The following is a 144,179-nucleotide window of genomic DNA, read 5'->3' as shown; positions in this document are numbered from 1 at the left end:
GAAAATTCACGAGATTATTTTATATTTTTAAATAAAATATCTGATAAAATTGTGAAAACGGCATATCTAATAATTATTATTATTAGCTAATTTTTTTGAAAATAAAAACAATCACCGAACTTTTATTCTTTCTCTCAAAAGTAACTCAATCTTTCACCGTTAACACTAATAGTTCAAATCAAATTTTATACATTTCTTATATGGATTATTTTCTATAAATGTGTCCTAAAGGCACATGTAATTAACACTTAAATGATAAATTTCTTATAAAAATTAGGATTTTTTTGTTAAACACAACCTTTAAAAAAAACTCTTTACGAAGCATTATCTTTTAAAAAAGGAATAATTAATGGGAATAATCCATACTATGGACGCCGTTCCTATAATAATCCAAACTACACTTTAACTCACTATAATCCTAACTATCCCCCTCTTTTCCGACATTACCCCAAATGACCCGCTACTTGTTATTCAGGTAACCTATGCATAAATGATCATATATATCTCTCTCTATTTTTTTTCTCACAATCTCACCTACTCGTAAAACTTAACTTAAACTAAAGCAATTAACCCGTCACTAGCAATCCTCACCGAAATACAAAAATTTCCCAAATTTTTACGCACAAACTATCATGTGTTTCATCAATGGTCATTCCACCATCATATTCATAAGACCATGGCAACTCACGATCTTTACCATCATTTCCATCACCAATAACCCTACCTGACATTAACCCACAACTACCAAGCAACCCATTGACAACCAGCAGCACGTTTGCCCACCATTCGAGGCGTCATCGGCTCGACCCACCTGTATCTGAGGCGATAGTGGTGCCACCACCACCATTGTTCAAGTCAACCCACTCGATTTACGTGTTCAGGCACCAAATAAAACAAAATGAAGGAGATTGTGAAGTACAAAATCAAACCGTGATTTTTTTAAACCTTAGATTCCCTTTTTAATCGGGTAGTAAACGTTACTTTGGGATTAGGACGGTTGTGGAGTTGCGTTGTTATGGTGGTCGTATGAGGTCCGTGAGTCGGGGTAGCGGTTGTGTAGTGGTGATTGTGGGTGGACAATAGCGGTTGTGGAGGTGGTTGTGATATGGTGATGGAGGAGGGTTGAATGGGAGAGATTAACATGACAAACAATTAAGAAGGGGATGGAGTCAGATAACTAAAAATGCACACTAAAAAAAGAAGGTAAGTTAAATTTTAAAACGGTGTTACTCTTTCACATACGGAATTTACTCAATTACATACATTTTTTCATTAATTTTCCATACGCTACCCTTTAACCAAACAATCCAAAACTCTCTCTTCTCTCCTTCTCAAAACTTAACTCAATTTTTTTCACCTTAAATGGAGGTAGAAATAATTGTACTCGCTTAACTCAATAATTATCAACAAGTAATTAAGAAGTCATTCATGTACTCATTTCTTTCGTTGATTTGGCCAATTGCCAACAATTGTATTGAATATGTTTTACAAATATTAGGCCACTAAAGCATTTCTTTCGTTGATTTGATTAGGAGGTCATTCATGGTACTCGCTTCCAGAGTTCGGTTATCTAAATTGCATATTAAACAAGTAATTACTCCTTTTTAAAATTAAAATCACATCGGCTATTTTTTCCGTTAAATTAACTTTTTTTTTTCAAGTTAGGGTTTGTTTTTAATTTAGGTTTTTTCCCCAATTAGAGGTGGTGAAAAGGTGATAGGGTCAAGAAGGGTGCCGGTCTACACAACAACGGGATAGTCCGGTAAGGGTGTGTGTTTAGGTGACGTTATAGGAAGTCCGGTATGGGTTGACAACATGTTTGGCAGGGGATGGTGGTTGTCATTCAGCTAACAATGGTTGTCCAACAAAGAATGGGGTGGTGGTGGGGTGCTTTTCAATTTTAATTTACTTTTTAAATTTTTGACAATTGAAAGGAAAATGAGAGATGGGAAAATGTGGAGTAGTAAATGTGAAGAGTAAAATTGGAAATTGCGTATGTGATAGAGTGAAACTTGTATGTGAAAGAGCAATACTTATTTTAAAATGAAGATGATATTTAGGAATGAAAGAAAAAAAAGGGTTCAAGGAAGAGGATGAAGAGGAGAGGAAGAGAAAAAAAAAAGTTGCAGAAGAGAGAGAGAGAGAAAGAATGACGAAGGGGAAGGAGGAATAGAAATAAGGAGTGACAGGCTTTCAGAGGTAATTAAAACGACCAAGTTCAGTCAAGGAAGGGAGTGGAATAGTTAGGATTATAGTGAGTTAAAGCGTAGTTTGGATTATTATAGAAAGGGCGTACATAGTATGGATTATTCCTATTAATTAATCCTTAAAAAAAGTTTGTAAAACAACCTTTAAAAAACAAAAAGTTGCGAATCACTACTTTTAGGCCGGAGTTTGACCCAATTAATAAAAATCCGTTGATGACTCACAATTAATTACTCCAATAAGTCTTCTTATAGAATTTTGACAAAGAATAATATTGAATGTGTTTTTCTGTGTGTTCTATTGCACAAATTAGTTGTCAATATATACAACCTAAACGAGATTATTGCGGGGAATCAAATCTAATTGTTTCCGTATAGCTATTCCTAAATTACAGGATTTACATGCTAAGAATAAGCCTATGTGCTGATTTTGTGCCTATGTGCAATATTCTTAGCCTATGTGCTGATTTTGTGCCTATGTGCAATATTCTCGGAATATTGCCTCCAACACCCCCCTTCAAGTTGGAGCATGGGAGTCGGAAATGCCCAACTTGTCAAGCAAAACTTTAAACCGTGGACGTCCCAAGGCCTTGGTGAGTATATCATCAAGTTGAGATTGAGTGTGAATATAGCACGGTAGCACAACACCATTGCGAATGTGAGTACGAATGAAGTGACAATCAATCTCTATGTGCTTGGTGCGTTCATGAGATACCGGATTGTTGGCAATGTGCATGACACTCTGATTATCGCAGTGTAACCGAACTGGCTCATGAATAGGAATACCAATCCCGTCAAGCAAACCCTTCAACCATAAAATTTCGCATGTGGCGGCTGTCATGGCCCGGTATTCAGCTTCGGTAGAGGACAAGGAGACCATGGCTTGCTTTTTCGTTTTCCAGGAGATAGGAGAGCCACCCAAACAAAAGAAGTAAGCGGTAATGGATTGACGAGTAATCGAACAACTGCCGTAGGTCGCATCACAATAGGCTTCAAGCTTTAAAACCGAATAAGCACGAAAGATAATACCTTGACCCGGATTATTTTTCAAATAACGAACAACCCGTAATGCCGCTTCCCATTGAGTAGGTGTCGGTTTTTGCATGAACTGTGCCAAAATATGGACCGAGTAGCATATATCGGGTCGGGTGAGAGTCAACTAAATAAGTTTACCAACCAGCCGTCTATACTTTGCGCCATCTTCAAGAGGAGCATCTTTAGCAAGAGCAAGTTGGTGTTTTTCTTCCATGGGAACACTAACGGGTTTACAACCAAGAAGACCCGTTTCAGATAATAAGTCGAGGGTGTATTTTCGTTGACAAAAAAATAGTCCCTTCGAGCTATGGGCAACTTCAAGACCCAAAAAATACTTCAATTTCCCCAAATACTTCATATAAAAGCACTTGCTTAAGTATGACTTAAATTTAGAAATAGCATGTGTATCATTTCCAGCAATAACTAAATCATCGACATAAACAAGAATGTGCACCTCAACTCCATTTTTGCGGAAAGTAAATAAAGAATTATCGGAAGCGCTCATAATAAAACCATAAGAAGATAAAGCCGTAGCAAGTTTAGCATACCAGCACCTCGGAGCTTGACGGAGGCCGTATAGTGACTTGCGAAGACGACAAACTTTACCCTCAAACCCTTTACTAAAGCCAGGCGGCATGCGCATATATACTTCTTCCGACAAGTCGTCGTGAAGAAAAGCATTATGCACATCTATTTGATGTAATTCCCACTTCTTAATAGTTGCGACGGCTAAAAAAGTGCGCACGGTGACCATCTTAACCGTCGGAGCAAACGTTTCAGTGAAGTCAACACCCGCTTCTTGGTAATTATCGAGTACCACGAGACGTGCTTTAAACCGTTCCACAGTATCGTCAGATTTGTGTTTGATTTTGAACACCCACATACACCCAATTGCGACTTTCCCGGATGGTAAATCACTCACTATCCAAGTATTATTTGTTTCAAGTGCAACGATTTCCTCGGCCATGGCTTTTCGCCAGCGAACATCACCTATTGCTTCCTTAAAGGATTTGGGTTCAATATCTCGAGTGAGAGCTGCAAGAAAATGACGATGCGGATGCGAAAAATTATCGTAATTCACAAAATGAGTTAAAGGATAAGAACTACCTGAGACGGAATTGGCGGAGAGTGACTCATCCAAGGACGTGTTAATGCAATCCCACCGAACATAGTCTTTGTGATTTTTATTCGGAATTTTATCTCACTTCCCACGCCCAAGAGCTCCTTATGTCGGAATTTCCCCACCTTCCTCAGTAATTATTTCTGACCCATTTTCGTGCTCAATATATTAAGAACCAGGACCACTGTCAACTTATTCCTCGACATTACCAGAATCAGACGGACTTTCCCCACTGTCTACTACACGGGAACTGACAGCAGCGGAAATGGGGTCGTCGTCGTCGGGAACAGAGGGCTCCCCATTAGTACTTACAGCATCATTTGAACCCTCCTATGGTTTTTGCGCAAAAGGAAAAATGTTTTCAACGAAGCTCACATCACGTGACTGAAAATAAGTACCCGTCTCAAGATCAAATAGATTCCAACCTTTTTTACTTAAAGGATATCCGAGAAAAACACACCTCCGACTACGACTATCAAATTTATCGACTGGGTGTAAATTCTTAGCATAGGCTAAACACCCGAAAATGCGAAGTAAATTGAGATCAGCCGGTTTACCGAAGAGCAACTCAAACGGTGTTTTTCCCTGTAAAACTCGAGTTGGTGTTGTAATACTACGGTTTTATGAGTCTCTGGGTACTCTATCGAGTCGGTCTTACTCTGTCAAGTAAGGGTGTTTTGATTTTAGAAACAGTATTCTGCCTGTAGGGTACTCGATCGAGTAGCCTGGGTACTCGATCGAGTAAGTGGCACTCGATCGAGTACGTTAGTTACTCGATCGAGTAGGTCGGTAAACGGGTATTATTTCGAGGGGTTTTGTTCATAACACGGATTAGTATATAATTCATACCGTCATCTTTATTACACACTTTTACAAACCTAATAATCTTAAAAAGGAGATTGAGACTACGTTATTCACATCATCCGTGTTATTGGCAAATCCCGGAGCTTGAGAGGTTGGATTTCATCATTCTTTGTGTCCTTGTGATCCTTGCGTCGAGGGTAAGATCTACGTACCAATTTTATAGCATTTAATGAACTTTGTTTAAACCCTAATTTGGGGGATTGGGGGGTTTTGATGGTTATTGTGATCGTTAGTAATTATATGATTATGTGAATATGAGGAGGATTCGTAGAAGAGCGTTTTTGAGACAGATGCTAGATCGTCTGCTGTTTGTGATTGCATTTCAGGTAGGGTTTTCCCTACTCAGTATTAGTTACATGATATGTGTGGTGAATTGTGTTGTAGTTAGTATTGTTGATTGTTTCAGACGGTTGTGGAGATTGTATTGTGATTGCTGTTTATCTGTCTTTGTTCTTCGGGGCATGTCCCTGGCTGAGTGGAGTCACTTGCGGGAGTGGCTTCACGCCCATGATTCGTCTTCTGTGGAACCCGCCATAGAAGGGATGTGCACATTAATGGACTTGGGTTTATCGCTCGATGGAGATGAGCGGGGATTTGGTGGGTACGGCTGCGGTCCCCCACTGGCGGTGTGGAGTATCTGTTGCGATGGGTACTCTGGTAGGGCTACACACTTTAGTGTGTAGTTAGTTACGTGGAGATTGTTTATAGAGACCGGGGTTTGATGTGACGATTGTGCTGTTTGGTAATTGTTGTATTGTATCTTGTTTTCGTGTAATTAGTACTGACCCGTTTAATTGTTTTATAAAACTGTGGTGATCCATTCGGGGATGGTGAACAGTTGTTGAGCAGGTTTGATATGGTGTTTATGGGCTAGCTGGGATGAGTCATCACTTGCAGTTAGAAGAGTCTTCCGCTGTTGTCATACATTGTTGTTTAGTTTTTAGACATTTCGTTTTCGGAGAACTTGTATCGTATTTTATCAGTTTGGTTTTGGTTTGTAATCACTTAAACTTTATTACTATTTAAATTATGTTTCGTTATTGTCTTTTGATTATCATTGCCTCGAGAAACCGAGTTGGTGACGTTCTTATACCTGGGTTGTCCTGGTAAGGCACTCGGAGTATGAGGGTGTCACAAAGTGGTATCAGAGCGACGATCCTGAAACCTGTAATCAATGAATCTAATGAACATAGGGAGTCAATTAAAATGAACCCGGGGTAAAAGTTGTAGGAGCTAATGCAAAGGCTTGGGAGACGTCCTAAAGTCGCGAACTCGCCTTGCAATTTTGAACCGGTCACATGGGGGTACGTGTCAGGGTCGTAAGTGTTGTCTTTTGTTCTGTATGTGTACCTGATAGCATGTGTAGTGAACCATTGGATGTTGGATGTGGAGAGTTGGAAGTATGGATAAAAGTTGAAGGAGACGTGTTTGCATGTTGAATTGAATGAAAAGTATGTTGCGTGTTTATAATGTGGCATTTTGATAACATGAATAGATCGTTTCAATGATTATATAAGGAGTTGCGCGTATTTGCATGTGTAGTTAAGTTATTTTGTTAAACTTATAAAACTTGTATATTATGTTGGGAAAGTGAGATGAACATGCGGGTAGTTTATACGAGTCTGCATGACTCGATCGAGTAGGGGGCACTCGATCGAGTGGGTGAGGTACTCGATCGAGTGGGTGTGACTCGGTCGAGTAGGTAGTTTGATGTTTTCTGGACAGAACCGTGTTTTTGGGTACTCGATCGAGTACATAGGGGCACTCGATCGAGTTGGGGCCGCTCGATCGAGTGTCTTGTCAGATCGGTCGAGTATGTTTTTGGGCAGGAGTCTGATTAGGTTCTGGAGTCGAGGCACTCGATCGAGTAGGTTGGGCACTCGATCGAGTGGCCTCAACTTCCTCGAGTGGGTTCTGGTACTCGATCGAGTGGGGTCTGTGCAGGTTGTATACGTGTCTTGGGTTATAGTATGCGTGTTTATATCTACCTTTTCTTATATAGTTACAAGATGCCGCGAAAGAGAAACGCCCTAAATGCTAGAGCTGAGAGTATGACCACCAATGACATAGTTAAGATGTTGGAGCACCAAGATGCTCTTACAGAAGCTTTAAAGAGAGTGGGGAAGGATAAGGATGTTGATCATTCAAAGATTAGTCTCTACATAGCGAGGTTTAACCCAAAAGAGTACAAGGGGACCGGGGAGCAAATTCTTCTGGATAATTGGCACAGAGAGATGGAGAACATCTTGGATTTGGTGTACTGCCCAGATGAGATAAAAGTGGAACAAGCTGCGTTCTACTTGAGGGAGGCGGCAGGTGAGTGGTGGGACACGGTAAAGGTGAACGCTAGGGATATGTATGCGAGGCAGGGGTTACCTTCTATTCCTTGGGAAGAGTTTAGAAAGGCTATGAGGCGAGAGTTCATGCCGAAGCATGTGAGGAGTAAGTTGAGAGAGGAGTTCGATGGGTTTAAGATGACAGCTGACGTGACGGTGGCTGAGTACTACCGACAGTTTAATGAGAAGGCTAGGTATGCTCAGGATATGGGATTGAGTGATGAGAACCTAGCTCCGAGGTTTGAGAAGGGGTTGACCCCCAAGATCATGGAGAAGTTACCTGTGGGAGTCCTTACAGATGTTAAAGAAGCTTATGAGAGAGTTGGGAGGGCTGAGCGGCTAGTGGAGATGGCCCGAGAGAGAGGTGTTGAGAAAAGAAAGGCTGAGAGTGAGGGAGGTGGCCAATCCAACTATAAGAAGGGTAACCACACTCAGGCGAGAGCATATTCATCGGGCTCGGGGTTTAGTGCTGGGGCTTCTTTCGGGAGAGGCCGTGGTAGTAGTGGGGGTAGCTGGGGTATGACCTGCTACAACTGTGGCGGTATGGGCCACAAGAGACATGAGTGCACCAGTGCGGTGAGTGGAGGTTTTCAGAGGCCGGGACAGAGGAGCTTTTCTCAGGGTCTTGCACAGAGTTATGCGAGAAATAGACCAGCTGGGTCATGGAACAACAGGGGAGGTCAGAGCAACAACGGTGGGGGCAATCGCAATGGCGGTAACTCTTATCAGAAACCTGCTATGAACACCAACAACAACCAGGGGTCGGGTGCTAAACCGGCTACTTCATCTAGTACTGTCCAGGGAGGTGGGCAGAAGACCAGTGGCAATCTGTTCATGATGGAGAAGAAAGCAGCTGAGGACGACGCTCATATTATCACTGGTACTTTTCTTGTTAACGGTGTTTATACCTTTGTTTTGTTTGATTCGGGGGCATCACAGTCGTTTGTATCTTCGAGTCATGTTAAACAGTTGGGTCTGAGAGAGTATTAGTGTGTAAGAGAGGAAGTTTTTATACCTTCGGGTGAGTCTGTATCGTGTGGGAGGTTTTATAGAGGTGTATCCATGATAGTTGGGCAAGTCGATCTCCCTGTAGACTTGCTAGAGTTTCCTTCAGATGGTTTGAGATGATAGTCGGGATGGATTGGTTAGGAAAGTACAAAGCTAAGATAGACTGTCATCAAAAGAAAGTGTCTCTGAGAGGTCCTAAGGGCATTAGTGTGTCTTATTTTGGGTTTGTTGTCAAACCCAAAGTTAAGTTGATTGCAGCTGTGACCTTGAAGTCCTATCTGAGGAAGGGGTGCCCGGTGATCTCGTGCCATGTGAGAGATGACAGGATAAAGAGTCCGACAGTTGATCAGATACCAGTTGTGAGGGAGTTTCCAGATGTCTTTCCAGAGGAGATTCCGGGGTTGCCACCGAAGAGGGAGATAGATTTCAGTGTGGAGCTGAAACCGGGGACGGGGCCAATCTCTAAGGCACCATACCGGATGGGTCCTAAGGAGTTGGAGGAGCTCAGGAAGCAGCTAGATGATCTGATAGAGAGGGGATACATTAGACCTAGTGTATCACCTTGGGGAGCGCCAGTTCTGTTTGTGAAAAAGAAAGATGGGAGCCTGAGGTTGTGCATAGATTACAGGGAGTTGAACCGAGTGACGGTGAAGAACAAGTATCCTTTGCCAAGGATAGATGACCTGTTTGATCAGTTGAGTGGTGCATCAGTCTTTTCCAAGATTGATTTGAGGTCGGGGTACCATCAGGTGAAGATTAAAGAGGAGGACATACCAAAGACAGCCTTCACGTCGAGGTATGGCCATTATGAGTATATGGTGATGCCTTTTGGGTTATCTAATGCACCTGCTGTGTTTATGGATTTGATGAACAGAGTTTTCAGTCAGTTTTTGGACAAGTTTGTAGTGGTTTTCATCGATGACATATTAGTCTATTCTAAGACTAAGGAGGAACATGAGGAGCATCTCAGGATTGTGTTGCATACTTTGAGGGAGCATGAGTTGTATGCCAAGTTGTCCAAGTGTGAGTTCTGGTTAGAGAAAGTTGCCTTTCTGGGGCATATGATTTCAAAGGAAGGGGTAGCTGTGGATCCTGCAAAGATTGAGGCAGTTGCCAAGTGGGAAGCACCAAAGAATGTAGCTGAGATCAAGAGTTTCTTGGGTTTAGCTGGATATTACAGACGGTTCGTGAAAGATTTCTCCAAGATTGCTAGACCTATGATAGCTTTGATGAGGAAAGAGAACAAGTTTCGTTGGGATGAAAGTTGTGAGACGGCGTTCCAGACATTAAAGGAGCGTTTGACCACAACTCCAATCTTAGCATTACCTGAAGGGAGTGAGAACTTTGAGGTTTATGCTGATGCCTCAAAGAATGGGTTGGGATGTGTGTTGATGCAGAACGGTAAAGTGATTGCCAATGCTTCTAGGCAATTGAAGCCTTATGAGGAGAACTATCCTACACACGATCTAGAGTTGGGTGCAGTTGTGTTTCCTCTCAAGATTTGGAGACATTACCTTTATGGGGTGACCTTTAAGGTATTTTCTGATCACAAGAGTCTCAAGTACATCTTCACTCAAAAGGAGTTGAACATGAGACAGAGGAGGTGGATGGAGTTGATTGTCGATTATGACATGGATATTATCTACCATGAAGGGAAGGCCAATGTAGTTGCAGATGCTTTGAGCAGGATGAGTGTACATTCTTTGTGCACAACTATATCCTTGATGAGGTTGAGAAATGAGGTTGGGAAGTTTGGGATACATATGATCCATAAAGGGGATGCCATGGGAGATTTGACAGTGCAGCCTGATCTATATGATGATATTCGAGGTAAACAGGTGTTAGATCCTAAGATGGTGGAGTGGAGAGCTGGAGTAGAGAAAAGGACAGTGTCTATATTCTCTATTCATACAGACGATAGTTTGAGTTTTGATGGGAGGTGGTGTGTCCCTAATGATGAGGAGCTGAAAAAGGCAATCATGACAAAGGCACATTTTACACCATATTCGGTACATTCAGGTGGTGACAAGCTATACAAGGATTTAAAGAAGACTTTCTGGTGGCCTGGGATGAAGAAAGAAACAGCTGAGTTTGTGGCCCGTTGTTTGACATGTCAGAGAGTTAAAGGGGAGCAGCGACGACCACAAGGTAAGATTCAGTCTTTAGAGGTACCTGAGTGGAAGTGGGAATCCATTTCCATGGATTTTATCGTGGGTTTGCCAAAGAGCCAGCAGGGTAACAACATGATATGGGTTATAGTGGATCGACTGACCAAGTCAGCTCATTTTGTGCCAATGAAAGATACATGGATTAAGGCACAATTAGCTATGGCTTATCGGAAGAATGTGCTAAGGTTACATGGGGTGCCTAAGGACATAGTATCTGACAGAGATTCGAGGTTTATCTCAAGGTTTTGGAAAGAGTTGCAAGAGTCCTTGGGAACGACATTGAAGATGAGTATAGCTTTTCATCCTGCGACAGACGGTCAGACAGAGAGAACTATCAAGACTCTTGAGGATATGTTACGAGCTTGTGTGATGGATTTTGGTGGTAGCTGGGAGCAGAGGTTAGATTTGATCGAGTTTTCCTACAACAACAGCTATCACACTAGTATTGGCATGGCGCCATTTGAGGCCTTATATGGGAGGAGATGTAGAAGTCCGATTTGATGGGACGACAGTGCTGAGGCAGTGGTTTTGGGACCAGAGATGGTACATGAGATGGTTGAGCAGATTAAGATGATCAGGGAAAGGATGAGAGCAGCTCAGGATAGGAAAAAGAGTTATGCAGATCTACATCGCCAGGATATAGAGTTTCGGGTTGGGGATAAGGTTCTTCTGAAAGTGTCTCCTATACGTGGGGTCATGAGATTTGTAAAGAAAGGCAAGCTGAGCCAGAAGTTCATAGGACCATATGAGATCTTAGACCGGGTTGAAGAGGTTTCTTACCGTTTGGCTTTACCGTCTTCTTTGGATAAGGTGCATAATGTGTTTCATGTATCTCAGCTGTGGAAGTATGTGAGTGATCTGTCACATGTATTAGAGGTAGAGAACATAGAGTTAGATGAGTCCTTGTCTTAACTTGAGGTGCCTAAGCAGATTCTTGACCGGAAGGTTAGGAAAACTAGAAATGGCGAGACAGTCTTGCTTAAGATTCTTTGGTCTAATCATGAGGTTGAGGAGGATACATGGGAGGCAGAGGAGTCCATGAGAGAGTGCTATCCGTTTGTTTTTGATCAGGTATGTATGGTTACGGGGACGTAACCTTGTTTCTTTTAGGGGGGGTAAGAGATGATCGCGAAGAGTTTTTGCATCTTTTTATGTTGTTTTTGGTATAGTTAGTAGTGAGTTGTGTCGGGTTGAGTTTGGGTTGGTAGCATGTGTCGGAGTTTTCGTGTTGAGTTTTGTTTTGGTTGTAGTGTGGGGAGTGTGGTAGTATGTTTTTATTTTGTTGTGTTTTGAACTTCGGGGACGAAGTTCTTATTAAGGAGGGAAGACTGTAATACTACGGTTTATGAGTCTCTGGGTACTCTATCGAGTGGGCCTTACTCTGTCGAGTAAGGGTGTTTTGATTTTAGAAACAGTGTTCTGCCTGTAGGGTACTCGATCGAGTAGCCTGGGTACTCGATCGAGTAAGTGGCACTCGATCGAGTACGTTAGTTACTCGGTCGAGTAGGTTGGTAAACGGGTATTATTTCGACGGGTTTTGTTAATAACACGGATTAGTATATAATTCATACCGTTATCTTTATTAAACACTTTTACAAACCTAATAATCTTAAAAAGGAGATTGAGATTACGTTATTCACATCATCCGTGTTATTGTCAAATCCCGGAGCTTGAGAGGTCGGATTTCATCATTCTTTGTGTCCTTGTGATCCTTGCGTCGAGGGTAAGATCTACGTACAAAGTTTATAGCATTTAATGAACTTTTTTTAAACCCTAATTTGGGGGATTGGGGGGTTTTGATGGTTATTGTGATCGTTAGTAATTATATGATTATGTGAATAGGAGGAGGATTCGTAGAAGAGCGTTTTTGAGACAGCTGCTAGATCGTCTGCTGTTTGTGATTGCATTTCAGGTAGGGTTTTCCCTACTCAGTATTAGTTACATGATATGTGTGGTGAATTGTGTTGTAGTTAGTATTGTTAATTGTTTCAGACGGTTGTGGAGATTGTATTGTGATTGCTGTTTATCTGTATGTGTTCTTTGGGGCGTGTCCCTGGCTGAGTGGAGTCACTTGCGGGAGTGGCTTCACGCCCATGATTCGCCTTCTGTAGAACCCGCCACAGAAGGGATGTGCACATTAATGGACTTGGGTTTATCGCTCGATGGAGAGCGGGGATTTGGTGGGTACGGCTGCGGTCCCCCACTGGCGGTGTGGAGTATCTGTTGCGATGGGTACTCTGGCAGAACTACACACTTTAGTGTGTAGTCAGCTACGTGGAGATTATTTATGGAGACCGGGGTTTGATGTGACGATTGTGCTGTTTGGTAATAATTGTATTGTATCTTGTTTTCGTGTAATTAGTACTGACCCGTTTAATTGTTTTATAAAACTGTGGTGATCCATTCGGGGATGGTGAGCAGTTGTTGAGCAGGTTTGATATGGTGCTTATGGGCTAGCTGGGATGAGTCATCACTTGCAGTTAGAAGAGTCTTTCGCTGTTGTCAGACATTGTTGTTTAGTTTTTAGACATTTCGTTTTTGGAGAACTTGTATCGTATTTTATCAGTTTGGTTTAGGTTTGTAATCACTTAAACTTTATTACTATTTAAATTATGTTTCGTTATTATCTTTTGATTATCATTGCCTCGGGAAACCGAGATGGTGACGTTCTTATACCTGGGTGGTCCTGGTAAGGCACTCGGAGTATGAGGGTGTCACAGGTGTCCTATTTATCAAATGTGCAGCTGTTAAGACGCACTCACCCCAAAACTCAGTCGGTAAAGAACTCTGAAATCTCAAAGCACGAGCCACGTTGAGTATGTGACGGTGCTTGCGTTCAACCCGAGCATTTTGTTGAGGGGTTTTGACCATAGACGTTTCAAAAATCATACCTTGCTCACGGAAATAAGGAATTAGGGGTTTAAATTCCGTCCCATTATCACTCCTTACTCATTTAATAGTAGAATTAAATTGTCACTTAATTAACGCGAAAAATTCTTTCATAAGTCGAGTTACTTCATCCTTTGATTTCATTAAGAAAACCCACACATTGTGAGAAAAATCGTCAACAAGTGAAAGAAAATAACGCGACCCACAAGCCTGATTCGGATCATAGGGACCCCAAACATCACAATGCAAAACTTCAAACAAATGTGCTGCTTTATTAGTACTTAACGGAAAAACGGACCGAGTTTGTTTCGCCCGAAAACAAATATCATAATGTTTATTATTGACCAAATAATGCTTAAAATTTCTAATAGACGAAAGACACTCCATTGCCTTTAAAGATGGATGACCTAACCGTTTGTGCCAAAGATCGACATTCCCAGCATCTTCGATTGCATTAACACGTCTCAGAGTATCCATAGGCAAATGGTAGAGACAATCCGCGAGTGCACCCTCACCAATCCTCGTCTTCAAAGTAGGGTCCTGAATAACACAATTTAAATTAGTGAATTGAATACACAATTTTTGTGAAATTAGCAATTGTGAAACCGATAATAAATTGCAAGTGAAATCTGGGACGTAAAGCACATCGAGCAACACGAGGCCAGCGTTGATTCTCGCTTTGCCTCGATGTGTGGCTTTAAGATGAGCACCATTAAGGAGACCCACTGCCAGCGGTGTAATGGAAACCCACTCTTCTAACAATTGAATATTACCACAAACATGTGTAGAGGCACCTGTATCAATGATCCAAGAGATTGCGTGCTTACCATGGAGACGGATATGATTTACATCGATTGCAGGCTCACCGAACACCGCATTGGTGTTAACAGACGAGGAACTGCCTACTGCACCGCCGGAGGCTCCACCAGACCGAGGCTCACGTCCTTCGGGATACCCGTGTTTCTCCCAGCAGTGTGGCTCACTGTGACCAGGCTTTTTGCAATGAGAGCACTTGAGATGTGGCCTCCCCTGCTTAGCACCGGACCCCTGCCCACGGCCTTGAAGAGCAAGAGTCATGGCCGTGGTACTCTCCTGGGTATGATTACGCACCTCCTCCTCCTGGACAATGCGGGAATACACAGAATCTAAAGAGGGTAAAGAATCAGTACCCAAAATTCTAGAATGCGCAGTAGCATAGAACGGAATAAGACCCATTAAGAATTGACGGGTCTGCCGAGTCTCACGGTGCCGCAGTTTCACAGAAATATGGCACTGGCAACCGGAGCAATCACAGGTAGGAAGGGCGTCATAATCGTTGACGTCATCCCAAAGCTTCTTTAAACGGCCTTAAAAATCCATCACGGTCTCTTCGTCTTTTTGCTTACAGTCTGCAATCTCCGACTCCAAGTGATAGACCTTAATGCCATTACCACGAGAAAAGCGAGTACGAATGTCGTCCCATAATTCGACAGCCGTGTCTTGATATGAGATCGATGATCGAATCGTGGGATCTATTGTATTGAAAATCCATGCGATCACCGTGTAATTGGCCGTAGACCAATCATCCAGATCCTCCGAATCAACCTGGGGCTTCTTGAGAGAACCATCAACGAAACCGAGCTTCCTTTTTGCCCCCAAACCATTGCGAAAACCCTTGGACCATTCCGCATAATTAGAGCCTTTCAGCACTACGTGAGTAATTTTGGCTGAGACCCCATCGGAATTGGAAAGAGCGTAGATGGGTTTGGTGATATGCGGCGTTGAAGAATTCGGTATGATTAAATCGCCTGACATAGTTTAGGATTCGAGAATTCGAAACCCAACTGATACCATATAGAATTTTGACAAAGAATAATATTGAATGTGTTTTTCTGCTTGTTCTATTGCACAAATTAGTTGTCAATATATACAACCTAAACGAGATTATTGCGGGGAATCAAATCTAATTGTTTCCGTATAGCTATTCCTAAATTACAGGATTTACATGCTAAGAATAAGCCTATGTGCTGATTTTGTGCCTATGTGCAATATTCTTAGCCTATATGCTGATTTTGTGCCTATGTGCAATATTCTCGGAATATTGCCTTCAACACTTCTTGTGACGGATATAAAAGGACAATAACTTATGACGGGTCAAATATCACCCACATGGATAAATTAGAAAAAATAGAGTGCCTAGGAGTTACAAATCATTTGTCTTTATCTACCCATGTGGGGTATTATTTGATCCGTCACAAGCTTGTGATTGTCCGTCACAAATGAGAATTGTGTAATTGCTCAATCATCTCTAAAAAAAAAATATTGTATCACGTGTGAATGTGTAATGACTCCTCCCTCCACTTTATTTCCCTCTCTCTTCACTTCTTAATTTTAAATCTAAATCACCTTATACAATCCCAAATTTTTACAGTTGAATAATCCAATTTCATAAACAACCCTAATTCCTTGCGATTATCCTCTCAATCTTGCTGGGGGAATTAATATAAAGGGTTTGTTGGATAGATGGAGGAAAAATTAAGAAAGAGGGGATGAATTCGAAGGAAAACAAAAATAACAGAAAAAGTCAAACATACATGACACGTGCGAACTATTATGACATCGGAAATGAATTAAACTGATGGAATGCGGTCAAAAAGTAGTGTTTCGCAACTTTTTGGTTTTAAAGGTTGTGTTTTACAAACTTTTTTTTAATGGTAGTGATTTGCAAAAAGTTTTTTTTAAAGGTTGTGTTTGACAAAAAATCTTAAAAATTAAGTGTTATTAACATGTGCTCTTAGATTGTTTCTTATAAAAATGACCCAATCTCATCGGAGAGTTGCGAAAATGAGTTTTAAATTAAATTTATTACAAAAGATCTCATTAAAAAAAACATTTACACAACTTGTTCGACAATTTATAAATGGTAAAGATTTATTAATTGCACGATATTTTGCTCTATAGTTTTTGTGTGTAACAAAGCGTATTAATTCAAATTTCAAGTTTGACACTCTCGGAATGATCGTGACTCTTCTTTTCCACACTTGGATCGGATATCCATGTCTGAAAATCGGTTATGTGTAACCGATATAAAAAAAACTTCATTTGTTTATTTTAAAAACATGTATCTATAATACAAATTTAATAACAATCAAATCTATTTTTCTGTACTCGGACAATCAAACCCTGTAAGATTTCAATAAACCGGCCTCATGTAACCTTAATCGTATCAACCCTATCAATTATTAGCCAAACTCAAGTACATGTATATGTTATTTACATTTTCATCTTACTTCGTTCTCATTATTTTCCTATACTTGTATAATTGTGGTTGCATTTCTTGTATTTTGTTTTGTACCATTATACTACTATACCCTTCTCTTGCTCTTCTACTATTGAAAACATACTTTATACATCCACTAACTATTTTACTCTTCTAAAACATAGTTTATACATTCTCACTATTTTACTCTTCTAACTCGATCAATGTCTCTACTCTTATCCTCTTATAGGAAGTATTGCGTTTTCTAACTTTAAAGGTGCTACAAAGTACAACCATGCAAGTAACTTTTTGCATGAATGTGTAACATTGATCAACAACATAGTAGATGATAATCCCTCGGGCCTATAGAAGAGGGGGGAAAAAACTCAAGAGTAAAAGCCTACCAACAGCCGTTGGCTTTCCAACTTTCAATAAACTTTCCTATTATTTCCCATATACGGATATACCCATGAGTCAAACATGGGACAACTATAAACATGCATTACTTTACTAATCTTCTCAGGACTACATAAATTCTCCTTTGAAATCTAGCGTGTATATTTCACTACCGATCTCCGGTCATAAACCGTAGACTGGAAAGAGCTATTTTCAAGGATCGAAGGCTGACCCGAAAGTGAAAAGGTCCGATTCCGGACGGTTTGTCGAGGTCGAACTACTATTTGAACAACCCTACTCCTATCCTTCACAAAATACCTCTTAAACAAAGCTTCACTATTAATTTCAACAAAAAATATTTAGAAAGCTTCATAAAAAAGTCTGATTAAGTTAAGAAAATCACTATTCAATTCATCAAACACAAAACCCCAATTAATCACAATAACACTATTTGCACTATCATTAATCTAATTCTAGAGTATTATCAAAAATCAATCAAAACCCACAAACACAAACATATTCAACAAATACCAAAAGACAATAATGATTACAAATTTTTTTACGAAGAACCTAAATTACTTTGCCTCATTTAAAAAATTGGACTTTTTTTGGCTTGAAATTTCCCGGTGACGCTGCTGGGATTGATGGTGTAAGAGGAGTGCGGTGAAATTTGGCGTGGCTGGAGGATGGTAAGATGAGAGAGCACGGAGATGAATATATGAAAACGGCTTAATGAGTTAATGGAGTGAACTGGTGCTTTAATTAATTAACCATGGGAATATGTAAGATGGTATGACAGTTGCTTTAAAATTGCTGCCATTAATGACATTAGAAAAAGACTATTTTATCCCTCTATTTTCTACTGAATCCTTATATTATGTGAGTTTATGGACCATTTTTCCCATTTAATGAGAGGGCTGGAAAATATATTTTCTGGATTGTCATTGTGCCACATCAGCAGTTATGGGGTTTTCTTTTATATATATAATGATTTGAAAGCACAAATTTTCGATAGAACATGCTCAATTACATGGAAGGTGATACACATACACGTACACGTACACGAGGTGTATGAATTTTTTCAAACACGACCAATGGCATTGCGCCATGTGGAAAACTAGGGTTAGCTTCTATAGGTTAATGTAAGGTTAAATTAGTAAATTATCATATTAGGTTAACAAGTTAACTAGAGTAGTTAACAATTTTTTATGGAAGTTTTTTTTTATTTGTTTTGACTTTTCTAAAAATCATTTAATTTGCATAATTTATGAATATGGTGTTTTTTTATTTGTTTTTTTCCATTAAGTTTTTTTATTTCTTTGTTATTTAGATTTGTAGAATAATGAATTATCGAATTTTTGAAAAACAAAAAACATCAAGATCGATTAACACTTAATGAAAATCGATTTAGATTATTCCCAATAAATTAACCCTAAATCAATTCGATTAATCAAACTAACCCTAATTAAATTTTATTAATCAAATTTATGAACCCTAATTTAAATAATGCAATCGATCAATCAATTGCATTAAATTTGCCAAAATCAACTCGATTAATCAACCCTAATCAAATTCAATTAGTAAAACGGATGAACCCGAATTCAAATAACCCAAATTGATTAATCGATTCCCTAATTCAATTTCTAGACAATTGTTTGCGTTAATCAAAATCGAGATCAAAATGTAAGTGTTTATGTAAATGATTAATAGAAATCAAAATTAATTAAGCCTAAATAGATTAATCGAAAAAAAGAAAAAAAAAATGTTGTTATTGTAATTTGAGCACGAGTTGTCATAGTAGACGAATAATGTTTGCAAAGAGACCAGTAACCATTTAAGTTAGGGTATCAGCACGTCTAACTATCCAATACAATTCATGATATTGTTAACTTAAAGTAATCTTAATTAACACAATTTGTCATAGTAGACGAATAATGATTTGGACGATTCTCCTCCAATTGTCGAAGGAGGATGGGTGCAAAGGGTAGGTAATATGTTAAACACTGGCGGCAATGCCGATTCTTTGGACGTTAATCCTCCTACCAGAGGAATGTCGTTTGTGAATGGAGATGAGTTTGATGCGTTTTGTTACTTATATGCGTATAAAAACGCATTTTAAATTTTTATTAGAACTAGTGAACTAACGAAGAAGTACCAGGATAGAGGTGTAAAGCACAATGGTATGGGGAAGAACCAAACTCGTTTCTACATGATGAAGCGGATAAGATTATGTTGTGTAAGGGGGGCAAAGCCGAGCAAACAAAACGGGTTTAAAGACATTTGCAAATTTGAGAAATGCAATTTCTCTGTCGAAGCATCGTTGCAAAATGATGTGGTGCTTGTTCGTTGGTGCACAATCACGAATTAAAACCGGAAAATACTCGTCACATGGTTAGTTACATGATGTTTGACATATATTTTGAAAGACGAGCCTTGTTGAATGACGCTACCGGTATTTCTATTGCTAAAAACTTCCACACATTAGTTAGAGAAGCGGGTGGGCATGAAAATTTACGTATCTGTGAGCGGGATGTAAGAAACTTGCTTAATCTTGAACGGAGACGTAGTAGAATTAGTGGTGATGCAGCTGCTTTGGAACAACGATTTATTAAGCTTAAAGAAGTCGATCCCGAATTTTACTATGCCATCGAGAAGGATGCGAAAGGCAAGCTACTTAACGTGTTTGGGGCCGATGGTCGTTGTAGAGGAACGGACAAGGCATTCGGAGATGCGATTTTTATGTAGCTACATTTTGTGTTAACGGGTAAACAAATTGTGTTATGGTTTAGCCTTTTCTTTTATTTAGTAATTGCTAATCAAATCGTGTTGTTGTTTAATCTTTGTATGTTATTCTAATTAGGGTTTTATCATAAAATTTGTTAATGTGTGAATTTAGCTAATGATACTACCTATTTCGAAATGTGGGTAATTAGCCTTTGTATTTAGTAGTTTCGAAATGATGACTGAAGACATGTGGTTTAGTCTTTTTTTTTTGTTTAGTAATTAGTATAATGCAGCTACTTAATAAATCGTAGTATCATTACTACTAATTTGAGTATCATTACTACCAATTTTGTGTTAACAGTAGGGAAATACATCATTTTGGTTTCATCATTTTGTTTAGTAATCGTGTCGTTGTTAGTAGTGTCCTTTTGGTTTATTTGTGTAATTGTTTATTATGTTTCATGGATTAATTTTTTTGGTTTTTTGTATTGGGAAATGCGATTTATTGTTTAATATTTATTTTTAATTAAATCACTTTTGTTTTAATTACATGTACAAAATGCCGTTTACTCCATTTGTTGGCGTAAATCATCACTTTAGTACTGTTGTACTTGCTGCCGCTTTGGTTTCACACGAAGATGCGGAGAGCTTTACTTGGGTGTTTAGGAGATGGATATATTGTATGGGTATAGCTCCATCAGTTATAATCTCGGATCAATGCAAGGGGATGAAGAAAGCTATGAAGGACGTATTTACTAATACTCGTTACCGTTGGTGTCTTTGGCACATGATGATGTGAACGCATCAAAGAATTTGGGAAAACTTGTCAGGTATCAAGAAGTTAATGCTGACCTTAGGAAAATTGTTGACGATAGTGCAGATAGCGACGATTTTGAGGAGGCGTGACATTATTTTGTCCCTAAATATGATCTTAAAGAGAATAATTGGATCATACAGGCTTATGAAAAACGACATTCGTAAGTGCCATTGTATTGGAGGGACATTTTTGTGTAGGTATGTCAGCTACGCAAAGAAGTGAACAGACGAATAGATTTTTCAAGATATACGTCAACGTTAAAACTACTTTGTTCAAATTTCTTGATAGTTATCAAAATGCACTAAGGTCCAAGGTCGAGGAGGAATTAAAATTGAACTTTGCTTGTCTCGAAAAACCAAGTCCGTATAATAAAACCATCATAGCTAAGGAAGTCTTCCAAAGGGCTTACACGAATGACATGTTCGGGTTGGTGATGGATGAGGTACATGGTCTTATACACACCAAAGCGGAGTGTGATATGAACATTGGGAATTTCTCAAAGTTTACTGTAACGGATGAGGTGACAACACCGTTTTGGAACCGACGAGGAAAAAAGTTTGTTGTTATGTCTAATTTGGACTTCGGTGAGTGTGGACAATGGGGGCGCTTGGGAAGAACAAGCGTTTGCATTTGTGGAGTCGCCACCAATTTATTGTGGAAAATTGGAAACCGTTCGAATACCTCGTGCCATGTCAAGACACAAAGTAATGACATGAACACCAAGAACTCGTTACCCTTAGCATTCTATGCCTAGAATGACTCTCGTGGATGCCAATGAACACGGATGTTCACATAGATCTGGAGTAAGGGGTGAGGGTAGGTATTAGGAAGCTCTTTTGATCGAACACCTAATCCCGCCCGCCTCGATAACGGCCTCTACTAATGATTAGGGAAGATTGTTTATACTCGATATATTGTCGATTATATGCATGCAATGCAACATCCATTAGATAAATCTTAACATGTGAGAATTAATGCTAAGTCGGTAAACACGTAATTTAACATGCATTTGGGTCAAAGTTGAGATTTAAGATCGATTACATGTGGAAACATACAATACAATACAAGACAAGAAAAATAAATACAACAAAGAAAATTATAATAATTACATTTGATTAAACGATTTATGTCGAAAATACTTCTAAAACGGATAATTTTGAAAAAAAAAAATAAACAAATTAAAGAATAGGAATTAAAGGTGATAATACGAATAGTAGTTAATTAATACGTAATTAATAAACTAGGTCAAAGCAAGAACCGAAGTTCAGAGGCAGAAATCAACCAGGAACAGGCGCAGCAGAGCTGCGCCCTCTGGAAGAGGCGCAACAGTTGCTGCGTCTGTTCCTTGGCTAAGTTCTGACTGTGAAGCCAGAATTGCAAATCGTTAATGTTAATTGGTGATTTTAAGGCTTGATTATACTATTTGACTGGGGTGAAAGTGATTAGAAGGTTATTTACATGTGATTAATGGTCATGAAAGCAATAAACATGGATGAAACTAATTAATACGAATTAATTACATGGTTTAATGGATTTAATTAACAAATTAAGGATTAAACGAAATAATTAGGTTAAATATGACGAATTAAAGATGGACGCGATGAACAACAGATGAAAAACATATCAACGACGAATTTCAGAGACTCAATATTGATGAATCGAACCTCTAAAACCCGAATTTTGATTTCAATGCCGAAAACCCGCAAATATGAATTACTTGGGATTTAAGTCGAGAATTAAAAGATGATAAATTATTAATGAAGTATTAATGATATGTCAGATTATTATGCGAATGAAACAAGAACAAACAATGACGAAGGAAAACAAACAGACGAAACCAACAGAGGACGAAGGAAGAAGAAGAGAAGCAAGAACAGCGGCAACCCCAGGAAAAGGCGCAGCAAGCGCTGCGTCCTTTCCGAGAGGCGCAGCGGTTGCTGCGTCCCTTCTCGACGTTTGTCTTCTGTTAATTCGTAAAAAGGGTTTAAACAAAGGGTTTTAGAAATCGGTTTTAATTGTATTTTCGACATAAACCTTACAATATGATTACAACAATAAAGAACAATAAATAAAAGAGAGATTTACACCCTCAGACTTAGATCTTTGACGAAACGAGATGAACTAAGTTTACGATTAGTGATGCTCGACTCGAATGTAGACGAAAGTGCCCTCGTAAGAGAAAAAAAGACTAATATTGATTAAGTTGATTATTGTGGAGTTGGTCAAATTGGTCGGTCATGCAAAACGAGGCTGGTACTCAGAAAGATCCGAGCTTACGTGGTCGAATGTTCAAGCACGTAGGCGCCAAAAAGTAAGAACGTGGTCTAGAATGCAAAGGGAGAAGAGAAGGGCGGACACTCGCGTGAGAAATATGTGAGACCGAAGGTCTCTATTTATACTAATCACACGGAGGAAGTAGGGTTTTCGGAGAAACTTTGGAAGTGAATCTCGAAAAGATATGAAAAAGATACGAAAAATACGCAGGAAAGGACTTGGGAAGAGGCGCGGCAAACACTCGCGTCTCTTGGAAGAGGCGCAAAGACTGCTGCGTCCTTTCCCAAGTGGTTTCCTCCTGCGGAAGAAAGATTTCCGTGTTTAGTTTATGGAATAACGGAATAATTTGGTTTTCCTTAATATTTTGTGTGAATATTATGGGAAATTGTTTGCCAAAGATTAAAAGATTTATAAAATATGGAATAGAAATATCCTGAACATTCCAGAACATTCCGACTCGGTTTCAGAAAATGAAGACGGTTTTAGTCCCGGACTCCAGATGTACCCTAACTACTGCCAAAACGACCGTATCGGCACGTAGATGACAATTAAGAGGTAGACACAGGTGTTTGAGCGATCACTTGACGTTAAACTTACGAACTGTCACAAATCGTTCCGCGTACCAAACATGCGGCCCAATCATCACCGGGTGGTTTGTGGGAGGTGCAGAAATGAGATATCTACAGAGCCCTCACTTTGACTGAGGCTTGGACAAGGCGAAAGTCAAAGTATAGCCATCAGGTCAATCGAAGATTACAACCTGACGACTATGGCGACGCGAGGCGGCTCAAGGGGTCTGAGCCAAGAACCTGTCGTCGGGAACATTTTAGAGTCTGTCGTCTTCTGGGGAGGGTCGTTTAAAGTTCATTAGTCTACGTAAGGAGGTTCGCCAGCCATAAGAAGAAATCATATCTGAGATACCCCTGGGTGAAACGGGACTGAAGACGCTTCAGCAAAACTCTTTGGTCTGAAGATAACTTGGTGTCTGAAGGCATTAGGGGTCACAGGGATTCTGAAGAAACTTATTAACATATCCGAAGGCTAACTCTGAAGGCTATCTCTCTCTAAAGGAAAGGCTGAAGGACAACTCTCTCTAAAGGACTGAAAAGGGGACTTAACTGAAAAGGGGTTATCTAAAGGTTACTGAAAGGGTTATCTGAAAGTGTCTGAAGAAATAAAAGGATTATCTGAAGGGAGGAAGGATCAAGGAAGGATTATCCTAAAGGGTATCTAAAGGGTTGTCTGAAAGATTAAGGTAAGTTTCTGAAAGATCTGAAGGGTTTATCCTGAAAAGGGTTACCTAAAAGATATGAAGGTTTATTCTGAAAAGGGTTACCTAAATTGATGAAGGATCACCTGGGGGGTATCTGCCTGTCTCTGTCCTCAAGCAAACTCTCATTGGGGAATAAAACGATGATTTTGGGGAATCTACCTATCTCTATCCTCAAGCAAACTCTCGTTGGGTGATTATTGTGGTTGAATCTCCATGTCTCGAGAAGAACAGTAAACTCTTGCTGGGGGATTGTTGAGGTGTGTCGAAACATCGTCAGATAAAATCCGCTCGTTGTTACAAGCGAAGTCTTGATAAAGTACTGCTTCTGATATTTACCTGCATGGTTAGTAGCCACACAAGAATGTAATCTAATACATGCACGTAAGCGATTATTACATGGACCTCGAATGAGGGAACACATAGGCTTGCAAAAGTCGTTTCTTTATAAATGTTGTTTAAAACTTGCTCAAATAAGCTTGTCGTTTGTAATGCGTTATGCATGTTCAATGGGCTTTAGACATAGGACTTGACATGACACAGATCTACTAGGACGCGACGCAAAATGTAGACTTAGGTTGGACTGACGCGACACGAACTTAGATTTGACGCAACACAGGGATGACTTTGACAGACTTTGTTTAAGTATGCGCAACCCCTAGCCAAGTGTGGGTGACAATGCGTATCAGTTCCAAAGGTATAAGAATTGTAAGAATGATGAAGGCACATAAAGGCAAGGCATGAGCTATGGATCAGCTGTCTTACTAGGACATCTTTTCACCACCGTTTGCTGTAAAAGAGATCCTCCTTGAGACACGATGACTTGGAGAATCGATCTAAGATCTTTGTCATTATCCAGACCGAGTACTAGCTAGACTTAGAGGAATAAAGGAAGGGTGGCATCTTGGAAGAAAAGCCCCCAGGATGAGAAGATGACTCTGGACTTTGGTAAAAAGAGGCTGGGCGACAATAATGAACCCCCAGCATAGAGGTGTTGGTTGTGGAAGGGATGTTAATTGAGGTTGGACGGTTGAAAATTGTAATGGTTGAAAGTTGATGGTTGAGGTGGTTGATAATTGAGATTGAAAGTTGGAAGTGGGGATGGTTGTGTCCCTGAGGACTGCCTACGTATTCACGTGAAGTGAAATCAAACCAGATCGTAGTTCTGAGGTTTGGTTAATTTTGTTTGGGTTTTGTGGTTGTATCCTTCTTGTGTAAGAAAGGACTACCTACGTATCCACCTGAAGAGGTGAAATCAAACCATGCTCATAGTTCAGGTGTATACCTAAGCTTATGTTGTTAGGGCCTTAAAGTGCAGGGGTCTCAAGGGTAATATTCCTTTGGTGACTCGAAGAATCGATTTGAGATAACTCCCTCTGATCATAGACCAAAGAGGTATAATTAAGTTTGTAAAAAAATTTCCTTGTCGCGTGAGCACACTCAAAGGTGGACCCTAAGGATGAATTGGGGTATGTCCCGTTCTTAGTAGCAAAGTATTTGAAGACTCCGTGTATGGTTCAAGATGAAACTGGATTGGATATTGTGAATGTGGAGCTTGGACATAAGAGGCTTTGATGAGTAAGTCTCTGGAGCTTGATTTTGTGGAGTTAAGGCTTTATGGGGCTATGGCTTGTAATGTGGCTTGGAAATGGAGTCTCTTGGCTTGATGTAGCCTGAGCACATAAAGGTAGGTTAAAATGATGTGGGTTCAAATTTCCATGTCTTGGCCCTAAAGGATGGGTATATTTGACAAGTTTTAGAGGATTCTCAAAATTCCTAACTATCTCCCTGGTAACGGTCTCGAGAAGGACTAGGGTGTGTGATGTGTAAAAGGCTATGTGAGGGTGCTAGCTGACCATTCAGCATTGATGTCTTGGTTCTATACTGAATTCAGCAGTATTCTATATAGCATTTGATTTCAGACTTGTTCTTGATTCAGATTCAGATTCTTGGTCTGGAATATATTTCGGATTTTTGCTCAGATTCTTGATTCGGTTTTTGAGGATGACATTGACTTTCGATATTGACTTGCTTGATTGAGCCTTGTTCTTTCGACTCATTTGTCTTGGATTACGGGCATAATTGTGGCCTTGGATATTGATCTTAGTTTCTCTTGATTGAGCCTTGTCTTTGATCGTGGCTCATATCGTCTTGAATTTGCTTTTATAACATGGATTTGGGGTTATACTAGCACCTTTGGTGTGAAACGGTTTGGTCTTTAGTAACACGGGTTGTTTATTGTGGGGAATAGGCTTGCCTTCCGTCGTGGATTATTAACAAGGGAAATGGTCTGGATTCGTCCTAGAATCTCTTGAGATATGCTTGTCTTAAACTGGGGTTATAGTGAGGTTTCTTTTGCCAGACGTGGAATAGGTAAGAAAAGAACACAGAGTTTCAGGTCCTCTACAACTTAGAATGGAACATCATTTAAATGCACTCACATCGACTGTCATGTGTTGTCGTTATTATTTTTTTAACAAAAAAGTCTCAAATCAATTCTTGTTGTCACAGGAAATGGTAAAGGAAGAGAGAGGATAAAATATATGGATTGAAAATTATACTTTTATTGAAATGAATAACATAGACTCGAGAAGACACGTGACTCGTGGGACAACCCCCAGGTTGTCACTAGAAATGAAAATGGAGAACGATACTAGAACAAATATGAGATAGAAAGCCTAAGACTCAGACTCGGACCCGGATCGACTCGATCTTAGATCTAGACTCGTAATCATCGGCCCACGCTTGAACGTTTTCTCTTCCAGCAACTGGCTTTGGCTTCTGACTTTGAGCATTCACCCATTTGAGCACCTTGTCCTCATCATTGGGAACACTGAAAGGATAATAGTCAAGAAAAGTTTCCTGATAAGTTGCATATCCATGAGGATCGCCTAAGCTACCTTGTAGGTTAAAGGTTGAGAAGGACAACCCCCCGCTTTCGATCATATCCTGAATGACGTTTTTTTAACTTGTAACGTTTCTCTGTATCATGCCCTTTGCCTCTATGGTATTTGCAGTAGGCATTCTCATCCCAGAATTTGGATTTATTCTCTGGGTTAGGCGTAGGTCCTATAGGCTTCAACATTCGTTGTTCCATGAGTCTCTGAAAGGCATCGGCGTATCTAATACCAATGTTGGTAAATTTCCTAGGAGGTGTGCCCTTATTTTCGGAAGCCTTTGTAAATGGCCTCGGAGGGTTGTTAGGTTTCTTTGACGAAGGATCCATGAGGTTGCCTTTGTTGATTTTGATTCCCAGATGAGAAGAACTAAGAATAGATTGTCCATTTGTTGCTTTCTCCTTAGGACTGTCAAGTTGAGGGTTTGTCTGGACACTTTTCATCTTGAGAGGTTGGGCATCAAGCTTCTTACCCATTTCGGCGAACTGGTTTTCAACGTTGGAAAGTCGAGAGTTTAAGCTATCAATAACTCCCTCTATTTTGGAAAATTTGTTGTCGAAGGCCATGGAAAGCATGAGCATTCCATTTTGGATATCTTCGTCTTCGAGGACATTGATTTCTTTGTCATCATGACGATCGAGGAGATGAGAACAGTCTAGAGATGATTCTTCGTCATGTTTAATGATATTAGACCCAAGAGGGTCGATTTTCTTGGATTTCTTGGCGGAAGGTGGCACAGGAAGCTTGCGATCCTCGATCATATCCTGAATAATATGCTTTAGACAAAAGCATTCCTCCGTATCGTGTCCCCTACCTCTATGGTACTGACAATATGAATCGCCCTTCCATCTAGGGAATATCTTTTCAGGGTCTGGGGTTGGACCAATTGGATGAAGTTTTCCTTGGGAAATTAGTCTTTGTAGAGCTACTTCATATGTGGTTCCGAGGTCATGGAATTCCCTATGAGCTCGTCCCGGCCTTCTGGGTGGAGTTTGCAAGAGGTTAACTCCCTTTCCTTCATTGGCCTTCTTAGATGGGTGAGTCGTGTTGAAGCTATGCCCTGGCCTTAGGGTATGAGAAGATGGTAAAGGTTTCATCATATCTATCTTGTTTTCCATATTGATGACATGAGCGCTCAAGTCTTCGATGCTGGCCTGAAGCTTAATGATTGCAGCACTTAGTCCCTTGACGTCGACAGATAAACGTTCTTGAACACTTTCATTGGAAATTGCAGAATTCCTACCGAGAAGAAAATGATGCGCATTACAACTTGATTTGACATGGGATCACGCATACTAAGGCAACAAACAAAGGACATGCAACGAGACGCGATGACTAGACTCTTGATTTGTGAATCCAGAAAATGTCGTGAGTGACTTCTCGTGTTTGGACTCACGGTGCTTGACTATAATTTTAGACTCGAGTGTTAACTTTGACGGAGTGACCCTCATATGATTGACCTTATTGACGGGATTGATGACACATGTTAATTCTAATTTGTGTTGTTTAAGACAGACTTGACTTGAGGTTCGGGTATGTGTGTCCCGAACGTGTCATTAGGAGAATTCAAGAAACGGATTTTGGAATGACTTGATGTGTTAGCCTCGAGTGCGTGAGTCGAGGTGTGGAAATGTTTAGATCCTAATTGAGTTGGGGTAGGGAGTCCAAAATGACGGCGTGATGCCTTAGGACTTGACTTGAATTTTGAAAAGACCCAAAATGTAAAGGAAGACGGGTTCATGACTCGACAGAGTTCCGACTAGGACATAGTCGATTTGAATTTTGACTCTAACTTAGCCCAATTGAATTTACACATTTACATTTACATGTTGGAAAATATTTTGGTTTTAGAAACGTCTTTTTATTATTATTATTATTATTTTTTTTTGGATTATTTTTTTCGTTTTTTTACACGGGTTTTGAAATGGGTATTAGGCCCGAAGTTTGACTCGACATATGGACAGAGTTTTGACTTATTTCGCGCTGTTTTGAAGATGTTTACATTTTGAAAAGGATTTTATTTTACAAAATTTCGTCATGGTTTTGTTTATAAAATTATCACATATGATACAAGTATATATACAAGCATATATACAAGCATTATAACGGGATGCTGAGTGCATTTAAAAGGGTTTTGGTTTAAAGGGTGGGTTGCCATACCGAACGATCAAACCCGAAGTCTGTGGAGAGGCTCGTACCAAACAAGAGTAAGGCCGATTCCTAGTCCATTTCCTCAAGTAGTGAAAGTCCTTGATACAAACAAGAGTAAGTACCATGGTATGGATGACGTCAATCGCTATCCATCCTTAGGCCCAAATAAGAATTAGGATCGTTTAGACGGGACGATTGGTCGAATGGGTTGGGTCGGGCCTAGGAAGGCCGAATGATGAAACGATCTAGGAAGACCGAGTTATGAAAACCGACAATTGTCTTGTACAAACTATTTCCTAACCTTGTTCAAGTTTCACCCTTTCGGCTACACGTAAGTGTATTGTCCCCAGCGGAGTCGCCAAACTGTGGACAATGGGCCCACGGGGGCGCTTGGGAAGAACAAGCGTTTGCATTTGTGGAGTCGCCACCAATTTATTGTGGAAAATTGGAAATCGTTCGAATACCTCGTGCCATGTCAAGACACAAAGTAATGACATGAACACCAATAACTCGTTACCCTTAGCATTCTATGTCTAGAATGACTCTCGTGGATGCCAATGAACACGGATGTTCACAGAGATCTGGAGTAAGGGGTGAGGTTACGTATTAGGAAGCTCTTTTGATCGAACACCTAATCCCGCCCGCCTCGATAGCGGCCTCTACTAATGATTAGGGAAGATTGTTTATACTCGATATATTGTCGATTATATGCATGCAATGCAACATCCATTAGATTAATCTTAACATGTGAGAATTAATGCTAAGTCAGTAAACACGTAATTTAACATGCATTTGGGTCAAAGTTGAGATTTAGGATCGATTACATGTGGAAACATACAATACAATACAAGACAAGAAAAATAAATACAACAAATAAAATTACAATAATTACATTGGATTAAACGGTTCATGTCGAAAATACTACTAAAACGGATAATTTTGAGAAAAGAAATAAATAAACAAATTAACGAACATGAATTAAAGGTGATAATACGAATAGTAGTTAGTTAATATGTAATTAATAAACTAGGTCAAAGCAAGAACAGAAGTTCAGAGGCAGAAATCAACCAGGAACAGGCGCAGCAAAGCTGCGCCCTCTGGAAGTGGCGCAACAGTTGCTGCGCCTGTTCCTTGGCTCAGTTGTTATTGTAATTTGAGCACGGGTTGTCATAGTAGACGAATAATGTTTGCAAAGAGACTAGAAACCATTTAAGTTAGGGTATCAACACGTCAAACTATCCAATACAATTCATGATATTGTTAACTTAAAGTAATTTTAATTAACCCAATTTGTCATAATAGACGAATAATGATTTGGACGATTCTCCTCCAATTGTCGAAGGAGGATGGGTGCAAAGGGTAGGTAATATGTTAAACACTAGCGGCAATGCCGATTCTTTGGACGTTAATCCTCCTACCAGAGGAATGTCGTTTGTGAATGGAGATGAGTTTGATGCATTTTGTTACTTATATGAGTATAAAAACGCCTTTTAAATTTTTATTAGAACTAGTGAACTAACGAAGAAGTACCAGGATTGAGGTGTAAAGCGCAATGGTATGGGGAAGAACCAAACTCGTTTCTACATGATGAAGCAGATAAGATTATGTTGTGTAAGGGAGCAAAGCCGAGCAAACAAAACGGGTTTAAAGACATTTGCAAACTTTGAGAAATGCAATTTCGCTGTCGAAGCATCGTTGCAAAATGATGTGGTGCTTGTTCGTTGGTGCACAATCACGAATTAAAACCGGAAAATACTTGTCACATGGTTAGTTACAGGATGTTTGACATATATTTTGAAAGACGAGCCTTGTTGAATGACGCTACCGGTATTTCTATTGCTAAAAACTTCCACACATTAGTTAGAGAAGCGGGTGGGCATGAAAATTTACGTATCTGTGAGCGGGATGTAAGAAACTTGCTTAATCTTGAACGGAAACGTAGTAGAATTAATGGTGATGCAGCTGCTTTGGAACAACGATTTATTAAGCTTAAAGAAGTCGATCCCGAATTTTATTATGCCATCGAGAAGGATGCGAAAGGCAAGCTACTTAACGTGTTTGGGGCCGATGGTCGTTGTAGAGGAATGGACAAGGCATTCGGAGATGCAATTTTTATGTAGCTACATTTTGTGTTAACGGGTAAACAAATTGTGTAATGGTTTAGTCTTTTCTTTTATTTAGTAATTGCTAATCAAATCGTGTTGTTGTTTAATCTTTGTATGTTATTCTAATTAGGGTTTTATCATAAAATTTGTTAATGTGTGAATTTAGCTAATGATACTACCTATTTCGAAATGTGGGTAATTAGCCTTTGTATTTAGTAGTTTCGAAATGATGACTGAAGACGTGTGGGTATATTGTATGGGTATAGCTCCATCAGCTAATGATGACTTGCTGCCGCCTTGGTTTCACACGAAGATGCAGAGAGCTTTACTTGGGTGTTTAGGAGATGGATATATTTTATGGGTATAGCTCCATCAATTATACTCTCGGATCAATGCAAGGGGATGAAGAAAGCTATGAAGGACGTATTTACTAATACTCGTCACCGTTGGTGTCTTTGGCACATGATGATGTGAACGCAACAAAGAATTTGGGAAAACTTGTCAGGTATCAAGAAGTTAATGCCGACCTTAGGAAAATTGTTGACGATAGTGTAGATAGCAATGATTTTGAGGAGGCGTGACATTATTTTGTCCCTAAATATGATCTTAAAGAGAATAATTGGATCATAGAGGCTTATGAAAAACGACATTCGTAAGTGCCATTGTATTGGAGGGACATTTTTTGTGTAGGTATGTCAGCTACGCAAAGAAGTGAACAGACGAATAGATTTTTCAAGATATACGTCAACGTTGAAACTACTTTGTTCAAATTTCTTGATAGTTATCAAAATGCACTAAGGTCCAAGGTCGAGGAGGAATTAAAATTGAACTTTGCTTGTCTCGAAAAACCAAGTCCGTATAATAAAACCATCATAGCTGAGGAAGTCTTCCAAAGGGCTTACACGAATGACATGTTCGGGTTGGTGATGGATGAGGTACACGGTCTTATACACACCAAAGCGGAGTGTGATATGAACATTGGGAATTTCTCAAAGTTTACTGTAACGGATGAGGTGACAACACCGTTTTGGAACCGACGAGAAAAAAAGTTTGTTGTTACGTCTAATTTGGACTTCGGTGAGTGTGGACAATGGGCCCACGGGGGCGCTTGGGAAGAACAAGCGTTTTCATTTGTGGAGTAGCCACCAATTTATTGTGGAAAATTGGAAACCGTTCGAATATCTCGTGCCATGTCAAGACACAAAGTAATGACATGAACACCAAGAACTCATTACCCTTAGCATTCTATGTCTAGAATGACTCTCGTGGAGGCCAATGAACATGGATGTTCACAGAGATCTGTAGTAAGGGGTGAGGGTACGTATTAGGAAGCTCTTTTGATCGAACACCTAATCCCGCCCGCCTCGATAGCGGCCTCTACTAATGATTAGGGAAGATTGTTTATACTCGATATATTGTCGATTATATGCATGCAATGCAACATCCATTAGATTAATCTTAACATGTGAGAATTAATGCTAAGTCAGTAAACACGTAATTTAACATGCATTTGGGTCAAAGTTGAGATTTAGGATCGATTACATGTGGAAACATACAATACAATACAAGACAAGAAAAATAAATACAACAAATAAAATTACAATAATTACATTGGATTAAACGATTTATGTCGAAAATACGTCTAAAACGGATAATTTTGAGAAAAGAAATAAATAAAAAAATTAACGAACAGGAATTAAAGGTGATAATACGAATAGTAGTTAATTAATACGTAATTAATAAACTAGGTCAAAGCAAGATCGGAAGTTCAGAGGCAGAAATCAACCAGGAAGAGGCGCAGCAGAGCTGCGTCCTCTGGAAGAGGTGCAACAGTTGCTGCGTTTGTTCCTTGGCTAAGTTATGGCTGTGAAGCCGGAATTGCAAATCGTTAATGTTAATTGGTGATTTTAAGGCTTGATTATACTATTTGGCTCGGGTGAAAGTGATTAGCAGGTTATTTACATGTGATTAATGGTCATGAAAGCAATAAACATGGATGAAACTAATTACTACGAATTAATTACATGGTTGAATGGATTTAATTATCAAATTAAGGATTAAACGAAATATTTAGGTTAAATATGACGAATTAATGATGGACGCGATGAACAACAGATGAAAAACATATCAACGACGAATTCCAGAGACTCAATATTGATGAATCGAACCTCTAAAACCCGAATTTTGATTTTAATGACGAAAACCCGCAAATATGAATTACTTGGGATTTAAGTCGAGAATAAAAGATGATAAATTATTAATTAAGTATTAATGATATGTCAGATTATTATGCGAATGAAACAAGAACAAACAATGACGAAGGAAAACAAACAGACGAAACCAACAGAGGACGAAGGAAGAAGAAGAGAAGCAAGAACGGCGACAACCCCAGGAAAAGGCGCAGCAAGCGCTGCGTCCTTTCCAAGAGGCGCACCAGTTGCTACGACCCTTCTCGACGTCTGTCTCCTGTTAATCCGTAAAAAGGGTTTAAACAAAGGGTTTTAGAAATCGGTTTTAATTGTATTTTTGACATAAACCTTACAATATGATTACAACAATAAAGAACAATAAATAAAAGAGAGATTTACACCCTCAGACTTACATGTTTGACGAAACGAGATGAACTAAGTTTACGATTAGTGATGCTCGACTCGAATGTAGACGAAAGTGCCCTCGTAAGAGAAAAAAAGACTAATATTGATTAAGTTGATTATTGTGGAGTTGGTCAAATTGGTCGGTCATGCAAAACGAGGCTGGTACTCAGAAAGATCCGAGCTTATGTGGTTGAATGTTCAAGCACGTAGGTGCCAAAAAGTAAAAACGTGGTCTAGAATGCAAAGGGAGAAGAGAAGGGCGGACACTCGCGTGAGAAATATGTGAGACCGAAGGTCTCTATTTATACTAATCACACGAAGGAAGTAAAGTTTTCGGAGAAACTTTGGAAGTGAATCTCGAAAAGATATGAAAAAGATACGAAAAATACGCACGAAAGGACTTGGGAAGAGGCGCAGCAAGCACTGCGTCTCTTGGAAGAGGCGTAACACCTGCTGCGTCCTTTCCCAAGTGGTTTCCTCCTGCGGAAGAAAGATTTCCGTGTTTAGTTTATGGAATAACGGAATAATTTTGTTTTCCTTAATATTTTGTGTGAATATTACGGGAAATTGTTTGCCAAAGATTAAAAGATTTATAAAATATGGAATAGAAATATCCAGAACATTCCAGAACATTCCGACTCGGTTTCAGAAAATGAAGACGGTTTTAGGCCTGGACTCCAAATGTACTTTAATTACTGCCAAAACGACCGTTTCGGCACGTAGATGACAATTAAGAGGTAGACACAGGTGTTTAAGAGATCACTTGACGATAAACTTACGAACTGTCATAAATCGTTCCGCGTACCAAACATGCGGCCCAATCATCACCGGGTGGTTTGCGGAAGGTGCAGAAATGAGGTATCTACAGTGAGTTTACTTGTACTTGTAAGCTTTTCGAATTTAAAGGAATATTGTGCAGGCATATTATTCGTGTACTACAACTCAAGAAAGTTCAGTTTATTCCTGATAAGTACATTTTGAATCGATGGCAAAAGGATTTGGTTCGGGGTTACGAGCACCTTCCTGTTGGGTACTATAATCCTGGTGAGTCTGAACGTCTTAAGCGATCTCTTGCGGTCACAATGAAGAATAACTACATATATAGGCTGGCATTACATGATGATGAGACATACGCCTTATATGAGGTGGAATCAACGAAGGTGGTGAAGGCATTAGAGGCACATGTGGGCATTGAGACTTTGAACGCTATGGGAGTAGGTTCCGATGTAACAAGGGTGTGGGGTCGTACAAAATTACAGAAGAAGGAGAACAACCAACGCCACATGGTAAGGAACGCACCTCCGGCTACAAAAGGCACCTTAATTGATCCGGTTGATAAAAGAGGTGCACGTAGAGGGTCAATGCCTAGGCAAAGAACAGTAAGAAGGGCTTTAAACGTCGACGATGCAGGTCCTTCACAACCAACTCCGCGGCGAAGAAGGGCCAATACGAACACACTTCGTAGCACTCAGTAGATTTAAAGTGAATTTTAATTTATAGATTTTAAAGTGTCATTTGTTTAGCAGCTTCGTAGCACTTAGTACGTATTTTCATAAAATATCGATTTACTTATAACATATGATCAGAATAACTTACTACTATTTACATGAAATGCCATTTTTAACCTATAATCGGCATAACTTAGTACGTATTTTCATAAAATATCGATTTACTTTCAATATATGATCGGTATAACTTAGTACTATTTACATGAAATGTCGGTTTTAACCTATAATCGACATAACTAAGTAATATTTACATGAAATGTCGACTTACTTATAACATATGATCGGAATAACTTAGTACTACTTACATGAAATGTCATTTTTAACCTATAATCGGCATAACTTAGTACGTATTTTCATAAAATATTCATTTACTTATAACATATGATCGGAATAACTTAGTACTATTGACTTGAAATGTCGGTTTTAACCTATAATCGGCATAACTTAGTACGTACATTAATAAAATATCGGTTTTAAGCGATGATCGGTCATAGAAACCCTAATCCCTATATTTAGAAACCCTAGAAACCCTAACCCCTAAATTTAGAAACCCTAACCCCTAAATTTACAAACCCTAAACTTAGAAATCCTAACCCCTAAATCTAGAAACCCTAGAAACTCTAACCCCTAAATTTAGAAACCCTAAACTATAACTTAGTACGTATTTTCATAAAATATCGGTTTTAAGCTTTGATCAGCATAATTTAGTAATAACCTTACCCTCTAAAATTAAGAAACACTTATATTAAGTTTTGCGCCAATTGTGTTAACTTCAAAAAACCAAACTTAGGTTAAATTTTATCACGTTGAAAAATTTAAATATCTTAATTTACCGCCAATGGTGTTAATGTGAGATTTATCTGTATGCATCCCTTCATTTTTAAGGATTATAACGAATTATAAAGGGATGATCACGAGTCATAAAACTAAAATGCATAAAAAAAACGTAAAGGATTAAGAAATAACCTTCGGTCCTAGCTTTTATGGCCTATGAACAATATCGCAATGATATTCTCCTATCAGTTGCACCCAAGACGATATGAGAAATGCCCTTTGATTTTGCTAGAATCAATCCAAAAATTAACTGATTAATTTTCAGGTTTTTTTGTGTTTTTTTTCCGATGAGAGGAGGCAAGGTTGAGTTAGGGCAAAAATTAGGTTAGAATGAATTCACTCATCTCACCCTCTTAAACCGTGTATAAGGGTAGATTAGGGTGGATTTTTCATCCTCTAATTTCCGGCCCAATTACCGAAACAATAAGGAGTTTTAATTCCTTATTTTCGGTTTCCAAAAATGTAAAAATGTGTTAAATATAAATTGTCATCTAGTGAGGATCGAACCCATGACCTCTTGGTTTGAGTACCCTCACTATTACCACTATGACACATTCATCTTGTTGATATTAAATATAACCGATTACATTTAATTATGAATTAACAGATTAATTCGTCCAAGCTAACATTACATACATTTAATTAAATATAACTTATTATATTCAATTTACGAATTGACAGTTAATTCGTCTCAACTAATATTATTTAATCTTCATTAAATAATTGTCTCATCAACACATTGACTAACTGTTTAGTCATATAAGGCATCAATGTGATTATATTTCTATAACCACATCTCTCAAACACATCCTATAGGTGTGACCTTTAGGGACCAGTTTATCACCGCCATCTGTATGATAATAACGTCAAATTTTCTAGCAAGCCAACCGTTATTAGGTAATCGTTAATCAACTGATTAAAATACGAAGTATACCTGTGGACAAGGCCCTCGGGAACTGCGTCCGCGGGATCCACACTAGGCATAATCGACTCGAGGTTCTTTCGAATCGAATTAAGACATATTAGAGTCGCCACCAAGTTTTATGGGAACTTGGAACCGTTCAAGTCAACTTTACACCTTTCATCGAAAAGCATAAAGCCAATCGACTATGAGTGATTAAAGATAAAGACTTGTACCCTATATCACTCGATTTGAATGACTCTCGTAATCCAATGGTATTTAGACGGATCCACAAACCATAGATCTTGAGTAAGGGGTGAGGGTACGTGTTAGGAAGCCCATAAGGACACCTAACCCCGCCCGTCGATAACGGCCTCTACTAAGTCAAGTGTCGGATTTCAAACAAGGTCATAGCTACTACGATATATGATATGCAAACATCGTTTTAAAACCCTAACATGTGACAACAATTTCTATGTCGTTTAATGCATGAATACTAACTTTGTCAAAGTTGTTTTAGCATGTTGGTTGATTTGAAATAAAAAATGCGCAAACACGGCTTAGGAGGAATGGGGGAGCCATTGGGATCTATCCTATTACAACCCAGGCATTTCATGCCGACACAACGAGAAATAAATTACAACTCAATCTAATTACAACAACTATCGTAATTACTTTGACTCAGATTACAATACAAACTAACAAAATACAACTTAAACTATTAAGTCTTAATAAACGAAACAAATGTAAACAAAAAAGCTAAAGCTAAGTTAGACTAATTAAAGATGTTAGCCAAATTATTAGTTAATGAACAAATTAGATTAGAATTAAACTAATTAAATTAAAATAAATAAGTACAAAGGCTTGAAATAAATTAGGTACAACTTATTAATTAAATTGAACCTAACTTATTAAAATTATTCACCAATCCATATTTATTAAAATAGGATTAGTAAACAATTAAAGAAACAAAAGAAGAAAAGAAACTAAAACTGGCAGACCCGTGCAGTGCACGGATCAGAAGTCAGACAGACCCGTGCAAGGCACGGTTTTTGTAGAAAAGCAAAGTTAATTATGTTTTAATTACGAAATCAGTAAAATAAATTACGAAAAAATTCATTAAATTAAATTTACAGATTTTGAACCATAAAAGATAATTAAAACGACTTTTAAAAAATTAGAAATAAATAAAACAAATTAAAGGTTAATTAATTACAAATTGAATTAAATAAATACGAACTAGGTTAGGTACAATTCTAAATCGTCAACGAGTGCAAATGGAAAGGTGTTAAGCACGCACTTCCATGCTAGCGAGAAAATTAGTGAAAGGGAAGATGAATTCAATTAAGTTCTGAAATTGTTAATCGGTTTTTAAAGCTATGTCGATGTACCCTAATGTGTCTAATTAGGTTATTAAACTGATCTAATATCATCTAAACGAGTTATATGTTAACAAACAGAGGTCATACTAACATGTAAATGGTCCAGGGATAGGTCGAATCACACGAGAGAAGAGAGGGGTCAAAAGCGAAGAGCGAAGTCAGAATTTGTTTTATTAATGCCCTACCTTGAACACGAGGATATGTAAATGAGACGGGGGTGTACGACCGACTGATGTAGCGGTTTCTTTCCCATCTCAAGTCAACGCGGTGTTCATGGTGGTACTTTAACTCATACTCGGACTAAACTAGTTTCATAGTTAATTAAACAATCGATAAACAAAAACGATAAACGAATAAAAACAAACTATAAAAAACAAACATAAAAAAACGAAATAAAAGGGAGAAAAAGGAGGATTTGATGCACCCTCAACCTACATGTATCGTTGACACCGTCTTGGGTCGTAATCGATGGTAGATTTTATCTCGAGAGGCCGTCGTCGACGAAGAAACAAAGCAAACACGCGTTTTTATCGAATCTGGACAGCAACTTTCAAACAGTGATTTCTCCCTCGTTTCACGATGAAAATTCGATTTAAAAGATGTTTTGAAAACTAGAAAGAGAGGAGAACAGAGATCTTAAAGCAACCCCTGCTCGTTTTGAGTTATTGGGCACGAAAAACGAGCACAAACAGAACTGGACAGACAGGAACAAACCGCGAAAACAGAGTGTATAACACTCTGTTTTTCGAGGGATTTCGTGTACTCTCAAGGGCAATTTGGCTCGTAAATCTTTATCTAATGTATATATGGATGTTATATGGTTAATTAGGAACAAGAAACTCGAGTTTTGATGGAGGTTTGAAGGAGGAACGAATTGTTTTTCGAAGAGGACACACAAACTGTTTCAGTTTGGATGTCGGTTTTGTGGAGGGTTTTTGAGAGGCAATTAGGGTTCGTTTCTGAGGTTTAAAGCTTGTGAGTGAAGGTAGGATGTATGGAGAACTTCGAGGAATGAATGTATGGTGAAGGGGTGGTATTTATAAGGAGTTAAAGTAGGGTAAAAGAGAGGGAGAAGCAGTCGGGCCTGCTCACGCATAGCTGCTGTCCAGCAGCTTTTGTGAGGGTTTGAGAGGGGTTTTCTTGGTGATTAAGCTAGGATAATATGGGTAGGATACTAGGGTATGGGTTAGGGTTAATGGGTACGGGTTTTGGTGGTATTTGGAGCGGGTTTTGGGCTCGGGATTCATCACGCAAAACAGGGGGGTTGTTTGTATGCGCGGGCTGGTTGGGGGGTGTTTGGGGATGGAATTTGGGCCGTGGATAGGGGGTTCGAACAAGGGTGGATGGGTAGAGGCTTAGGTTGGTTAGTGCACTCGATATTCGTGCCAAGTCGTAAAGAAAACGGGCCCAAAAACCGAGCTAAAATCGAGCTCAAAAACATGCTTCTAAAACGAGTTTTCTTCGCTTTTAAAATCGACTTTTCAAATCAATTAACACATTAAAATAAATGATTTTTCAAATCAAATATATTCATAAAATGATTTTTCAAATCAATTATTTATTTTATTTTCAATAAAATAAACTTGGGAAAATAAATTCAAAATAAAATAAAATAAATTGAATTCACCTAAAAACCATAATTTAAATATCATTTAAAATAATAAAATGAACTCACTAAAAAAACATTAATTTAAATATCATTTAAATTAATAAAATGAATTCACTTAAAAAAACATTAATTTAAATGTCATTTAAATTAATAAAATACTTCATCGACGACGCCCATTCTACATCGTAAAACGAGCTCCAAATAATGACGGTGACAACTAAAGAATACATGTGTCCTATCATCATCGGGTGTTTGTCGGGTTCTCTATAAATTCCAATATCGACGGATACGGGTATCTACAGAGCCCCCACTTTGACTGAGGCTTGGACAAGGCGAAAGTCAAAGTATACCCCAGGTCCCTCTCGACCTGAGGATTCTTCGGGTCGTTTATAGTCCATTAGACTTGCGTATATAAGCTCGCCAGCCATAAGAAGAGATCATACCTGAAACTTCGTTGGGGATTGACTCTTGCTTCTGTTGTATCAAATTATCGTCGTTGGTCGTCGACCCATAAATTGCATACATGGTGGATTGAGCCTTATCCTTAGGCGCTTACGTATCCGTTTCTGACGGAATCAAACCCGCGTCGTAGTTCGGCCACTGCTGACACTTGCCCAAAGTTTATCATCTGCTGGCGTTTGTCCAAAATTCATCGTCTGCTGACATTTGCCCAAAATTTATCATCTGCTGGCACTTGTCCGAACGGGACGGGACTTTCCAAGGAGGTTGCCGCCGCTTTCCTTATTTGCTTTCAGCAACGGAATTCTTCCATTTCATACTCTTGTATCGAATTGAATTCTTGGTGGATGTCATCCTTTACATCTTGATAATGGTCTCTCGAAGCCAACGGCGCCCCCGAGCCCTGAAGTTGAATGGCTCTAAAGTCGAAGACTTTAGAGCCCCCAGTTGAAGCATATCCTGCTATAATTGGAACAAAAACGTACTAGCAATAATCATCACATAAGAACATTTGGATCATTGATCTTAAAATCGGATCATTTGAAATACTGGGTCATCGACCCGAAAATTGAATTTGAAAATTTTGAATAATTGGGTCATCGACCCGAAGTTTGAATCACTTAGAATATTGGGCCATCGACCCGAGGTTTGAAGTTGAAGTGTTGGAATGCTGGGTCGTCGACCTAAAATTAAATTTGAATGACTGGGTCATCGACCCAAAATTTGAACAAGTTGAAAATTTTGAATAATTGGGCCATTGACCCTTCAAAAATTGAATTTGAATTTCGAAGGATTGGATCATCGACCCACAAAGATTCCACTACTTGCATCATCTATCCACAATTCGCAAAAAGTTTTTGAAAATTCGGAATTCTGAAAAATTTGGCATTTTGAAATCGAACCTTGACGGGTGAGCACGAAATACGACTCAGACACGCTGTATGACCCGTAAATAACGTGGGCGTAGCCCGCTACCGTAAAACAAAAAAGGAAAATAAAACCGCAAGTGTGCCCGGGTTTTAATTCAAATATTGACTTGCTGGGGGTAGAAAGGTAAATTGGCCGTTCTGGCGCCAAAAGATGGCAAATGGGAATCACAAGGTCGTCGACTTGGGATGTAGATATCGTATGTCATGGGCGTGCTCCCGAGGGCACATGGGAATCAAGATCACTTGGCATTGACAGGGTGGATTAAACTCAGGGAGCAACAACGTTGGCTTCGCCCAGACACTAAACACAGACTGATTTTATGAGAACACTTAGACAACACACATCACTCTTGTTGGGAACATTCTGCCACTCTTCTCCTCGCCTCCTTTCTTTTCAGCGAGTATTCATCATTTCTTGCCACCGCCTTCTTTCTTTTCAGCGGGCTTTTACTATTTTTCTTCCACGCCTTCTTTCTTTTCAGCGGGTTTTTCATATTTTCTGTTCCCAACACAAACCTACATCTATATGACTCGGCATCTTTGCCTAAACCGTTAGATAAAGCTCATTCTGAGACTTGATACTATTCATCTGAACCTATATCCTTATCCTAGCGTACATCGAGTACTGAGACCGACTCAAACAAAGGTGGCTTCATTGGGACTTGGTTAAGACCCGTAAGAAACCGACAAGATGACAACTTGGTTGATGAGTGGATTGAATCCCTTATTCCGAAGGACTGCCTACGTATTCGCGTGGAGCGAAATCAAATCCGACGTAGTTCGATCAAGGTGCATAAAATTGGCATTTTGATTGTGTGTACACACTCGAAGGTTTCACCTAAGGTATCATGTCGCATCCCATTCTAGCCTGTAAGGTACTGTTAAATCCCGTGTCTAGGGTTGGGTGTAAAAGGCTTGGATCTTTTGGGATGTGGAGCTTGGTAATAACAAGTTGGAATGGTTAACTATTATTCTGAAGGTTTGTTTTGTGGTGCTAAGGCCAAGGGCTATGGCTGCTGATGTGGTTGGAATGGGTGTCTCGGGTTTGATGAACCACGAGTGCAAATGGGTTGAAAAATGATGTGGGTTCAAATTTCCATGTCCTGACCCTAAAGGTCAGGTGTAACAACACAAGCGGAATAATTCTCAAAATTCCCGACTATCCCTTTGAATCGTCTCTCAGAAGGACTTAGAGGGTAAAGAGGTTACTACTTACGCTTTTGGGCTTCGCCCATTGAACCTCAACTATGGGTACTTGACTTGAATTCTGGATTCTGTAACTTCGACATTCAACCAAAAAGCATTCCGCAATAACTTCAACATCTTTTTTTTTCTTTTTTCTTCTTTTTTCATCTTTTTTTCATTTTTCTTTTTTTTCATTTTTTTCATTTTTCCAATTTGTCTCCTTTTCTCCTTTTTTCATTCTTTTTCATCTTTTTTTTTTCTTCTCTTCTTGAAAATGGTCTTCTATTCATTCCCTTAGTCACAAACGGATACACCTTAAAAACTGGGCTTCGCCAACTAAATTGGGTAAGAACTAACAATTCCTTGTTAGAACGGGTTGATATCTTCTCTCTTCGAGATGGGATGATTTTGTTGGGGAAAAGGCTTGCCTTCCATCATCGATAGGGGAAACAAGGAGCTAGTCCGGATTTGTCATGGAATCATCTAAAAGCTTGTCATAAGCACTGGTTTTGATGGAGGTTTTCTACCGCCAGACATGGAATAGGTAAAGGAAACGGACACGGGATCCTAAAGTATCTTCCATTTTGAAACGGGACATATTTCTACCCCAGGGATGCCTTTGAGTGTGTTGTGCATTTTATCATGTTTCGGAATAATTGAGGATTGGAAACAAGACATATTTGGAAATGAAACTGCAACCTTTTATTGGAATGGCAAAAGCTTAACAGACTCGAAAGAACGATTCCTAGGACACACCCTAGGTCATCGCGGAACAAACGACTCAACTTCAAGAAAATAAAGTCCTAGACTCGACCCGACTAAGATAAGAAAACAGATCCGACTCATAATTTTCAAATCTAGTTTTGAGCTTTCCCTTGTTCAGCTGTCAGCTTAGATGCTCGGCTCTGATCCTTGATCCCTTTGATGGTCTGCCTCCATCCCGAGGTAGTCCTCTGAGGATCTACGCCCGTGATAAAGGTTGGTGAACCGAATTGTCTTTTATTAACTTCGTTAATGAGAGGACAACATTCTATAGCAAGACTCCCGACTTGAATTTCATTCTTCGGGTTTGGCAAGAATTCAAAGCAATCCACAAATATTTTCCCGATGAACACCCCTTTCAAGTGACATGGGTGGATAAGATGGGAATAATCGACATTGTCTTCGACAGAAACAAAGTTGGAGTGATCGCCAAATGGATTGGTGATGTTATTAGGTTTAACAGCTGGGATTGGGAGCGTTCCGTTCTCAATCATGTCTTGAATTTCGTGCTTCAGTCGATAGCACCTTTCAGTATCATGGCCTTTCCCTTGATGAAAGGCACAGTAGGCATTTGGTTTATACCATTTACCTTGTTGATCAGCGGGAGGGTCCGGAGTTGGACCAATAGGCTTCAGCATTCCTTGGGCTATGAGCCTTTGGAGAGCATATGTATAAGTGCATCCGATATCGGTGAATGCCCTAGGTGTTTGGCGCTGCGACTTCTTCGATTGCCCTTCTAAGAGATTGATGCCTTCATCTAAATGGGTCGTTGTTGGGGCTTTGGCCTTAGACGATGAGGCCCCTTGGTACCCTTTCGGCTTTTCAGCCTCTGCCATTCTGACATCATCTTCTACCTTTATCCCGATTCTTATCAATTCTTTGAAAGAGCCAAAATTCTGGTATTTAAGAGCATTGCGATAAACAGGTCGTAGATTCTTTACAAACTTATCTACCATTTCAACTTCGTCAGGCTTTTTGGCTAGTTTCACGCTTTCAGCGCGCCATCTCGCGAGGAATTCAGTAAAGCCCTTTTTTTCCTTCTGTGTCATTACTTCCAAAGTCCTTATGTTGGTTTGAATCTCAACATTGTCAGCATAGTGCTTACAGAACTCCACCGTAATATCTTCGAAAGTGGGGAAGTTCTTAAGGTCAAGATTGTAGAACCACGCCTTCGGTGTTCATCCGGAGATTGAGCAAAAATTTCGTAGAGCATGTCGTGAGCACTCCCTTCAGTGCTAAGTACCCTTTATAGGCCTTAACATGGTGGACTGGATCTTCGGTGCCCTTGAACTTTGGGATGTCAGTGAGTACCATGTTCGTGGGCAACTTATCCTGAACTGGGGCATATGCCCTAGCATTCTCATAGTGGATGTTCTTCCCCTGGGAGAGTTTCAAACGGTCTTCGATGAACTTGAACCGTTTCTCCAGATCAGTCAGAGGTGGGGTAGATAGAGGGGAATCTTCACCCAGCTTAGATTCGATTGCATCCATTCGGGTCATCATGAGGTTCACGGCCTCGGTGAGCTTGTTGATAGCATCTTCCATTGCTTGACGTCGGGTTTTTGGCGGCCTTTCTACAAGAAACCCCGTACTGAGTCAATATTTAAAGTAAGATCCCCTGCACACTTAAGGACACGACCCCAACTTGACTCAAACAAAGACTCGACTTGAGATTGACTAACCAGAGGTTCGACTCACGGTTGGATCTAGACCTTGGTTCATTTTAGACTCGACAAAACGACATGACTCAAACTGTCATAAATCGGTTATAAACCGGACTCGGTGTGGCCAAACCCGTGATTGGATTAACATAGCCCATAGGTTCGGGTGAAACGCCCTAAATGGCCTAGGTTGGGCGTTTTTGTGGACTATCCTAGACCAAAAGGTCGACCAACATGACTCAAGGCCCAAGAGGTGAGCTTGGGTGACCCAACAAGGTCGTGTTCTAGACTCTTAGAACGAAACACACCCGGCCTAACACGGCCATGACCTGGACACGACTTGACGCATTTCATGCTTGGTTGTGGTTCGAGAGGCATTTTGGATTGGTTTTGAAAAAAACGAAAGATTGATTCGAAAATGAGATTTGAAATGGGCAGCATGCCGGCTATAAAAGCTCATTTTGGGCCAAAAATTCTAGTCCTATTTGGGCAAAGATTCCGCGTTTTTAAAACCATGCTATTTTGAAAGTAAGTTGTTCAAAAGTTCGGTTTTGAAAAGGACATGGGAATTTTCGAAAAAGACTTGGGAAAACAAATTGCACATTGTCATTCTCATGTTATAAGGATGTATGCTCCTAGACATCTCTAAGTCTCGGCAAGTCTTCTACAAGAAGGTCTATGCCCTCCATCCTTTTGCGGTCTTATAGAGCAAGGTGTCTTAAGGTAGAGTACCTAGAAGATCGTCCCCACCATCAAGAACCACGCGAGGTGAAGTGGAAGCGAGCAATGTGCAGCTTCCTAGCATAGTGGGACGTCGCCCCCCACGCATCACGAAGAAACGCTGGGACGGCCCGGGCAAGTCCTTAAGGGTTTATGCATGAACCGTAGCACTATGAGTAATGTTTTACTTTCCAACACTTTCTTTTCAAGTTTCACCTCGGAGGAAAAGACCCTAGAAACAAAGTGTAACTAGTCCTCTTTTCCCCAGCAGAGTCGCCAAACTGTGGACAAGGCCCTCGGGAACTGCGTCCGCGGGATCCACACTAGGAATAATCGACTCGAGGTTCTTTCGAATCGAATTAAGACATATTAGAGTCGCCACCAAGTTTTATGGGAACTTGGAACCGTTCAAGTCAACTTTACACCTTTCATCGAAAAGCATAAAGCCAATCGACTACGAGTGATTAAAGATAAAGACTTGTACCCTATATCACTCGATTTGAATGACTCTCGTAATCCAATGGTATTTAGACGGATCCACAAACCATAGATCTTGAGTAAGGGGTGAGGGTACGTGTTAGGAAGCCCATAAGGACACCTAACCCCGCCCGTCGATAACGGCCTCTACTAAGTCAAGTGTCGGATTTCAAACAAGGTCATAGCTACTACGATATATGATATGCAAACATCGTTTTAAAACCCTAACATGTGACAACAATTTCTATGTCGTTTAATGCATGAATACTAACTTTGTCAAAGTTGTTTTAGCATGTTAGTTGATTTGAAATAAAAGATGCGCAAACACGGCTTAGGAGGAATGGGGGAGCCATTGGGATCTATCCTATTACAACCCAGGCATTTCATGCCGACACAACGAGAAATAAATTACAACTCAATCTAATTACAACAACTATCGTAATTACTTTGACTCGGATTACAATACAAACTAACAAAATACAACTTAAACTATTAAGTCTTAATAAACGAAACAAATGTAAACAAAAAAGCTAAAGCTAAGTTAGACTAATTAAAGATGTTAGCCAAATTATTAGTTAATGAACAAATTAGATTAGAATTAAACTAATTAAATTAAAATAAATAAGTACAAAGGCTTGAAATAAATTAGGTACAACTTATTAATTAAATTGAACCCAACTTATTAAAATTATTCACCAATCCATATTTATTAAAATAGGATTAGTAAACAATTAAAGAAACAAAAGAAGAAAAGAAACTAAAACTGGCAGACCCGTGCAGTGCACGGATCAGAAGTCAGACAGACCCGTGCAAGGCACGGTTTTTGTAGAAAAGCAAAGTTAATTATGTTTTAATTACGAAATCAGTAAAATAAATTACGAAAAAATTCATTAAATTAAATTTACAGATTTTGAACCATAAAAGATAATTAAAACGACTTTTAAAAAATTAGAAATAAATAAAACAAATTAAAGGTTAATTAATTACAAATTGAATTAAATAAATACGAACTAGGTTAGGTACAATTCTAAATCGTCAACGAGTGCAAATGGAAAGGTGTTAAGCACGCACTTCCATGCTAGCGAGAAAATTAGTGAAAGGGAAGATGAATTCAATTAAGTTACAGAATAGTTAATCGGTTTTTAAAGCTATGTCGATGTACCCTAATGTGTCTAATTAGGTTATTAAACTGATCTAATATCATCTAAACGAGTTATATGTTAACAAACAGAGGTCATACTAACATGTAAATGGTCCAGGGATAGGTCGAATCACACGAGAGAAGAGAGGGGTCAAAAGCGAAGAGCGAAGTCAGAATTTGTTTTATTAATGCCCTACCTTGAACACGAGGATATGTAAATGAGACGGGGGTGTACGACCGACTGATGTAGCGGTTTCTTTCCCATCTCAAGTCAACACGGGTGTTCATGGTGGTACTTGAACTCATACTCGGACTAAACTAGTTTCATAGTTAATTAAACAATCGATAAACAAAAACGATAAACGAATAAAAACAAACTATAAAAAACAAACATAAAAAAACGAAATAAAAGGGAGAAAAAGGAGGATTTGATGCACCCTCAACCTACATGTATCGTTGACACCGTCTTGGGTCGTAATCGATGGTAGATTTTATCTCGAGAGGCCGTCGTCGACGAAGAAACAAAGCAAACACGCGTTTTTATCGAATCTGGACAGCAACTTTCAAACAGTGATTTCTCCCTCGTTTCACGATGAAAATTCGATTTAAAAGATGTTTTGAAAACTAGAAAGAGAGGAGAACAGAGATCTTAAAGCAACCCCTGCTCGTTTTGAGTTATTGGGCACGAAAAACGAGCACAAACAGAACTGGACAGACAGAACAAATCACAAAAACAGAGTGTATGACACTGCTTTTTTTTTGAGGATTTCGTGTACTCTCAAGGGCAATTTGGCTCGTAAATCTTTATCTAATGTATAGATTGATGTTATATGGTTAATTAAGAACAAGAAACTCGAGTTTTGATGGAGGTTTGAAGGAGGAACGAATTGTTTTTCGAAGAGGACACACAAACTGTTTCAGTTTGGATGTTGGTTTTGTGGAGGGTTTTTGAGAGGCAATTAGGGTTCGTTTCTGAGGTTTAAAGCTTGTGAGTGAAGGTAGGATGTATGGAGAACTTCGAGGAATGAATGTATGGTGAAGGGGTGGTATTTATAAGGAGTTAAAGTAGGGTAAAAGAGAGGGAGAAGCAGTCGGGCCTGCTCACGCATAGCTGCTGTCCAGCAGCTTTTGTGAGGGTTTGAGAGGGGTTTTCTTGGTGATTAAGCTAGGATAATATGGGTAGGATACTAGGGTATGGGTTAGGGTTAATGGGTACGGGTTTTGGTGGTATTTGGAGCGGGTTTTGGGCTCGGGATTCATCACGCAAAACAGGGGGGCTGTTTGTATGCGCGGGCTGGTTGGGGGGTGTTTGGGGATGGAATTTGGGCCGTGGATAGGGGGTTCGAACAAGGGTGGATGGGTAGAGGCTTAGGTTGGTTAGTGCACTCGATATTCGTGCCAAGTCGTAAAGAAAACGGGCCCAAAAACCGAGCTAAAATCGAGCTCAAAAACATGCTTCTAAAACGAGTTTTCTTCGCTTTTAAAATCGACTTTTCAAATCAATTAACACATTAAAATAAATGATTTTTCAAATCAAATATATTCATAAAATGATTTTTCAAATCAATTATTTATTTTATTTTCAATAAAATAAACTTGGGAAAATAAATTCAAAATAAAATAAAATAAATTGAATTCACCTAAAAAACCATAATTTAAATATCATTTAAAATAATAAAATGAACTCACTAAAAAAACATTAATTTAAATATCATTTAAATTAATAAAATGAATTCACTTAAAAAAAACATTAATTTAAATGTCATTTAAATTAATAAAATACTTCATCGACGACGCCCATTCTACATCGTAAAACGAGCTCCAAATAATGACGGTGACAACTAAAGAATACATGTGTCCTATCATCATCGGGTGTTTGTCGGGTTCTCTATAAATTCCAATATCGACGGATACGGGTATCTACAATACCTTTGTGAACCTGTATGAGATTTACAAATGTTATCACACTAATTTGTGGAGGACACAAGCTCCAACAAACTCCCACTTGTCCTCACAAGTGTATGTGCGATAACCGATTCTCATATCCTAAAATTTCTCCCACTCAATGTAAAACAATTTGCAAATCCGTATTCACAAAGGTCGTATTTTACAAGCGATCATTATCAAGAGTGGTTTCCCCGACTAGAGAGTAACTTAACTGATAAACGAATCAACATTCGAGCATGGCCATGCATTTCAGTTACAACTCCTCGAGTGGCCCTGAGAAATAACTATACCTGATAAGGGTTGGATATTTTCCTCAACTCGAATCCTGCAGATGTAAGAACAGTATGAAATGACCCAGAAAAAAAACTACTTGGCCTCCAGTTACGGCAGACCGTGAGAAAGAAACCAAAGTCACCCAAAAACTGCCTTAATCTCAAGAGACAGTCGATAGTCAAAATTATCTACTCTAGGAACACAATGGATGTCCTATCCACGACCTGGCACCGAATGTTTTTAAACATTTAGGACTCCATTACGTTGTCACAAAAAAATTTTGTCCTACGAGGTATCGTTATAATCTCGTATTTGTGAACGATCAGTCAACCGTTTGACTTATGGCTCGTTGAACCCACCATCAAAAGACTGCACAATATAATCGCCAGAGTTATCAGCTCTTTAAGGCGATTACGGACCAAACAAAATATAATGTAATTCAGTTCACTTTGTGGCGTTCAATGTTGTCAGTACAATCCACATGAAAAACAAAATATTATATTAAAACGATGAAGTTATAAATAGTATATGAAAAAGATAACGTATCGAATTCATAATCAACTGCTATAACTCAGGTACACGTTTAATTCTCATGAAAATAACGTGCCCTCCATGCTTATCATATTTCAATGGCTCAGTAGTAGAATCTGCTATAACTTCCTGTTTGGAACTATTCCAGCTGACCGCAGCACCATTAAGAGTAAAAACGAATCTAGACTGAGATTTCTAATCATCTCGATCCGTTTGGAAGCTAGCATCTGCGCAACCGATTGCGCATAGCTTAGTATCGCCTCCATAAGTCAATACCATATCCTTAGTCCTCCGTAGGTACTTGAGGATATTTTTAACAGCTATCCAGTGTGTTTCACCTGGATTCTTTTGATACCGACTCGTCATACTCAATGCATATGACACGCCTGGACGTGTGCATATCATGGCATACATGATTGATCCTATTGCAGATGCATAAGGAACGCGACTCATGCGCTCAATCCCTTCAGGCGTCGTGGGTGACTAAGACTTGCTCAACTGCATCCCAGACGTCATTGGAAGATTCCCCTTCTTGGAGTTGGTCATGCTGAACCTCTCAAGAATCTTATCCAAATAAGACTCCTGACTTAGTGATAACGTCCGTCGTGATCTATCTCGGTAGATAAGGATTCCCAAAATGCGCTGTGCCTCACCCAGATCTTTCATCTGGAAATGGTTCTTCAACCATTCTTTAACCGAAGATAGGAGAGGAATGTCATTCCCAATCAAGAGTATGTCATCAACATACAATATCAAGAATACAATCTTCCTCCCACTCGACTTGATATATAAGCATGGTTCTTCGACCGATCAAGTGAAACCATACTCTTTTATCACCTGGTCGAAACGATGATTCCAACTCCGAGAAGCTTGCTTAAGTCCATAAATGGAACGCTTAAGCTTGCATACTTTCTTAGGATGTTCAGGATCTATGAAACCTTCGGGTTGCACCATGTACAAGTCTTCTTCCAAATAACCGTTTAAGAAGGCGGTTTTCACATCCATTTGCCAAATTTCATAGTCATGAAATGCGGCAATCGCTAAGATTATTCGAATGGAACGTAACATGACTACCGGTGAAAAAATTTCATCATAATGCAATCCGTGCACTTGAGTGAAACCTTTTGCCACAAGTCGTGCCTTATAGGTATCTAGTTGCGCGTCTACAGAATGCTTTATTTTGTAAAGCCATTTACACTGTAGAGGTTTTACCTTATTAGGTAAATCAACTAGATCCCATACGTTATTCTCATACATGGAGTCCATCTCGGATTGCATGGCTTCGAGCCATAGCTTTGAGTCGGAACAGGCCATAGCCCCTTTATAGGTAGCGGGTTCATTACTCTCAAGGAGTAAAACGTCATTCTCCTCGACCATACCAACGTATCTGTCCGGAGGATTAGAGACTCTACCCGACCTCCTAGGTTCCTCAGGAATATGAACCGTGTCATCAGTTGGAGGAACAACTTCTTCCATCCGTTCCTCGGTTGTTGGTTCTAGAATCTCCGACAGCTCGAAGGTTCTATTACTCGTCTTGTTCTCTAGAAATTCTTTCTCTAAGAACGTCGCACTAGCCGCAACAAAAACTCGATGTTCGGTAGGCGAATAGAAGTAATGACCAAATGTTCCTTTTGGATAACCTATAAAGTATGTCTTGACTGATCGCGGGCCGAGCTTATCCTCGTGTCTCCACTTGGCATAAGCCTCGCAGCCCCAAACCCGAATAAAGGACAAGTTAGGGACCGTTCCCTTCCACATTTCATATGGAGTCTTGTCGACAGCTTTAGTCGGACTTCGGTTAAGTATAAGAGCAGCTGACAAAAGAGCAAAACCCCATAATGAATCAGGCACTACCGTGTGACTCATCATGGATCGGACCATATTAAGTAAGGTTCGATTTCTCCATTCGAACACACCATTTAATTGAGGTGTTCCAGGTTGAGTTAACTGTAGAACAATTCCACAGTCTTTAAGGTGTTGATCAAACTCATTTGAAAGATATTCGCCACCCCGATCTGAACGGAGTGCTTTAACCTTTCTACCCAGTTGGTTCTGTACCCTATTCTGGTATTCCTTGAATTTCTCAAAGGACTCACTTTTATGCTTCATTAAGTAGACGTATCCGTATCTACTTAAATCATCCGTGAAAGTGAGAAAATATCTATAGCCATCTCTAGCGGTAATTGACATAGGTCCACATACGTCAGTATGTTTGAGTCCAAATAGGTCACTAGCGCGCATTCCAACACCTTTGAAGGAAATTCGAGTCATCTTGCCAATGAGACATGATTCACACGAGCCATATGTAGAAAAATCGAATGCGGCAATAATCCCATTATCGACGAGTTTCTTCACGCGTTTCTCATTTATGTGTCCCATTCGACAATGCCATAGATAGGTTTGATCTTTGTCACCAACCTTTAACTTCTTATTATTCATGTGTAATACTTCCGTGGTTTGATCTAAGATGTAAATTCCATTTATGGAAACTGCTTTACCATAAATCATTTCATTAAAAGAGAAAATACAGCTATTATCCTTTATTGAAAATGCAAAACCATCTTTAGCAAGTACGGAAACAGAAATAATGTTCTTAGACAAACTGGGTACATAAGTTATTTAAAAATAACTCAAAACCACTAGGAAGTTGGATTACATATGTTCCCTTCGAGACAGCAGCAACTCGTGCTCCATTCCCGACTCGCAAGTCCACATCACCTTTTTCGAGAGGTATGATGTTCTTTAGGCCCTGCAAATGATTAAACAGATGAGAACCACAACCAGTATCAAGTACCCAAGTTCCGAAACTTGCATGGTTAATCTCAATCATATGAATATAAGATGACATACCAACAGGAACGACACGGCCTGCTTTGATGTTCTCACGGTACACGGGACAGTTCCTCCTCCAATGTCCAGTCTTGTGACAATGGTGGCACTCAATGTCACCGCCCTTGCTCTTTGCCTTGCCCTGTGAGCCACTAGTCTCACCAGGCGTAATCTTATCGTTTCCTGGCTTTTTAAACTTTGGCTTACCTACAGCTAGGTCGCCATGAGCCTTGCCCTTGCCTTTACCCTTGTTGGAAATCGTGAGAACATCCTGCTTCATGCTCCCACTCAATTTCATATCCTTCTTGGTCTGTACGAGAAGGGAGTGTAGCTCATGAGGACTCTTTTTCAAGTCATTCATGTAGTAGTTCGCCCTGAAAAGGGCAAAACCATCGTGAAGAGAATGAAGCATTCAGTCAATGACAATGCTCTCATTGATTTTGCAATCAAGTGCCTCCAACTTCTCAACATTCTCAATCATGTTAAGAATGTGTGGGCTAACCGGTTGGTCCTTTTGGAGTTTCGCATCAAAGAAGCGACAGGTATGCTCATAAGTAACGATCCTCGGTGCTTTCGAGAACTCGTTAGTGAGCGTGGTGAAAATCTTGTTCGCACCTTGGGCAATGAAGCGTCTCTGCAAATTGGTTTCCATTGCAAAAATGAGTACGTTCTTTATCGCACCCGCTTCCATAACGAAGTCACTATAAGCGAGTGACTCGTTGACTCCTGCATTGGGGCCTGGGTTTACGGTATTGGCTCGATTAAGTACCGAGCTTACCGTCGCAATGGCGCATTCCGTAGTGTTGCCTTCCAGATCCGCAAAGTTGGACCCGTCGTTTTCCAGACGTGTGAACTGATTCATTTGGTCCATGAATATTTTCAGCCAGGACTCGCGTCCAAGTGTGGCACTAGGAATTTGGATTGCGTTATTTTCAGACATTTTGTTGTAACAGTATTATCAAAATAAACGTGTTCTACACTGCGAGAAGAAGAATAAAAATAATAAGCATGTGCATCGTTTAGATTTTTAAGTCTTATGAACTACTAACATAACGCGTAGACTCAAAACATTTATACAATTGACCTCCCTCAAGAATTATATAAATGATCCCAAGACTCAATTCTCTGTAAATTGATAAGCTAACCTTTTAGCTAATTCTACCGTTAGAATTCTTGGTCGACAAATTTCTGTAAATTCTATCTTTAGTCCATCATAATCACGAGAAACTCTTCGGACTATGATGTTTAGGTAAACTAAGTCAACACAACTACTTACCCAACGTAGAAGGGGTCATATTATGCCTACCAACGAAGAAGGGATTCATAGTTGTTTGCCCTTATAAAGACTAATCTCAATTTCCGTTTTAGAGGAAGATCTCATCAACTTCGTTTTAATTCATTTTAAGTGAATTAATATCTAGCATGCGTGAACGAATAAACTAAGGTGATGGCTTAAAAGCATGTGACATCTGTATGTCTATGAAAACTAACATACAACCTATATGTGTCAATTTTCACGCATTTTAGTAGTAGGTGGTTTGGTTTTAGGCGGAATATGATGCATAAACTATCATGTGAATGAAAAGCAATATGAATGAAAACGTAAAAACAATAATAAAGTCCTAGTGTGGCCTATCCTATCAAAATGAACATTAAATACAAGTTTGGAATCCATCCTTGGACCCGAGAAGCTTGTCTCGATGTTCCATCTTGATCCATGTAGCGAGAGTGAGCTCCAATCTCCTTCTTTAGTCTTCTTTGAAATTACAATAAATAAATTACATAATAAACCTATGTATTACATTCTAATTTCAAAACCCAAAACTAAAGAAAAATAAAAGGAGATACGAGATCTCATAATTACATAAAAAATTATGTTTCCTTCATTACGAAAACATAATTTGACTAAGGCCACACTAAGTATTACAAATTACAACCGATTGCAAAAAAAATACGTAAATAAATTCATTCAACGATTCATTCAACAAAAATAAAATGCATCAACTAAAAATAAATTAAACATACATGACACAATTCCTTAATTATGTTGATTAATTTTATCCAAACCACCTATTTAAATCAAATTAAGTGACAATTCCTGAATTAATCACATTAAATTTAATCTTAATTCATATTAAACTTGTAATATGAATTTAATCCATCAATATTTTAAGCTGCTTTAAAATAATTTGGTATATTAAAATTGTGAACCGTTTCACAACAATTAATCATACATTGTAAAGGTAATGTATAATTAATATTGGCCAAAACAAACAAAAACAAAATCCCTTTTTTTTATATGTCTCGGCTAATCAAGGAAAAACAAAACAAGTTTTTTTTTTTTCAATAATAACAAAAAAAAAAAAAAAAAATTTTTTTCTTATTTTGTACACGGTTTTATCCGTAAAAACCGAAACAAGACAATTTTTTTTTTTTAATCTGTCCTCTCTGAACAGTAACCACGTGAACAGTAACAGGAAAAAAAAAATTCTTTTCTCGGATGCTTTTCAAATCGGCATAAACAAAAACAGCCACAAAAAAAACTGTAATCGGTTTTTCAGGAGAAACCGAAAGAAAAAAAAACAGAAAATAATTTTTTTTTTAATAACACTGTTCATCTGTGAACAATAACGGAAACGAAAAAAAAAAAAATCCACGGCTAAAAAAAAAATCTAGCCGATTATATTTTTTTCTCGCAAACCCTAATTATTGTTTACAAACAATTTTATGAAAATCATCAAAATTAAAATTCGTGGCCTTGGCTCTGATACCACTTGTGGGATTTATCTGTATGCATTCCTTCATTTTTAAGGATTATAACGAATTATAAAGTGATGATCACGAGTCATAAAACTAAAATGCATAAACAAAACGTAAAGGATTAAGAAATAACCTTCGGTACTAGCTTTTATGGCCTATGAACAATATCGCAATGATATTCTCCTATCAGTTGCACCAAAGACGATATGAGAAATGCCCTTTGATTTTGCTAGAATCAATCCAAAAATTAACTATTTAATTTTCAGGTTTTTTTGTGTTTTTTTTTTTTTTCCGATGAGAGGAGGCAATGTTGAGTTAGGGCAAAAATTAGGTTAGAATGAATTCACCCATCTCACCCTCTTAAACCGTGTATAAGGGTAGATTAGGGTGGATTTTTCATCCTCTAATTTCCGGCCCAATTACCGAAACAATAAGGAGTTTTAATTCTTTATTTTCGGTTTCCAAAAATGTAAAAATGTGTTAAATATAAATTGTCATCTAGTGAGGATCGAACCCATGACCTCTTGGTTTGAGTACCCTCACTATTACCACTATGACACATTCATCTTGTTGATATTAAATATAACCGATTACATTTAATTACGAATTAACAGATTAATTCGTCCAAGCTAACATTACATACATTTAATTAAGGGATATTCTCTCGTGTACCCCTTAACTTTTTCATTTTCTATGATATACCCCTTTTTTCATGCAAAAAAACTTTGACCGTCAATAACTCTTGGCTACAAGTTCAGAATACGATAAACTTTTTTTCCAAATTGACCGTCTTTAAGAGGTCTTCCGTTTGAAAAAAAATTCACCGACGTCTCAACTCGTAGTCGGGAATTATAGTCGGTCAAAGTTTATTCGTTAAAAAATGTTTAACCAACCATAATTACCAGCTAAGAGTTCAAAACGCGGTGAATTTTTTTTTCAAATTGAAGGCCTTGACGAGATAATTGGTTTGGGAAAAAAAATTACCGTTTTCTAAACTCGTAATAGAGAATTATTGTCGGTCAAAGTTTTTTTGCGAAAAACGAGGGGTACACCATAGAAAACGAAAAAGTTCGGGGGTACACGAGAGAATATCCCTTTAATTAAATACAACTTATTATATTCAATTTACGAATTGACAGTTAATTCGTCTCAACTAATATTATTTAATCTTCATTAAATAATTGTCTCATCAACACATTGACTAACTGTTTAGTCATATAAGGCATCAATGTGATTATATTTCTATAACCACATCTCTCAAACACATCCTATAGGTGTGACCTTTAGGGACCAGTTAATCACCGCCATCTGTATGATAATAACGTCAAACTTTCTAGCAAGCCAACCGTTATTAGGTAATCGTTAATCAACTGATTAAAATACGAAGTATACCCTTGTGAACCTGTAAGAGATTTACAAATGTTATCACACTAATTTGTGGAGGACACAAGCTCCAACAGTTAAACCAGTTTTAGTTAAGTTAATTAAAATCAATATTCACTATTAAAAAAAATGTGGCTACTAGGACTCTACTAGGACTCGAACACAGGTTGTCAATAACAGCTAGTTAGTTTTTGCAAAGAGACTAAAAACCAATTAAGCAAGGGGTATCAACACATATATTCACCAATTACATTTCATTATATCCTTAATTTTCAGCTAACGAATTTAGGGTTTATCATATTCTAATTAAGTTTTTTAAACATTAAAATTTACTAATCAAAACCAACTCAATTAAGGAACCAATTAAGCCGAAATTTTTGGATACCTTTATTTTACTATTTCCTTTTTTTTTTCCATTCTCAATTCGGTTTTTCTGATTTATAATTTTAACAAGTTCACTATATGACGTTTAATCTTAATTAAAACAAATAAAATACAATAATTGAAATAAAAACATGAAATTAGTAACAAAATTATTTCCTTAAAGTAAAAAGATTACAGCTAAAATAAAACGAAAATGAAAAACCACTGAAATTGAAATACAAAACCCTAACAAAACAATCTAAAGTTACTAGTAATTGGAATACTAATTGCCGAAATTAATACGCCTCATAACATTTCCATTCAGCGCATAACGTCCCCTAGACATCCATTGTGGATGTGTAGGAGGAGGGGTTCTAGGAACTTCAATGTTATCTTCATCTTTAACCCGAACAATTGAAAACTCAGTAACATGTATCAGAAGGTATTCACGATCACCCACTTGACGCCACTTCAATTGTTCATCCGGTAGTGACCTTGAATATTTTGCATTGAATTCTTCCTCATAAATATACTACACATTATTTATATTGTAAGGGGAAAGGGACATAGATTTTTTTATGACTTTCGGATCAACCGAGTCCAACATTGCCCTAATAAAAAACCGTGTTTCCATAGTGTCGGTTGTGTGAATTTTTCGCTCAATGGCAAGGTCTCTGGTTAGGTTAGCAATCTAAATAGCTTGATTAGCCATGAGAATTTGTATAGCAATGAAATCGAAATAAATTTGTATGAGATTTGTGACTTTGATCAGTTTTGTTTTGGATGTGTTAGGTTTAGAAATGAATTGAACTTAATTCCCTATTTATATGAAAAATAATAATGCTAATCAAGTTTTCCCTTCATATTTTCCTTCTTTTTCCCTCCAAAAATCTAATGTACTCGGTCAAGATTTTTGGCATAAAATCATTTTCTAAAAAACAAAACTGAAATTAAGAACAATAAAATAAAATAAAGTGTGAACATACAATCAATATTAAAATAGGGAATTTGTTAAAATGGAAAAGATATGATTCCAAAAATAATTCCTAAAATAATGGACTCTATATAAGGCTTTTAAGATAATATTTTTAGAAAAGCAAATCATAATCATAATATAATTAATTTTTAAATTTAGCTATTAGGCTGCTTTATTAAGCAATACGTAAACAATATAATGTATTTTGATGCCCTAATTGATGTGTTGATACCCCTTGCTTTGTTGGTAACTAGTCTCTTTGAAATCACCATCTTGCTGCTTATACCACCAGTGTTCGAACCCTAATAACAACAAAACTTTTTTGGTTTACTTTTTCCCTTACCCCGCACTAACCTTTACATAGAATCAAACCTATGTTATTAACGAAACAAATTCGATTGAATTAGGGTTCATCAATTTATCGATTTTAATTTTGATTAATTGAATTAGGGTTTATCAATTGTTTGATTATGATTTATTGAATTAGGGTTTATCGATATGATTAATAGAATTGAATTATGTTTTGTTTAATCGAATTAAATTAAGGTTTTTCGTTTGATTTTTCCGTTCATCAATTGATTGATCTATTATCATTATTTGAATCAGAGTGATGAATTTGATTAATATAATTGAATTAGGTTTTTGATTAATTGAACTAAATTAGGGTTCATTGATTTACACGAATTGATTCAATCGATTTTGATTACTCAATTTCGATAAAAAATTGACAATGTTTTTTTTCAAGACTTAAACAGATTTCGATAAAAAGTTTTGTTGTTATTAGGGTTCGAACACTGGTGGCATAGAATCAAACCTATGCTATTAACGAAACAAATTCGATTGAATTAGGGTTCATCAATTTATCGATTTTTATTTTGATTAACTGAATTAGGGTTTATCAATTGTTTGATTATGATTTATTAAATTAGGGTTTTTCGATATCATTAATAGAATTGAATTATGTTTTTGTTAATCGAATTAAATTAAAGTTTTTCGTTTGATTTTGCCGTTCATCAATTGATTGATCTATTATCATTATTTGAATCAGAGTGATGAATTTGATTAATATAATTGAATTATGTTTTTGATTAATTGAACTAAATTAGGGTTCATTGATTTACACGAATTGATTCAATCGATTTTGATTACTCAATTTCGATAAAAAAATGACAATGTTTTTTTTTCAAGACTTAAACAGATTTTGAATAAAGGGTTGTTTAATCATTTAATATAAAAAATTAAATTAAAACAAAACAATAAAAATGTAAATGCTAATAAATGAAATTAAAGAAAATGAAAACAAATAAAAGAATTCCATAATTAATGTTAACCAGATGTAGTTAACCTATTAACCACATAGGTGAAATTACAATACTAACCGTAGATTAAACCAAATAAGTTAACTTAAGTTTGCTATGTGTCGCAATTTCATTGGTCGTGTATGAGATTTTCATATACCTCGTGTATGTGTAGCCTTTTTGCAATTACAACTTGAGCAAAACAATAGAGGAATTGATTGAGAACATAGGGGTGAAAAAGTATTCCATATAATTTTTATATACTCCATTCGTCTTGGTCATTTATTTGCCTTTTTTTTCATTCTTTTTGAGAGGTATATTATTCAAATGCAAACAAATGTTCAAAAATAATCTAATGAATCCTCTATGTTGAGCATAACCCGCTATAAAGATTGCGGTAGAAATGAAGAATAAAGAGAAAAGAGATGGGTTCAATTCACGGGGAGATTAATTCATTATTTTCATTTACGAATTTGACTGCCTATAATGTTGTATGTCATCCCTGCAAATTCATTCCAAATGTGTTAGCAAGGATAGTCTTACCAAGATTTAAAGTTAATCAAGTTTATGAATTGACTAAAAAGTAATCACTTGGTACATATATATCCGATCATTAAGTGACAACAATAATGCTTATTATTAGTCTCTCCATCTATTTACCTTGACTAAAATATCAAGGAAAACCGATGAATGAGACGGAGGGAGCAAAACAAAATCAACAATTGGCCGTCCTCAACTCTCCATAGATTTAAATATCTTCCTATAGTGAATCACGAATTAAAATCTCTAAGCCGATAATTTTAATTAAAATCAGGAAAAATAATTATGAGTTCAAAATATAGACTAAGGGTGTGTTTGGATAGCAAAAGTGGAGGGAAGGGAAGGGGAGGGGAGGGAGAAGGAGGGAAGAGAAAGGGATGGAAGGGAAGGAGAGGGAGAATGGAGGAGGTCATTTTCCCTCCAAATCTTGCCTTTGTTGGAGAGGAAATAATTTGGCTTGGAGGGGGAAAGTGGAGGGAATCATTTTCCCTTCCCTCAAAATCCTCCCACCTCCATTTTACTAACCAAACAAAGGATTTATCATCCCTTCCTTTCCCTCCCCTCTCCTTCCCTCCAAATCCTCATATCCAAACAGACCCTAAAGATAAGAAGCGAGGAAATATTGTCAATTGAAAGAATTGCTTACCTTGCAATGACAGTTTATTTTGAACTCCATTTGTGGGAATCCTGAAATTACATCAAATAACATAGAATAAGTTTCTTGTTAGAATATAGAAGTCAAAATTAGATTATGAAAGTCAAAGGTTGTTAGAAGTTTGTTAATTAGTCAGTTAACCTAAATAAGTCGGTTTAACTAACTATATAAGGAAGATTATACCTTCATTGTAAGACACAATTCTAATACAAAGATTACTAATTTCTCTTTCTATTATCAATTCTCTCTTCATCATTCTCTCTCTCTACTCAATCTTCATCTTCTTTAGTAATCGCAATCATGGTTTCCTGTAAACTCCAACATGGTGTCAGAGTCCAGGTTCAATCAAGTCCAGGTTCAATCAATTGATTGATCCGGTTTCTTTGGTTCATCTTCTTTCGCGATCTTAATCAATTTTTTTTGTTCTCCTTTTCTCATTTTTTTAATAGCATCGATTTCTTGAAAAATCACACATCAAGGTGCCAGAAGTTACAATCGGTCCTGATGATCCACACTTTATCAACAATAATGATTTGATTACTGGTGTCAAACTGGTAAACACTCCTTTTGAAGGTACTGGGTTCGGAAATGGGAAGCGTTCCATGTTAATTGCTCTCTCAACGAAGAACAAAATCGGGTTTATTGACGGCTATATTCCTAAACCAATCTCTATTGCAGTAATAACCAAACATTGACAGCGATGCAACGACATCGTTTTCTCCTGGATTCTAAGTTCCGTGTCCTCTGTAATCGCAGATTATATTCATTATAGCAATTCTGCAAAGGACGCTTGGATTGAGTTGGAAGGTCAGTCGAACGGTGCACAGTTATATGGAGTTCACAAGAAACTCAATGATTTCGCTCAGGGCAATGATTCTATTGTCACCTACTTCACCAAACTTAAATCCATCTGGGATGAGATTGATGGTATGGGTATGAACCCAAATTGCACTTGTGGATGTACTTGCGGTGCCAAGCAGAAGCAATCAAGGTTCCAAGAAGATAAGAAAGTTGTTGAATTTCTGATGGATTTGAATGACTCCTTTGCTGTTATCAGGGGTACGATTTTACTTCAGAATCCTTTGCCCAAAATCAGTGTTGTCTAAAATAATTTACTGCAAGAAGAAAGGCACAGGGAAATCCACAATACTGTTTCTGTTCAAGCTGATTCAGCTGCGTTATATGCAAGAAATGTAAACTTCAACAAAGGTGGTCTGAATAATTCTGGGTTTCAGAAAGGAAGTTCAAGTACTTCTGGGTTTTCTAACAATTCTAGGTATAATGGCAATGGTTCAAAGAATATTTTTCAGGGTGCACACAAGAATGGAAATTTCAATGGGAAATTCACTCCAATAAACAATTTCAAGAAGCCAAATTTTCAGCCTAATGGTTTTAAAGGCAAAGCTAATGATTCAGAGGACAGATCTACTATGTTTTGTAACTACTGTAAGAAATGGGGTAATACAGTCGACAACGGTTATCATCTTGAGAATAGAAACATGCGCTTTGCTGGTAATGCACATCAAGATCCACACAACTTTCTTGGTCACTTTGGTGGTAACCATAACATGCTGATGAACAATGGACCTACTCACACGGGTAATGGTACTGGTCAGTTGAATAATGGGCAAAGAAATTCTGAGCAGCAGCACCAAGCTTTTACTTCTGGAAGCAATACTTCTTCTGAATACCCATGTTCATTAGCTAAATTTGCAGGTAACAGTCTTTCTAATACTGTTTCCATAAATCTAAATGCTTATTCAACTGTCTGGATTTTAGATTCTGGTGCTACTGATCACATGTTATCCAATATAAATTTGTCTGCTGAACATAGGAAAATTGCTAGACCTTATACCATTTTTTCTACCTAATGGTCAGATCGTCAAAATAGATATAATTGGGACAGTTAATCTGATTCCTGAATTTTCCTTACACGATGTTTTATATGTTCCATATTTTAAATTTAATCTGTTGTCTATAAGCAAATTAAATAAACAATTAAACTCAGTAGTGAGATTTACTCCTACTGTTTGTTATTTGCAGGACTATTTCATGAAGCCCTTGATCCTTGGTAAAAATTACAATGATCTGTACTTGCTGCAAACTCAGCCAATAAAGAAGCATAATAATGTCCCACAAACTTCAGTTTCTTTTAATTCTAATAAGCATTCTGTACATTCTGTTGTTTCTAGTTCTTCTAGCCATATTTGGCAAAAAATATTAGGTCACTTACCTGTGTACAAACTCAAACAGTTGCATTTGTGTGATTCTAAATCTGTTGAGAATGATTTGCTTTCTTGTTCAGTTTGTGCTCAAGCACGACAACATAGGTTATCTTTTCAATTAAGTTCTTCTGTCTCTTTTTCATCATTTGAATTGATCTATACAGATTTATGGGGACCATATCATACTCCTGCTTACAATGGTTACAAGTAATTTCTCACGATAGTAGATGATTTCACACGTTGTACTTGGACACATTTGTTGACCTGCAAGAGCAATGCTTTCACCCTTCTTAAAACCTTTATCAGCATGGTTAGTACTCAAGTCAATAAGAAAGTCAAAATTATACGTTCTGATAATGCAATTGAGCTGGGTACCAGCACGGCTACATCTCAATTTCTGTCTGAACAAGGTATATTGCATCAAACCTCATGTTTTCATACTTCACAACAAAATGGTATAGTTGAAAGAAAACACAAATAACTTTTGGAAACTGCTAGAGCATTGAAATTTCAATCAAATTTTCCTAAAAAATATTGGGGAGATTGTATTTTAACTCCCTACTTATATTGTCAATAGATTGCCAACCAAACTTTTACAGAATATGTCACCCTATCAGTTGCTTTTTGGTAAAATTCCTGATTTGACTCATATGAGATCTTTTGGGTGTCTGGTTTATGCATCTACTGCCAAGCCTGGTCGTGACAAATTTTCTCCTAGAGCTATTCCTTGTGTCTTTTTTGGGTACCCCTTTGGCAAGAAAGCTTACAAATTGCTCAGATTAGATACTCATGCTACAATGATTTCTAGGGATATTGTGTTTCATGAGGAGATATTTCCTATGTTCAAAACAATGTAACAAATTTTCTACCTCTTTCTATGAATGATAATCCTAATTTTTCTGGTATAAACATTACAGGTCCTAATAATTCTAATAGAACTATCCCTACAACAAACACCAATGCTCTGCATAATCATGATTCTTCTGATACTGGTATAAATAACAATGATAATAACAATATTGTTGTCACTAATAACAACAATAATATAACTAATGCTAGACAATCAACCAGAATTTCTAAACCACCTGCTTATTTACAAGGTTATGTTTGTAAAATACCAAGCAAAAGCTGCAACAATGCACACAATGATTACTGTAATCATACATTAACCTCTTTATGTGAGAACTATTCTTTGCCTACTTCTGTCTGCTTGTCTGCTGCTTCAATAACTAGTGCAGGAGACAGTATAATGTTGCATGTACAAGATCCAAAGACATATGCAGAGGCATCTGCATATCCTGAGTGGCAGCAAGCTATTGATGAAGAGTTCAAAGCCCTTGAGAGAAATAACACATGGTCTGTGGTTCCTTTGCCTGTTGGGAAGAATTCCATTTTCTGCAAATGGGTGTTCAGAGTGAAACACAAGTCAGATGACAGCATAGAACGTTACAAGGCCATATTGGTAGTCAAAGGATACACACAAATGAAAGGTATAGATTACACAAAAACCTTCTCTTCTGTGGTAAAGATGACAACCATCAGAAGTCTAGCTGCAGTTGCTGTCAAGAAAGGATGGCCCATGACTCAATTAGATGTCAACAATGCCTTCTTACATGGTGATTTACATGAAGAGGTTTACATGAAAGTTCCTCCTGGTCTCAAAGTCAGGGAAGAATATGGTGTGCAAATTGCAAAAGTCCTTTTATGGTCTTAAACAAGCTTCAAGGCAATGGAATGCCAAGCTTTGTCAAGCTCTAAAGTCCAAAGGATATCAACAATCCCTTAATGATTACAATTTGTTTTATAAGAAGACAGATGGGAAAGTGGTTTACCTAGCCATTTATGTAGATGACATATTGGTTGTAGGAGACAATGACAAAGAAATCACCATTTTAAAAGCCTTCTTGGATGATACCTTCAAGATTAAAGACCTAGGAAGACTCAGTTATTTCCTAGGGTTAGAGTTTCAACATCTTTCAAATGGTGTAGCCATCACATAGAAGAAGTATGCCATAAAGTTATTGGACGAATTTGGTTACACAAATTGCAAGCCTGTCACCTGCCCATTAGATGCTTCTATCAAGTTGGATGCATATTCAAGCAATTAGCTAGATAATCCTGCTGAATACAGAAAGTTAGTAGGAAAATTAAATTTTTTAACACACACAAGACCTGACATAGCATTTGCCATTCAGCTCTTAAGTCAGTTCATGACATTTCCAAGGGGGCAACACTGGACAACAGCTACTTATGTCCTTAAATATATAGCTAAAGATGTTGCTCAAGGAATTATTCTCAATAACAAGCCACATTACAATCTCATAGGGTACTGTGATGCTGATTGGGCATCATGTCCTCAAACAAGGAAATCAGTAAGTGGATTTCTTGTGTTCATGGGTGGAAGTCTTATTTCCTGGAAATCAAAGAAACAGCAAACAGTTTCCTTATCATCAGCAGAGGCAGAATACCGCTCTTTATGAAGAATAACAGCAGAATTGGCATGGCTTAGCAGATAGTTACATGAGCTCCAAGTACCCAATATTCAAGCCATTTCTGTCAAGTGTGACAGCCAAGCTGCTATACACATCGCCAAAAACCCGGTTTTCCATGAAAGAACAAAACACATAGACCTAGACTGCCATTTTGTACGAGAAAAACTGCATGGTGGACTGATCAGCCTGCCTTATGTTCCTACTATCCAACAACCAGCTGACTTATTCACAAAAGCATTACCAGGACCTCAACATCATCTATTACAGAGCAAATTGGGGCTGTTTCATTCACACCCTCCAACATGAGAGGAGGGGAGGGGGGGAGGGGTTAGAATATTGAAGTCAAAATTAGATTATGAAAGTAAAAGGTTGTTAGAAGTTTGTTAATTAGTCAATTAACCTAATTAAGTCGGTTTAACTAACTATATAAGGAAGATTATACCTTCATTGTAAGACACAATTCTAAACACAATTCTAATACAAAGATTACTAATTTCTCTTTCTATTATCAATTCTCTCTTCATCATTCTCTCTCTACTCAATCTTCATCTTCTTTAATAATCACAATCTTGGTTTCCTGTAAACTCCAACATTTCTTTCTTTAATACTTCGTATCTAAAAGTAAGGAAATCGGAAGGTTATATACATCACGCTCCACGAATTAGAAAATGCTGGGACAAATTGAGGTGACCATCGAAATTCAACCATAATGTCGAAACAAATGCCCAGCAATAGTGTTTAAAATATGTAATACTGTACAAAAGTTAGTGTAGGGACGTAAGATTTACATGAATCTTAAAACATATGAAAATATTGTTAGACAAAGTATCATATAAACTGAAAAAAGGATTTTACCAGATACAAAGGATCACGATTGACAGTGCACAATGAAATTATATTTCATGAATCTACCCCAAAATCCGATGGCTGAATCAGTTTTGAATTGATTAGTAAAAAAATATTTGGGTTTTACAATATATAGTGGTTGATGAGAAGTAGATGAGTCGTTGAAGAAGGGAAACTGAAATAAATTAATGCTCATAATAAAAGGGGAAGGAAAAACGTAAGGATCAATAAACTGAAGAAGAGAAGGGGAAGAGAAAACGGTTCATTAATACTTTTTTATTTAATTCCCTTCATTGGATTTTCTTATAGATGTTCCGGAGTGAGGACTAACAAAGATATTGAGCGATATTAGGCTGCCACGTAAGCGGTTATGGCTAGCCTTTTAATTGTATTTATAGATAGATTTAATTCTTCAGCGATGTCATTGTGGCATGGCGATGATGTATATACACGGCTAAATATCCACCCACTTGAACCCATTAAGAAAACACAAATTTTCATTATACTTGAACCCATTAACAAAACACAAATTCTTTCCTCATCTTCGAACCCATTAAGAAAACACAAATCATCATATATTATATTAAAGCTGTAACCAACAACTTATTTGATCGCCACGTGTCATTTGCTGAAATCCTAAAACTATAAAAAAAATATTGATATAGGCAATCACGTACAAATTTCCGAACACTATTAAATAACTTTCCTAATACATGTCAGAAAATCACAATAACAATAATTTCACATGTGCATTGAATATTTTAATCAGAGTAACAAACACAATTCGGGATATTATCATTTTATACTCCTTGATATCCGTAATATATTTGACTACCCGGAATCTTATCATTTTATACAAAAATATAATTGTAGATACCTCATTTCTGAACCTCCCGCAAACCACCTGGTGATGATTGAGCCGCATGTTTAGTACACGAAACGATTTATGACAGTTCATAAGTTTATCGTCAAGTGATAGCTCAAATACTTGTGTCTACCCCTTGGTCGTCATCTACGCGCCATTACGGTCGTTTTGACAGTAATTAGAGCTCATTTGGAGTCCGGGTCAAAAACCGTCTTCATTTTCTAATAAACCGTTTAAAATGCCGAGTCGGAATGTTCTGGAATATTCCGGATATTTCTATTCCATAATTTTAATCTTTTCATCTTTTGGTAAAATATATCCCAAAATTTTATGATAAAGAATAAGGAAGTTGAGATCTACCGCAATTTCATAATAGAAACGCGGAAAATCTTTCTTCCGCAGGAGGAAACTTCTGGGGAAAGGACGCAGCACCTGCTGCGCCTCTTCCAAGGGTCGCAGTGGTTGCTGCGCCTCTTCCCCAGCTCTTTTCTACGTATTTTCAAATCTTTTCGAGATTTGTTTCCAAAGTTTTACCGTAACCCTAATTCCTCCGTGTGATTAGTATAAATAGGGACCTTCGTTCCTAATATTTCTCACGCGAGTGTCCGCCCTTCTCTTCTCCTTTTGCATTCTAAGACCGCGCTCTTTGCTTATTGACGTCTACGTGCTTGAACTTTCGACCACGTAAGCTCAGATCCTTCTGAGTACCAGTCTCGTTTTGCATGACCGGCCAATTTGATCAACTCCACTTCAATTAATGAAAATCAATTTAATTTAATTCCTCTTACGAGGGCACTTTCATCATACATTCGAGTCGAGCAATCACTAGTTGTTAACTTAGTTAATCTCGTTTCGTCAAACATGTAAGTCTAAGGGTGTAAATCTCATGTTTTATTATTGTATTTTGTTATTGTATAAATTATTGTAAGGTTTACGTCGAAAACATGTTTAAAACCGATTTACAAAACCCTTTTATCAAACTTATTTTTGCGGATTAACAGAAGACAGACGTCGAGAATAAACGCAGCAACTGCTGCGCCTCTTCCTGAGGGTGCCGCAGTTTCTGCCTTTCTTCTTCTTCCTTTGTTCTTTGTTGATTCGTCTCGTTTATTCGTCTTTTCTTATTTTCTTCGTATTTTATCCGTATATAATAATTGTAACATGTTCTTAATAATTTAACACCCTTTAATTCCCGACTTAAATCCCAAGTAGTCAATATTTGCGGGTTTTCATCATTAAAATCAAACCCGGATTTTAGAGATTCGATTCATTCATATCAAGTTTCTGGAATTCGCCTTTTGTATATTTCATATATTTATCATCATCTAACCTCATTAATAAACCTATTTAATTTGTAATTAGTTTATAATTCACTTTAATTCGTTCTAATTAATTCTCATTAATTTAAGTTCGTTCTTTATCGCTTTTATGACCAATTCACATGTAAATAATCCGTTAAATCACTTCTACTTGAGTTAAATATTAATAATCGATCATTAAATCACCAACGAACGTTATCAATCTGCAGTTCCGGCTTCACAGCCAGAACTCACCTCAGGAACAGACGCAGTGACCACTGCGCCTCTTCCAAGGGACGCAGCACCGTTGCGCCTGTTCCGGGGAGATTTCTGTCTCTGAACTTCCGTTCTTACTCTGACCTAGTTTATTAGTTTTACGTATTAATTGACTATTAATCGTAATATCACCACTAACCTGTCCGTTTTCTAACCCTAATTATTTTCCTTTTCTTTTCTCAAATTATCCGTTTTAAACGTATTTTCCACGTAAATCATTTAGCCAATGTAATTATTGTAATTTTAATTATCGTATGTTGTTTATTGTGCTCTTTATTATCGTTGGTTTGCTTTCACGTGTAATCCACCTTAAATCCTTACTTCGACCTAATGTATGCTAAATTACATGTTCACCGACTTAGTTAATTCTCACATGCTAGGACTAATTCATTGCACGTTGCATTACATGCATATAATCGACAGCATATCGAGTATAGATAATTTCCCTAATCATTAGTAGAGGCCGATATCGAGGCGGGTGGGATTAGGTGTTCAATCAAAGAAACTTCCTAATACGTACTCTCACCCCTTACTCCATATCTCTGTGAACATCCGTGTTCATTGGCATCCACGAGAATCATTCTAGACATAGAATGCTAAGGGTAATGAGTTCTTAGTGTATATATGTCACTACTTTCTGTCTTGACATGACGCGAAGTATTCGAACGGTTTCCAATTTTCCACAATAAATTGGTGGCGACTCCACAAATGCAAACGCTTGTCTTCCCAAGCTACTCCGTGGGTCCCCCGTGTCCAAAGTTTGGCGACTCCGCTGGGGAGTAATACACTTACGTGTTGCCAAGGGTGAAACTTGAACAAGTTTAGGGAATTGTTTATATGAGACAGTTGTCGGTTTTCATTACTCGATCTTCTTAGATCGTTTTATTCGGCCTTCCTAGGCCCAACCCAACCCATTCGACCAATCGTTCCGTCTGGACGGTCCAAATTCTTATCTGGGCCTAAGGATGGATAGCGATTAACGTCAACCATACCATGATGCTTACTCCTGTTTGTATCAAGGGCTTTCACTATTCGAGGGAATGGACTAGGAGCCGGCCTTACTCATGTTTGGCATGGGCCTCTCCACAGACCCGGGTTTGATTGTTCGGTATGGCAACCCACCCTTTTAAGCTAAAACCCTTTAAATGCACTCAGCATACTGTTATAATGCTTGTTTGAATTCTTGTATCATATGTGATCACCATTTTCTAAACCAAACCACGATGAATTTTGTGAAATCGAAAACCTTTTTTTCAAAATGTAAATATTTTCGAAAAATGGCCCAAATTAGTGCAAAATGAGTCGAACCTCTCTCCAAAAATCGAGTCAAAATTAGGGCCTCAAAACCCATTTTAAAACCTCACTTCGAGTCAACACTCCTACAACTACACTACAGTTCAAAACTTTGTCATTTTCAAAACTCACTTGACACATGTGACACACTTCCACTTCACAATTCGAGTCTTTTCTTTGAGTAAATGTGCTAGAGTGGTCGATCATGTTTTGATTCGTCGTCGATCTCTTATCCAGTTTCCAAGATGCCTGAAACTAGTACCACAAGCGCCAACAGTCAACCCCAAAATGGTAATGATCAAATCCTAGCTGCGCTCGCTCATCTCCAAACAAGCCAAGACCAAGTTTATGATCGCCTCATTACAATCGAGGGCCGAATTGTTGCTGTAGAAACTAGGCTACCTCCTGCAGAAGATGAAGTTCCTAGTGAATTTGTGAATGATAACCTTCCGCCCTATGTTGGACAAGCGGAAATCAACCCTCCAGTAGGTCTTACTGAAGCTGAAAAGCGACTTCAATACTTGGAGGAGCAACTAATGTACCTCAAAGGAGATGATATCTATAGAGAAAACAATCGCAAGTATGAGGCCGTAAACGCCAAATTGCCGACTAATTTCAACATGACTGACATCCCGAAGTTCAAGGGACAAGAAAATCCTTTAAACCACATTCGTGCTTTCAAAGACTACATGTCTATCAAAGGCATCAAACCCGAGATGTTCTTAAGGATCTTTCCTACATCTCTCGACACCATTCCTAAGCAATGGTTCTATTCTCTAGAGCACAAGAAGATAGCCACCTGGGATGACGCCGCAATCGAGTTCGCTAAGCAATATGCGGATAATGCTGAAATCCAAGTCAATATGCGCACTCTATAGGTTCTTACCCGAAATGAGAAAGAAGGCTTCACTGACTTCCTAAGTAGGTGGAGGAAGACTAGTACACAACTTGTCGAGCGTCCAGATGAAGCTACCCTCGTGGAAAAATTCGTGAATAACTTAAGACCCATCTATGCAAATCACTTAAGCTACCAAAACATTAAGACCTTCAAAGACTTAACTGTGCTAGGGACAAGAATTAAAGATGACATCCGTAAAGGACTCTTGTCCAAAACGGTAGGTCGTGGATATCAAGGCTCAACAAGTCGTTCCTATGGCTCTACTAGCAAGACTGATGAGGTTAACCTTCTCGAATCGTCAAAGAAGAATAACCCCCAAAAGAAGTTCACAAACCTTGGTGACACGTACTCCAATGCTTTGAAGAGGTTGATAAAACAAGGTAAGCTCCAACCCATAGGGCCTACACCTGATCCAGAAAAGAAGTCCAAGTTCTGGGACGAAAATTCATACTGCGAATATCATAGAGGTAAGGGACATGATACAGAAAAGTGTTACAAGCTAAAGCATGTCCTTCAAGATATGATCGAAGACGGTCGCCTACCCATACCTCCTGGAGGTAAGCCTAACAATACTCAGAATCCTCTTGGAGTTCTGATGATTACAAATGAAAAATCTACCTTAGATTGTTCGCACCTCATTTCTCCAATCGAAGATGAGATCCATGCATTAGAAGATGAAGGGAGTTATTCCACCATTTCTCCTACCATCGCCGACTTTATTGCATGGGCAAGGAGAGTGAATAGACAAGTCTTAGAGCTAGAAAATGTAGTAGCATCCCTCCGCAATTCAAACACCATACTTAGGGAGAGCATGCCACTAAATCTCTCTCAAAATTCTACAATGCAAGAAGTGGTAACCGTGTTTGATGGCCTAATCAATCAAATAATCCACTTAGAAGCTGAAATCATCAGGTTGAGAGAGCTTGCTACCGTCAGCGGAATATGGGCTGATGATGATGAAGACGAATACCTCACCGAACACTACCTAGTCAAGATTAGTGAGGACATATTCAAGAATAGTGAAGACCAAGATATAGATTACCTTACTCGTTCAGGACATCCATATCAAAACATTTCTCAAAACGGTCCCATAGCCAATGGCCAAATTACTAACACCAACGTCGTCACACCAAATGATGGCGAAGATACATATACCGACCACTTACTGAAGCTCATTCCCTCATCGCCATGCTTTGCTGCAAGCCTTGGCGAAATTAAACGTGGCACATAACTCTACACCTGATGACGTAGTCAACTTGGTCTTCCAAGATTCAACTAAGCTAAGTAACCCATTTACTTTCTCAGATGAGGATTTACCGCCTTTCGGAGCTAGTCACAACCTGGCTCTATACATTACTGTCATTTGCTTAAAGAAGAATCTACCAATGACTTTGGTGGATGATGGATCCGCAGTCAATGTCATACCATTAAAAACGGCATATAAGTTGGGCATGAAAGAGTCGGATTAGACCCCTACTAACCAAGGTGTTCGTGCATACGATGGTACGCGACGTAAAGTAGTAGGATTAGTCAACCTCACCATAGCCACAGGGCCGATTGAGCGAAAGGTTAACTTTCAAATAGTGGATATCGAAGCATCATTCAACGTACTTCTGGGAAGACCTTGGATTCACGCTTCCAAAGCAGTAACATCCACCCTCCACCAGAAAATCAAGATCCCACTAGATGGCAAAGTAGTGACGATCACTTCGTCACCTATCAAGGCAGTGATGGAAAAGATGTCAAGCAACCAAGTGGTTACAGATCCAGTATACGAACTTGGGGGCTTCCATAGCATAAACCTTGTAGAAAGCGAACTGGCACCCTTATACTTCAATCCATATTCCAATTTAGTGGTCAACCACATACTCAAGTCTCAGGGATACTTCCCGAGAAGACCACTGAATCCTATCCGAAGAAATACCTTTGCACCTTACAAAGAAGGAAACTCTCAAAGGATACCATTAGGATTGGGATACAAACCTACGAAATAAGAAGCTTTAGAGATGCTCACACAGTTTCAAAACCGCAAGAACGTGGGAATCCAAATGCGACCCTACCTCCCTACCCTAAATGGATACTTTGTTAGAGAAGGGGATCAAGAATACTTTCATGGGTTTCCCGAACCTTGGCACTATAAAGGAAGGCAACTAGCTGGAATCGAGATCTTTCACGATTGCTACTTCATTCCTTAAAAAACGGTTCCTACTGTCAAGACTCGTCAAGCACCTTGCTTAAACGAACAGGCTATTAGCCTTCTATTTGGAGAAGATCGATTCGTAAGAGGTGCGCAGAACGAGATCATTACCATGATACTTCAGGATGACCATTTTAACCCTTCAGCATTAATTACTGAAACCAGTTCGAATCAGCAAAAAGGATGGAGAAAGTCGATCAAATGGACAAACAACCAAGAAAGGCTCTTCAAACTCACCACTGGAGGAGGAGAGATGTTCAAAGAAGAACCCGAAGATAATGAATTCGAGTCAGAGTCGGAGTCAGAATCAGAGTCGGAGTCAGAATCAGAGTCGGAGTCTAGAGAAGTCCCTAGAGAGTCTCCTCTTGTCGTCACTCCCAATCCCCTTGTTTCTTCTAGCATAGTATCTAGTAGTAATAGTAGCTTGGGAAATGTCCCAACAGCCGTCCCTTTACCGCCACTGACTACTGAACAAATAGCTTCTTTGTTTCAACTATTTTCAAAATTTAATATGAATAAATCAGATTCTGCTTACTCTTTGTGTTATTCTGAATGCAATTTTATTTACGATGATAATGAGGATGATCCAGACCCAGACTCAATCGAACTACCTCCCTACATAGCTAAAGAAATATCACGAGAGGGGGAAGGGGCACCAGTTATAGAGAACACTGAACCCATCAACGTAGGAACCAAACTAGAACCCTAAGAACTTAGGATAGGGACAACCTTAAGCCCAACCGAAAGGGCCAGTTTCATAGACCTCCTACACGAGTTCAAAGACGTTTTTGCTTGGTCCTACAAAGACATGTTAGGGATCGACAGGGATATTGCAGAACACAAAATTCCAATCAAACCAGGTTTCAAACCTGTAAAGTAGAAGCTTCGTCGGATGAGGACAGAATGGGCTCTTAAAATCAAAGAAGAAGTCGATAAACAATTCAAAGCCGGGTTCATCAAAGTTTCCGAGTATTCAGACTGGGTGGCCAATATAGTACCCGTACCCAAAAAGGATGGGAGAATCCGAGTTTGTGTTGATTTCATAGACTTAAACAAAGCGAGTCCCAAGGACGACTTTCCTCTACCACATATCGACATATTGGTAGACAATACAGCAGATCACGCGTTATTATCCTTCATGGATGGATATGCAGGATATAATCAGATCAAAATGGCCATAGAAGACATGCATAAAACTGCCTTTGTTACTCAATGGGGCACCTATTGTTATACTGTTATGCCATTCGGGTTAGTCAATGCTGGAGCTACGTATCAACGCACTGCGACCACACTTCTACATGACATGATGCATAAAGAAGTAGAGGTGTAGGTGGATGATATGATTGTCAAGTACAAGGATAGGAAGGGGCATATTGATAACCTTCACAAGTGCTTCCTAAGACTACAAAATAACATGAGGCTCAATCCTCAGAAATGCGCATTCGGGGTAACATCAAGCAAGCTTCTGGGATATGTCATCAGTCAATGGGGAATAGAAATCGACCCTTCCAAAATCAAAGCTCTAATCAAAATGCCAGAACCTCAGATAGAGAATGAGGTTAGGGTATTTTTAGGCAAGGTGCAATACATAAGTCGATTCATATTTAAACTTACCATGATCTGTGAACCCATCTTCAAAAAGCTAAAGAAAACAGATCATACCATATGGGATGATGATTGTCCAAAGGTGTTTGACAAAATCAAGGAGATACTAGCCAAACCACCAATGCTCATGCCTCCACAACGAGATAAACCTCTTGGTTTGTATCTCGCAGTGACCGAAACAGCCATGAGGGCTATGCTAGCACAAACCGTCGGAAAAGAAGAAAGAGCTATCTACTACCTTAGTAAGAAGTTCTTGGACTACGAATGCAAATACACACCTCTCGAAAAGACATGCCTCGCTCTTATGTGGGCAACAAAGAAGCTACGCCATTACATGCTTAGCTACTCCGTCAAGGTGTACTCCAAAATGGATCATGTCAAATACCTCTTCGAAAACCCGTTCTCAATGAACGCTTGGCAAGATGGACCTTAATGCTCTCAGAGTTCGATCTCAAATACGTACCTCTGAAGGTTATAAAGGGGCGCACCATCGCCGAGTTCTTCGCAGATAATCCCATCAATGACACCCAAGTGGTAGACACAGGGTCATTCCCAGACGAAGATATACTACAAACCAATGTAGACTCTTGGGACCTTTATTTTGTTGGAGCATCGAATCTAAGAGGATTTGGGATAGGAGTATTGCTCATTTCTCCTGAAGGTGAGCATACACCACTTTCTGTCAAACTCTACTTCGAGGTGATAAATAATGCAGCAGAATATCAAGCTTGCCTCATTGGGCTACAAGCAGCAGTAAGTTTAGGCATCAAAAATCTTCGAGTTCACGAAGATTCATCCTTGATCATCAACCAAATTATGGGATCTTGGAAAATTCGAAGTGAAAGTCTAGCACCCTATCAAACTAGGATAGATCAGGTTGCCCAATTCTTCGATCAAGTGACCTACCTACATCTACCTCGAGAAGAAAATCAGTTTGCAGACGCTCTTGCAAAACTTGCATCACTGATTAACATGCCAGACGATATGGTAGATATGCCTTTATGCATCGAACGACGGTTAAAACCAGCATATGTGCATCAAATTACAGATGAAGAGGAAAACCTAGGGGAGCCTTGGTTTCCGGCCATTCTAAACTTTAAGCTCAATGGTACATATCCACCAGACATGGATAAGAGAGGACAACGTGCTACACGCTTACTCGCCTCTCAATATCTCCTCATACAAGGAGAGTTGTATAAAAGAACACCTCTTGGCGTAGTTTTACATTGCCTTGATCATTCACAGGCACATAAAGTGATGGAAGAAGTTCATGATGGAGAATGTGGCCCTCACGAGAGTGGACCAATGATGGCAAATAAAATCGCACGTCTGGGATATTACTGGACCACAATGGAATCCGATTGCATCAAATATATCAGACATTGTCACAACTGCCAAATCTTCGGGAATGTGCAACATGTCCCTCCTTCACTACTCTACACCATGACATCTCCTTGGCCATTTTGTGCTTGGGAAATCGACATTATCGGGAAGATCACCCCAGCCAGGAGGTCACTGTTTTATTTTGGTGGCGATCGACTATTTCACCAAATGGGTATAAGCGGCATCTTACACTAGTCTCACAGCCAAAAACGTGGCAAAGTTCATACAAACCAATATCATCTGTCGATATGGTTGCCCACATGAGATCATCACTGACAATGGATCACATTTCCAGCCTAAGACTGAACAATTCCTAGCCAAGTACAAAATCAAACACGACCATTCTTCGCCATACAGACCACAAACTAATGGCGCGGTGGAGGCAGCTAATAAGAATGTCGTCACAAGCCTCAAGAAAATGATCGATAATTATCGCGATTGGCCCAGTAAGATACCATTCGCCTTATGGGGTTATCGCACATCCGTTAGGACGCCCACTGGGGCTACTCCTTTGTACTTAACTTACGGCATGGAAGCTGTACAACCAGTTGAACTAGAGATCCCATCCTTACGCATCCTGCTCGAAAGTCAAATTCCAGAAGCCGATTAGAAGAGAGATAGGTATGAAGAACTCATCCTCTTGGATGAACAAAGATTGCGTGCATTACATAATGTGCAAACATATCAGGCACGTATCAAACGAGCCTTCAACAAAAGGGTTAAGCATAGAAACATCAGAGAAGAAGACTTAGTCCTCAAATCAATTAGAGCTCTTCTACCTGCCGACCCACGAGGAAAGTTCAAACCCAACTGGGCTGGACCATTCATGGTCAAGTCCATACTCCCGGGGGGTGCGGTTAGGATCACAGACCTAGATGGGAACGAATTTGCTAATCCAACTAACCACGGCCAACTGAAACGATATTATGCCTAGAATAGGACAGAAACGCGCCTCGCGTAACACCCACGTGCCACTCATGCGACACGAAATAAAACGGCCCCTGGCCTGCTGAAATAAAGCTTATGTCACCATGCTCTTGTATTCTGACAATTCGTCATCCTCATATCATCAAAACAAATTGAATTGTATTTTAGGAGTAAGTAAAGCTCATGCTCATTTCCTAGTTCGTTACAAGCTTTTGCTTAGAACAATTATTCTTTTACATTTACTTGAACTACGCGCAAGGGTTTGATTTTATTTTCTAAATGAATACGTAGGCAATCCTTCGCAGGATACAACCCACTATTTTAAATGTAAATAGAAGAACATTTGCATTTGAAATTCGACAAGAAAAATAAAAGAAAAATCACAATAGTTTCATAACTAATTAATCTTTTATTCATAAATAATAATAGTACGCCACATAATATAAAAATGCTGAAAAACGAATAGGCTAGGATTCTAAAAACCCCACCACTTATTACAAATAATAATAATAATAATAATAATAAATAATACTACGATCTAGGCTACTCTTCCATCTTTTCTTTGCCTTTGTCATTTTTATCATACTTCTTATCTCGACCACAAGCCGGGCGCTCCTGTACTATCTCGGACCTGATCACCAAAGGTCTCTCTCGTTGTCTAGCCTTCCCATTTCGATAAACCACCATCTCTGCGTCAAGAGCAGTCTTCGGTTTTTTCGACGGGTGAACGACTCGAAATCCGGCCTCTTTCTCCCCCTCAGTCAAATAGTTTTGGTTCTCCTTTTCTACCTCACGAATCTTGTAGTCAACGGGCTCGCGCATCCTCAATTTCTCGCGCTCCTCGGGAGTAGTAGCCTTCCTCCATTGCAAATATGAATCTGATACCCATAATGAACTAACAGAAGGATGTATGAACCACATGTTCCTCTTAGCCCACTTGAGAGCCCACTCTCTACGACTCTCGGTAGTATGTGCCAATGCAAACTGAGGAACGGTGTCAAGCTTAGGAATTTTCTGTTTCAAGCCCACCTACCTCATCAATCTCTCCGGGAAGATGCATATCATGAATTCCAAGACGGGAATGCGAACTGACAGAGTAGGATCTAAGGATGACACTCCAGTGACTGACTTGAGATGCCAACATGGCACAACCCATCTGATCAAAGGACCACCTTCGTTCTTCAACTTGTTCTCCCAATAGTTGCAAACCCGAGCGAAGTCCACCATGTAGAGCCTGGTCCTCATCGCAATCGACCGAGCATGATATCCTGGCGCGTTAATTGGGGGCTCGATCAATCGTAGACGCTCCAGGAGCCAAACCTACCAGAAGGATGTGGTAGTTAGGGTCCCAATATTCGAGAAAAGCATCCAAGAATGGTTTCACAACCTTCACCAATTTGAGACTCAAAATCGACCCCAAATTGAAAGCATCCATATCATGCTTCTCAACGTTTGTAAATTCATTTGTCCAATATTTGAGACAGTTTTCAAAGGCATCCATAATTTGTGAATTTTCTTCTATGAATATAGGAGGGTTTTATATAATAGACGGAAGAAGGATAGAGGAATTATGTGAATAAAAGCTCCCTCGACGTCTATATTTATACTAAAAGTTGTTTTCTAAATTCCGTCAGAACCGAAGAAATGGGGAAATGGCGCAGCACCTGCTGCGCCTCTTCGAAGGATATCAGCTCGTGCTGCGCCTCTTACTCAGAGGATCTCTGTGATTTTTCCGCTTTGGATCTTTCCTAAATTCATTTTCCCTATAATTTCCTATTCCTATAAGATATTATTTTTGGTAATTCTATCAAATTGCCATATTTTATGTTTCCTAATTTTTTGGGCACGCTTGTCAAGTCGAAATCAACATTTTCGCCTCATAAGCACACTTACCCATTTCATTTTAGTTTCTTTTTTGGGGGGAATCATTTCACTCCCCGTTTCACATTCCATTCCAAACTTATACATTTCTTTTTTCGTTTTTTTAGGGGGTAGCCCTCCCTACCGCCCGGTCATTTTTTTGGCGTTTTCGTCACTTCCGCTCATTTCTGGGCAGTTTTTTGCGTTTTTTAGGTCTTTTCCTCGTTTTGGGCTAATTTAAGCCATATGTACAATATGTGTTTATGTGTAATTCTATGTAAATTTCAGCAGCATGACGGCGTAAACTGTCATCTACCAAACCTGTTCTAAGCTAACCTGCAGGAACAAACATACAACCCAGTAGCAAAGGCACTCAGGCCATCATATATACAATCAAAATGCTATATGTACATACAACACAGCCTACGACAACAAAAACAAAGACGACTACTCCTGGTCGCCACCACGCTCGGTGACCCTAGCCTCGAGAGCAGCGATCTCGGCGTCCCTGACCTCCAACTCCCTCAACAGGCGAGCCGTCTCCTCCTGGGATTGTGCCAGCTCCCGCTCCAAGTCGCGTTCCCTCTGCAAATGACAAAGAAATGCCTCATTTCAATCATTACGAACAAAATGCGAGAAAATTACAACAAAATTCGAAATAAAATAAATGAAAGATTCATACCTGTCGTCCTCGGCCACCAGCAAGTGCCTCGATGGATGTAGCCCGTAGCCAGTTGGCCACCCTCCACAACGCCACGTGTCGAGATGGCGCCACCTGCATTTCAATAAACAAAGGATTTTCAATGAAATGAACAAATGTATTCTTATATAATAATAAAAGTCAACTGAATTCGGGGCTTACCCTCCGAACCAAATACTGCCACTCCTCCAGGCCAGCATCTGTCACCGCCTCGCCGAAGTCGCGGAGCTCGGAGATCGTCTTCATCCCCGCCGCGTCAGTGTACTCAAAGGTCTCGGGGTACGGTAGGGACTCGACGCCCACCTCCTCAACCGCCTGCAAAATTCAAAAGAAGTCTTTATTCGATGACCGTTCATCATTTTGTCAAGTCAATTCAAAAAGCGAAAATGAAGCACTTACCACGACCGACCGGTACGCCAACCTCTGGCGAGCAAACAGAGAGTACTCCTCATCAGGAAGGAGAAGAGCGTCGCCACCGACGTTTGCCAGGTCAGCCTCCCTCTCAGCGTCAGAAGGCTCCCTAAACATCGTCCGAGGAGGATCGATGGGAACCATGAAGGCATCACGAGAGCACTGACGAGTCAAACACTCGCCTAGATACCACACTGGACCCATAGACGTCCTCAGCAGCAACCGACTTGAACTCCTAGGTCGAAGGACCTCAGCCACGAAAGAAGGGGCGTCGGGGTAGTCCACCCAAGGCCTGGGCACCCACTAAGACAAGCGAACAAAAGGTCATTCTTATGATCGCTTCTAAGAAGCAATGAATAAACAAATGAAGGAAAAGTGATCAAAAATACTTACGTCACTCAGCTTCAGGGCATTCACGCCCATCGACAGACATCGTAAGAAGAACGCTGGCTCTTCCTAGAACACATCACCCAGTCCCGCACAACTGGGTAAGCCCTCAGCCCAGGCTCCGTCCTCTTGGGCGCGAAGCCCAGAAAGTAGGAGTACACCCATGCCTGCAAAGCAAGACAATCGATGAGAATCTTTCACGATTCGATAAAAAGAAGAAGCAATGATTTTCATGATACAAAATGAAGGTTCATACCTCCAACAATAGTCCAGGGCCGATAGTAGGAGAAGAAGTCCCCTTCTCCAGCAGCTCAGGACGAACCATGGCCCTCATGTAGCGTGTGAGGACCGCAAAGCCAGGAGTGACCCAGTCCCAACGACCTAGGTCACTCAGGTCAGAAAGGAAGGGAAGAAGCTTCGTCGACAACCTCTCCCCCTTGTCTCCAAGGTAGAGTGAAGACAAGAACCATCAGAGCCCAGGCGGGCTCTCTACTCCGCAGTACAAGGAGGAGGAGCCACCTCCCTCCCATCCATCGTCACCAACGCCGGGGTCTTACTCGCAAAGTAATCCCTGACGTAAGTGCTCGGCACTAGCCCGAGAACCGTAGCAGCGCTTGCCGCCAAGTTCTAACTAATCAGCCTCCTGGCCTCAGCTGAGTCCACCCTCATGGCCGTCGACGGCCACACCACAGCCTCCTCTCCACACGACAGACCAGAAATCATGTCGTAGTCCTCCAACGTGACCCCGACCTCACCAAAAGGCATGTGAAAGGTCGAGGTCGTGTCTCAGTACTGATCGAGGAAGGCTCGAATCAGGCAAAGGTTAGTCCGAAGCTTCCTTTCCTTGATCTCCCTCCACGCTCCCACCAAGGCTTCGAAAGCTCCAAGCTCGATAATGGCCTGCTCCTCGTCCGACAGCTTCCCATAGACCTCCATCATCGTCGTGTAGCCAGAGAAACACCTTAAGTACCCGGCCTCCTGTATCGATTCAACGCAAAGCTACTTTAGCTCAAAGTGAAAGAGAAATGAAACGAGAAATGAATAAAGAAGGACGATGAGAGAATGACAAGCTCGCGGCTTACCAAACTCCTCACCGTCATGTAGGACAGGTGACTCTCCGCTGCCCAAATAAGATGGTGACCATCCCATTTCGCTGCCCACTCAGGTGCCCTCGCTAGCTGGCGTCCGCCTAGTCCGACGTTGGCCCGCCTCGGGACCTCCTCCTCAGCAGCCTGCTCATCAAACGTCTCCTCGAACACCTCCTCAAAATTAAGAGAAGAGTCGAAGTCGGTGTCTACGTCCATGGGAGCCCTCCCTGACGTAGAAGCAATGCCACCTGCAAAATTAGAGCAAATTAGGCCGCGTCAAATGACGGCGAGCCTCGGTCAAAGTGAATTTCAAGCCTATCAAGCTCCGAATATGGTCTTTTCCCGCCATCTTTGGCCATTTCTTTCGAAAACCGATCGCTCATGTGGTAAAATGGGTCAAGTCAAGTCTAAGTTCGAGCCTAGTAATGGGTTTGAGTCGAAACTTCGGCAGTGTTTCGCTATAACGGCGATTATGCCCTAGAAAAGTGTCCTGAAAAGGTCGTCACAAATCAAAAATCCGAGATGGTAGGAAGTTTACCCATCACACAAGGATCCCAAATACCAAATTTAATCACAAATGGGCAATCCTAAGGCCATTTTCGAAGCAATTTACGAAACAGCTGAGAAACCGTCTCAATTCTACTCAAATGCTCAATACTCAATGAAAATTCAAAAACAATACATGATCACGTTCCTAACGCTACCAATTATCCATTTCTAATATCAATTTCACAAGGCAAATCCATTTGGGGGAAATCCCCCAAATTTTCGAATTAGTCGGGTTGAAAACTCTAATTTTTTCGGTCCAAATTAAGCAAAATACGGATGTTTAAGCAAGAATGAGACACATACCTCGATTAGTCATGATTAATGCAAGATTTTGATCAAGTTTTGGCGGAATGTCGTTGGAATTTGAGAGATTTTTAAGAGAATTTGTGTTTTATTATAATGAATAAACACGGGTTCTGTCGAGTTTTTACTCAGACAGGGACGAACTCAGGAAAGGACGCAGCAGGTGCTGCGCCTCTTCCAAGATTCGCAGCTCTTGCTGCGCCTCTTCCTCAGCTTCCCTCCAATTTAATTTTCAAAAATTCGTTACAAATTAATTATTCGTGGGCCCATCTTTGGTGCGCCTCTTCTCCAACACCATATATCGTGCATTTGGTCCGTTTGATATTTATTCTTTGTCCGGACTCGTACCTTCAAGCAGACTGTGAATTGTCGCAGTACCTTACCTTCGAGCAGACTGTGAATTGTCGCAGTACTTCATCAAGACTTCGCTTGCAACAACGAGCGGGTTTTCTCTGACGGTGTTTTGACACGCCTCGATTATTTTCCCAGCGAGAGTTCATGACAGTCGTGTTGGGGCTGGTGTCCTCTACAGTTAGTGCAATAACATTTAAATCTCTAAAAGGATCAAAGGGTATACCTTTGTATTATTATCAGTTGGTCCACGTTATCAATAACGGTTGGCTTGCTAGATAAGTTTGACGTTATTGTCATACAAATGACGGTGATCAACTGGTCCCTAAAAGTCACACCTATAGGATACGTTTGAGAGATGTGACAGTATGAAAATACAGTCATGTTGATGCCTAATATGACTAAGCAGTTAGTCGGAGTTATTATTGACTAATAATTAGTCAAACGCGATGTTGAGATATTTATTTAATACGGATTAAATAATAATGGCTAAGGCGAATTAAGCGATTAATTAAGTAAATTGAATATAAACGATTATATTTAATTAATGTATATTGAATTAATTAATTATACAATATTGTCATTGTCGGACAAGTATTAATATATCGACTGAGTCATGTTACTAGTTGATATTTTAATAACCGATAACCGATGACGATTTATAATAAAATCCCGTCATATACATTTTAGCGATACGAGTCGGACCAAGAGTTAAAAATAAGGAGGAAGTGAAAGGCCACTCCCTCCCCTTGCTCACGGTTTGGACCGAGTGAACAAAAGGAGAGGCTCTCTCTCCTTTTGACCTAATCTTTGTCATTTGCACAAAATTAGGGTTTCGGAAAAATTTCCTCTGAAATTCTAGATCTCACACAAAACCTCACAACAACTCTCTCAATATTGCAAGTCAATTAGAGAGTAATTTCTAGCACAAGGGGCATAGTCTCAGACGGTCTTGGGTGCAACGATTAAGAGGAAATCTACATTGATTTCTGTTCATTAGGCCGAATTGCACAGGACCCGAGGTTGATTCTTATTCTTTATCGTTTCTCTTGTATTTTTCGTTTATGACATTTTATCACATGTTAAAAATTGCGTTATAGTCCTAAATTTTAAGGGTTTTATACGGATATTACCCCTCAAGTGGTATCAGAGCGAGGCCACGTAAATTTTTCATGTTGATTTTCATAAAACGATTTGAAACGATCTTGTTTTGCATAGAAAACCGTGCGGCCGAACTGTTTTGTATACACGGTACATTTTTGTTTTTTTTTCCTTCTCATTGAAAACCGTGACAAACGGTTCCGTCGATCGATCGACGATGTTTTGTTTTTCGATTTGTTCTTTGCATATTGTTATTTTAAACGATAATCATAGCAATATGTTAAAGTATCATCAATTGTAGATTTAATTGTATATGAATTAGATCAAAATTGCAATTGGTCTTGTTTTGTTCAATCGTTTTTACGAGGGTTTTGATGCTTGGATTTTTTTTTCGTTTCTTGCTCTCGGTACAGCCGAATTAAAAAAAAAAAAAAAAAAAATTGTTATTTTTTTTTTGCCCTCGGCAGCAGCAACAATAAAAAAAAAGTTTGGTTTTTTTTTTTCGGCCATAACATATGCACAATACGGATTTTGTGCATTCGCTTGATAGTGAAACGGTTCACTCACGTACCATTTAGTTATTTTAAAGCAATTTAAAGTAACGGATTATCATGAATTAAAATTAAGTTGATAGAAGCGGTTTTGTCACATAATTTTAATCGTTAAAAGGTGGTTTGGATAAATTTAACATAATTACGGAATTATGTCACGAATAAATTTTATTTTAGTTGATGCATTTTTATTTATCGTTATATTTGAATGCCTTGAATGTTTTATTACGTATTTATTTTTACAAACGGTTGTAACTTAGTGTGGCCTTAGTAGAACGTGTTACCGTAATGATGGAACACGGTCTTGGTTGTATTTTGAGATCTTGTATCTCCGTTTTGGTTTTTCCTTGTAATTACAGTTTTTATTTAGAATGTAAATAGGTTTATATTTTGTAATTTTTAAATTGTAATTTTGAGAAGACCAAAGATGGAGATCGGATGCTCACTCCCGCTGCATGGACAAAGATGGAACATCAAGACAAGCTTCTCGGGTCCAACGGTGGATTCCAAAGTTGTATTATGTTCTTTTTACTAGGATAGGCCACACTAGGACTTTTATTTACGTTTTGCATTCTTTTACATTTTTTATTGTAACGATAGTTTGCATCATTTTCCGCCTAAAACCAAACCACCTAATACTTGCATGAAAACTGACTCATATAGAGGTTATGCGTCAGTTTTCTATGATATACAGATATCACACGTTTTTATAAGCCATCACCTAAATTAATTCATTCACGCAATGCTAGTTTTTCGTTCACTTAAAATGAATTAAAACTAAGTTGATGGGATCTTCCTCGTATAACCAAAAATTGAGAATAGTCTTTATAGGTCAAACTCCAATGAATCCCTTCTTCGTCGGTAGGCATAATATGACCCCTTCTTCGTCGGGTAAGTTGGAACTGATTGACCTATTTTATCTCAACACTATAGTCACTGCATTTATCCTGTGATTATGGTGGACTATAGATAGGATTTACGGAAATCTATCGACCAAGAGTTCTAACGATAGAACTAGCTAAACAGTTGGCTTATCAATTTACGGAAATTGAGTCTTGGGATGATTTGTATAATTCTTGAGGTAGATCGATTATACAAGTGCAATGAGTCTACACGTTAAAATGAATTTTAAATAGACTTAAATCACCTCGATGAGTTGGTTATTTCGTTTTGTTTTTCCTTTCTTTTTCAAAGTAGATCACGATCACTTAAACTCGCTAATAACAAAATCGCTGGCGTCTTGGCCGACGACCCAATGCCAAGTGCCACATTGGGCCGTGAGTCCTGGCTTCGGATCTTCATGAATCGGATGAATCGGTCTACTCGATCAAGAATGATGGATCAAACTTCGCGGACTGGGAGGCGGCATTACGGAATCTTTGCCGGCTGGCGACGGGAAGCTCAAATATCTGGCAGAGCCCATCCCGTCAAACCCAGGCCCCACGGCTGGAGCTAACGAGATCGCCAAGTATTAACGATTTCGTCATGGAAGCGGGTGCGATTAAAAACGTACTCATTTTTGCAATGGAATCCAATTTGCAGAAACGCTTCATAGCCAAGGTGCAAACAAGATTTTCACCACGCTCACTAAGGACTTCTCGAAAGCACCGAGAATCGTAACCTATGAGCATACCACTCGCTTCTTTGATGCGAAACTCCAGAAGGGCCAACCGGTTAGCCCACACATTCTCAGCATGATTGAGAATGTCGAGAAACTGGAGGCGCTTGATTGTAAAATCAGCGAGAACATCGTGATTGACCGCATGCTTCATTCACTCCACGATGGTTTTGCGCTCTTTAGAGCGAATTACTATATGAATGATTTGAAGAAAAGTCCTCATGAACTACACTCCCTACCGTGCGCACCGAGAAGGATATGAAGTTTAGTGGGAGCTTGAAACAGGATGTTCTCGTTGTGTCAAACAAGGGCAAGGGTAAGGGCAAAGCTCAGGCAGACCTAGCGGTAGGCAAACCGAAGTTTAAGAAGTCGGGATCAGGTAAGAGTGGGCCTGGTGAGTCGAGCACCTCATCAGGCGCGACAAAGAGCAAGACTGGTAACATGGAATGCCACCATTGCCACAAGACTGGGCATTGGAGGCGTACATGTCCTGTATACCATGAGGACATAAAAGCAGGTCGCGTTACTCCTGTTGGTATGTCTTCTACTACTTCTACTTTTATTCATATGATTGAGATTAACCACGCAAGTTACGGAACTTGGGTACTAGATACTTGGTTGTGGTTCTCATCTGTGTAATCATCATGTGCGGGGCTCAAACATCGAACCCCTCGTAAAGGATGAGGTGGACCTGCGTGTTGGGAATGGAGCACGAGTAGCTGCCGTCTCAAGGGGAACATATGTGATCCAGCTTCCTAGCGGATTTGACTTATCTTTATATAACTGCTATTATGTACCCAGTCTATCCAAAAACATTATTTCAGTTTCTGCACTTGACAAACTTGGTTTTTCATTTGTAATAGAGAATAATAGTTGCATTTTCTCATTACACGATATGATTTATGGCAAGGCAGACTCCATGAACGGAATTTATGTTTTAGATCAGACCACCGAAATATTGCACGTAATGAATAAAAGGTTAAAGATTGGTGACAAAGATCAAACTTATCTATGGCACTGCCGTATGGGACACATTAATGAGAAACGCGTTAAACAGCTCATAAAGAATGGAGCTATCTCGGCCTTTGATTTTCAATCATTTGACACGTGTGAATCATGTCTCATTGGTAAGATGACTCGAATTTCCTTCAAAGGTGTTGGAATGCGCGCTGCTGACCTATTAGGACTCATACATACGGATGTGTGTGGACCTATGTCAATCACCGCACGAGAAGGCTATAGGTACTTCATCACTTTCACGGACGATTTAAGCAGATATGGCTATGTCTACTTAATGAAGCACAAAAGTGAATCCTTTAAGAAATTCAAAGAATACCAGAATCGGGTACAGAACCAACTGGGTAGAAAGATTAAAACACTGCGATCAGACCGTGGTGGCGAGTATCTTTCTCACGAGTTTGATCAACACCTTAAGGACTGTGGGATTGCCTTACGCTTAACTCCACCGAACACCTCGGTTGAATGGTGTGTCCGAACGGAGAAATCGAACACTACTTGATATGGTTCGATCCATGATGAGTCACACCGTGTTGCCTGACTCATTGTGGGGTTATGCTCTTCTGTCAGCTGCTCTAATACTTAACCGAAGTCCGTCTAAAGCTGTTGACAAGACTCCATATGAACTATGGAAGGGAACGGTCCCTAACTTGTCCTTTATACGGGTTTGGGGCTGCGAGGCTTATGTCAAGTGGAGACACGAGGATAAGCTCGGCCCGCGATCGGTCAAGACATACTTTATAGGTTATCCTAAAGGAACACTTGGTCATTACTTCTATTCGCCAACCGAACAACGTGTATTTGTTGCGGCTAGTGCGACATTCTTAGAGAAGGAATTTATCGAGAATGCGAAGAGTAATAGAACCTTCGAGCTGTCGGAGATTCCAGAACCAAATACCGAGCAACCATTGGAGGAACCAGTTCCTTCAATCCCGGCAGCGGTTAGTATTCCTGAGGAACCTAGGAGGTCGGGAAGAGTCTCTATTCCTCCGGACATATACATTGGTATGGTCGAGGAACATGACATAGATGACATTCTCCTCTTAACGAGTAGTGAACCCGCAACCTATAAAGATGTCATGACTAGTTCCGACTCAAAGCTATGGCTTGAAGCCATGCAATCCGAGATGGACTCCATGTATGAGAACAACGTATGGGATCTTGTTGACTTGCCTGCTAAGGTTCGTCCCCTTCAATGCAAATGGCTTTACAAGATAAAGCATTCTGTGGAAGGTCAACAAGATATCTATAAAGCACGACTAGTTCCTAAAGGTTTCACCCAAGTGCCCGGTTTGCACTACGATGAAATATTTGCACCCGTAGTCATGCTGCGTTCCATTCGGATTATCTTAGCGATTGCCGCTTTTCATGACTATGAAATTTGGCAGATGGATGTGAAAATCGCCTTCTTAAACGGTTATTTGGAGGAAGAGTTGTACATGGTACAACCCGAAGGTTTCATCGATCCTGAACATCCTAAGAAAGTGTACAAGCTTAAGCGTTCCATTTATGGACTTAAGCAAGCTTCTAGGAGTTGGAATCATCGTTTCGACCAAGTGATAAAAGAAAATGGATTTACTCGATCGGTCGAGGAACCATGTCTATATATCAAGTCGAGTGGGAGCAAGATTGTCATCCTGATATTGTATGTCGATGACATACTCCTGATTGGGAATGACATACCTCTCTTAACTTCGGTAAAAGTATGGTTGAAGAACCATTTCCAGATGAAAGATCTGGGTGAGACACAAAGAATTTTGGGCATCCGTATATATGGGGATAGATCACGTCGGATGTTATCTCTCAGTCAGGAGTCTTATATAGACAAGATACTAGAGAGATTCAGCATGACTAACTCCAAAAAGGGGTTTCTTCCTATGGCTCCTGGGGTGCATTTGAGCAAGTCTCAGGCACCAGAGACACCGGAAGAGAAAGAGCGCATGACACGGATTCCTTATGCCTCGGTTATAGGATCAATCATGTATGCCATGATATGCACACGTCCGGACGTAGCATATGCATTGAGTATGACAAGTCGATTCCAACAGCATCCAGGTGAATCACATTGGATGGTTGTCAAGAACATTCTTAAGTACCTACGGAGGACTAAAGATTGGGCATTGACTTATGGAGGCGATCAAAAGCTATGCGCAACCGGTTACACAGATGCTAGCTTCCAAACGGATCGAGATGACTCGAAATCTCAGTCTGGATTCGTTTTTACTCTTAATGGCGCTGATCGAGTCACCGGAAGAGTTCCAAACAAAGTGTTACAAAGAGATTCTACGACCGAGTCCGAGTACTATGCCGCATCTGAAGCTGCAAAGGAAGCGATATGGATGCGTCAATTCTTACAAGGACTATCTGTAGTGCCTAGTTCGAATGACCCGATCACCATCTATTGCGATAATAGAGGTGCCATCTTCCAAGCTAAGGAGCTTAAGTCTAGCAACAAGTCTAGACATATACAACGGAAAGCTCATCTAATCCGAGATTACGTGGAGCAAAAGGAGGTAGTGATAGAAAAGATTGCTACAGATGATAATATAGCAGATCCTCTCACTAAACCACTACGACAAGATAAGCATGAAGGGCATGTTAATTCCATGGGAATTAAACGTGTTCCTGAGTTGTAGTACTCTTTTATGGATTAGATTCATTCTCTTTTGTACCCTATATGACATCATCGTTTTGATATTTATATATTTTGTTTTTCATGTGGATTTGCACGACAATTTTGAACACCACAAAGTGAACTGAACAAACATTATATTTTTGGTCCTTAATTGCCCACGTGAGCTGATAACTCTGGCAATTATTTTGTGACGTTGGTTGATGGTGGGTTCAACGAGCCATAAGTCAAAAGGTTGACTGACCAATCACAGAGGCGAGTTATACGGATATCCCGTAGGACACAATTGTGACATCGACATGGAGTCCTAAATGTTTTATAACATTCGGTGCCAGGTCGTGGATAGGACCACCATGGTGATCCTAAGAGTCGATTCTTTTGACTATCGACTGTCTCTTGAGACTAAGGCAGATTTTGGGTGACTTTGGTTTCTTTCTCACGGTCATCCGTAACAGGGGCCAAGTAGATTTTTTCTCTGGGTCATTTCATGTCGTGCTTAGATCGGCAGAGTCGAGTTGAAGGAAATATTCAGCCTTTATCGTGTACTCGATATTTCTCGGGGCCACTCGAGGAGTCAGAATCGAAATGCATGGCCATGCTCGAATACGAATTCGTTTTATCGGTTGAGTTACTCTCTAGTCGGGGAAACCACTCTTGATACAGATCGATTGTAAAATACGACCTTTGCGGATCCGGATCTGCAAATTGTTTTACATTGAGTGGGAGAAATTTTAAATGAATATGAGAATCGGTTATCGCACATACACTTGTACGGACAAGTGGGAGTTTGTTGGAGCCGTGTCCTCCAATTAGTGCGGATAACGTTATTGCACATACACTTGTACGGACAAGTGGGAGCTTGTTAATGGTGTCCTCTACGTTAGTGCAATAACATTTAAATCTCTAAAAGGATCAAAGGGTATACTTTTGTATTATTATCGGTTGGTCCACGTTTATCAATAACGGTTGGCTTGCTAGATAAAGTTTGACGTTATTGTCATACGGATGACGGTGATCAATGGTCCCTAAAAGTCACACCTATAGGATACGTTTGAGAGATGTGACAAGATGAAAAATACAGTCATGTTGATGCCTAATATGACTAAGCAGTTAGTCGGAGTTATTATTGACTAATAATTAGTCAAACGCGATGTTGAGATATTTATTTAATACGGATTAAATAATAATGGCTAAGGCGAATTAAGCAGTTAATTCGTAAATTGAATATAAACGATTATATTTAATTATGTATATTGAATTAATTAATTATACAATATTGTCATTGTCGGACAAGTATTAATATATCGACTGAGTCATGTTACTAGTTGATATTTTAATAACCGATAACCTATGACGATTTATAATAAAATCCCGTCATATACATTTTAGCGATACGAGTCGGACCAAGAGTTAAAAATAAGGAGGAAGTGAAAGGCCACTCCCTCCCCTTGCTCACGGTTTGGACCGAGTGAACAAAAGGAGAGGCTCTCTCTCCTTTTGACCTAATCTTTGTCATTTGCACAAAATTAGGGTTTCGGAAAAATTTCCTCTGAAATTCTAGATCTCACACAAAACCTCACAACAACTCTCTCAATATTGCAAGTCAATTAGAGAGTAATTTCTAGCACAAGGGGCATAGTCTCAGACGGTCTTGGGTGCAACGATTAGGAGGAAATCTACATTGATTTCTGTTCATTAGGCCGAATTGCACAGGACCCGAGGTTGATTCTTATTCCTTATCGTTTCTCTTGTATTTTTCGTTTATGACATTTTATCACATGTTAAAAATTGCGTTATAGTCCTAAATTTTAAGGGTTTTATACGGATATTACCCCTCAAGTCGATTGTTCTTCTCGACATATGGAGTTCGCTTGAGACCGACGCAAGCAGATTAAACCTCAAGTTTTCTTTGCCAGACTTCGCTTGTGACGACGCAAGCAGATTCCACCCAGCAGTTTCTACCGACGTCCTGCCGCCCCTCAATATTTCCTCTCGGAGTTAGACACAGAAAGAAGTCTCAGGTATGATTTCTTCTTATGGCTGGCGAGCTTCCTTACGTAGTCTAATGGACTTTAAACGACCCTCCCCGATAGTCGACATACTCTAAAATGTTCCCGACGACAGGTCCTTGGCTCAGACCCCTTGAGCCACCTCGCGTTGCCATAGTTGTCAGGTTGTAATCTTCGATTGACCTGATGGCTATACTTTGACTTTCGCCTTGTCCAAGCCTCAGTCAAAGTGGGGGCTCTGTAGATACCTAATTTCCGCACCTCCCGCAAACCACCCGGTGATGATTGGGCCGCATGTTTGGTACACGAAACGATTTATGACAGTTCATAAGTTTATCGTCAAGTGATAGCTCAAACACTTGTGTCTACCCCTTGGTCGTCATCTACCGCAATTCCATAACAGAAACGCGGAAAATCTTTCTTCTGCAGGAGGAAAACTCTGGGGAAAGGACACAGCACCTGCTGCGCCTCTTCCAAGGGTCGCAGTGGTTGTTGCGCCTCTTCCTCAGCTCTTTTCTGCGTATTTTCAAATCTTTTCGAGATTCGTTTCCAAAGTTTTACCGTAACCCTAATTCCTCCGTGTGATTAGTATAAATAGGGACATTCATTCCTCATATTTCTCACGCGAGTGTCCGCCCTTCTCTTCTCCCTTTGCATTCTAAGACCACGCTCTTTGCTTATTGACGTCTACGTGCTTGAACTTTCAACCACGTAAGCTCGGATCCTTCTGAGTACCAGTCTCGTTTTGCATGACCGACCAATTTGACCAACTCCACTTCAATTAATCAAATCAATTTAATTTAATTCCTCTTACGAGGGCACTTTCATCATATATTCGAGTCGAGCAATCACTAGTTGTTAACTTAGTTAATCTCATTTCGTCAACATGTAAGTCTGAGGGTGTAAATCCCATGTTTTATTATTGTATTTTGTTATTGTATAAATTATTATAAGGTTTACGTCAAAAACATGTTTAAAACTGATTTACAAAACCCTTTTATCAAACTTATTTTTGCGGATTAGCAGAAGACAGACGTCGAGAAGAAACGCAGCAACTGCTGCGCCCCTTCGAAGATTCGTAGCATCTGCTGCGCCTCTTTCTGAGGGTGCCGCAGTTTCTGCCTTTCTTCTTCTTCCTTTGTTCTTTGTTGATTCGTCTCATTTATTCGTCTTTTCTTATTTTCTTCGTATTTTATCCATATATAATAATTCTAACATGTTCTTAATAATTTATCACCCTTTAATTTCCGACTTAAATCCCAAGTAGTCAATATTTGCGGGTTTTCGTCATTAAAATCAAACCCGGATTTTAGAGATTCGATACGTTCATATAAAGTCTCTGGAATTCGCCTTTTGTATATTTCATCTATTTATCATCATCTAACCTCATTAATAAACGTATTTAATTTGTAATTAGTTTATAATTCACTTTAATTCGTTCTAATTAATTCTCATTAATTTAAGTTCGTTCTTTATCGCTTTTATGACCAATTCACATGTAAATAATCCGTTAAATCACTTCTACTTGAGTCAAATATTAATAATCGATCATTAAATCACCAATGAACGTTAACAATATGCAGTTCCGGCTTCACAGCCAGAACTCACCTCAGGAACAGACGCAGTGACCACTGCGCCTCGTCCAAGGGGCGCAGCACTGTTGCGCCTGTTCCGGGGAGATTTCTGTCTCTGAACTTCCGTTCTTACTTTGACCTAGTTTATTAGTTTTACGTATTAATTGAATATTAATCGTAATATCACCACTAACCTGTCCGTTTTCTAACCCTAATTATTTTCCTTTTCTTTACTCAAATTATCCGTTTTAAACGTATTTTCCACGTAAATCATTAAGCCAATGTAATTATTGTAATTTTAATTATCGTATGTTGTTTATTGTGCTCTTTATTATCTTTGGTTTGCTTTCACGTGTAATCCACCTTAAATCCCTACTTCGACCTAGTGTATGCTAAATTACATGTTCACCGACTTAGTTAATTCTCACATGTTAGGACTAATTCATTGCACGTTGCATTACATGCATATAATCGACAGCATATCGAGTATATATAATTTACCTAATCATTAGTAGAGGCCGCTATCGAGGAGGGTGGGATTAGGTGTTCAATCAAAAGAACTTCCTAATACGTACTCTCACCCCTTACTCCAGATCTCTGTGAACATCCGTGTTCATTGGCATCCACAAGAATCATTCTAGACATAGAATGCTAAGGGTAACGAGTTCTTAGTGTATATGTCACTACTTTCTGTCTTGACATGACGCGAAGTATTCGAACGGTTTCCAATTTTCCACAATAAATTGGTGGCGACTCCACAAATGCAAACGCTTGTCTTCCCAAGCGACCCCGTGGGCCCCCGTGTCCACAATAATTGCTATCCAATTATACAAACTAACTAATCAAGTTATAGATAGATTTAATTTTTCAGCGATGTCATTGTGGCATGGCGATGATGTATATACACGGCTTAATATCCACCCACTTGAACCCATTAACAAAACACAAATTTTTATTATACTTGAACCCATTAACGAAACACAAATTCTTTCCTCATCTTCGAACCCATTAAGAAAACACAAATCATATCATATCATCATATATTATATTAAAGTTGTAACCAGCAACTTATTTGATCGCCACGTGTCAACACCTACTCCTACGCCACGTATCATTTGCTGAAATCCTAAAACTATTAAAAAAAATATTGATATAGGCAATCACGTACAAATTCCTCACACTATTAAATAACTTTCCAAATACATGTTAGGAAATCACAATAACAATAATTTCAAATGTGCATTGAATATTTTAATCAGAGTAACAAACACAATTTGGGATATTATCATTTTATACTCCTTGATATCCGGGATATATTTGACTACCCGAAATCTTATCATTTTATACAAATATATAATTGCTATCAAATTATACAAACTAACTAATTAAGTCCTCAATTAGCATCCTTCATTCAAGTTAAGAATATTAAAGGTAATTGATTGATATTTTAAATATTCCATCTAAAAAATACGTTTGATCTACCAACATAATATTTTGTGAGTAGTATCCTTCATTTAAGTTAAGAATATTAAAGGCTATTGATTGATTATGATAATCAATTAGTCCGTACGTTTTCAATGTGATCAGTATTCGCTTCCTCCCATATTTACGTTATGACTTTCCATTTCAAGATTACATCATACTATAGAAAATTGATTTACATCAATTCTCTAGTTTTTGATTTTTGGGTAATTTAATTTACTAATTAGTTGAAAGATATTCAAATATTCAACGAAAATTTTACACATTTTTTCCTGAACTAAATAAAAAAAACGTCTGCATAAATATGAACAAATTCACAAATAGGATTATACAACCAGTTGTACCATATGCATTGTACAATCAAGGTATAAGAATCTGAGCTTATATCTATTCTTTCTGAGCTAATTCAAAGTTCATATTTTTAATGTGTAAATGGACGGGTTCAATACTTTCTAATAAAGCTCATACTCTTTAACATAAAGCTCGGATACTTAATCACAAAGCTCAGATTCTATACTGTACAACATATACAAGTGGTTGTATAGTCCATGAATTAGAACAAATCCTTATGAGTAGAGAAACAAAGGTAATAGTAACATTTTATATACGTTGAATTAGAGAAAACTGATTTCTTTTTATTCCCATTTGTTTACGGAACGAAGTGAGAACAATGACTTTCTTGTGTACATATTAAGGTGTTGTAAAATTATATCAATATTTAAAATGGTACATAATAAAAATGGTCTACATACTTCACAAGACTACAATAATAAGGTGAATACTTACGTCATTATTTATATAGTTATAAAATATATATACTACGGATTATTAAACAGCAACACGAAGGTCACAATATATCGAATGGAATGGTCTTATAATAAAATCATGATGAGATGAACCCCATATATAGTACCAAATATTTATTTCATAATGGTTCGGTATTTTGATAAATTATTAAGTTTCAAATTATAAAAATAAATAATAGTGTGACACGAGTAGTGAGAGATTAATTTCAAGGTCAAAATACCAGTACACAAAAACTTAGAAGAGACGATCTCTTACTAAGTTATTAATAAAAGACAACTTTTCCGTACCATTTCGTTTGTTTTTTGTGACCTTTTTATTGTTGATCGTAAGCAGAAATAGCACTTTTTTACGTACCTATTTTGTTATTTTCATAATAAGCGTACCTATTTTACCTTTATTCGCGTTTCGTACTTGGTTTTTTAACTCCTATACCATTTTTACTACAATTGATGGTTTCATAATAAACTTATTATGAGATCGTCTCCTACGAGACTTGGTCAAATGAGGGTGGGATGATATCTACTCATGTTAATTGTATTTTTCATTGTTGATGAATTGTTTTAGAGTGGCTCTATTTATGTAAATTTTGGGTTCGCATTTTAAGGGTTTTATGGATTAGGTTATTTGAAATCTTTTTAGCACAAGACCATTAAGGCTGTTTATATCTACAAATATACGAGAATCAAAATTTTGAATAGGGCCTTTAAAATCTTATATGATATTGAATACAAAAGGTATTTCAGAAATGGTGGGAATACTTGTGTATATTCTGTAGTTAGACTTCGTTTGGCATGAAAATGAAAGGATCCAGTAAATGGTGTAAAACATGATAATGGGAAAGGTTATACATCCTCCGTTTTTATTGAATTGTTTACGTTTATTTTTTGCACAAATATCACAAATATTAAAAAAAGTGGGTGTCTCTACTTTTCATATGCATACCTACAATAGTAAGTCTCCTTTAAGACGACACTATTCAGGAAAAGCAACAAGTGGTATGAAACTTGGCCCATCTTAAGTTTAAGACGAATAATGGCGTCTTATATTAGAATCGGTGTAATTATAAAACTACCCTCATAGGAGTCTCACACCTTTTGTCACCCACAACAAAAAGTACAAAAGTAGACAAGAGTATGTGGGTCGTTTAATTGATCAAAGAGATCCATATAAGGAAACGTAAACAATCAAATGGAACAGGTACAACTTAAAATGGAAAACGTAAACTATTCAATGGAACGGAGTAAGTAGAATTTTTTGGTTGCATGACAAAATGATGAACAATGTTGTGAAACAAGTGTCAAAATAATAAACAAAAGTAAAGAAATTAAATTATTGGTATTTGACGAATTGAATAAAGATATGAAGGGGCGGTGTCGATGGTGGGATTAGAGGTCGTGATAGGGGAGGGGTTGCGATAAGTGGGTACGATGGGGTGGGGTTTCATACAGGTATGGCCAGGGTTAGGGGTCACGCATAGGTAAGGGCCAGGGATGGCAGTTATGTCGGAGGGACGGTGTGAGAGGGCGTACGGGATGATGGAGACAAGAGGGGGTATGGGATGTTCGATCGAGGAGGTGACTAATGAGATATTAATTGGTTGGTTGGTTGGGGTGCTGAGATATAAGTTGAGTGGGAGGTTATGGTCCACTAGAAAAGAAGGGTTGGGTGAGGTGGTGCGTCTAGTGGTGGATCTCGAGCACTACTATAAATATATTGCGAGATTTAACTATTCTAATATGAGTATGCATTAACAAAATAACTTTTTAAAAGTTTCATCTAAAATCTAATGAATTAATCTTACACCTTTACGCCAAAAGATGTATACATAATATCTACTTCGATTAACACCCTACATCACCACCCGTGCAGTGCACGGGTACAAAAACTAGTTTTCATTATACACGGCTAAATATCCACCCACTTTAAACATAAGACAAACAATAAATTGCATGACGGGGTCAAAAAATATCACCACTTTAAGCATATTTGACCCATCTTTCAATTTAGAGGAATATATTCGTCTATAGTGAGACTAATTGTTAAGAAAACTTGTATCCATACCCACGGCCACCACCCATGGTGGGTATAAGTTTTTGAAACCATACCTGTCACAATGGGTGAATATATTAAACTATACCCGCCCCACTTACCCATTAACCCGGTATACTATAAATTTATTTGATAAATTTTTTCGTAACAGTTGGTTTAATTAATATAATTTCTATATTTTTGAATTTCTCTTTATAAAAAATAAGATTTATTAATGTGGCATCTTAGTTTCTCTAAAGTGCAGTTCATAAAAGTTGGGACGTGCTCAATCTCGCGCACAATTTTACTAAATCCCGTTGTAATACCCACATAAGTTAGGAGGCCATTCTCAATGCTATCCTAACCCATGAAGGTGCCACATGACTTGGTTTTCCAAGTTTGTCGTGTGAACAAACGAAATAAAGCAATTTAACATAGATAAGTTTAATGTTAAGATAATTAAGTTAAGTTACAAGTTAGGGGATTCAAAAGACAATCCCAATAATACAACCCAATCTAAATAAAAGCGGAGTCTAATAATGTCAAAAAGCTAGACAACAAGAAATGACGACAACTAAGGCGAAGACCACTCCCAAGCCTCAAAGACATATATGCAAATGCTACCTGTTAAGCTACTGCTCCCCATATGAGCGGAAATCATCATATGGTTAACCACAGATATTTGAAAACGCTTTGGTTAGCTCAATATTACAATGTTCATTAAATACATGTGAATGTGAAAGACTAAATGATTATGATATGAAATGATGATGTAACAATACAAGTTATCAAAACTTCATAACTCCTCCATAACAGACCCGATGACGGCATCGCAATACCGTCACCAAACCGCCGGACCGCAGTCTATCACAAAGGTACTCGGGACTACACCTGGCAAAAGTAACCCGACCTGATTGACCCAACCAGAAAAGACTGACCTCAGACCCGAAGTGACCGGAACTACATCACCCGAATGTGACCCGAAAACCCGAATTGACTACCCGACCCGAGTTTTATTGACCTTAACTTACCCAATCCGAAACCACCAAATCCGAAAATGACCCGACAAAATATAACTCTAATTGAACAGAAAATACTTGAAATTATTATTTCTCTATTTTTCATTGACCCGAAAATGACCCGATCCGAAACAACCCGACTCGCTTGACCCGAAACAGACCCGACAACAAGAAAATACCTGTCTGGACCCGAATTAACCCGACCCGAATTGGCCAGACCCGAACCCGGCCCGTTGACCCATTTTGCCAAGTCTACTCGGGACACACCCGTGGTACCGAAGCCGAGCGCTAACCGGATCCCTGCCAGACGTCGTGCTTCAATCACACGAATCCCTCTAAACTCGAATCATTAACGTGCAAGTCCCTCTTGGAGTGGGAAGCTTCAAGAGGTGACCCAAGCTTAAAACGGTTTCCCAAGCGCCTTACGTCTTCTCAACAACAACAACCAACATGATACTCAAATCCTCCATTCACCCCCGCCAACATCCACAATAAATCAAGTATGCACAATATATCAAATAAGACTTTCCACATAATAATGATCTATCTAATGACAAGATTCACATGTTTACTAATAAACCAACTAGTTAATTGAAAAACTTATCAATTTATGTTATAATGCAACAAGGTGATATCATGATGCCAAATCCACTTACCCAATCACAATACATGAATTAACACCCCACATTAGCATGTCATTGAACCTTAATTATCAATTTTTCATGTTATCATGCAACTACCACATGAACTACGTAATTCATGATAACTAATGCACAAACAAACATCCATATTATCAAAGCTAAGTAGGGAAAATCCTACCTCTTGCTAATCTCCAAGAGCTCAAGCAAACAAGCTAGAAGGGCTCCTCAATGAGTCTCCTCCTACACAAATTATGACTAACTATCATAACGACATACTACAAACATAATAATACTAATTAACCCCTTAATTAACCCATTTAATTAGTCAAAACCCTGATTAAATCCCGTAAGACAACATACTAATTAAATTAGGGTTTACTAATCAAGAATAGAGGAAAAGAGTCAGAATATACTTACAAGTGTAAACAAATGAGCAAGAACAAGAATTGGGAAGATTCAATTCACCCACCACCTGATTCAATTAGCAAAGATTCAATTCACCCACCACCTGTCGAAACCCGCATTTTCTCCGACGTCCATCATCGGCAAAGGCGCTAAAGGGTGTAGTGTTCGTGCCGGAGGAAGTGGTGTTCGTTTTAGTATTGTGTTGATCTCGGATCTTACCATTATTCCCGAAATTGTTGTAGCGATTTATCGTGCACAGAGTAGACAATTAGCGAGAAGGATTTGAAACGTAGCAGTACACAAAATTGAGCAAATCAATTTGATTATAGGTGAGTACAAGTGAAATTAAATGCAATCGTATTGGTAAGTATACAAGTGTGGGGATTCAATTGATTAGGTGAATTCAATATCTAAACCTAATTGTAAAAAATCTTTAAAAAATTAATTCAATCGATTAAAAGATGACGTGTATCAATAAAATTGTTGATAAGACGGATAAATTACATGTGATATATGTGAATTATGATTCATAATCGTTTAATAAGTAAAGAATTGATCAGGTTTTGAGAGAGAGCGAGAAAACTTTATTTTTTTTTAGAGATGAAGGATAGTTATGGAATAATGGGGGTAAAGTGCATGAGATATAGTAAACTCATGCGCGATATGTATCAATTACGTATAAGTTCTTATTAGTTAAAGATCCTTTAAATTAATACCACAAGCCTTACTTCATTAAATTAAATGTCGTGTCACAACATCCGCAATGCGCAATGTTTTAGGGAAGCACATTTAACCAAGACTACCTATTATGAGCAAGTTCATGCACCACTCTATTAAGTTTCCTATTAGCAAATGAAAATATAACCGGCTCAAAATCATTACAATATGAAAGAATTTTATTAAAAAAAATCTTGGGAAATTTCTAGTATTATCAACTTAATCCGTAGTACTTAGCAAATTACTTAGGAAATTTCTAGTATTATCAAGGATGTAAAATTAGATCTTTAGTTCTTTGATGAAGAGATAATTAAACATTGCTTTCATGAAGCCAATAATGTTTCTGAGTTTATGGCTTCTATTGGACATTTATGTCCAACTCTTTCAAGGTGGTTTGAAAGCCCGTGGCTTCAACTTATCTCAATCATTCGAAAGGATGACATAGGTTGGTCCTACCTAGAGGATCAATATAGTTTTATTACCTTATAAAAAAATAGGAATTTCATTACAAACTAGAAATGACTCCGGCAGAGTCACTTTCGATCACGATTCCTGAACATCTAGTGATGTAGCCCTCTGAGCTTTCCTTGATTCCAACAAGCACCTCCCAAGCTCATTTCTACAAACCATTCCAATACTCACTCCCCTCCCCTTTAAGATTCCAGCATCAAGAATGATTTTTTCCTCTCCTTTCCATGGTTTCTCCTAACATGACGTCACCGACTCATTCTCCCCTATGGCCTAATGCTTCCGAGTACAACCTTCCTTGTTCTCGGCCTTTGTGTCCTATCCCTCCCCTCAGTCACCAAATCTCATACTCGTTTGACTACAGGCTCCAATTCCCATTTTCCTCCCTCAAAGATCAGCTTGTTGAAATGGAGTCCATTCTAAAACAAGCCAATCAAACACTAGATTTGTTCAAATCCATTCTTAACCATTCAAAACCCCTCAACCAAGCACCTCCAAGTTCTTTCCGTTTTGGTTTAGTTCAGATAATTTCTTTTCAAATAATAACAAGCAAGTTCTAACTCCAACAGTCTAATCTTGTAAAGAAACGACTCACCCATGACAAAATGCTTAAATGCACATGTGAGTGTCCAATATTGGAAGAAGAGTAGAGAATTATCTACCATATAAATCAAGGATTTTTTTTTTTTTTTCAAAATAGGGCTATTTCGGAAACTATTTCTCGCTTTGGTGTTGGTTTTAAACTATTTCTCCCAATAGGTCCACACCATTACTTTTTTTTAATCAATTTTTAGCAAAATCGTATCTCACATTGCGTTTTTACTCTTTTTTACATCATCCCAACATACAAATGCTCTTGTAAGTTTGGGCTGACACAAGGAGGGTAAAATCGCCAATTAGGTCAGCGAAATAGGGTAAATCGCTACCTGGAAGAGCAATTTAACCCCTTACAAAAGGTACTACATAAGAGCAGCAACAAAGAGCTCAGAGCCCAACAACCAATATGCGTATAGCCCAACCATCTACAGTAATACCCCGGACCCGCCATGTTCTCCCCATAGTTGCATTGCTCCAACCACCCGAAACCATACCCCGGACGGCCCCGAGCCCATGGCAGCAATAGAAGTCCCTGTTTTCTCAGTAACAGGGGTGACGTTTCAGCCCAATGACCACTAGCAGCAATTAGACCCGATGTGATACTACGCTTTTCTGGTCGTCGAGTACTTGGTCGAGTAGGGTGCACTCGATCGAGTACGTCAGTTGGGTGTTCTGGTCAAGCTACAGATCTAGAGGCACTCAACCGAGTATGTGTGGTACTCGGTCGAGTATCGTGTAATCGGTTAAGTACGATGGGTACTACGAGGATGTGTTATGGGATTTATTTGTGTATCACACCCACACACCAATGTACCTTACCAAGAACCACCTAGTGTATAAGGGTGCTACCATCTCTAAAGAGTCTATCAATAGCCAAAATACTCAAGAGGTGGGGGGGTGAATTGAGGATTAAAAACTTTAGTCTACTTTTTCGATTGTAAGTATATAATTAATTATTTAAAGTTTATTGATTAAACTTTAACTAATCAACTAATTAACGAAATAAAACAAAGCGTAAATAAAACGTAAGAGAAAGAGAGATACGAGGATTTTTGAAGTGGTTTAGTTTCACAAATTAAAACCTACGACCACTATTCTCGATTAATAAATTTAGTACCTTTCTACGGATTACAAATTTACTAACCCAACTCGTACAACTAACCCTAGTTGTAACTCAAGTGAGTATCGTTAAATACTCGAGTGACTAACTTACGCTAATAAGAAAGCACTAATGATTCTTCTAAAAGTTCACGTTAATGAACGAGTAAGAAATCAATTAAGCACTATTATCTTATAACGATAACAAAAGAACGAATGCATAAGTTTAAAACACACGACCTTTTCGAAAATAACAAAACGGTTTTTTGCTGTAAAACACGGCTTTTGCTTTTTAGAATAAAATCAAAATTATGCTCAAAGGTCTTGCTTTCAAATGTAACAAAGAGTAGAGAACTTATAGCAAAAGAGGAAGCATGGCACACGGTTTCCTCGAAATCCTAGAGGCCGAAATAATAGATATGTAAAAAAATCATAACTTGTTATTTCTTTCCTTAAAATCTTAGGAGATAATAGAGAATAACTAAAAGATAATTTTGTCAATTATTCTCCTATTATCTTTTCCTTAAATCTTAAGATATGATAAGATTTTCCATAACAAAAATATCCTTATCATATATAACCATATCATGCTAAATATAAAAGATATGTTAAGATAATTCTAGAGAATAAAATCTTAACAATGATCAACTTATATTGCTAAGTTCACACGAGAACAACACGGCTCATGGGCCTTGATTTTCGTGAAAATCCTAGCTTGATATTATGTTAGATTTAGGGTTTAAAAGTATGTAATATTAGAAACCCTAATTAGTAATTATAAGCTTAAAATAAAACCACGCGTAATATAAATATGGACTTCCTTGTTAAATAAATACTTTTTGCTAAAACATTTAAAAGAGACAAAAACATTTTTCAAAAATAATTTGAAAACATTTTAGTCGTGTATTATGTAAACTTGACATCTCAATGTTATAGTAGAAGAGCTATAACATTGAACTCTTAAATAAAAAATGTTATAGTTGTGAAGTTATAACTTTACCAATCTAAGAAGTACAATCTTAAGTTACCATTACGAGATAATCACCTACGCTATTCTAATCTTCTTAGGAGATCTTCGAGTGTAGGCTACTTCGTCATTCAAGCTGATCAATCTTTTAAATGAGCTTCATCTTCTCATGAATGCTTGAACGATTCTTCAATATCTTGTGATATTTTGATCCATGATTGAGGGCTTGATCACACAATGTTCTTATATACTTTCATCACAATTCTTTAAGCTTCGCAAATAATAAGTCTAATCTAAAGAGACTAAACAAATAATTACGCGCAACGAGTATATATAATATAAAGCACTCTTGATATCATCAAAACATAAACATATATATCTATATGGTTCAACAATCTCGGTTGCCCGAGGTAGTAGATCAAATAAACAATAGTAGAACGTGTCTTAAATAGCTTATTACTTTACATAGTAGAGCTGCGTGACAAAGATACAACATAAACAACTACAAGGACTAGTAAACGTAAGTGACGGCGATATCTACTTCGGTAGCGTGGTGACTCGATTCCCATCCATGTCCCGCAAGCATCAAAACAAGTTGTACCTGCAAAACCAACTATTTACCATCCCCGAATGGATCACCACATTTTTGAAACACAACACGGGGTCAGTTCACTGAACAATCAAGATAAGACATAGTACGATAAAATAAACAGTTGTTCCACAATCCACCTCCAACTTACAATCACATCTCATAACTGACTACACACTAAAGTGTGTAGCCTTACCAGTGGGGACCGCAGCCTTTCCCACCTAAGCCCCGCTCATCAAGAGCGATAACCCTGTTCATTAATGTGCACATCCCCTCCTGTGGCGGGTTCCACAGAGGGAGAATTAAGGGCGTGAAGCCACTCCCGCAAGTGACCCCACTCAGACGAGGACGCACCTCACGAACATCATCAACCATCTCAACTCCAACACCCAAATCCAATACACCAACAACAATCAATCATATTATCAATCAAATCAATTAATCACAACAATGCATTAAATCAATTATACAGCAAACTGAGTAGGGAAACCCTTCCTTATCGCTAATCCATGCAAGTGCATCCAACAACTAGCCAGGCAAGACTCCGAGGCGAATCCTACAAGTAGTAACCATATCCTATTACTAGACTACCTCAAAAACCTACTGAAAGATAACAACGAAACATAAACTTACCTTGGGATGCAGACCGAAGTCGGTAACGATGACATCCCGACTTGAAGACCCCCAGCATGAACCATCCCCCTTTCTTGGTTTGGTGTCTAGGCTAAGTGGGAGAGAGTAGAGAGACTCGGTCGAGTGTTACAACTACTCGGCCGAGTAACCTCTACTAGGTCGAACAAACCGTCACGTAATTATTAAACGGGTCAGGTAGTCAATGAGCATGACTAATATAGTGGGATGGTTCTTGTTGTTTACATTACTTGTGTATGTTTGCTTCGAATTATTAACAACATTATTAAGGTGAGACTGAAGGAGTTATGAGATGATATAGTGCATGCTGGAATGGAATGAAACGTGGATTTACGTGTAATTAGCATTGTATGTCTAGCGATATTCAATTAGCAATTTGCTTAGTAACATGATTCGGCTGTTTATGAGCTGATACGAATAAGTTAAATATGATATATGAGCTTGTACATCGACATTATGTGACGGATTGTGGCTCTTTAAGTTGTTGGCGTGTAATTTAAAGTGACTAAATGAATATGATATGGAAGATATTAAAGGAGGGGGAATACTTAATTACATTTATGTAAAATTGCATGGTTAGAAGCATGAGTAAATCGTGGTAATGACGTAATGAATAATATGCATGATAGTATGAGGGGTTAGTATTTGATAGAAAACTTCGGAATGAAGTTTGCTTGAGGGGAGTAGAGGGTGTTGTTTCGTTCCTGTTATTCTACAATTTCGTTTCTTTTATTTTACAATTTCTTTAACAAATGACTTTATATCTCTTAATATCTTTTATGCAAAATTAATATTTTCTTATGTGGATGGTTGAGTGGATTGTTGACGTGATATCTATTCATCGTATTTGGGTGTGGATATACAACATGGTTTGATCTTGTTCACTCCTATGCCTATGTCTAAGTTGGTGCATTTGTTTAAGTTATATTCTCAGATTAAATGTACTGTTTTTTAACTATAAATATAGTGTCTATATTGGTATAACTTTGACTTGCTGTGTGGTAAAGGTTCTAGTGGTATGGTTGTGTGGGAGTAATCTTATTGAGTTGTACTTAATTGGTATCCTTCTTTGTGATCGTGTTTTCTTTCGTTGGTTCTTCACGTGGTTCTTGTATTGTTTTCCTTGTGGTGGTATGACTGGTTTTAGTTATTCAGATATGAGTTCGGTTACAAGGACGTATCTTTATTTTTAAGGGGGTAGAATGTAACAATCGTGTTTTCATCTATGTGTGGGTTTTACATTGTGTTATATGGGTATAAGCGTGAACTTCGAAGACGAAGTTCATTTTAAGGAGGGAAAACAGTAATACTACACGTTTTTCTGGTCATCGAGTACTAGGTCGAGTAGAGTGCACTCTACCGAGTACGTCTGTTGGGTGTTTGGGTCAGGCTACTTATCTAGAGGCACTCGACCGAGTATGTGTGGTACTCGATCGAGTATCGTGTAATCGGTCGAGTACGGTGGGTACTCGACCGAGTGTACAAACTGATACGCGTTTGTTTCACGGTTTTGATTAAAATGATTGGAGAGGTATTTAAAACATCACGTCAGTTTGTGATTCATTTTATACAAAATCTAATCACACTCTAAACCCTCTCTGGTCATCTACATCAATTCCCAAGCAAGGTTTAAGCAATTGCTGGTTTTCGGATCTCTCGTTTCCTTATCAATCGCTTTAGTAAGTGTCTAGTACATTTAGTCAGTTTTATTTATCTTAGAGGTTTGCTTAACACTAGTTTTGGGATTAAGGGGAATTTTGGTAATTGGGTACATTAGATAGTTTATTGAGGGGTAGTTAGTAATTGTATGTGATTATTATTTGTAGGTGATAGTTTCATGAAGGATTGGTATTGCGATTACTTGTGTGTGCTTGGATTGCGAAAAGGTAGGGTTTCCCTATTCATTATGATGTTGTGTGATTATTGCTATGGTTGTGATTATTGTGGAATATGATGATTGTGATTATTGTGAAATATAATGGTGATATTGTGTTGATAGTGTGAGCCATATCGAGATATGGTCTCACCCCAATTGTTCACTTCTAGCGTCTCTCAACGCAAGGGGGATGTGCACATTAATAGACTTGGGTTTGCTCGTTGCGATGAGCGGGGCTTTAGTTGGACTGGCTGCGGTCACCCACTGGCGGTGTAGATACCTATTGCGATGGGTAATATAACACCCTCATACACTAAAGTGTCTTACCAAGACCACCTAATTCATGAGAGTGCTACCATCTCGGTTACCCGAGCCAATGAATATCAAATACACTATAAAAGAATGTACTTTAAATAAATAGTTTTAGTGATTACGTGCCAAAACTCAAAACTGCAAAGTACGATACAACTATTCCAGAAACCAAACCAACTAAAGTAAATAAATGTTCGACAAAACAGTGGAAGACTCCTAGATGACTCGTGGTGACTCATGCCCAACTAATCCCTCGCGCATCCGAATCATACCTGCTCAATAACTACTCACCATCCCCGAATGGATCACCACAGTTTTTAAAACAATTAAACGGGGTCAGCTACTGCATACACAATATAAGATAATATAACAACAATACGCATACACAATTCTCCAACACCGTCACATCATCAATCACCTGACTAGCCTGAAGGTCTAGCCCTGCCAGATTACCAGTCGCAAACAGTAATCCACTCCGCCAGTTGGGGACCGCAGCCGTTCCCACCTAAGCCCCGCTCATCTTTACCGAGCAAAAACCCATGTTCCTTAATGTGCACATCCCCTATTGTGTCGGGTTCCACAAGGGGCGTGAAGCCACTCCCGCAAGTGACTCCACTCAGTCGAGGGCGCACCTCGCGAACCACAGACAAACAACAACAACCAATTACAGAATCAACAATGCCAAATCAGTTACGATATAATCAAATGCCATTAACCAACAACCAACAAACAACAACCATCTCATAACATGTATACAATAACTAAGTAGGAAACCCTATTTAGAATGCAATCACCACAATCGACACAACAACAGACCAAAAGCGCTCCTCTACTAAATCACCTCCTATCAACACATAATCATACAATCACAATCTAATACCATAATACTCCCAAAATCCCCGGCCCAAATCACCCAATTAGGGTTTAAACCAAAGTTAATGAATCAACATAAAAACTGTGCTAGGATCTTACCCACAATGCGGCGGTCCCAAAGGTGTAAAGAACTCTGCAATCCGACGACTCTAGCCCTTTGGATTTGATAGCAATGCGAGAAAGGATTCAACATAGTTTGTTTTCTCTTGTGAAATGTTTAGAATACAGTAAAAAGTAAAAAGAAACTGGTGAAAATACTTTATATATCATTCTCGCGTTGCTATCAAAACCCGGCCAAAAACCCGTAAGAACCGACGTACTCGATCGAGTAACTGCCTCAGCACTATCATCCCAGTCGGACTCCTACACCTCCTCCCATTCAAAGCCTCAAACGGAGCCATCCCAATACGCGTATGGTAGCTGTTGTTGTAAAAAAACTCAATCAAATCCAAGCTATCTTCCCAACTACCACCAAACTCCATCACACAAGCCCTCAACATATCTTCCAAAGTCTTGATAGTTCTCTCTGTCTGTCTATCTATTGCAGAATGAAATGCAGTACTCATCTTCAAGGCAGTTCGCATCAACTCCAGCAACTCTTGCCAAAACCGAGAAATGAACCTCGCATCCCGATATGACATAATGTCCTTTGGCACCCCATGCAGCCTTACTAAATGCTTCCTGTAGCCATTTGCCAACTGCACCTTACTCCATGCATCTTTCATTGGAATAAAGTGAGCTGACTTAGTCAAACAGTCAACGATCACCCATATCATGTTATTACCTTGCTGGCTCCTCGGTAAACCCACTATGAAATCCATGGAGATAGATTCCCACTTCCACTTAGGTACATCAAGAGACTGAATCTTACCTTGTGGTCTTCGCTGCTTCCCTTTGACTCTCTGACATGTCAAACACCTAGCCACAAACTCAGTTGTCTCCCTTTTCATCCCAGACCACCAAAAAGTCTTCTTCAAATCTCTATAAAGCTTGTCACCACCTAGATGCACTGAATACTGAGTACAATGAGCCTCTGTCATGATTACCTTTTTCAACTCCTCATCCTTAGGCACACACCATCTCCCATCAAACCGAACACTTCCATCAGAATGAATAGAGAACCGAGACACTGTCCCTTTCTCTACTCCAGCCCTCCACTCCTGAATCTTAGAATCAAGAGCCTGCTTCCTGCGAATATTATCATAAAGATCCGCCTCCACTGTCAAGTCTCCCCTAGCATCACCTTTTTGAATCACATGTATACCCATCTTAACTACCTCATCTCTCAACCTCATCAAGGACATAGCTGTGCGTAGAGAATGTACACTCTTCCTGCTCAACGCATTAGCAACCACATTTGTCTTCCCTTCATGATATATGATATCCATGTTATAATCCCCGATAAGCTCCATCCACCTCCTCTGTCTCATGTCCAGCTTCTTTTGAGTAAAGATGTACTTTAAGCTCTTGTGTTCAGAAAACACCTTAAAGGTTGCCCCATAAAGGTAGTGCCTCCAAACCTTAAGAGCAAACACAACTTCACCCAACTCTAGATCATGCGTCGAATAGTTCTCATGAGGCTTCAATTGCCTAGAAGCATAGGCAATGACTTTTCCGTTTTGCATCAACACACAACCCAACCCGTTCTTTGAAGCATCTGTATACACCTCAAAGTTCTCACACCCTTCAGGTAAAGCTAAGACTCGAGCTGTGGTCAAACGCTCCTTTAATGTTTGGAACGCCGTCTCACAACCTTCATCCCAACGAAACCTGTTCTCTTTTCTCATCAACGCGGTCATAGGCCTGGCAATCTTTGAAAAGTCTTTCACGAACCGACGATAGTACCCTGTAGAACTCAAGAAACTCCTGATCTCGGCCACAATATTTGGAGCTTCCCACTTAGACACCGCCTCCATCATGCTAGGATCAACAGATACACCCTCTTTGGAAATCACATGACCTTGAAAAGCCACTTTCTCTAACCAAACTCACACTTAGACAACTTTGCATACAACTGGTTGTCACGTAGAGTTTGCAACACTAATCTCAAATACTCCTCCTCCTTAGTCTTGGAATAGACTAAGATGTCATCTATAAACACCACCATGAACTAATCCAAGAACTAAAAGAAAACCCGGTTCATCAAATCCATAAACACTGTCGGCGCATTAGACAACCCAAACGGCATCACCGCATACTCATAATGACCATACCTCGATCGAAAAGTTGTCTTTGGTATGTCTTCATCCCGAATCCTCACCTGATGGTACCCTGATCTCAGATCAGTCTTTGAAAATACTCCGGCCCCACTCAGCTGGTCAAACAGATCATCTATCCTTGGCAAAGTATATTTGTTCTTCACTATAACAGTGTTCAGCTCCCTATAGTCGATACGCAACCTCAAGCTCCCATCTTTCTTCTTCACAAACAAATGTGGTGCTCCCCACGGCAATACACTAGGTCTAATGTATCACTTTTTTATCAAATCATCCAACTGTTTCTTCAGCTCCCCTAACTCCTTAGGACCCATGCGGTACGGGGCCTTAGAGATCGGTCTCATCCCTAGTTTCAACTCCACACTGAAATCTATATCTCTCTTTGGTGGTAAACCAGATATCTCCTCTGGAAAAACATCTGAGAACTTTCCCACGAGTGGTATCTCATCTGTTGTCGGCTCCACCATACTATGATCTTTCACATGACATAGAATCAAAGGACACCCCTTCCTCAAGTAAGACTTCAAGGTCACCGCTGCAATCACTTTGACTTTGGGTTTGACAACAAACCCACGATAAGACACACTAACTCCCTTAGGACCTCTCAAAGAGACTTTCTTTTGGTGACTATCTATTCTAGCCGTGTACTTACCCAACCAATCCATACCAACTATCATTTGAAAACCGTCCATAGGAAATTCTAACAAATCCACTGGAAGATCAACCAGCCCAAATATCATGGATACACCCTTATACAACCTCCCACAAGACATTGACTCACCCGACGGTATAAAAACTTCATATTTTACAGACTCAAACTCTCTCAAACCCATAGACTTAGCATGACCCGACGATAAAAAAGAGTGTGACGCCCCCGAATCAAACAAAACAAAGGTAGAAACATCATTAATAAGAAAGGTATCGGTGATCATGTGCGCATCATCCTCAGCAGCTTTCTTGTCCATCATAAATAGCTTGCCACCGGTCTTTTATCCACCCCCTTTTATTGTACTAGCTATGGACACGGGGGGCCCATGGGGGCGCTTGGAAAAACAAGCGTTTGCATTTGTGGAGTCGCCACCAATTTTTATGGGAAATTGGAACCATTCGAATACTTCGCGTCATGTCAAGACACAAAGTAGTGACATAGACACTAAGAACTCGTTACCGTTAGCATTCTATGTCTAGAATGACTCTCGTGGATGCCAATGAACACGGATGTTCACAGAGATCTGGAGTAAGAGGTGATGGTACGTATTAGGAAGCTCTTTTGATCGAACACCTAATCTCGTCCGCCTCGATAGCGGCCTCTACTAATGATTAGAGAAATTATCTATACTTGATATGTTGTCGATTATATGCATGCAATGCAACAAACAACGTTTTAATCCTAGCATGTGAGAATTACCTAAGTCGGTGAACATGTAATTTAGCAATCATTAATGTTGAAGTAGGGTTTAGAATTAATTACATGTGAAAGCAAACAAACGATAATAAAGACACAATAAAAAAAATACGATAATTAAAATTATAATGGTTCAAGGATTTATGTCGAAAATACATTTAAAATGGATAATTTGAGAAAAGAAAAGGAAAATAAGAAAATAATTAAGGTTAGAAAACGGACAGATTAACGGTGATATTACGATTAATAGTCAATTAACACGTAAACTAACAAACTAGATCAAAGAAAGAACGGAAGTTCAGAGACAGAAATCACCCCGGAACAGGCGAAGCAATGCTGCGTCCCTTGGAAGAGGCGCAGTGGTCACTGCATCTGTTCCTGAGGTGAGTTCTGGCTGTGAAGCCGGAACTGCATATTGTTAATGTTCGTTGGTGATTTAATGATCGATTATTGATATTCGACTCAAGTAGAAGTGATTTAACAGATTATTTACATGTGAATTCGTCATAAAAACGATAAAGAATGAACTAAAACTAATTGTGGTTAATCATAAATCATTAATGCAAATTAATACAAAATAAAACAAACTTATTAGGTTTATTTATGTTAAACTATTTAGAAAGATTGTGATAAACAGATGAAAATATACAAAAGGCGAATTCCGGAGACTTGATATGAACAAATCGAATCTCCAAAATCCGGGTTTGATTTTAATGACGAAAAGCCGCAAATATTGGTTATAAGGGACTTAAGTCGGATTTAAAGATGACAAATTATTATGAATTATGTGTATTAATAATTATGCGAATGAAACATGAAGAAAATAAAAAAAGACGAATCAACAAAGAACAAAGGAAGAAGAAGAAAGGCAGAAACTGCGGCAGCCTCAGGAAGAAGCGCGGCAGATGTTGCGACTCTTCAAAGGGGCGCAGCAGTTGCTGCGTTTCTTCTCGACGTCTGTCTTCTGTAAATCCGTGAAAAATAGGTTTGATAAAGGGTTTTATAAATCGGTTTTAAGCATATTTTCGACGTAAACCTTACATTAATTTATACAATACAATAAAATACAATAATAAAATATGGGATTTATACCCTCAGACTTACATGTTTGACGAAACGAGATTAACTATGTTAACGATTAGTGATTGCTCGACTCGAACGTATGATGAAAGTGCCCTCGTAAGAGGATTTAAATTAAATTGATTTGATTCATGAGTGGAGTTGGTCAAATTGGTTGGTCATGCAATGAGACTGGTACTCAGAGAGATCCGAGTTTACGTGGTCGATTGATCAAGCACGTAGACGTCAATAAGCTTAGAGCGCGGTCTTAGAATGCAAAGGGAGAAGAGAAGGGCGGACACTCGCGTGAGAAATATGAGGAACGAAGGTCCCTATTTATACTAATCACACGGAGGAATTATGGTATGACTGAAACTTTGGAAACAAATCTCGAAAAGATCTGAAAATATGCAGGAAAGGCATGGAGAAGAGGCGCAGCAACCACTGCGACCTTTGGAAGAGGCGCAGCAGGTGCTGCGTCCTTTTCCCATAGGTTTCCTCCTGCGGAAGAAAGATTTTCCACGTTTCTGTTATGGAATTGCGGTAGATCTCAACTTCCTTATTGTTCAAAATAAGATTTCGGGATATATTTTGCCAAAAGATGAAAAGATTAAAATTATGGAATATAAACATCCGGAATATTCCAGAACATTCCGACTCGGCATTTTAAACGGCTTATTAGAAAATAAAGACGGTTTTTTACCCGGACTCCAAATGTACTCTAATTACTGTCAAAACGACCGTAACGGCGCGTAGATGACGACCAAGGGGTAGACACAAGTATTTGAGCTATCACTTGACGATAAACTTACGAATTATCATAAATCGTTCCGTGTACCGAACATGCGGCCCAATCATCACCGGGTAGCTTGCGGGAGGTGCAGAAATGAGGTATCTACACTAACTGAAGTAGAAAGCTTGGCACCTGACCCCTGATTGTTGTTAGCCACCGGTTTTTGATAAGAATTACCGCCATTGCGGTTGAACCCACCGTTGTTGTTGCCTTACCCTCTTTGATTATTCCATGACCCAGTTTGTCGGTTACTAGCATAGCTCTGTGTCGGACCCTACGAAAAGCTCCCCTATGATGGCCTCTGAAAACCTCTCCCCCCGGCAATAGTACACCCATGCCTCTTGTGGCCCATACCGTCACAGTTGAAACACGAGATACTGCAGCTGCTGCTACCACTATGACCACGCCCATAAGAAGATCCACCACTGAAACCCGATCCCGATGAATAAGCCCTTACCTGGTTGTGATTACCTCCCTTATAGCTAGACTGGCCACCAGTCCACCACCATCACTCTCAGCCTTTCTCTTTTCTGGACCCCTCTATTTGTTTTCTTTAGCCATTTCGACATACCTCTCAGCTCGGCCTGCTCTCTCATAAACTTCCAAAACATATGTAAGGACCCCAACCGGTAGCTTCTCCATGATCTGGTAAGTCAACCCCTTCTCAAACGGAAGTGCTAAGTTCTCCTGACTCAACCCCATATCCTCAGCATATCTCGATTTCTCGTTAAACTTGTGGTAATACTCCGCCACCGTCATATCTGAGATCATCTTAAAAGAATCAAACTCCTCCCTCAACTTACTACGAACATGTTCCAGAACGAACTCCCTTCTCATAGCTCTCTTGAACTCAACCCAAGGAATAGTAGACTTACCCTGCTTCAGATAAAGGTCTAGGACACTTTCTCTCACCTTGTCCCACCACTCCTCCGCTGCATCCCTCAGGTAGAACGCAGCTTGTTCCACTTTAAAATCTTCGGTACAATGAACCACTCCTAAGATATTCTTGATCTCTTTGTGCCAATTGTCGAGCAAAATTGGCGCACCAGTATCCATATATTCTTTTGGGTTGAAGCGGTTTATCGTAGTGCTCATCTTGGCAAAGTCTACCCCGACATCTTTATCTTTGCCAAACCTCTTAAGGGCCTTGGTAAGCGCATCTTGATGCTCAGGCATCTTGGCAATCTCGTCCACACTCATCTCCTGAGCCCTAGCATACATAGTAGACCTCTTTGGTGGCATATATTTGGGCTATAAGAGGAGAAATAAACGTAAGCACATAGCCTACGACTTAAAGCAAATATGACCCGCACAAAGACGAACTCGATCGAGTAACCACGCCTACTCGATCGAGTAGAGGTCACTCGATTGAGTTACCCACTTACTCGATCGAGTACCCCAACTCCAGAACCTGACCAGAACTGACATAAAAACACACCCGATCGAGTCACATACGTACTCAATCGAGTAGCCCCCACTCGATCGAATACTCCCCTGACTCGATCGAGTTGCACAAAACAGCAGCTACTGCCCAGCGTTGTCACATACCCACTCGATCGAGCTCAGCCCACTTGATCAAATCCACCCTACTCGATCGAGTTACCCCCACTCGATCGAGTCATGCTGACGTTTCAAACTACCCGCATGCCTTTAACTTTATAACTTTTTGTAGATATCCGTATCCGTCGATATTGGAATTTACAGATATCCCGACAAAACACCCGATGACGATAGGACACATGTTTACTTACATCGCTCGTTAGCGGATTTCGTTTAGCGATGCGGGACAAGCGTTATTTGACGGTTTTATAATTTAAATTATTTTGAAATAAATGAAATTTATTTCATCGGTTTTCATATTTTCAAGTTTATTTAAAATTTAAGCTTTTATAATTTATTTGAAAAAATGAATTATTGTTCAAAGTTTTTAATTTAATTTATTTGAAATAAGATATGTGACGGTTTCATTTTATCGCTTTATTTTAATTTGAAAAATTAATTTTAAAGCGGTTTTAAACGAGTTTTTAAAACGATTTTAAGCTCGTTTTTAAGATGATTTTAAGCTTGATTTTTGGACGGATTTTGACACGAGTTTTGAGGTAGCTTTGACACAACCCATTCCCCCTTAGGCCCCGGGTTCGAACCCCCATAACAACCCCCTTTCCCTCCCTTTTTCCACCCCAAACTCGACACCAATAACACCCTTCCCCCTGTTTTTCCCGAGCCCACACCTAACACCATACACCACCCAAACTACAACCCAACCCATCCAACACCACCCAAACTACAACACAACCCATTAACCCAACACCCAACCTAGCCCAAACCCTCCATATTGTTGTTCTCCAAAGGCTTTACTGAAATGCCTCTTTGAGGAGACAAAAAAAATTGTTTTGGGCGCCGGACTAGCCTTTTATTATGTAAAAGACTTAAAATGAATTTGACAAATGATTCTATACAACTCGTAAAATAACCTGGACTTCCCTTGCTGTAAAAGTATTCCTCATGTTCCTCGCTTGACTTTCAACCGACACTCTACTTTTCAGAGTTCCCTCGCTATATTTCTTCCACCTTATACTCACCTCCACCCATTTTCTCCTTTATCTCTTAATCACTTAGGCCCTGTTCTTTTGGACTGAAACTAATTTGATCTGAACTGAACTGAACTTATAGGATCTGAACTGAACTGAACTTATAGGATCTGAACTGAACTGAACTGAACTGAACTTATAAGATCTGAAGTGCACTTAAATTAAGTGACTTACTTTAAGTCCAAAAGAACAGGGACTTAATGTACATGTACTGCTATAAAAAAAAAGTCATAGGTGACTTAGATAGAGAGGTCGTTGGCCCGCACCGAAGGTGTTCTACTAGATCTCCGAGCCCCTCCACTACTACACATATTAATCACAAATTCTCATTATAGACGGACACTATCTGTCTATACATATAGACGGATACCATTTCCCCTCACAAAATACCAATTTGCCATAAAGTGGGAAGCACATGGGAGGTGTCCCACCTTGTCCCTCCTACCCATTTTATTAGAGGTCTTTACCCATTTGTTCGTCCCACCCGTCTATACCAAGACCTATTGCATATTAATAGTATTGCACAACTGCACCATTTATAAACCACAAGTCCATTGTTTATTGATCCTATGTGGAACAATATAAAGCTTCTTTTAATGCAACACTTTCAATATATAATAGAGAAACTCGAAATTTAATCAACTAAACCTAGTATTTTTTAAACTGAATCTAGCTTTTACCCTCAATGAATTATAAAAGCACGCTAAAATAATAACCGAATACCTAAAATGGTCCTAACAGAAAAATACATAAAATAATTCAAATGTAAAAAAGATGGGCACCTAAATAAACTCGATTCAGAGACTAAAAACCCAACTCGAACAACCAGTTAACCGGGTCTAAAAATGACACAAACCCTATTCCGAAAAAAGCCAAAAAAAAATGTTTATACAACAAACTGACAATACACTAGGATATCAAATACAAATTCATGAAGTCAGCACTACTAAAAGACACAAAGGCCTGTTTTTCTGTCATCCTTACTTTGATCACTATAAAAATAGTACTACAAATATGGGGCAACATAGGAACTCTCTCGAGAGCTGCTTCCGGCACTGCTGTTCGAAAGAGAACCTTGTGCAGTCCTCTTGTAGATACCCGTTGGAGATGAACACATTTGTTGGTTTACTTCCCATTCCGCGGATAATAGGCTAAGGCCTGATAAACTACTCTTGGCATGGGTCACTGAGTAGTTATTGGTGGGCTTCAAGACCTCCCCAAGAGGCCCTCCAACACAGGTTTCCCAACCCGAATCAGTCTGCTTTCTTTGACATATCCCGACACCTAAACCCATACCCATTTGAATTGGGTCGATACCCTGAGACAGTCTTAGAGGAGAAAGGGTGACTTTCTCCCCGGTTGGTGATGAAGTTGATGACCTGTAGTCAGCAGGTGCTGCGGGAATTGAGATTGACAGTTGAGTTCTCTCGGGTTCTGCCTGTGGTTTCGGCCATAAAGTGTTTGACCGATCATCCAAGAAGGGTGTGGCAATTGAGAATGCACTGTCTCTCGAATTGAGGTTATTCGCAGTGGAGAAAAAATCGAGTCCTCCTGTATTCCTGATTCCAACATCAGAAGAAGAAATATTACTCTCACATTGTCAGAATAAGAGAACAGTGATTTCGGCATTAATAATTTGATTCGGAATGGAAGATGTTACTGAATACAATGGTCTCACCTGCTAACCATTGAAGTTGATAGAGGATTTGAAACAGAAGAATGCGACTCCGAGAAGCTGCAATTGGGGTTGACAGAGACAGTGTTGGATGCTGCTGAAGAAGAGAAATTGTGGTTAAGATGAGCAGATGAGTTTGTATCAGTTGCAGTTGGTTTAGTAAGGGAAAGGCCTGAATGAGCTTCCACAGGCTTTCTTGAACGATGGCGGCCTCTGTTGATATGTCTCTCACAGTACTTTTGGTCAGGTACTGCGTCTCGTGAGCACCGCCATTTCTTCCCGTCTGTCCTCCGACACCGTCCTGGCTCCGGATCAGTACTATTGGAGAACCCGAAATGGAAAGGACTCCATCCATCTGCACCAATGATTGTCGGTTTTATCAAAAGTCAAAGATGTAGTCATGTAGATTTAAAACTCATACACTGATACACGTGAAGCAGTACCCTAGATTTTTTAGTTAATCAAATCTCCCTTTTCAAACTCAGTAGACTGTACATGACAGCTTAGCCTATGTACATTACCACAATGTGACAACGAAGAAGATATTTTTGTATATTCGAGTATCTATGCATTGAATACTACTCCCTGTCTCGATCATTTGTTATCTATTGTATATAGCACAAAGACTAAGGAAATGCAAGTGGATGTCTAACAAAGTAATATTTAATTATTATTATTTCACCCATTTGTACACTACTTTTTACATATAAAGTTACCAAAAATAGAAATAGATAACAATTCACTTATACACTTAAAATGGAAATAGATAACAAAGGAATTTTACGGAGGAATATTTTAAGTTGCAATATTATGAAAAGTGATACTCATGACACGGGTCCATCATTTCTGTTCCCTTTAAAAATAAGTCGGTTGTATAATAACTTTATATGTAAAAAATATTCTACTACTATTTTTTTTGTTTTTTGGAAATTCGTAGTACAATATACGACAGTTGTATAATATCTTATACAACTCACTTAATGATAGCAATAGATGAGACGTGTAGGATAAAAAGAAGCTTACATGAATTGGGAGTGAGAAGTACAGGAGGGAAGCTACAAAAAGCAGCAGATTGAAGAGCTCTTTGAATAGGAATCAAGAGATTAGGAGGAATGGGCTGATTAGCAATAATGTATTTGTAAATTAAAGCTTGTTGCTCAAGTTCAAGCCATTGTGATGTTGTAAATGGCCATTTTACTCCATTTATGTAACACATTCTTCCATTCATGCCTTCATTATTATTTGTATATCCTACAATATAATAACAAACCAAAATAAGGTCACACTTGGGTCCAAGCATTTATACACAAACAACCAATTTATGCCACTCATTTACTTATTTTATCACATGCTAGACAATTCACTTTCACACCACAACACATGACAAATAATCGCAAATTAGACGGCTCTTTAATTGGTTAAACACTCTATAAGATCATCGACTGTCACAGATTCTTAATTACTCGCGACATAGTGCGGTCATTTGAGAATTTATGTTAACTAAACACAGTAGGTGGAATTTTTTTATATCCCAGGTCATCTTATTAATCACAAAAATTTAAAAGCATGGTAAAAATTGTGATGTGAATAAATGCAACATATGGGAAAGAAAAGGCTAGGGAAAAACATAAGATTCGAGGCAAAACACATGCAAAAGAAATGTCTTTGCTTATTTTTCACTTCTTACCTCTTTCTATGCCTTAATATATTGTACCACTTTTAAAATATTCTACTAAAAAAACCCAAATATATACAAAGGTCCAACACAAATTGAGTCCAAATGCTAAATTACATTCCTACCCGCTAACAATTAAATTACAATCAAATAGTAACACCAAATAACACAAAATGGATCATCTCCATTCCCTCTCCATTTCCTCTCTTAAACTTATTTAATAATATTTTTTCCACTAAATCTCATTATCCCTTTATTTTTACCCATAAATTTTAAGTCGTTCGATGATGCCAGAATACAATCTGGATCACCGAAAGGAAATGGCCTCTCCATTTCCTAAACCCTCCTCCAAATAACATTGCTTAAATAAACTTGTCTAAAACCGTCTTATAATGTAAGACGATCATAATAAAGGAGTCTATGTTTAACCATTAAATAGTCCATTTACTAAAACTCAAAACTTAGATAAATGGGTTTGAGTCAGGGAACTAAACTTCCGTCTTAAACACTAGACTATACTACGACATCATTGCTTAAATAAAGTTTTACCTGCATTCTTACTGTAAGTTGGGCTAGAGTGTTGAAAATGTTCATATGATGAGTTTTGCAAGTTTTTATTCTCCAACTTGGGTGAAGAAAAACTCAACATATTCTGCTCTTGTAGTTGATCATCAGAAAGAACAAAGGAAGAATGTTTAAGAAGGTGGTTTTTAGAGGGTGAAAAATCATTGGTTAGTTTAGTAACTTTAGAGGGTGAAAAATCACAAGTAATAGAAGTAGTTTTTTGATGATCTAAGGAAAACCCATCAAAACTTACAACACCAAAGTCCATTAAATGTGGATGGTTAAGAAATATTAGAGGTAAATAAAAGAGTGGAAAAGTAGTGTGTTTTAGTAGAGGATAATGGAGACATTAGTGTGGTTTTATGAAGCAGGGGAATGTGATATTTTCGAAGGTAAAACGAGAGATGGAGAAATAATTGGGGAGAGAGAGAGAGAGGATGGATGTCACTTGATCCATTCACTGTAGGGATAAAGAACAACTTTTATCACCATTTTTTCATTAAAATAATACTTATGGTATCTGGTGGGTTATAAACTTATAACATCTCCTAGACTTCGAGTTAGTCATCCTAATTTGATACTTTCTCCAATTTTATATTTGTTTCTCATTGTTTGTGGCCACGGTATTAAGGAAAGGAATAAAATAAGAGTAAAAGAGTTTGATGGGGTTTAGTGTGATAGGAGAAATGGGTGAATAATTAGGAGTTAAATAAGAAATTGTGGAGCACAACATTAAGGGAAAAAATAAAATAGGAGTAAGAGTTGGGTAGGGTTTGGTGAGATAAGAAAGGGATAAATAAATTAAGAGTAAAAATTTCCAAAATAAAAAAGAGGAAGAAAACCGGAGTAGTCCGTTTTAAGGAAATATGGAAGAAAATATAATATAGAAAGGACTATGTTATAGTAAGTGATTTGGAGGCTATAAGCCTATCACTTCCAGGTGTTCATGTATACTTAGAGATTACCTAGTGTGCACTAAAGATAAAGGTTGCAGATTTCTTTATCATAAAAAAGAAAAAAAAAATATGTAAAATTGTCATATCATTTAAAATAAATATATGAAAACAAAATGAAGGTAGAAAATAGACATTATGACGTAGAATCGTACATAATACAAAATATTTTTTTTCTCACAGTTGTAAAAATACTAATGATAATGTACACCAAGTGCATCTCAACTAGTAGAAATTGAGACCTTGTATTGCGATATAAAATAGGGTGTTGCTCTTTCACATACGTATTTTACTCTTTCACATACATAAATTACTTTTTTTACCCCTTTTATTTTCCAATTTTCTCTCATCCCTTCCCAGAATTCATGTATTATCTCCACTTCTACCGCCACGTCCATTTCCCTACCTGACCAATCGACCACCACCAACCAGCTCTATGACCAACGATCCCGCCCACCGGCAATCCACCTACCAGAGACTGATTCGAGACACCCGTTGTTTTCCACATCTATCGACCGTAGACACAACTTCTCCAACAAATCAACCTTCACGCATCCCGTCAATCCTGATACGATGCCCACCCATTAGTCCATCACCAAGAGTAACAAATTGAAAAAGCAAATTAATGTGTATAGTTGTACAATGTAATTTTATGTCGAAAGAAACTGGCAGGAGAAAGTCATTTTTTATTTCAAAAATCCACACACAAAATAATCTATTTGTACAATGTAATATAAAATAATTAATGTGAATTTTTGATAAATCAAAGTAATTACTTGTTCGATACAAGAATTAAGATCCATAATTAAAAATCTTGAGTGAAATTTAATTAGGTTTTAGGAGAAAGAGAAAGATAAAATCAAAGTTTTTTTAGTTAAGGGGAAGGATATTGTTTGGAAACATTATGAAAAAAATGTATGTGAAAGAGTAAAAGCCGTATGTGAAAGAGTAACACCGATAAAATAAGGCCATGGTAATAAAGTGTGCTACTCATTTCTACTTTCAAATAAATCCACATTTTTCTTTCAAGAATGTTCATTTAGCAGGATGTTTACCAGCTTGACAAAAAAGGAGGGCGGACTAGGTATTCGTAACATTGAATGTCTAAACAAAGCTCTACTGGCTAAGCATGCCTGGAGGATTGTTTCGAAAGAAAAATCTTTGTTCAGCTTATCATTCCGAGAGAAAATCTTTGGTGAACCTCTTTGGTCAGGTGATCTCAATCCACGACCCCCACGAGTTACGTCATGGGGGGTGAAGAGTGTGTTGCATGGATTGCAGTTTATTCTTGACAACATCAGTTGGCAGCCGGGATATTCTTCTAATCTGAATGTGTGGACTAATAGATGGGTTAATGGTAAATGCCCGGATCCAAAGGGCGAAATCTTAGGACAGGAATTCAATTTCCTAAAAGACCTCACATCATGGATTTACGTTTGAATTCTGGTGGTTGGAATCAGCAACTGATTCAATTGATTTTTGATGATGAAACCACCAATAGGATCTTAGCCACTCTCTTAAGGCCTAACCAGATTGAGGATGATCTCATTTGGCCATTCACGCACCATAGCTCGTACACGGTAAAAAGTGGATATGGGATTATCTTCAGTGAATTTTTTACCAGGAAAGCTTATGTGTTGGACAAATCGAGAATGAATGCTAGGAGAAAAGAGTTTTGTGGTTCTCGTCTATGGCATTTACCTGGACCACAGTCGTGGAAGATTTTGATATGGAAGATCCTTTCAAACTCGCTACCGATGGGACGTGAATTTGCTATATGCATCATGCTGCTTGTGCCGTAACTCCTGTGATCTTGTTGAAACTGTGGACCATATTTTCAAAGACTGCGAGGTGACGGCTAGGATTTGAGTGGGCTCGCCGCTGGATATTAACACTGCGCAGGCGAGACACATCAGTGCTGGGGATTGGATTATCAATTGGCTTCAATACTTACGAACAATTGAGGACTGGGAGGTATGAACGATTCAATTCCTGGCTATCATTGTGTCTTTATGGAACTTGCGTAATAATGCTATATTCAGGGGAGAAGGGTTCATTCCTGAGGTTTTCTTTTTAGTTTATAACCGCCTGGTTGGAGTAGCTTCTGAGGCTAGAAAGGAGGCTGAGAAGGCTTTGGACCGGGGATATAGTGTGACACAAGAAAATGATAGTGCTGACTTGGAGTTTGGAACGGCTATGCTCCGTAAGGGAAACCCAGTTTATGTTACGGGGATTGTGGGTTCATGTTCTATGGTCAGATTGATGGTTGGTGCAAGCTGGGGAAAATCATGCGAGGCGGCGTGGGGATGGGTTGCTTTGGATATAGGGGGACATGTGATTTGTAAGGGTAGTGGAAGGGGTTATTCGGAATCACCTTTATAAGCTGGGGCCTTAGGGGTGATGAAGGCTCTTGAATGGGCGTGTGACTGCGTATTTCTTCATGTGGAAGTTTCCTCTAATTACCTAACACTACTGACTCAATGGGCGGGCAACGGAGCAAGGCATTATCAAATTGCAGGAACCCTGGATGACAATAATAACTTATCGGCTAATTTTCACAGTTTATGTTTTAGTTATGTTTGTAGGGAACGCAATGTCGCGGCTCATCGACTAGCACGACGGGCCATGACAATGGCTTAGGAATCTCTTTTATCAGTTGCCAAAAAAAAAAATCATATGTTGGGTTTTTAGTAACTTTTTAACCACTTTAACTAACAATATTCATGTCACGGCGTCCTTCATCTATGTTGTCCCGGCGGATCCTCCTCTCTGGGTGCCCAGCTTCGTTGTGGCCTACCCAGGTCTTGTGGTAGTCCTCCACCTTTACGGCTCGGTCGGCCATCTTTCTGACGGAGTCTAGGTTGAGGTCCTCGCACTTGATGAGCTCATTTTTGAAGTCGCCTTTCGGCAGGCCTTTCATCAGTGCGAAGGCCGCCAGTTCGGTGTTCAGCTCACGAATCTGCTGAACCTTAGCGTCGAACCTCTTCACATAGCTTCGGAGGGACTCATCCTCTCCCTGCCGGATAGTTAGGAGATCCGAGGTTTCCACGGCCCTTCTCTTGTTACAGGCGTACTGGGCTATGAAGTTGTCTCTCAGGTCGGCATAGCAGTATACCGAGCCATTAGGTAGCCCCTTGTACCAACTCTATGCCATCCCATGCAGGGTCGTTGGGAAGACTCGGCACCACACCTCGTCGGGTTGCTCCCACACCGACATGTACGACTCGAAAGCCTCAGCATGGTCGGTTGGGTCGCTATCCCCTTTGTATGATAGGGGCGGCAGCTTCAGCTTGGTCGGCACCGGGACTTCGAGGACATAGGCACTGAGGGGCTGTTTGACCACGTGTCGAATGACACGCGGCGATCGGCTCCTCGCAACCCTAGTCCGGCTTCTCTCCTCGTGGCGGGAAGGGCTTCTTGTTGTCCCACTTTGGAGAGTCGGACTTCTTTCTTCATTTATTCGGGGGTGGCCTTGTTGACGCCGCGGCGACGCTGTCCTCCCGCGAGTGGGGGAAGGACTTTGGTCTACCACGGGCTCCGCCGGCGTCCTTGCATGCCCAGCTCCTTGTATTACTCCGGTCAAGTTGTTCGGAGTCACTTTGTGGGCCCTGGTCACCTGTGGAGGCGCTGCCGCCCCTGTCGCCGTGACAGGAGTAACCGGCGTACCACCCATCAGGTCCAGGAATAGCTTTAATTTGGCCGCATCGACCACATGTCCCATGACAGTGACTTGGCCGGTTGGCATCGGTGTTTCTGGCTCTCTTGGCATCCCGTACTTCACCGGCTCAATGACTCGGCCGGTGGGGGACTGCCCGATCTCAGAGTTAGGGAACGTGTCATCCTGGTAGTATGCAGTTTCGTCACTCACAATTACTTCTTGTTGTTTTGACATCCTCTTAGCTCTTTTAATGGTTTTTGGTTGTTTGTTTTTTTTGTAAGGTAGGTGACCAGCTTTTAGTATGGCTCCCCACAGACGGCGCCAATTATTCCGGGTGTAATTCCGGAGCAGGATTATGACCACGTAAGCTTGTTGAATGATGTCGTTGCTTGACTCTTCCTTTCGCTCTTTCCTGTTTAAGATGAACAAACTGAGGGCTCGGCTTGGTACCGAGCGTACTCACTCCGACGCTCAAGTCAGTAAACTTAAAGAGGTTAAGTTGTGTGTTACTTGGCAAAGTATATTGTAGAGAGATAAGGGAGTTTATACCAGATTAATAGTGAGTTTTAGGATGAATTGTGGATCGTTTTCTCAATGAGGATTGAGGAGTATTTATAGACTTTCACCTTTTGTCACGTAGTGGCCAAGTGGCCAAGTGGCTAGCAGGTGGAAAGACTGTTCTACCCTCGGCCGAGGGACCCATGGCAGGCCGGCTGGCCTGGTTGACTCCATGCCGAGGGGACTGGATGTGAGTACGCGGATATGCCTCCCGGCTGGCTAGTTGCCTAGCCGAGGGGTCTGGATGAGACAGGCCGACAGGCTGCGTCGGTTAGGCTATCTAATACGTTAACTTGCTGTCTTTTGGCTTTGACCTTGCTCAATATGTTGACTCGGTCAGCGGAGTCAGAATATGCCCCATCAATTTGCCCCCAGCGTAGTCTATGCCGTGGTATGGACCTTCGATGAGTGTTGAGCGTATTCTGCGCAAGTTGAATTTCTTCCGCGGCTTCTTCTTCCTCGGCTTGGTTCTGCTCAGGCCGTACCATATCTCCCCTCTACATGGATGTGTAATGGACATCAAATGTGGAAAAGAAAATGGCGCTGGCCGAGACCAAGGTTGAGAGTGCCGTGTGCTTTTGATTGCCCCCGGTCGGTGCTGCCAAGCTTGGTTGATCAGCTGGCCGGTGGCGAGTATATACCAAGGAGCGTGTCGAAGAAGATTTGTAACTGTATGTCGATTGACATTCCGTGGTTGCATGCTTGACACGTAGCTTGGCATTGATTGGTGGACGTTTCATGGGCTTTGCCCTGATTAGTCCGCTTCATGGGCTTTGCTCTATAAATAAAGCAGTGTGCCCCGTTTTTTGGCCATCAAACTTCATTTTCTCAAAAAATTTCCTCTCTCTTAGTTTTTTCGAAGAAATTTCTCTCTAGTCTTCAGAGCGTTACTCGGCGTAGCACTTTTTCCAAGGTAAACAAACAAATTTTTCCAACTTTTAATTGTTAAGTTTTTGTTGTCACTATGTCTTCTGCGGATGCTCAACCCAGTACCTCTGCGCCGGGGGGTGAACCGTCGCGTTCTGATGAAGAGGAGCCACTGGTTGTCACCCCGATAGGGTTTGGGGGTCCCAAGCCGCCTTCTCCTGAAATTGATGAGCAATTTTTGGAGGGTTTTGATGATGATGATGATGAGGCGACCCCTTCTGTCGTAAAGAGGCCGCATTTCTCGCGGCACGGCGACGCCTGTTCGATCAATCCTGATCGTGCTTGGACGAACAAGTTCGCTAGTTGTTCCGGTTCTGACCTTTTTGAAGATCATTACTCCTTCGGCAGGGGGTATAAAATAATTGTTCCTGAGGAGGGTCGGGCCGTCTGTTGCCCTCCCGAGGGTTGTATCGGCGTGTACATCAGACACCTGGAGTATGGGCTCCGGTTTCCTCTGAATGAATACGTTGCTGCTATAATTAAAGCCATGAACGTCGCCGTGGCCCAACTGCATCCGTTGGCCATCAGGACGATTATTGACTTTGTATGGTTATGTCTTTTTAAAGGGGAGGCCCCAACGGTGAACCTATTCCGCCGGCTCCACCATCTTCGGCAGACTACCCTAGGTGGCACGGGGTGGTATAACATACAGACCGAGGCGGGTTATGTTACCGTTTCCAATTTGACATCTTGCAAGGACTGGAAGGGGCGGTGGGTATACGTCGAGGTTCCAGAGGACTATTCGCTGCCCCGCTCCTTTCAGAGCCGCGTCAATTTGCGGTGTGAGAACCAAGGGAAGCATGACAAATATGTCTCCCGGAATAAGCTTAAGATGGACGCCATGAAGGTCTATCTTAATGAGGACAAAACGCGGGCAATGAGGCTGTTTGAGGCTGAGAAGGATGGCACGCCGAAGGGATGGATGCCCCCGACGCAGATCGTTCTTCAGGATGAGCTGCTTTGCCACGTCGGCCTCATACCGGCCCTCATCCAGGATGAGTGGGGTCGGTATGAGGCCCATCTTTGCTTTTTATGTTTCTGTATTTGAACCTTGTTTTATTTCTTTTGCTTAACTCCTGCTTCGTTTCTTTTGCAGACCGATTTGGCCCGGAACTGTCTGTCTCCGTCCTCAAGAGGTTGGGACTTGACAAGAACGGGAGAGTTGTTGAGCTGCATCCTAAGGCCGCGCCACGTGATCGCAGACCAGCCCCTCACGAACTTATGGAGCAGCAGTTGAAGGCACTGGATGTGGCGGCGGCTCAAGCGCAGATTGCTGGTAACGTGCCGCGCCGGAGACCAAAGACAACGTCTACGGAGGAACCGACGTCAACTCCAGCTCAATCTGCAATCCCCGTAGTCCAAAAGGAGCGGGTGGTCATCGATATTGAAGAGGAGGTCACCGTTGTGGAGGGTCCTCCTCCTTCAAATAAGAGAAAAGAGGCCGAGCCTGCCGCCGTTCTTATTCTGAGGCCGGAAAGGAAAGGGACCAGTCGGCCCTCTGCCCAAGAAGGCTAAGACTGGTACGGATCTAACCCATGGCTCGGATTTAGCAGGTTCATTGGGCATTCCTGATGACAGGCTCTCTGACATGTCAATGAATGTTGACATGGATGCTTTGTCTGGGTTTTTTGTAGATCAGCCGTCGCCGGCTGTCGTTCTCACTGAACGGCAGTTGGAGAAGCAGCCTATGCAGACGGGCGGTAAGAATGTCACCGTTGACTCCTCATCCCAGAAGGTTTCCCCCGCTCAGCTTGTGGCGGAAGGCAGAAGGTTGTCCAAGAGGCTGGGGAAGTGGACTGAACTAGCCACCAATCATATTATGGAGCAAGAAGAGGTCATGGCTCAAGCTGGCCCTGTGCTTGAACGGCTTAGGATCGAGCTTGCTGCTTCTAAGAAGGAGGCCGAGATGTCGAAGAAAGACTTCCAGGCCGCCATGAAGGACCTCCTTGCTGAGCGAAAGCTTAAGGAGGAAGCTGAGAAGGCGGTCCTAGCCGAGAGGGCCAAGGTTGAGGCTGCATTGGCTGATGCCGCTAAGCTGCGGGAGGAGCGGGACAAATTTGAGGGCGGCTATAACGCCGTGGTTGGGCAGAAGGAGAGATGGAAGACCTTGCATTCGAGGCGGCGAAGGAGCATAAGAACACCAAGGCTATCCTTGCTCTGAGGGAGAAGGATATTGAGACGCTGAAGACCGTCATCATCCCTGACATGTGTGCCCAGTACCGGGACCAAGCTGAGGATGCTACCAGGGATGTGATCAAAGTGCTCCTTCCAGAAGGCAACTTCCCGTGGCAAGAGTTTGACCGGCTTCTGGATGAGAAGGCCGCTGCTGTAGAGGCAAAGGCTGCGGAGAAGGCAAAGGCGGCGAAGGCCGCTGAGGAGGCTGCGGAGAAGGCGGCCCGGGATGTTAAGGTGAAGGAGGCTAGAGAGGAGGCTGAGAGGGCCAAGGCAAGTGAAGCTGCCAAGCTCTCCTCTGCGCCGCCCACCGATGGTGATGCTGCCACTGCTGCCGGTGGCGAGCAGAAACAAGCATAGGGAGACGGGCGGTCGTCACCAGATTCACCCGGCCCTTCAGACAGCTACAGCTGTTCGGGGGCCAACTATTGAGCCTTTCCTCCCTGCCATCCCTTTGGCGCTTAAAGTCTTATGTCTGTAACCTTTTGTTGTACCTTTTTTTTTTTTGAGGTGATTTTTGTTGTACCTTTTGTTTTTTGTTAAACTTTGGTAGGTTGTGTTTAGGCTATCCCTATGGGGACGGCCGTCGACTTTGTTTTGCCTCACCTGTAAACATTTTTCAATAAAGTTTGTTTATTTTGCCTCCATTAAGTTGTCTTCTTACGTTTCAACATATTGAGCGCTTTTTCGTTTTTACTTTCGGCTTGGCCGAGGCAGTTAGAAGGCGCATCTTAATTGTACTTAAACGTTTTTAAACATGTTGGCATGTCGGTCGCTTCCTCCTCCACTCCCGGTCTTAGCCGAGGCGGTCAGATTTGCGCTTCCCAACCGTCGTTGTGAACATGTTAGCGTATCGGTCGTTGTGTCCCCGTCACTCCCGGCTTTGGCCGAGGCAATCGAGGTTACGGCTCGACAGCGTTCGTATTTGTAGACATATTGATCGCTTCCTCTGCCACTCCCGGATTGGCCGAGGCGGTCAGATTTGCGTTTCTCAACTGTACTTATACGTTCCTAAGCATGTTGGTCGCTTTCGTGAGTATCAACTTCATTTGTAGTGACTGTCGTGGCGTCTACTAAGCATGTTGGTCGCTTTCGCGAGTATCAACTGCCATTGCGGTGACTGCCCGGCTTTGGCCGTGGCGTCTACCTTGGTACGACTACGGAGGGGACAAGCATCTTGATGGAAAATTTGGATCATTCTTCATAAGGTATAATTACGCGCTGGGGTGTCCACAACGGTCTCGGACACCTCCGCCGCTATACAAAATATTTCCTAAGGTTGTCCGTGTTCCAGTGGCTCATTAGAGGAACACCCTCCATGTCTGTCAGCCGGTATGTCCCCGGCCTCATTTCTTCAACCACTTTGTAGGGTCCTTCCCAGTAAAAACGAAAGTAAAAACGAAAGTAAAAACGAAAAAGCGCTCAATATCTTGAAACGTAAGAAGATAACTTAATGGAGGCAAAATAAACAAACTTTATTGAAAAATGTTTACAGGTGAGGCAAAACAAAGTCGACGGCCGTCCCCATAGGGATAGCCTAAACACAACCTACCAAAGTTTAACAAAAAAACAAAAGGTACAACAAAAGGTTACAGACATAAGACTTTAAGCGCCAAAGGGATGGCAGGGAGGAAAGGCTCAATAGTTGGCCCCCGAACAGCTGTAGCTGTCTGAAGGGCCGGGTGAATCTGGTGACGACCGCCCGTCTCCCTATGCTTGTTTCTGCTCGCCACCGGCAGCAGTAGCAGCATTACCATCGGTGGGCGGCGCAGAGGAGAGCATGGCAGCTTCACTTGCCTTGGCCCTCTCAGCCTCCTCTCTGGCCTCCTTCACCTTAACATCCCGGGCCGCCTTCTCCGCAGCCTCTTCAGCGGCCTTCGCCGCCTTTGCCTTCTCCGCAGCCTTTGCCTCCACAGCAGCGGCCTTCTCATCCAGAAGCCGGTCAAACTCTTGCCACGGGAAGTTGCCTTCTGGAAGGAGCTCTTTGATCACATCCCTGGTAGCATCCTCAGCTTGGTCCCGGTACTGGGCACACATGTCAGGGATGATGACGGTCTTCAGCGTCTCAATATCCTTCTCCCTCAGAGCAAGGATAGCCTTGGTGTTCTTATGCTTCTTCGCCTCAGCCGAATGCAAGGTCTTCCATCTCTCCTTCTGCCCAACCACGGCGTTATAGCCGCCCTCAAATTTATCCCGCTCCTCCCGCAGCTTAGCGGCATCAGCCAATGCAGCCTCAACCTTGTCCCTCTCGGCTAGGACCGCCTTCTCAACTTCCTCCTTAAGCTTTCGCTCAGCAAGGAGGTCCTTCATGGCGGCCTGGAAGTCTTTCTTCGACTTCTCGGCCTCCTTCTTAGAAGCAGCAAACTCGATCCTAAGCCGTTCAAGCACAGGGCCAGCTTGAGCCATGACCTTTTCTTGCTCCATAATATGATTGGCGGCTAGTTCAGTCCACTTCCCCAGCCTCTTGGACAACCTTCTGCCTTCCGCCACAAGCTGAGCGGGGGAAACCTTCTGGGATGAGGAGTCAACGGTGACATTCTTACCGCCCGTCTGCACAGGCTGCTTCTCCAACTGCCGTTCAGTGAGAACGACAGCCGGCGACAACTGATCTACAAAAAACCCAGACAAAGCATCCATGTCAACATTCATTGACATGTCGAGCTGTCATCGGGAATGCCCAATGAACTCGCTAAATCCGAGCCATGGGTTAGATCCGTACCGATCTTAGCCTTCTTGGGCGGAGGGTCGGTGGTCCCTTTCCTTTCCGGCCTCGAATGCGCGGCGGCGGCAGGCTCGACCTCTTTTCTCTTATTTGAAGGAGGAGGACCCTCCACAACGGTGACCTCCTCTTCAATATCGACGACCACCCGCTCCTTTTGGACTACGGGGATTGCAGATTGAGCTGGAGTTGACGCCGTTGCGCCGTAGACGTTGTCTTTGGTCTCCTGGCGCAAGACGTTATCGCAATCTGCGCTGAGCCGCCACATCCAAAGCCTTCAATCGTTGCTCCATAAGTTCGTGAGGGGCCGGTCATGATCACGTGGCGCGGCCTTAGGATGCAGCTCAACAACTCTCCTGTTCTCGTCAAGTCCCAACCTCTTGAGGACGGAGACAGCGCTTCGGGCCAAATCGGTCTCAAAAAGAAACGGCGAGAGTTAAGCAAAAGAAATAAAACAAGGTTCAAATACGAAACATAAAAAAAAAGATGGGCCTCATACCGACCCCACTCACCTTGGCCGAGGGCCGGTATGAGGCCGACGTGGCAAAGCGGCTCATCCCAAGAACGATCTCGCGTCGGGGCATCCATCCCTTCGGCGTGCCATCCTTCTCAACCTCAAATGACCTCATTGCCCGCGTTTCGTCCTCATTAAGATAGACCTTCATGGCGTCCATCTTAAGCTTATTCCGGGAGACATATTTGTCATGCTCCCCTTGGTTCTCACACCGCAAATTGATGCGGCTCTGAAAGGACCGGGGCAGCGAATAGTCCTCCGGAACCTCGACGTATACCCACCGCCCCTTCCAGTCCTTGCAAGATGTCAACTTGGAAACGGTAACATAACCCGCCTCGGTCTGTATGCTATACCACCCCGTGCCACCTAGGGTAGTCTGCCGAAGATGGTGGAGCCGGCAGAATAGGTTCACCGTTGGGGCCTCCCCTTTAAAAAGACATAACCATACAAAGCCAATAATCGTCCCGATGGCCAACGGATGCGGTTGGGCCACGGCGGTTCATGGCTTTAATTATGGCGAAAGAACGTATTCATTCGTAGGAAACCGAGCCCATACTCCGTGTCCGATGTACACGCCGATACAACCCTCGGGAGGGCAACAGACGGCCCGACCCTCCTCGAACAATTATTTTATACCCCCGCCGAAGGAGTAATGATCTTCAAAAAGGTCGAACCGAACAACTAGCGAACTTGTTCGTCCAAGCACGATCGGGATTGATCGAACAAAGGCCGCCGTGCCACGAGAAATGCGGCCTCTTTACGACATAAGGGGTCGCCTCATCATCGTCATCATCAAAACCCTCCAAATATTTCTCATCAATTTCGGGAGAAGGCGGCTTGGGACCCCCAAACCCTATCGGGTGACAACCAGTGGCTCCTCTTCATCGGGGCGACGGTTCGTTCGCCCCCAGAGAGGTACTTGGGTTGAGCATCCGCAGAAGACATAGTGACAACAAAAACTTAACAATTAAAAGTTGGAAAAATTTGTTTGTTTACCTTGGAAAAAGTGCTACGCCGAGTAACGCTCTGAAGACTAGAGAGAAATTTCTTCGAAAAAACTAAGAGAGAGGAAATTTTTTGAGAAAATGAAGTTTGATGGCCAAAAAACGGGGCACACTGCTCTATTTATAGAGCAAAGCCCATGAAGCGGACTAATCAGGGCAAAGCCCATTGAACGTCCACCAATCAATGCCAAGCCACGTGTCAAGCATGTAACCACGGAATGTCAATCGACATACAGTTACAAATCTTCTTCGATACGCTCCTTGGTATCTACTCGCCACCGGCCAGCTGATCAACCAAGCTTGGCAGCACCGACCGGGGGCAATCAAAAGCACACGGCACTCTCAACCTTGGTCTCGGCCAGCGCCATTTTCTTTTCCACATTAGATGTCCATTACACATCCATGTGGAGGGGGATATGGTGCGGCCCGAATGTAACCAAGCCGAGGAAGAAGAAGCCGGGGAAGAAATTCAACTTGCGCAGAATACGCTCAACACTCATCGAAGGTCCATACCACGGCATAGACTACGCTGGGGGCAAATTGATGGGGCATATTCTGCACCCGCTGACCGAGTCAACATATTGAGCAAGGTCAAAGCCAAAAGACAGCAAGTCAACGTATTAGACAGCCTAACCCACGCAGCCTGTCAGCCTGTCACATCCAGTCCCCTCGGCTAGGTAACTAGCCAGCCGGGAGGCATATCCGCGTACTCACATCCAGTCCCCTCGGCATGGAGTCAACCAGGCCAGCCGGCCTGCCATGGGTCCCTCGGCCGAGGGTAGAACAGTCTTTCCACCTGCTAGCCACTCGGCCACTTGGCCACTACGTGACAAAAGGTGAAAGTCTATAAATACTCCTTAATCCTCATTGAGAAAACGATCCACAATTCATCCTAAAACTCACTATTAATCTGGTATAAACTCTCTTATCTCTCTATAATATACTTTGCCAAGTAACACACAACTTAACCTCTTTAAGTTTACTGACTTGAGCGTCGGAGTGAGTACGCTCGGTACCAAGCCGAGCCCTCAGTTTGTTCATCTTAAACAGGAAAGAGCGAAAGGAAGAGTCAAGCAACGACATCATTCAACAAGCTTACGTGGTCATAATCCTGCTCCGGAATTACACCCGGAACATAAGGTTTGATTAGTATTATTAGTTGTTGTAGAATACTTTGTGATAGTTATTATGTAATTATGTAGGACGAGACGGTTTACGAGATGGATATTTAATTGTTTCGAGTGGCTTATGGAATATGCTAAAAGGTAGGTTAATTCTACTCGATTTCACTAAGTGTAAATGGTTGAATGTATCATTATTGTGTTGTTATTGCATTATGACATGATTGTTGTGGATAATTGTTGTTAGTCTTATAGTATAGTTAAGATTTCTTCCTAACGTGATAATGAGTCATTAGTGTTGGTTTCATAATGTCTTGGATTTGCATTATAACATGTGGTTGTTGGTGTACATGGGTATGAGTTATGATTGACATTCATGATATATGAGAAATGGGCACAATTGGTAAGAGTTATGCATATTCATTATGAAATGGGCATATTGGCATATTGTGATGCATTTAGTGATACATGTGGTGGTTGGAAATTGTTGGTGGTGATATTGTTGTGAGAAGACATAAGACGGTTGGGAGACCGTTTTACGCTTAAGTCGCCTCTTAGAGTTTCTCACTCCAAGAGAGATGTGCACATTAATGACTTGAGTTATGAAGGGACTCATTTGATTGAGGCACGACGTCTGACAGGGGATCCGAGTCGCTCTCAGGCCCGGTACCACGGACATGTTCTGAGTACCTATTTGTGAGATGTGGCGTCGTGGGCGTGTCCCTGACACCGGTGGTTATGGGTACTTCTGGGTGTGTTCCGGTATCAGCATGGTGATAGTATAATCGTGTTTCATTCATATCATTGACATGTTACATATTTATCTATCATGTTGTGTCTTATTATTGAAATTGACTTGATTGTGTGTCAGTGTAATTGTCACGTATTTTCGGGACGGCATGTGTCAATCTATATGATATTTCCGATCATATGGGGAGTAGGTTGAGTACATATTGGTTTAGTGTCAAGCGGGAGACGGGACGCGTTTTGGACTTGGAGTCGAACTACATAGTTGGATGACTTAGATAGTAGTCGAGTTGGACATGTTATAGTTTACATTTATTATTCTATTATTCATCTGTAAATCACTACACATGTTATTTATATAAAGAGTTTCTTAATTGTAATTCCGATTTCACTGTCTCAGGAAACCGAGATGGTAACATCCTCCCATTACCTTGGCCGGATAAGAAAGGGGTGTTACATTAATCTTCTCCTTCACTTTACTAATAGCCCTCCAACTCCAATAAGAAAAAGTTTTAGAAATATATATGCAGTCCAGTCTGTACGCTTTAAGTATATATGCCCAATCCACTTTACCCATAAATTGTTTGGCTTTGAGTAAATCCACCATATAAGCTTGCCTATGCCAGATACATTCCAGACATAACTATCTCTTATTCCTAATCCCCTTTCAGTTTTAGGTACACAAACTTTATCTCAACTGATGACTACGATATATACTCTTCCTTGCCATATGTATGGATACAAAATTTTGACATATATATTAACATAAGGGCATTAGCAATAGACAAACCCCAAATGAGGTTTGTCTAATGTCACATCACTCAACACACAAACCTCTCTAACAACAAACCTCAATACAACAATAGACAAACCTCTTAAATATAGGCAAGCCTCATAAAAGTATACTACATGGGATCCACTATCACTCACAACCAAAAACACAAACCTTAGACAAAATTGTAACCCTTTTCATCCATAAACCCATAAACCTTTGTTCAACAACAGGGAGGTTTGTCTATGAACCTCTCAAATAGTAGACAAACATCTTTGACAAACCTCTATTGTTAATGCCTTAAAGGTATTTTAGTATATTCATGTATTAACCACTAACTTTATAGACTTTTTGGTTGGTTTTAGTACTTCTATCAATTTTCTTAGATCTTGGGCAAAATGTCATATGAATGTTAATATGTGATTCACTTAAACAAAGTAAGATTTAGATAATTTTAACTTTGAAAAAATTCTCTCTAATATTTCAATCGTCAAACGAATAGTTAACAAGACTCTAAACAGAACGAAGGCATTGGAAAAATCAGATTATGAATTACAAAAATAATGTTAAGGGGTAGTAGTAATTCAGCAGACACTTATCAGACTTTCAACAAAATGATATTAGACTGTATGGAATTTGAACTCTCGAAAGTTAAGACTTGGCACCATCGCTCCCCTCTCTCGCATGGTATTATCTGCCTCAACGTACACCGTGATGACTCCATAAGACAATGAGGCTCTTAGTGACAATATAAATATTTTACACTAACATTATTATTTATCATAAAGTTACTTATTTCGTTATGCAGACAACAATTTATTATGATGATACCGTCGTTTTAGTATCAAAAATAAACATCTAATACAACTAACAGAAGTTAGTGGAAGTAGGGTCGATCTCCACAGGGAGGCGGTCACTATCTACTCGTTAATTCAATCCGTCTGAGGTCACAAGATGGAGGTTTGAGTATTGTTCTAATCTACGGAAATTAATAGAAAGAAATAAAGCAAGAGAAATAAAGAAGAGATTTTAATGGAAGCCAAGTAAGAGAAACAGCTAAGACAGTCGGTTCACCATGATCCTTAAGGAGTGTAGTCTAGGGTCTTAGGTCAATGAAAATTCGATCTACAGGGTAGTGAAAAGGTCCTTCCGGTCTGCTATTCGCCCTAAGACAATTCTAGCTTAACTTCCGCCCTCATTAGAATGCCCTAATGTTTACTGCAGGTCTTACCTTTTCCAACTTCCGATCTAGGTTAAAGTGTACCGTGGTTAATTACCTAATTGCGTCGACTCAAGTAGACAAGAACAATTATATGCAGTGATTAACAACATAAATCTAATTCGCATCAAGTACTAATCACCTATTCTTGGTTCCCTTAAAATCACGACTCCCCTATGTCTTAGCAAAAGAGGATTAGCTATGCATAATTATTGGGTAAACAACAACAATACATAAAGAATAGAAATTAAGCATAATTGATGATCCAAAAGGAGAATAGGAACAATAGAGATTGTGAGAATAAAAGCAATCAGAAAAGAACAATTAATAATTAAGAATAGAGAGTACCGATTACAAGGAAAAAGTAAAGGAGAAATAAGTTCCAAGTTTTCAATCCTAAGGGAGAGCAAGGGCAGAGAGGTCGAAGAAGAGGGGAAGAGAAGAGAAGAGAGAGAGAGAGAGAGAGAGAGAGAGAGAGAGAGAGAGAGAGAGAGAGAGAGAGAGAGAGAGAGAGAGAGAGAGAGAGAGAGAGAGAGAGAGAGAGAGTCAAACCTAATGAGGTATTTCCTATTTATAGGAAAGACAATTATTAAACCTAAAACACGAACTTAAGCTAAAAAGCCCGTGTCCATAGCAAGTTACTCGATCGAGCACTTTCATAACACTCGATTAAACAAATCCAAGCTAAAACCTCTCGATCGAGGACTTTAGGTACTCGATCGAACACTATAAAAAATAGAGCATTCGATGGAAGACAAAAACTACTCGATCGAACAAGATAGCACTCGATCGAGTACTTTCCAGCGCACAATTCCTGCTTCTCGCACTGAACTTCAAACGGCTGTCATTTCTTCGTTACTTGGGCAAACAGAGCGTTTCCGGTGGCGTTGGAAATCTAAGAGGGCAAACTTTTATCTCCAATTAGAATCACCGGAAAATCAGTTATAGAACTCAAGATATGTCTCTTCAAAGTAGGCACTAGTAATTTAAAGTTCTTCCTTTCCTCGCCTAGCTATCTTACTTCTTTGCGCATCACAATTAGTAGTATCCAAGCTCCGACTCAACTCATCTCATAAATGCATGCATAGGGACATGTATTAAGCTTAATTATGCTCATTTCCGGTTCATACCTACAAATAATACAAGAGAAACCAAAGTAAACTATTTGGGGGACATTTGTAGCTAAACACTACTGAATATGCATAGAGATGCGTGCAAATATGATACAAAAAGTCTATATGCACAAATCATATGATGTCGGGTTGGTTTATTAAGTATAAAATTTTTTCAATAAAATAATTTATTCTAATTTCACATACACAGTACTTTTAGATAAACATAATTAATTTTGTGTATACATAATAATCTCCATACCATATATGATATATTTATGCAATTCAACCCAATGGGTTGTATTTAAGCATTTAATACCTTTCCAAATTTGGTATTACTTTAGAAATTAGAAAATAAATTACACATGAATCAATGAAATTAATGCATATATTAAATATTTATTTCCTTTTTTAGTTCCTTAGACCATGCCCAAGCAAGGTCACCATCTGGGTCATGACCTTGTTGGGTCATGCTAATGATACATTAAATTAGGATTAAGAAGGTAACTAGTATTGGTGTTTGGCTACGCCCGGGCTACCTCTATTTACCATTAAAATTTATTTTCAATTAAATAAAACCACTTTAACGTTGCATCACTCATAAATTTATCTTTAATATATTTTTCTATGTCATATCTTAAAATTACGATGAAATAAATTATAAGACAAATTCACTAGTCCCGCTATTATTATTTTACTTAAACCGATTAGTTAGCAAATTGTTCATATATGCTTTCTTTAGTTGTTAGTATTGTTACTTTTATTACATACGTTATTACAACGTTTATTTTCACTACTCTCGCCGTAATTATTGTTACTTTTCGTACTGCCGCATGAATATTGATAATTTCAGTACTCCTGTTGTTGCTTCTATTAATTTCACTACTCCCCTTGCTAATATAGTTACTTTGACCATTCAAATGAGTGACTATTAACATATTATTATATCCAATGTTAATATAATTATTTTCACTACTAATATAATTACTTTTAGTATTTACTCATACAATTTTAATAGGTTTTATATTTATATTAATATATTACATATATGCATTAAATCAAATCAAAATAATTATATAATATTATATCTTTTGGAAATCTAACTTGATTTATTTACATTTTAATACTTTCCAAAATATAACCTGCTTATATTATACTCCCTCCACTTATCTATGTTCACCCCATTTCATTTTGCACAAGGATTAAGGGTTTTCATTAAAGAATAAAAAAGTATTCAAGATAATGCAAGTGGGGCTTGATTAAAGCTTCTAAACTGAAATGCTTATTAAAAGGTTAAGTTAATTAAGTACACTTCAATTTTTTCATTTCCCTCCAAAATACACGGAGTGGGAAATTTAAAATGCCATAAATGTTCCCCCCAAAAACCTTGGGTTCCTAAATTTTTACACAGGTTATACTGATTACATATACTCCAGGTTATACTGATTACATCTCTTCCAAAAACCTAGACTACATATTTATACAACTTCTCTTCCATATTCTTCTTCTTCTTCTTCTTCTTCTCTGCCATAATTTGCACTTCAAAAAATCGTTAGTCACAAGTTGAATGAAAAAATATCATCAGTAAAAAAGAAAGCTAAAAATACAAAAAAAAAACTTACCAATATTAGTCAAAAAATGTGTGGCCCAAATCTATCAAATGATGATAGACATAGAATAGGATGCTATTTATTCGAGAATAGCAATGATGGCAAACCAATAAGAGGTTCAATGAACTTTCTTGCAGTAAAATATAGTGTAGACAGGAAAACAATCTTTGAAGTATGGAGGGTTGCTAAACGTCAAAGAGAAGATGGTGATTCTTTGCAGCTGAATTCCAGAGTTAAAGGTAAAAAAGGGAGGGAAACACTTGAAGTACCAATAGACAGAATATTAGCTACACCAATGGGAGAAAGGGGATCACTGCATGCATTTGGTGAAGCAATTGGTGTCTCAGCAACAATTTCCAATTGGGTTAAACAAGGTAAACTTCGAAGCCATACATCAGCATTGCACTCAAGTCTGACTGATGAGAACATGTTCAACAAGTTGATATTTTCACTTTCAAATGTGAGTTATGATAGGATATCAAACTCTTTGATGTTTAAGGACATGGGAAATATAGTCCATATTGATGAGAAATGGTTTTATAACTCACAAGATAGAGCTAAGTTTTTTCTATTGAGTGAAGAAATTGATCCTTATAGACATTGTCAAAGCAAAAGTTTCATCACTAAAGTCATGTTTATGGCTGCAGTTTCAAGACCCATTTATGATGGAGATGGTAACCTTTTGTTTGATGAAAAAATAGGGATATTCCCATTTACTTTCCAAGATCCAGCTAAAAGGAGGTCAAAAAACAGACCTGCTGGAACTCTTGAAACCAAATCAGTGGCTTCAATAAACAAACAAGTGACTAAGGATATGCTAATAAATAAGGTGATCCCAGCCATTCACAGTAAATGGTCAGCATCAATGAGCAAGGAAATCATCATCCAGCAAGACAATGCAAATCCACATATAAAGGGTAATGACCTTGACTTTTTAATGGCAGCTAACTCAAATGGTATTTGTGTATGTTAAATAATTGTCGAATTTTATTATGATACTAATTAATAACATAAATGAGTCATTTTTATTTTAAGAAAAAAATCACCATATTTTGATATTCTTTAAATTTATATTTCAACCAAAACTATATAATATTTACATTAAAGTTCCTTGGTCAGGTCCATTACACGGGTGTTATCGATTAAAAACTATATAGTATAATTAAGTTGTATAAATTTATTTAATTACATTGAATCCCTTGGTTTATGGAATATATATATAGTAATGATTGACTAGGATGACTTTGGATAAGAAATGGTCAATTTGTGACCTTGAGTTAAACATGGTGACCCAATATGTGGCATCCTTGGTTGTTGGACACAAATGTAAAAAATGATGGGGTATAAAATGTAAAAAAATGATGAAAGTGGAAAAAGTGAGAAATAGTTGGATTGGTGACTTAGGTCGTGACTTTCTGCTTAAAAGGATAAAAGTGGGTCAAGATTAATAAGGTGGGATTAAAAGTAAAAATATTGGTAACCCGATTAACTCGACCTTTGCTTGGGGACAGTGGGATTTTTCTAAAAAAAATTGAGTGTACCTTATGAAATCAGTCGTTTCTTCCCCCTAAGTTCAAATCTTGGCTCCGCCACTGCTTGGGGATGGTCTTCAATACAACTCAATACCCATTGAATTGCATTTATCATTTCCCTTGTTTTTTTACACTTTTGGCTTATAAAAGGAACAAAGAACTTTGTTTAACAGTCTCTTTAAAGAGACTTCTCACACCCCCTCCCCACTTGTGGTCCCAATTATCCCTTTGTTTCACGTTTTTTTACGGTGACAAATTGTGTCCATCACAAACGAGAATCCTCCTTGCAGTCTCCTGAAACGATGAATAAACTGAGGGCTCGGCTTTGGCCGAGCGTACTCACTCCGACGCTCAAGTCAGTGAACTTAGAGAGAAGTTGTTGTAACTTGGCTAAGAGTATATTGTAGAGAGATAAGGAAGATATTACCAGATGAATAGTGGTTATTAGGTCAATTTGTGGATCCTTTCCTCAATGAAGGTTGAGGAGTATTTATAGGCATTCAACTTTTGTCACGTAGTGGCCAAGTGGCCAAGTGGCTATCAGGTGAAAAGACCGTTGTACCCTCGGCCGATGGACCTGTGGCAGACTCGCCGAGGGTCTTGGATATGAGTACGCGGATTTGTGTCCCGGTACCGGCTAGTTGTCCTGCCGAGACCCGGTGACAGCCGATGGGCTCCATCAAGAAGACCGTCTAAGTCGTTGACTTTCTTTGTGGATACCCTTGACCTTGCTCAATATGTTGACTTGGTCAGCGGTGCAGAATATGCCCCATCAATTTGCCCCCAGCGTAGTCTATGCCGTGGTATGGGCTCCGATGTATGTTGAGCGTATATTCTGCGCAAGTATTTTTGCAAAATTTCTGGTATCGGCTTCTTCTGAAGCATCGGCGTGGTTCTTGTTAGGTCGTACCATATATATCCCCCCTCCACATGGATGCGAAAGGGGCATCCGATGTGGAAAAGAAGGTGACGCTGGCCGAGACCCGGGGCCGAGAGTGCTTGGTTATTTTTGATTGCCCCGGCCGTGCTTCCCCGGCTTGGTCGATCATGTGGCCGGGGAGAGCAGTGCCTAGGAATTTGTTGAGGGAGATGAACAGGCGGAGAGATGTGAATGGGCGTGTTGAATACGCTTGGTAATCGTAGCATTGATTGACATTTAATCGTTGCAACGATTGACATTCCGTGGTTGCATGTCTGACACGTGTCCGCTGGCGATTGGTTGACGCTTCATGGGCCGTGTCTGATTGGTCCTTCTTCATGGGCTTTTCCCTATAAATAGGGCGGTTATTCCGTGATTTTGGCCATTACTTTCATTTCCTCAAATTTTTCCAAAATTTTCTCCCAAAATCTTCCTCTCTTTAAACTTTCAAAGGCTTTCTTTTCTTCCAATCTTCGGTCTTCGATCCGTGAGTGTTTTTCTTTGAGGTAAACAAACAAGTTTTCTTTTATTTCGTTAGTAATTGTTGCGAACATGTCCTCTGTTGATGTCGGGGCTAGTACTTCTGCGCCGGGGGGTTCCCCATCGCGTTTTGACGAGGAGGGGATACTAGAAGCCGTCCCGTTGAGGTTTGGGGGCCCTAGGTCTCCCTCTCCCGTTCTTGATCCGCCCCTTCCGGAGGAGTTGGAGGATGAGGATGATGCTTGATGATGAGGGGCTCCGTTGATGGTGGAAGGACGACTATCCCGGATCATGGTGAGGCCTCGCACGACCGCCTCGACCGTGTATTCACAAATAAATTCGCAAGCAGTTCCGGGGAGACTCTTTTCGGAGATCATTTCTCCTTCGGTGAGGGGTATAAGATTGTTATCCCCGAGGAGGGTCGGGCGATCTCTTTGTCCTCCCCGGGTCATATCGGCGTGCATATTAGGCATCTGGAGTATGGGCTCCGGTTTCCTTTGAATGAGCACGTCATGGCCATCATCAAAGCTATGAACGTTGCCGTGGCCCAACTCCATCCGTTGGCCATGAGGACGATAGTCAGCTTTGTATGGATCTGTCTCTTTAGGGGGGAGGTCCCATCAGTTAACTTGTTTCGCCGCCTCCATAGTCTTCGGCCGTCAAAATCCGGCAAAGTGGGGTGGTACAGCGTACGACGGAGCGGGCTCGTCTCTGAACAAACTCACTTCTTGCAAAGACGGCAAGGGCGATGGGTGTACGTCCGTGTGCGGATGACTACCCATTGCCTCGGTCTTTCCAGAGCCCCGTTCACTTACGGTGTGAGACCCAGGAAGAGTATGAGAAACACATCTCCCGGGGTAGCAAGGTTAAGATGGACGCTTCGTTTGTCCCCCTTACTGCGGATGAGAAGCGGGCGATGCAAATGTTTGATCTTTGAGGAGGGATGGCTGCCCCCGACTCGCATTATTATCCGAGATGAGCCGCTATGCCGCGTCGGCCTCATACCAGCCCTCAACCAGGGTGAGTGGGGTCGGTGTGAGGCCCATCTTTGTTTGTTGTGTTCCTTTTTCAGAGCCTTGTTTTACTTCCTTTATGTAACTCTTGTTTGATTTCTTGCAGATCGGTTTGGGCGGGATCTGTCTGAGAAGGACTTGAAGAGGCTAGGGCTTGACAAGGACGGGAAGGTTGTCAATCGGCGTCCTACGGCTGAGTTGAAAGATCGCAGGCTATCCCCCAACGAAATCATGGAAAAGCAGACGAGGGGGTTGGATCAGGAGACGGCCCATGCACGGGTTCTTGTAGGCGTGCCGAAGAGATCGAAGAAGGCGGCGTCCAAGTCGGCGGCGGTTTCAACGCCAACTCCCTCTTCGACCCCGGTGGTCCAAAAGGATCATGTGGAGGTGATCAACATTACTGAGGAGGAGGCGACCGTTGCTAAGGTCCCTTCTCCGAAGAAGAGGAAAGACCCACCGTCTGTCTCCACCGCTGCCGGGGAGAAACCTGCCTCTACCAGCCCTCCAAAAAAGAGGGTCCAAACGGTACGGATCTAACCCGTGGTTCGGATTTAGCTTGGTTCGTTGGACGTTCCCGATGATGAGACTTTCGATGTGTCAATGCACGGTGACATGGATGCCCTGTGTAAATTTTTTGTAGATCCATCATCGGCACCCGGCGTTCTCACCGAACGAAGCGGGAAGCGACGAGAGAAGACTATTGAGAAGGCGGGTGACAGGAATGTCACCGTTGACTCCTCACCCCAGAAGGCTACTCCCTCCTCCGAGCTCGTGGCGGAGGGTGAGAGAATATATAAGAGGTTGGGGAAATGGAGCCGTCTAGCCGCCTCCCTCATCATGGAGCGAGGAAAAGGCCGCGGCCCAACTGGGCCACCGATTGCAAAGCTCAAGCTTGATATCTCTGCTGCGAGAGGGGAAGCCGGAAGGCTAAGCGGATCTTCGTGTTGCCGAGAAGCGTGCGGAGGAGGCCGA

The 144,179-nt window shown here is 39.8% G+C and overlaps 1 protein-coding gene across 2 annotated transcripts; it reads right to left on the bottom strand.

Moving 5' to 3' along the window:
* Positions 1–116,992: 116,992 nt before the first annotated feature.
* On the bottom strand, positions 116,993–120,686 carry LOC141586619 (growth-regulating factor 6-like). 2 transcript variants are annotated; one of them, XM_074407910.1, is made up of 4 exons: positions 120,163–120,686; positions 118,962–119,189; positions 117,942–118,293; positions 116,993–117,822 (listed from the first exon to the last, which is right to left on the bottom strand). In XM_074407910.1, exons 1-4 carry the CDS (start codon positions 120,443–120,445, stop codon positions 117,270–117,272), a joined length of 1,416 nt encoding a protein of 471 aa, XP_074264011.1. In that variant the 5' UTR covers positions 120,446–120,686; the 3' UTR covers positions 116,993–117,269. The 2 variants fall into 2 exon arrangements, with proteins under 2 accessions (XP_074264011.1, XP_074264012.1); XM_074407911.1 differs by lacking the exon at positions 118,962–119,189 and having other exon boundaries at positions 120,163–120,540.
* Between the last annotated feature and the right edge of the window lie 23,493 nt (positions 120,687–144,179).

This window comes from Silene latifolia, chromosome 6, assembly GCF_048544455.1.
Source record: "Silene latifolia isolate original U9 population chromosome 6, ASM4854445v1, whole genome shotgun sequence".
Classification (NCBI taxonomy): Eukaryota; Viridiplantae; Streptophyta; class Magnoliopsida; order Caryophyllales; family Caryophyllaceae; genus Silene; species Silene latifolia.
Note: the sequence above shows the minus strand (reverse complement) of the source record. Positions and strands in the feature narration are given on the sequence as shown.

What these genes read in the sequence shown, in the direction of transcription:
- LOC141586619 (XM_074407910.1), bottom strand. Translation starts at nt 120,445, where the DNA reads ATGGACTTTGGTGTTGTAAGTTTTGATGGGTTTTCCTTAGATCATCAA. An exon ending in ACTTCTCACTCCCAATTCAT is followed by an intron (nt 118,294 to 118,961) that starts GTAAGCTTCTTT and finishes TCATTGGTGCAG; the next exon opens with ATGGATGGAGTCCTTTCCAT. An exon ending in TCAACTTCAATGGTTAGCAG is followed by an intron (nt 117,823 to 117,941) that starts GTGAGACCATTG and finishes TGTTGGAATCAG; the next exon opens with GAATACAGGAGGACTCGATT.